The sequence below is a fragment of the Sinohyriopsis cumingii genome, chromosome 19 (genome assembly GCF_028554795.1).
Source record: "Sinohyriopsis cumingii isolate HCF-2022 chromosome 19, ASM2855479v2, whole genome shotgun sequence".
Classification (NCBI taxonomy): Eukaryota; Metazoa; Mollusca; class Bivalvia; order Unionida; family Unionidae; genus Sinohyriopsis; species Sinohyriopsis cumingii.
The window spans coordinates 22,950,422-23,094,600 of record NC_142979.1 but is presented as its reverse complement, the minus strand read 5'-3'; the positions used below and the strand labels follow the sequence as shown (position 1 = coordinate 23,094,600).

Below are 144,179 nucleotides of genomic sequence, written 5' to 3'. Positions count from 1 at the left end.
GGCAAAATTTGACTTGCAATTTTTTGTATCAGGATATTAATGGTATTGGGTTTGCACTTCATCTTTTCAGTGCTACTCATGTTAGAGTCACAAATTTGAGTTCATAATGTAGACATTAAACTATGTCTGGAATATATTTAAGGATCCGATAACTTGATTATTGGATGCAAATATAATTAGGCCATTATAAAATATATTTCATGCTTTACTGACCGAGATTAAGTATTTTTATTCAGCTCATGACGTTATACAGTTGCGTTTGTGTGTTTGGGGTTTTTAATGTAGCTTTAACGATTTGAGTCATATCGCTGCGATGTCTGCAGTGTGTCAGTTTATAGCGATGTCAAACATTGGGGCATCGTGCCCCAGACCCATGGCATCATGTCCCTTCTAGTTACATTATCCTGTCACCAGGCCAACATGTCCTAACAGTGATCTCTTAATGCTGTGCGCCATGTGAGGCAGCTCTGATAGTACCATTTCTATAAGTCTTATCTATGACTTGTTCAGGGTTCAAACCTGCGGCGACATCCAGTATCTTAGCAGACACTCTAACAATTTAGGCCACTGCATCGGTTACATACATTTTTCATGCTATCGACAAGCTTTCCTACAGAAGGCTCCTTCTGCCAGTTGTAAGTGAAAAAGGAAACAAATATTTACTTTTTCAATGAATAAACTTCCCATGTTAAAGACATTTTATATTTTGATGGGTAACTCAAAAGAAATTAATTACGAATTGCACAAGTGAATGGGTAGGCATCAGAACAGTGAATTGCTGAAATTTTTCATCAGCCATACTTCGTGCTATATAATAAAGGTGATTATACATGTAATAGTGGTCATGCTGGTTATCAGTTCAAGATTACATTAAATGTGTTCATTTCACCGGGTAAATCTAGGTTTTAGCGGAGGACAGTAATAGATGCTTCAACAAAGATGAACAAAGATTTGACAAAAAAAAAAGAAGAATACGATTCCCTCAGATCTATCTCAGTTTTGTACATTACCTTGGCTGTGACATTGCAATAAGGAAGGTTCTTTATTATTGTTGTACGTCTTCATGTCCTGTTACAAGGGTCAACACTGCTGATAAAGGAGTTGATTGGTTTGTACTTCTTTATGCTCTTTTGTATTGGATAGTACAACATTAAATTGTAAACTTCTTCACTTTTGTTGAACCGTAATAGCATTCCACATCTAAGTCGAATAGCTTTCTTGCCCATTATTACATTTATTTCTTCACCAGGATTCTATACGTAAGTGGTTGTCATCATGGGGTGACTGACTTTAGTGTTTCATGCTTATCCCAATCTTTATGTCTGCATACTGTTAATATCAGTTACCTTCCAAATATTTTCCTTGTGGAATACAAAACGAGTCTGTAGCACTTTCATGAATGAGTTAATTTGATGACACACTGGATGCTTGACCTTGCTTCTTACACTAGTCTGGAACTTCATTATTATATTTTACTTTTTTGTTTGAGAAAAGTGAAGCTTATGGTACAAGGTGATATTAATTAATTAAAATTTAAAAAATAAATCCCTTTTGCTAGTAACTGACCATGGACCCAGTGTCTTGGGAAGGGCGGAGCAATTAAATACGACAATCTTTGAACACTCTGCATTTAGATAAACTCCGTGTGAGAAGAAGAGCAATTATGTAAAAATTAAAATTTTAATTTAAGAACACTAAATAAAATTTGAAAGCTGCTTAATGTTTCTTTTGTGTGAAAAGGTTGAAAACAATTTGTTCTCAAATTACAACTAAAGTTTAGTTAAGGCAATAGCAAAACAATTCAAGAGATGATTTTAAGGAACTAATTTGATCTTTCATTAAAGCTTCAATTCTAAAATTTCAGTTTCTGCAGAACAGAACAGTAACAAGCTATTCAGACAATTGCAAAATTCGATAGTGTTGAAAACGATCATGTTGATTCCAAAAATATGTTAAATATCATGAATTGTCTTTTTATTTTTGCATCAACAAGTCAATGCTCTAAACTCTCTGTATTAGATGTAGGTTGTATTAAATACACTTGGCAAACCCTGTGATCTTTACATTTTTAGTTCACCAGGTTATGAGGCCAAGTGAGCTTTTATATGACACTGTGTTGGTTTGTGTCATGTCTCATCTTTTGTTGGTTTTCTGTTAACATTTGCTCCTTTAAATTCTGGGACAACTTCGTCATTTTAGCGTTACGTTTAGTCACATCCACTTTGGCGGTGTTCATTTCCTTGATTATAGCTATTTATACGTCATTACAATTATGTAAATTTAGGAACATTGCCAACATAATTTCAGGTCTAGGTAATGCTTTATATACAAATCTAGGGCTTGTAACTAGTATATGTCTGTCTCTGTTGTGTTTGGCAATCTACCATCTTTGTCCCTAGACAAGCTTTATACAATTTTCCCATTGTCCTTATACAGTGCCAACCTATGTTAAACTTTCCCTTGTCACCTCATAATCCCATCCATGTTAAATTCCCTTTGTCCCTATACGTTCCCAGGGTATTTTTCATTGCATGTTCTCATTTGCCCTACGGTATCACTGTATATCTATGTATATGTCTATATCTCTCCTATATTTGTTTTGTCTCTCCCTAGACTAGCGCGTATTCAGGTCAAACCATTGCTACATTTATATTGTTACCACTATCCAGAGGGGCCCCGAGTGCCCGAGTGGTCTAAAGCGCTCACCGTTCCGGATCACTGCCATCTAACCTCTGTCTGCATGGGTTCGAGTCCAAGGCTCGGCTAGCGTGGGTACGTGGGAAAGCCTGCCAGTAGCTTCTCGTGGGTCGGTGGTTCTTCCCTGGGTTTTCCAGGGTTCTTCCTCCACCAGTTATACTGGCCGCCATGTATAGCCTATCTTGTGCTGAAAAATGGCATTAAACCCTAGAACAACAACAACAACCACTATCCAGTACCGTAACATCACCCACCTGTTCCATTCCTATTATCCCTATACAACAACCCCACTTTCCCATGACGCTATACAGCCCCAATATTCCCCATGTTCAATTCTCCTTGACGCTATATCGTCTCAGGGTGGTCTGAAAAGTCTTTAGCTATATCGTCCCAGGGAGGTTTGTAATATATTTTCCCGCTGTCGCTAATATCGTCCCCTATCACTACTCTTATCTGATGGATGAAACTTAGTATACTAGTGCATCAATGTTCGATGATGTGCCACATACCTCAGTAGGGATGCTGTTTTCAAGGTCAGGACTCTATATTTTTAGTCTTCTATCAAATTTTATTTTCTAACCTATACATTTAGACCTATTTGAGACAAAGGAGTGTTACTTGATATACATGTCAATTATAATTACCATGTACAATATGTACCAAATTGCAGGTGTTCTCTTAAAGGTCAGTCTCATGGTATTCAATATTGAATTTTCTGTTGCACCTTTGTTTTCTCTTTACAATTTAAGATAAAGTTATGAAACATGAAAATGGATATGTATATATATATAAAGGTGGTCACATATCATGCTGATGGTACCTTCTATAAAATCAAGGTCACTTAGTCAATGTTTCAGGTTTCAGTTGCATTTGCTCTTCTGCTTTCAACTTAGGAGTCTTTCAGAACAATCAATGGAGCATTGTTTATAATGTCACTAGAACATGTGTTCTATTGCATGTTTGCGGTTATACACCCAAGGTCAAGGTCAGTTGAATACGTACACCTCTTGTTTCTTCTGAACAGTGGCACACTTACGCATCTCATTTTGAAGGCATTTCATGCATCATGTATCATAGTCAAAATTTTGACTTCAATTTTTAAGGGCACTGCTGTAAATTTCCTTTACACTTTTTTGTACATTTCCTTTAATTCTCTTTGAGATGAGGTAATGCAACTTGGTTACGTTCCATCTGTGCAGAGTAAATTCAATAAAACTTTACTTGCTTTTGAAATGAGATTTAGCCTCTTTTCAAGAACTTGAGAAAGACGTTCTGAAATGCTATAGTGTTACAACTGTCTGGTCTTTAACTAAGCAACAGAAAAAGCAGAACCAACAAGTTTAGTAAAATTCAACAAATTATTTATTTCCCAATAATACAAAGTGAAAATTTAAAATGAACTTACATTATCGTGAGTTAAATTCCAATTAATCCTAGAAATTATAACACAAGGCCAAAAGCATAGATTGTTCCAAATTAATTCCAACCTTAAAAGTGCAGATGTACCAACAGTTTTGAAAATGTCAATATACCAGTAGTCTTGACCGAACACAATTATTAAATCCAGAATGTGTTTGAATGAGTTCTTAAGAATCCCAAAATAGTGTTTTAGTCCAAATGTTAATGAACACTTTGCAATTCCAATGAATAATTTTTAAATAAATGATTCCTTTTAAATTATGTCTGGAACATTATGCAAAACAGTCATGATGGACAAATTCCAAGCACAAAATACAAACTAAATATATGCATAACAATAATAAATACCTTATATTATCCATGATAGTGGCATAAAATTGCCCTTGAAATGGAAGAAACTACCAACCTTGGGTAAGAAGACACTTGATTTCATGTGCTGGAACCAGAAACTGACCCAAGGTATTGTTGTCAACAAAGTCTGTTATCGGTGTTAATTCCATGCACCATATATTATCATGCTTGTTTAATTTTAATTATATAAAAACATTACTTGTTTAAAAACAGTTGCCTTGAACAAATTCTTATTTTTCAAGAAGTTTTCAACATGGAGTCTTGCAACAGACGCTGGTCAGTAGTTTGTCAGATAGTCCTTAAGACAAAAGTCTTAATTTGAGACATGTGACATTAGCTTTTTTCTTCCAGTTGAAAAAAGCTGAAACGTTGTTGCAGCATATCAGAACACTCCTGATGTTACAGTGAATCAAATTATTTATTTATTACTACCAAATTATACTCTCTTATAAATTGAATCCAACTGCAAACTGCATGGACCGAGATCTGCTATTGCATAGTGTGCTGGTAGATCTGGATATGTACAGTTCATTAGAAGTAATCTGCAAAACAAACAACATATACCATGGTCTGCAGATGCATTATGCTATTGCAGGTCAGAAACTTTGTTGTTTGCAGTTTGACTTGACTTATAAGCAAGTATATACGGTATATGCAGCATTTCAGAACACTCTATAGGTTTCAGTTACTCAAATGATTTATTTATTACCATATTATTTAAAAGCATCTTGCACCTTTTTTCTCTTGGCACCTTGTCAGTTCTCATAATTGTCTGAACTAATAACAGTGGAGAGTAGCATCCTTTTGCCTTTAATATGGCTAAGTTGTATATATGAATAATTTTTTAGCCAAACATGTTCATTTTTAATTGATACCAGCAATAAAAATATAGAGATAAAATAGACCTCTGTTGTTTATCTGCCCTTAAGGGGTACATTTAGTCCAAGCAAGAAGTCTTCCCTCTGATAAAAGGTTTTTATTATCAAGTGCTTTAAAAAAAATGGTTATTTAATTAAGAACAATGAAGCAATTGGAACTGTGCTTTAACTAAATATCTTTCATAGTTTTCTTTATTTAGGTTGTTCAGTCTTACATGAAGATATAGTAAATCTCCCTGCATGGGTCAGTGTTTCTTTACTATAATTGTCTAGAAGCCATCTCAGACCTGATAGGGAAATAATCCTCCTTGCTGGTAAGTGTGGATGCAGACTGACTGACTGATTTTCATGAGCACTGCTCTGACGTGTTTGCCTAAGCCCCAGGGTCTAATTGAATAGGTTCATCCAATCTGTAGGATAAAATAAAGGTTGCTTCCATCCATGGTCACTGGTATATATATATAAATAATTGGTGTTGTACATAGCTGACAGTACCAATCAATGACCTGCTATTGGATAGACTTTAATGGATAGGCACATAACGATGATGTAATGATATTTTTGATGTTATTCGTTGGTGATGTATTATGATGAATGCTATTGTGGATCATCTATTATGATGGATACTATAACAGATTGGTTTTATAATGGATGCTTAGATATAACTCATGGTCTGTTATAACGAATGCCTTATTGGATAGTCTGGTATCAATAGATACGTAAGTATACGACAGATGTTATGATGGATAAATTGTTATAATGGGTATAGATGCTATATCATATGGTCTGCTTTAATGGATTCTCTAATATATAGTCTGTTTTGATGGACGCTGTAATGAATGGTCTCTTTTGATGGATGCTGTAAGGGATGGTCTGTTAAAATGGATGCTGTAATTGATGGTCTGTTATGATGGATGTTGTAAAGGATGATCTGCTATGATGGATGCTGTACTGCATTGTCTGTCTTGATGATGCTATATTGTATGGTCTGTTATAATGGATAATGTAATGGATGGTCTATTATGATGGATGCTATAATGGATGGTCTGTTATAATGGATGATGTAATGGATGGTCTGTTATGATGGTTGCTGTAATGGATGATCTGTTATGATGGATTCTGTTAAAGATGGACTGTCTTGATGGATGCTATAATGGATGGTCTGTTATGATGGATGGTTAAATGCATGGTCTGTTAGGATGGATGCTTTAAGAGATGGTCTCTCATGAATGATTATATAATGGATGGTCAGTTATGATGGATGCATTAATTGATAACCTGTCTTGATGGATGATGTAAAGGATGGTCTGTTATGATATATGCTGTAATGGATGATCTGTCTTGATGGATGCTGTAAAGGATGGTTTGTTATGATGGATGCTGTAATGGATGGTCTGTCTTGATGGATGCTGTAATGCATGATCTGTTATGATGGATGCTATAATGGATGGTCTGTCTTGATGGATGAAATAATGGATGGTATGTTATGATGGATGTTGTAATGGATGGTCTGTCTTGATAGATACTGTAATGGATGGTCTGTTATGATGGATTAGATGGTTTGTCTTGATGGATGCTTAAATGCATGGTCTGTTATGATGAAAGATGTAAAGGATGGTCTGTTATGATAGATGCTGTAATATATGGGTTGTCTTGATGGATGCTGTAATGGATGGTCTATGGTGATGATGTTATAATTTATGGTCCGTCTTGATGGATGATATAATGGACGGTCTATCTTCGTGGATGCTATAATAGATTGTCTGTCTTGATGGATGCTATAATGGATGGTCTCTCTTTGTGGATGCTCTAATGGACGGTCTGTCTTGATGGATGCTATAATGGATGGTCTGTCTTGATGGATGCTATAATTGATTGTCTGTTTTGATGGATGCTCTACTGGATGGTCTGTTAGTGATAGATCATCAATTATATGATGGATGTTATAATGGATGATCTCTTTTATAATGGAATATATGTGATTGATATCTGCTCCAGAATGCTTTGAACTTAGTTTCACATGTGTGGTACATATTTTTGTAGATGTTTTGGCTACTACCACAAAAAGGACAGCAAGGACAGTTGGGTCCTTCTCCCACCATGTACATCACTAAGCTTGCAAGGACAGTGGAGTCCTGCTCCCACCATAAGCCTGCACAGACACTGAGGGCCTTCTCCGACCATGAACAACAGTAAACATGCTAGGGCAGTTGGACGTTCTGCCACTATGAACAACAGTTTGCCTGCAAGGATTGGGGACTCTTCTCCCACCATGACCAGCAGCAAACCTGCAAGGATAGTGGGACCTCTTCTTATTCCATGTGCAACAGTTATCCTGCTAGAACAGTGGGGCCCTTAATCTACCAACAACATTAAAATGTAATTTGTGTGTGTGTGTGTGTGTGTGTGTGTGTGTGTGTGTAAAAGCCACTACAATTTATAGCTATGAAAATAACTGAGTCCATAGTAAACTATCTTATCACTCAGCCTCAGAACATTTATTCATTATCAGTCACTCACACTAGGGTCAATTCCTTATGACACGCTTCATGACATACAGAATATTTAGTCAGTATGACTCATTGACACTTAGAGTGAATTCATCGTAAGACATTTATTATCAGACCTACACAATTTAATCATTTAATCTATTGATAGTAATTTATTATCAGAGACCTACACATTGTAACCATTTAATCCATTTATACACATTTATTATCAGAGACCTGCATTTTGTAACCACTCAATCTATGTTCATGATCTGCATGAATTTTGACCAAGTGAAACCCTCTGAGGATTATAATAAAATATAATCATTAATAATAATGATAATAAAGTCTTAGAAAAATATGTTTATACTTTTACATAGCATCAAGACATGACAAAGTGAAAAAATAGTTAAAATCTATATACATGATTGCACATGCACTCTGTGCTGTGCACTTTCTGTACATTTACGTCGGTTTAGTCTAGATGAATCTGAAGATTTGATGAGAATCAATCTGGAAACTGGGTTTGAGTTAAAGTGATGAGTGAGGAAATATATTGCAATTGGATAAGGAATCATTTGTCAATAAATATATGATACAGAATTGTGATACTTGATGTTAGATTTGTAAATTCACAAGTAAGGGTAATGTTCTCATATACTCACTGAACAGCCTTGTCTCTGTAAAAGCCCATTGTTTCTCTTTTCATTACTGGTTTAAGTTATTCACCATCCAAACAGCTAGGCAGGCTTGTACAAGCCCTTTGTTTTCATTGTTATTACTGGTTTATGTTATACACCATCCAAACAGTTAGGTAGCCTTGTTATCCTTTATACTACTGGTTTATGTTATACACCATCCAAACAGTGAGGCAGCCTTGTGCAAGCCCATTGTTTTTCTTTCTATTACTGGTTTTTTATTGTATTCATCATCCAACCAGTGAGGTAGTCTTGTTATCCTTTCTACTACTGGTTTATGTTATACACCATCCAAACAGTGAGGCAGCCTTGTAATTCTTTCTATTACTGGTTTATGGTATACACCATCCAAACAGTGAGGCAGCCTTGTACAAGCCCATTGTTTTTCTTTCTATTACTAGTTTATTGTATTCATCATCCAGCCAGTGAGGCAGCCTTGTAATTCTTTTTCTATTACTGGTTTATGGTATACACCATCCAAACAGTGAGGTAGCCTTGTTATAATTTATGTTACTGCTTTATGTTATACACCATCCAAACAGTGCGGCAGCCTTGTACAAGCCCACTTTATTCATTGATATTACTGCTTTATGTTATACACCATCCAAACAGTGAGGTAGCCTTGTTATCCTTTCTACTACTGGTTTATGTTATACATCATCCAAACAGTGAGTCAGCCTTGTACAAGTCCTTTGTTTTTCTTTCCATTACTGGTTTATTGTATATATCATCCAGCCAGTGAGGTAGCCTTGTACAAGCCCATTGTTTTTCTTTCCATTACTGGTTTATTGTATGCATCATCCAGCCAGTGAGGTAGCCTTGTACAATCCCATTATTTTTCTTTCGATTACTGGTTTATTGTATACATCATCCAACAGTGAGGTAGCCTTGTACAATCCCATTGTTTTTCTTTCCATTACTGGTTTATTGTATAGATCAGCCAAACAGTGAGGTATCCTATGGCTTGATATTCTTCACTCTGATAAATAATGTGCTGTCTTTCTTTTCAAACTATAGGTTAACATTAAGGTCCCCACAGCTCCTTCTGGGTAAAGAAAATAACCTCTGATGTTAATTTATGTGGCATCATCTGAATGACATGTAGTGGTATGTAACGTATTTGTAATATTGTCAATTTACATGATTCAGTGAAATGTTCTTCTGTACTGTGATATAATTCAATTTGTGATTTGTTTCAGAGGATGAACTTGTGTCTTCATATGGTATAAATTACAAGATGGGCTATCCATCTGAAGAGGGTAGGCTGTGTTATCTTCTCACTCTTTCTCTCCGTTTTGCTTATACAGGCACAGGAAAGTACCCTCTGTGTTGATCCAGATTTACAAAAGAGAAAATGCAGCTTAAGTGTGTTAGTTAGCAGATGAATGTGAATTAACACACAAGAGACAAACATTTTGTCCTTATGGTCATTTAATTGATGTGAAGATTATTGAAAATGAATTATGTCTACATATAGACAAGGTAAGATCATTAAAATGAAATATGTCCACATATTGATATGACCAGATTATCAAAATTAATTATTTTACATATAGAAAAGACCAGATAATTAAAATGAATTATGTCTACATATAGACACAATAAACTTATTCAGATTTATTATATTTAAATAGATATATAAGCTCAGATTATTTATGATGAATTATGTTTGAATACATATAGGTAAGACAAGATTGTTTCAAATGAAGTATGTATACATACATACACACATATTGGTCAGACCAGATTATTAACGATGAATTATGTCTACATACATACAGGTAAGCCAAGATTATTCAAAATGTATTATGTATACATACAGACGGTAAGCCAGGATTATTTGAGATGATTTATGTATACATACATATTGGTAAGACCAGATTATTTAAGATCAATTATTTCACCATACATAAAGGTAAGACCAGATTATTTAAAATCAATTACGGCTACATACATATATGTATGCCAAGGTTATTTAAGATGAAATGTATTTACATGCTAAATAAGTATAATTATGAAGACAGTACTCACAGAAAAAGTGTAAGACACAGGTCCAAGGTTAGTGACTTAAAAAAAATCACTTGGCCTAACTCAAATTCCACTTGCCTAAAAGGGCAAAGTTTTTTAATGCTATTTGACATAACACTGAAATTGAGATAATTAAACTTGAAAGAAGAAATTTAAAAATCTTGTTAAATGGACTGATTATATGCATTTATTTGCCTTTCAAAATACTTCCTATAAAGCAATGTTTTCCTCCATGTCCTGCTTTCAACCATTATCCAATTGCTCTTTCAGTGTTAACCATATTTAATAAATCTACAGAGTTGTTGCTGATAAACATGTAAAGCATTTTTTGCTTTAAACAGTTTCTTTTTCACTTTTGACATTGAATAGGCTAAATTCACATTGACATTCGGTAGTAGAGGGGTGCACCACTAACATGACTTCCAACAACTTCATGATATCAGCATGTTCAATTGTATAATTATTAATGTTTGTAGAAAACACAGCTGTTTTGGTCGCTGTTTGCATTTCGTCAGCTTTCACATCAAGTCAATGAATTGTGTGCGTCGTGATAAGAAAGGAAAATGCAGGCAAAGTGATTCAACAGCTGCGGTAGATTTTAATGAAAAATACATTTTCCTTGTTAATTGAGTTTGCCTGCAGTAAACTCCAGTGTGTTTGTCTTGTCAAGACTCACAAATATTAGTATATACTCCATAGTTTGTGATGCAACAAAGCGACGAGTGTCACATAACATTTTCCAAACACACGTAGCAGGCAGCAGTTGGTGACATGGCTGCTGTTATTGCAGCTTTGGTCAAGAGTTAAGGAGGTGAATTGTTAATTTAATTGACATGATTGAGAGTTTAATTGTGATAAAGGTGCATGTTTGCCTTCTGTCGGTGTAGATATCATCACTGACTGGGATGGTGAGAAGTTTGTCATCTGGTAGATCCCCCTCTAATCACATCCCATCAAACTGTTCGCCATCATTGTCTGGGATCTTCAGACGTTTGTCATTTGGTAGATTCCCCTCCAATAACATCCTGTCAAACGTTTCCATATTAACTTTTGGCCTCATGCTCCTACGAATGCAGACCAGTTAATTATATTTTACAACATGTTAACATATGAATAATGAATACAGCTTAAATTACAGAAAGTAAATATTAAGTTGATCAGATTTTTCAACAGGTTACAAGATTCCTTAACCAGTCTGTGCATGATAGTTTAAACAATTAAAGCATTAAAACGAGCAACTGACGATTGTAGTTGTATTTGTTAAATTTAGTAACTTCGTGAGTAATAATAAATAAAGATGTTACCTGTTTAATGTGAACTAATTAGAATCCCAGATCATGGCAATTTCTCACACTTCCCTCCTGCACTTGGTACTGTAGTGGACAATTTATAACCCTTTCACAATCTCCTTGAATATGTGTAGATACGAGCGATTTTCATAGCATCAGATGCTGCCAATTCCAGTTCAAAGTTTCTCAGTTTCAATGCCACTTAAAATCATGAAATAAAATCCAATCTATTTCCTGAAGTATCCAGTCTATTTGTGACAGTATCAAGGGTCCCTTTAGCACTTAAAGACTTTAAATCAACTATATTGACCCAATCTGTCTCCCCTGTACTATCATCTACATTTGCCATGACTGTATGAGTCATCACATTTTCATTCTTGTCTTTATGAATTGTCATATCTATGCTGCTAGTAAATCATTTTGCTGTAAACTCATTCTTATGTATGTTTCCCATCATTTAATTCCCATACATTGCATAGTCCTTTCAAGTTAGAAGGTCTCGAGTTAGTTTAGTGGCTAGGTAATGAACAATATTGAACTGTACCTGCATTTTATTGTGGTGTACCTTGGGTAGTTTTTTTAAGCATCTTTATACATGAGATGTCTGCCAATTTTTCATTCTATACAGATTTTTCTGCATTGATCATCTATTACTCAGTTCATGAAGTGTTGCACATGCCTTATGGGTAGTATTGAGATTTTGTAACTTGACTGGGTCTGATCTAAGTTTTTCAGTGCCCATGACAAACACTTGTTCTCTTCTAGTGTGTAATAATTCTCACAGCATGAACACAACATCTTGTCACCACTGTCATCATATTTTTGCCTTTCATAAATCTCTTTACATACAGGTTGAAACTTTCTTTGTATTTTTTTTCTAACACAATATTGACCAAAACTTGATCTGTTTTTCTCTTTTTCTCTATATTTGGAGGATTTAGAGTAACTGTCGTTTTCTGCATACTGTAAAAATCTAGACATATTGTTCAACTGAAGTTGAAAACAGAACTAAAGCTTAAGAACCATGGGTCCTTCTTATATCAGTCAGTAAAAATAATATGTTTAATGTTCATAATTAGTTCATGTTATAGTTCAGTGGATGCATAACAAATGCAGAATTTATCCACGTCATTATGAAAAGATTCGGCGGATACCAATTCTTTAAACTACATGGATAAAAGTACAATGTAACTGTCTTGGAGCCGTTAAGGTAATAAATAATGTCTTTGACACTTTGAAACGTTTCTACTTTTTTATCCTAGTGTAATCATCTGTCAATTTAATTGGTAATACTGTACCAGTTCCCTGCTTACTACTAGATATTTTTAACCAGTTATGCATTACACAATGTAGGCATGAACAAGGGACAATGCATTGCTGTTCATGCAAGATAAGTGAGTGCTAATTATAGATGATAATGGAAATACAAAATTTGTATCCACTATTATAAGGACACAGCTTCACTTTTGGAAACTAAGTTTAAGGCTTCTGTACAAAACGTTATTCATAAGGGTAAGGGGGTGAAAATCACTCAAGGCTTTGAGAATCAAATTAAAAATTTGGACAAATCAGATAATTTGGATGTGACTTGATCTCGTTTTAGAAGTGCTCTGTGTATCATACTATAATATTGTTTGGAGAACTGTTTTTTTGAAATTCTTATAAAAATATCAGATTTCATGATTTTTCAAATTCAAGGAACTGTAGTAATATGTCATTTATTCTGACTTAACTGAGGACATATACCTTATCAGTCAAATATCATTTATTCTGACTTAACTGAGGACATTGACTTTATCAGTAAAATGTCATTTATTCAGACTTAACTGGGGACATTGACTTCATCAGTAAAATATCATTTATTCAGACTTAACTGGGGACATTGACTTCATCAGTAAAATATCATTTATTCAGACTTAACTGGGGACATTGACTTCATCAGTAAAATATCATTTATTCAGACTTAACTGGGGACATTGACTTCATCAGTAAAATATCATTTATTCAGACTTAACTGGGGACATTGACAAAGTAGCTAAATAAGTAGCAGACAACTATGTTTAGAATAAATTGTGTAAGTGGTGGAAAATGGCAGATACTGGTAGTCCATATGGGTTACTATGCAGCTGAATGGCCATCTCTCTCTCATATATATATATATATATATATATATATATATATATATATATATATATATATATATATATATATATATATATATATATATATATATATATATATATTCTCTCTCTTTCTCTCTCTCATATATATATATATATATATATATATATATATATATATATATATATATATATATATATATATATATATATATATATATATATATATATATATATATATATATTAGATTTGGTATTGGAAATTTTATCTGACTCAAACATTGTTGATGTGGTTTATTTTTTTATTTTGATGAATTCTAGAATGCCAAGCAAAATATATTGGTACAGTGTAGTCTGAAATTTGGGATGTTATAATTTTATTCAGAATGATTGCTTCCACCATAAATGCCAACATAAAGCCCATGCTAAACATGCCTGATAATTAGCATGTTAATAAAATGAAGGATTTATACTGTAATGTTTATATACCATCTTGAAAATGTGCTTGTAGGATTTGCCTGTGAGCTGGTTGTTGGTTTTGACAAGGATGTTTGGGATGACTATTATGATGATAATGGTGATGATTACCTGGATAATGATGACCCACCTTCAGCTAAATGATGGAAACTATCCTAAATGTTTCAACAGTCCAATTAATTTTTAGTTCAAGCTCTCTGTTTTGAGTCTACCTCAATGAAGTGTACTTCAAGCGTACCAAATCCAGAATGTTGAAGACATGTCATTATGATAGAAACAAACACCAAGAACAATTTCTAATTGGACTAGTCCTGAATAATTATGTGACAGACTGATGAATGTGACTAGTTCTGAAGAACAATGTGACAGACTGATACATTTGACTTGTCCTGAAGAACTGTGACGAGCTGATGAACATGACTAGTCCTAAAGAACTATGTGACAGACTGAATAATGCGACTAGACCTGAGGAACTACCAGTATGTGACAAACTGAATGTTACTTGTTCTGAAGAACTATGTGACAGACATATGAATCTGACTAGTCCTGAAGAATTGTGACAGATTGGATGTGACTAGTCCATGCAGAACTATGTGACTGTGATAGAAGTGTCTAGTCCTGAAAAAGTATGTGACAGACTGATGAATGTTACTAGTCCTGAAGAACTATGTGACAGACTGAATGTAACTAGTCCTGAAGAACTATGTGACAGACTGATGGAAGTGTCTAGTCCTGAAGAATTATGTGACAGACTGAATGTAACTTGTCCTGAAAAATTATGTGACAGACTGAAGAATGTGACTAGTCCTGAATAAATGTGACAGATTGAATGTAACTAGTCCTAAAGAACTATGTGGCAGACTGATAAATGTGACTCGTCCTGAAGATTTATGTGACAGACTGAATGTGACTAGTCCTGGGATCGATTGTGACAGCATTTAATGCAAAAGATGTGGCAGAGAGCATTTTTCAATTGGGATACTTTTAACATGTTTAAAACACTGTAGATATCTAATTCTTGCTTAACTATCAGGATCATTGCTGTCACAGATTGCTAATTTTGCCTGTTCCATAAACTCTATGGGAAGTTGTTGGTGTAGCTTTTATATTTTTATATGAAGCTGCTTAGAGAATTCTGACATGGCTTGTGTTCTAAAAATGTTTTATAGAGTCTTCCAAGTCTTTGGAATTATGGACTGAATGACCACAAGGACCAGTGTATTACTATATCAGTGTATTAAATTGCCGTAACAACTGTTATCCAAGACCTGTCAAGTCATGAACAAATATTTTAGCCAACAATAGCTGTGACAAGAAAAGAATGTTGCTGATGTTGTCATCTGTAGTCTGGTCACATAGCTTTGATATGTACTAGTAATAATTTCATAAGGGTTAATGCCATATCTGTAGTTTAGTCACATAGCATTGATATGTACTAGTAATAATTTCATCAGGGTTAATGCCATATCTGTAGTTTGGTCACACAGCATTGATATGTACTAGTAATAATTTCATCAGGGTTAATGTCATATCTGTAGTTTGGTCACATAGAATTGATATGTACTAGTACTAATTTCATCAGGGTTAATGCCATATATGTAGTTTGGTCACATAGCATTGATATTTACTAATAATAATTTCATCAGGGTTAATGCCATATATGTAGTTTGGTCACATAGCATTGATATTTACTAGTAATAATTTCATCAGGATTAATGATATATCTGTAGTTTGGTCACATAGCATTGATATGTACTAGTAATAATTTCATCAGGATTAATGACATATCTGTAGTTTGGTCACACAGTATTGATATGTACTAATAATAATTTCATCAGGATTAATGCCATATCTGTAGTTTGGTCACATAGCATTGATATGTACTAGTAATAATTTCATCTGGGTTAATGACATATCTGTAGTTTAGTCACATAGCATTGATATTTACTAGTAATAATTTCATCATGATTAATGTCATATCTGTAGTTTGGTCACATAGCATTGATATGTACTAGTAATAATTTCATCAGGATTAATGACATATCTGTAGTTTGGTCACATAGCATTGATATGTGCTAATAATAATTTCATCATGATTAATGTCATATCTGTAGTTTGGTCACATAGAATTGATATGTACTAGTAATAATTTCATCAGGGTTAATGCCATATCTGTAGTTTGGTCACATAGCATTGATATGTACTAGTAATAATTTCATCAGGGTTAATGCCATATCTGTAGTTTGGTCACATAGCATTGATATTTACTAGTAATAATTTCATCATGATTAATGTCATATCTGTAGTTTGGTCACATATCATTGATATGTACTAGTAATAATTTCATCTGGGTTAATGTCATATCTGTATTTCGGTCACATAGCATTGATATTTGCTAGGAATAATTTCATCGGGGTTAATGCCAAAGCTTTTCATGACACTGTACCATCATACAGCAATGTAAAGTTCACTGCAGTTTGGTGATAAGCCTAATACAGTAGTTAACTTGTATTCATGAGGCACGAATTTCACAAATTATGTTCAATAATTCAACATGACTTTGGATAAATGCATGGTATGTAAATATGTAGTCATTGTAAGGAAGTTCAAACCATAGGATCAACAGTGAAAGACTCTTTTTGATCGTAAGATTTTATTTACATAATTGTTGTATTTCTTTTAATTTAACACCTTTTAATTTGGATTTTGTTGCCTTAAAATGCTCAAGATGTTGGTCAGTAAATTGGAACACACAAAAGTGGAATTGTAAGAGTGACCTTCAGTCGTTTCCCACCTATGGCTAACTTCATACAGGTCATGTAGGCATTCAGAACTATTTCAGTAACGAGTGTAATATTTGAGGAAATTGTGTACACATACTTTTAAATGGCAATTACACACTTTATTTGGATCCTCATATATACATGTTTCTTTGCAAGAACTTCATTTGCACAACCCGAGAATACATATGGCGAAATCAGTGATAAAATACATGGGCAATTTTGAATGAGGTCAGTCTAAAGGTGGGATCCAGTACAAACCAGATTTAATGTTATGCAAATCTGTACTACCCTGTTATTTGTTATGATAGACCTGACATCATTTCTTGACTCAGTATAGTACCTGGCTGCCATTGTAGAATTCCACAGCGAGCAATGATTGTCATCCAGAGGTTTTTGATGATACAGTTTTGTTGTATTCAATAAAATAATGTGAACTATTTAATTGTTCTTATTTTGTTTCATTCGTTGAGTCTTCTGAAGTTCACTCATGTTTTAATTTCACAAGACCACATAACAATATTTATGATTTCTAATCACATTCAGCCATAAATTTATATGTTACGCATTCATTAACATTGTTACAGTTTCCATATTTTTGTTTGATTTTTTAAATAACGCCATATTTGTTAGTGCTTAAATCATGGATTGTGGAAGTTTCAGTATAGTTTGTATAGAAGTTCTTCATTGGGTTTTTAAATCTGTTGTTTGTAGCAATGACAAAATCCATACACATTGGCACCATGAATGATATTGAATTCACCTTATTTTAGAAATAGGAATTGCCACCAAACTGGCAGTATATAAGTAATGTCATTTTTTTGGGAAATATTTTTATCTTGACATTTTGTAATAGCAAATCATTTGTTTTCAAGTCTAAATATGTTTTTTGTTGTTAGTTTGTTTTTTTATTATAGAAAAATTATTTCAAAATGAGTTTGAAATTTAATCTGAATGATTAAGCACAGTACTTGACACATTGATATTTTAATTATATTTTATATTAATGATTGATGATATAAAAATTCATTATATGATTCAGGAATTCGCATATTTACTCTATGATACAAAGTATTCTTTTAAGGTGAATGTCTTTATATATTTATGTAAAAAGACATTCACTGCACACTGGGACCAAACGTTTATCTGAATGTTTTTGCACGTTTTTCAGCAATAACCCAGACCACACCTGTTGAGCATTTCTATTCTATATCTATACATAACTGAAGAGGAAATAATCTGTTCTGAAACCTATTCTGCATGAAAGATACTGTTATAAAGTCAAGCTGAAATGTAGTGCGCCCTAGTTTGCACAAAAGTTCCAGCAGCACTACAAAATGAATTTAAGTCAGGGAAAATCACCTGTTCTAGAGCCACTTAGGCCAACTATAGGATTGGTCAATGCAACATTAACAGAGGCATTGTCACAAATACTTTGGTTTAATAAAGATGCGAAGGTACAGTGATGCAGACCGAGTGCAGATCCCTCAGGTATTGATCTGCCTATACATGTACATTCGAGCCATTGCCTCATTCAGAAACAACCAATTCTGAGATGCATTTCTAAAGCACATGAAACCGATGATGCGAAGCAGCTCAAACCTTTTGTTTTCATGTGCGCTGTCATGAACATTTCAAACACGTCTAAAAATTTGTTAGTTTAGAATGAGGTGTTATCCCAAACTTCTGTAAAGTTTTCTATTTTTAACATGGTGACCATATTTGATGGCATTATGGCATCAGTTGTAAACTTTTATGCAAAATTGTTAAAACTCAGTTACTGGAGAAGTAATATAAAGGTTTTTCTATTTTTAGTAACAATGGCTGTCTATTTTATAGTACTGGTGGCCATAACTACCTTCTCTCCAGTCGACCTTCCGGACATGTTTGCCAATTTTTTCCGTGACAAAGTACACATAATTAGAGATAAGCTTGACACCACAATTTTAATTGACTCATCGTCACCATACAGACGGGATACAGAATTTGAGCGGCAACCATTAGCAGCATTTGAACCTGTCTCTATGGATTTTGTATGTACAATCGTGATGATGAGTGCACCAAAGTCATGTGAAATTGATCCAATTCCAACATCACTGCTGCTTGAGTGCTTAGATCCAGTATTGCCTTCACTAACTGATGTTATTAATACCTCTCTCTCATCTGGGGAATTCCCATCATTTTTCAAAACTGCCATTGTTGTTGTTGTTGTTGTTGTAGGGCTTAACGCCATTTTTCAGCACAAGATAGGCTATACATGGCAGCCAGTATTAATGGTGGACGAAGAACCCGGAAAATCCCCGGAAAGAACCACCGACCCACGAGAAGCTACTGGCAAGCTTTCTCACATAACCGCATTAGCCCAAAACTGCCATTGTAAAGCCTCTGCTGAAGAAACCAACACTAGACCATAACGATTTAAAGAACTACCGCCCAGTTTCTAATCTCCCATTCATTTCAAAAATCTTAGAAAAGGTTGTTCTATCCCAGCATGTATCTCATCTAAATTCAAACAGTCTTTTTAGCAATGTACAATCTGCATATCGCCCTTGCCACAGTACTGAAACTACTCTTTTAAAAGTAGTTAATGACATTCTCTCTGCATTGGATCGCGGAAAGATTACAGTCCTCACCCTCCTTGATTTGTCTGCAGCATTTGACACAATAGACCATGATATATTACTTCACCATCTCCAGCATGTATTTGGCATTCATGATACAGCCTTACTGTGGTTCAAGTCCTACTTGGTCAACAGGACACAAATTGTATCTACAAATGGAATACACTCCAACCCAGTTGATCTATGTTGTGGTGTTCCACAGGGGTCTGTTCTTGGACCTGTTCTCTTCATTCGTACACTCAGTCGCTCTCAAGTGTCATAGATCATCATTCAGTGTCTCATCAATTGTATGCTGATGACACGCAAATATACAAAACTAGCCACCCAACTGAAGTTGATACTACCATCCAAGGTGTAGGGAGGTGCATTTCTGATGTGAAATCATGGATGACTTTTAACAAGCTGCAGATGAATGATAAAACTGAGGCCATTCTGATCACAAAACAAAGACTTTCTCAATCACATCCTTTACCTAAAACAATAAATATCAGCAATGCCAACATTAAATTCACACAATCAGTACGAAACCTAGGTGTTACTCTGGACAGTACTCTCACATTGCACCAACATGTCATGAACATATTGCAAGGCTGCATATCTTGAGCTGAGACGCATCAGCTCAATTCGCAAATATCTTTCAGTTGATGCCACTAAAACACTTGTGTGCTCATTAGTACTTTCAAGACTGGACTATTGTAACTCAATTATGTCTGGTTCATCTCAATATCTACTCCAGAAACTTCAAAAAGTTCAAAACACAGCTGCTCGGATCATACTTAGAGTACCACGATCACAGACCACCTCCCCGCTGCTCTGTACCCTAAACTGGCTAACCATTCGATCCAGAATCAAACACAAAATTTGTTCTCTGTGCTACATTTCACTATCGGACTCTAACATACCTATCTGACCTCACTCATGTGTACACACCAGCAAGATACTTACGGTATACTCATTATTCCAAGTATGAAAACAAAGTCATATGGACAGCGTTCTTTTGCATACCAGGGCCCAGCAACGTGGAATGAATTGCCCACTGAACTTAGACACAAAGGCACAGTGATCACCTTCAAGAGGGCTCTCAAAACTCACTTATTTCGACAGCAAGAACAAACTTAAAGACCTAATAATGTTTCCAACCTGAAATATTCTCAGCATGTTTTTTATTTTTTAAATGTTTTTCTAATTTCAAGTTGTTTGTTTTTGTAATATTATTCTTATGTTTCTTATCTTACAGGTATTGTCTAAAGCTGTAAAGCGCTTAGAGCTTCTAAAGATTAGGCGCTATACAAAGTCCTCATTATTATTGTTATTATTATTATACAAGGCATATATTTCAAAGATTTTCCTGCCAAGATTTTTTCTATCATATTCGATTTAATTATGATTTATGGTGCTTTAGAAGAATGTGTTCAATGTTGTTTTCTTAGTAATGGTGACCATTATGGACGGCGGATCAGCAACAGTTGCAAAAATCTTAAAGTGCTTCATTCTTGTATGTTCTTTGCTAAATTTGGTCAAAATTGGACTTGTGATTGTTGAGAAGTTCAAAATAGCAATTGCCATCAGACAAATGACATACAATGCACAGTGCATGAAGGACCCTCACATGCATCCATTTGGTCTATCTGCATCTATCTTAATCAATCCCCGACACATATGATCCCTTGCTGGACCCAGTGCACTTGAAAGGACTGTTATTCGCCATATGCTTTTTATAGATAGATAGATAGATAGATATGCAAAAATCTCCGAGTTTTGATCAAATGTGAAATGCAGAGATTAAAACCATGTAAAAGACATGCATGGAAATCTCAGTAAATAATATAGTTAAAACTACACAAAGAAAACATTGCAGCACAAACACAAATTAGTCAGTTTTCCTTTGCAATTTCATGAAATGTTTTCACATCACAAGAGAACTAAATGTAACAAGAGACCCAAGTTGGAAACATGTCACTCAACCGTCTTACATAGTTGATCATTTTACTAGGCAGGCTGAGATATGGGTTTAAGAATGCAACCCAAAGTAATATTTTAAACGTTTGTTTAGCATCAATAATACCATACCTGTTGCTATTGTTTGGCTGGTATTTTTCCTGGTGAAAAGACTGTCTGTATGACAAGAGATCATCATCCCATTAGGGTGAAACAAAAAATTCCAATACCTCTGACCAAATTTCTTGTCAATTAAAGATCTCTTTATGGTTATTAGCATTTGTTCCATACACATGTATGGCTTTGCATTTTATTTGTCTTCCCTCTCTAAGGCAGTCACAGGGCACGAGTGATTTCAATTGGTTGTGCCGTTCATTTTCTAACTAGGGTAGGTATTTTGTTAAAATTTCCCTATCTTTGCATCAGTTGCCATCTATGGGCTTTGTTTGATTCATTATTTGTGTTCATTATGAGTCATTGTAATTCACATTGCAATATATTGCAATATGTATGATTTTTATTTTTTCTAAGCAGGTCGCACACCACCTTTACCTTCATATCATGTTGGTTTTTGAACAAAGGTTCTTTTTTAAAGATTAGTTTCAGATTGCTTTTCTCGATTTTTACCAATTTAATAGCAATCATACCTACTAGTGTTTTGCTAATTTAGTAGTCGCTAACTTCATTTAAGCATGGTCGACAAGTTTATCTTGTATTTTTCTATACATGGTCTAGCATTGCTTCTGTTTTTGCATTTAATCATCATGAAAACATCCAAGTTAGTTGACTTCTTGCAGAAATTATCATATCAGTGTAGACATAGCGCACACATTACTAGTATATATTTTTTGTTCTACAGACATTCTTTTTTTAATAAAAATCTTCTTTTCAGCTTTTTTTTTTAATGGATCAGTGTCCTAGCAAGATGTGGGTAGGTGTGGTCACAAGAAATTACCTTGGGTCACAGGAAATTACACTGGGACACAGACACCCCCTTGATTATCTTGTACTGGTTGCAAGACACAGATGACTGTCCTTTTGGCAGCCTATAGTTGGATGAAGTCTGGGATCTTGCCTTGTATATATTTAGACTTGGGTTAGACCAAGTCTCAGGGAAAGCCTATAATAATGTGGTTGGATTACAGAAAAGTCTTAACTATTTTTGAAACAGAAACAAAACATATACTAGGTGTACATGTTATGAACTTCAGAAAGATTTGGAATCGTTTTTCAATCTCTAGAGTACTGCATCTGCCAAAACCTCAGTCATATCTGGCACAAGATAACATAAGATCTCCATTTGAGGAGAAATGTTCAGATGTTTAGTGAAACCAGGGAAAATATACATTTTCTGATGTAACCAACTGAGTTAGAAGCAAACAAAGTCACAGGAAGTTTCTACACTACCATTGAAAATTAAGTGGATAAATTGGTCACTGGATGAACAATTAAAGTGGCTGTTGGTGGCTGGTAATCAACACAAGAGGATGGAATTTTTATTTCATGTTATAATTTATGTTAACAATTATTTAATCATATAAAAATGACTTAAAATTTCAAATAATTGTAACTGCTGTTATGTTGCAGTGGCCTGTTTGTTAGTATAAGTCACAAAACACAAGCTAGCCATGAATTCAAGATAAATCAAATTGAATTTCAACATTATCACAATGCCTAACTTGATCACAGTTGTAACTGACTCATGTTAAAAAAATTACTTGCAAAGGTCATATAAATCATAGTGAAGTTTCTCATAACTTGTCAAAAGAGTAGATGTAAAATTCATTTTGAATTCCTCAATGAGTGATCAAGCGCAGTTATTTCCCTTGTGTATGATAAACAGTGCCTATGATAAGTTGGGTCCAACAAATAGAAGGAAAAAAAATAATCTTGGGACCCTGCTTTATTTATTATTTCGTTCCTGACAATCTTTTTCCCATCATATTAACATTTTCAGCTGGCAAAACGAATTTCTCTTAAACTTTGAGTATGTTTGTAGTTCATTATTGATTCTACCAACAAAAACAAGGATTTTACACTAGTCTAAGTCAGCATTCTTACTTTTTTAAATTTTCATTCAAATAATTTTTTATTTCAAAGAAAACAAGAGACCCATGTAGTTAGGTCACAACTATTACTGAAACTGATTTTGTTAAATCTATCAGTTGATAAATAAAGTTATAAACGTATCATTATTTTGGTGACAGTGTGACCAAATAAATCGACCAATCACAATTAGAAAAGCAACAATTTCTATGTGTCACTATGCTGGTGACAGTGACTAAATAAATATATTAAGAACAATCACAAGAGTAACAGTTTGCATTTATCACTGGTGACAACGTGACTCAAAATAAATCCACCAAGACTAATTATAAGAGTAACAGTTTGTATCTGTCTCTACTCTAGTGACAATGTGACTAAATAAATCCACCAAGAAATAATTATAAGAGTTGCAGTTTGCATCTGTCTCTATTCTGGTGACTAAATAAATTTACCAAGAACAGTTGCAAGAGTAACAATCTGTATGTGTCAATATATTGGTGACAATGTGACTACATAAATCTACCAAGAACAATTAGATTTGTATTTATCACTATTCTGGTTAAAATGTGTCTAAATAAATTCACGAAGAACAATTAGAAGAGCAAGAATTTGTTGTGATTTTTGAATTGATCAACACTTTATTCTGGTATTCGTAACCTTTCTGAACTGTAAATACAAACCTGAGTTCCAAATGAATAATCTCAATCTAACATACTAGAAGAAAAGAAAAGTTTAAAAAATTTTGAAAAATGTATGATTCCATCTTTGATGGCAAATTAAAGTTGAAGAATGTCCAGATTTTTGGGACTATGAAGATGAGTTTGATCAAAACATTTTGAGAAAGTGGATTCTGAAGCAGAAAGTATAGGAATCATACATAACGTGTCCCTGTTTTAATAACTACATAACTTGCCTCTGTTTTAATAACTACATAATGTATCCCTGTTTTAGTACCTAATTACAAAATGAATCATGAAGTTTATATCTTCCAAGATCACTAAGAAATATTTACACTGTTATACACTGTTATAATAGCAAATAACACCAAAAAGCATACATGGTTTACCCCTACCAAACTCAATGCTAAATATTTACACTTATCAAACATTGTATAATTGTTTATTGCATGATGAATCAATAAACATTAACACTCAATAAACAAAATTCTGAGTTCCAAATACAAACTTGAGTTTCAAATGAATGATTTCATTTTAACATTCTAGTAGATGAGTAAAGTTTAAAAAGATTTTGAAAAATGTACAATTCCAACTCTGATGGCAAATTAAAGTTGTGGAATATCCAGAGTTTTGAGACTCTGAAGATAAGTTCAAAACATTTCGAGAAAGTGGAGTTTGAAGCACAACATATTGGAATCATACATAACTTGTCCCTGTTTTAATAACTACATAACATGGCTCCATTTTAATAACTAAGGTAATGACCTTATTTAAAGAGGGTAACACAATTAGCTAAAAACTAATCTACCTTGAGGCCCTCATACAAAGGAATTCATTTATTTAAGCTGCATCTCTGAAGCCACTGGATATATTGGGTTTGGAAGAAGGAAATAGAGTGTGCATTTCTAATCTCAGCTGGAATACTATTCCAGAGCAGAGTTCCAGAGTATTGGAAACTATTTTTAAATAACTCCTTATTTGGTTTGGGAATTTTATACTGTTTGGTAGACATGGATCGCAGGTGGGGAGTATTACCAGGTAGCCTATACTGGAATAGTGATTGTAAATATTCAGGAGCACTATTCTGAGATAATCCTGTACATTAATTTGGCTTTTCTCAAACAGATTAGGTCTTTAATAGGTAATATTTTTAACCTACCAGCTAAACTTTCCTTGCTTTCTTTCTGGATTGATATTAGCCCAAATGTTCTTTTTTGAAGATGTGCCAGCTTTGCTATGTTTTTATCATTTGAATTACCCCATACTGTACTACAGTAGTCCAAATAGGGTTGTATGGAACTGTTATAAAATAGTTTTCTGTGCCTTTCAGGGAAAAAATGTCTTATCCTACTGAGAAGCCATAAACTTGAATTTACTTTTTTACTGGTATGTTTGATATGTTCAGTCCATGATAGGTTATTATCTACCAGAACACCAAGTAGCCTATCATGACAGACTATTTGCAGATTTGTATCCTTCCATGTCAGACATAGTTCATCACTATCAAGATTTGTCCTTCTTTGCCGTGTTGAGATAAGTAATATTTTAGTTTTACCAGTATTTACCACCATGCCATTAGATGTGCACCAGTTTTCCAGTTTGTTTAGTGCATTCTGTAAAGAAATTTCGAGCTCATGCTTTGTGTTTTGGATGTCTGACAATGTTGTGTCATCTGCATAGAGATCTGTAGATGATATTGAGTCTCTTAGTAAAAGTGGTAGGTCATTAATAAATAAAATGAATAGTAGTGGACCTAGAATTGAGCCTTGTGGTACTCCATATATAATTGTTTCAGGTTCAGACAGAACATTATTTACGTAAACATGTTGTGTTCTCTCATTTAAGTACGAAGTAAACCATCTAATTGTTCTTTCATCATGCTGGTAGATTTTCAGTTTCTTCAAAAGGATTTCATGATCCACCATGTCAAAAGCTTTCCTGAAATCAACAAATACAGTTCCTATTATTCTATCTTGGTCAAGTGCTTGAAGCCATTTATCAGTTAGGGCGATCAAGGCAGTCTCACAGGAATGGTTCTGTCTAAAGCCTGATTGATTAGGGTGTAACAACAAGTGTTTGGTTAAATATGACATGAATGAGTCACGGACATGTTTTTCAATCAATTTTGACAAGTTTGGTAGTATTGAAATTGGTCGGTAGTTATCAGCATCATCCTTAGAACTAGATTTGTGAATAGGAGTTACTTTTGCAGTTTTCCATATTTTGGGGACAGATGAGGTTGCAATACTTAAATTAATTATGAATGTTATGCTATCTACAATAGCAAAGGCAGAAGATTTAATGAGTCGTGGACCAATCTGATCAAGTCCTGTAGCTTTCTTGGTATCAAGTTCTCTGAGACATTTTTTAACAAAGTTTTTTGACACTGGTGGGATAGAGAAACATACCTCCTTTGAGATTTTACTGCTGCAGAACTTTTTCAGTTCATTAAAGTTGTTTTCTATCACTGGCTCTTTTAACTTTGTGGTAATGTTGATGAAAAAAATCATTGAAAACATTTGCAATGTCAGTTTCATCAGTGACTATGGCGTCATTTACCAGAAGTGAGTGAATTTTATTTGTCCGTTTTTTGTGCGTTCCTCCAGTTAGTTCATTGAAGACTTCCAAATGGAGTTTGTGTTGCTCTTTTTGTTTTCAAGAATGATTGATAATAAGTTTTTTTTAGCTTTTTTGATCATACTTGTTATTTTATTTCTCCATACTTTATATTGTGCATGGTTTTCCATAGCCTTGAATTTGTCTCGTGTTTTCATAGCATCTAGGATTTCAGTAGTAAGCCAATTAGGTTGAATATCAGTCTTTACTCGATGTACTTTCAGTGGTGCATGCTTAGATACTACATCCATAAATAAGTCAGTCCACACCCTCATGGCTTCATCTATGTCATCCAAATTTTGGATCATACTCCATGGAACTTTATATAGGTCATTGAGAAATTGTTCTTCATTAAAAGTTTTGAACGATGTGTAAGTGATCGTTTTATGCGTATTTTTCTTATTTTTCTTGCATTTAACCTTTCTTGTCAAAAAAGTAGGATAGTGGTCACTAAGACCAACATTCGGTACATTAACACAAGCCACATTGTCTGGTAGGTTAGTATAAATGTGATCAATAAGAGTGCTTGATTTTTCTGTTACCCTTGTAGGCTCATTTACCAGCTGGTCTAGGCCTAATGATTCAATAAATTCCATCCAGTTGTTCCTTATTTGAGTATTGAGAAGGTCCTTATTTATATCTCCGAGTATATATGTTTCTTTCTCCTGTGCTAGAACATTTTCTATTTGTTTCAAAAAGTTATCATTCCAAAATGCTTTGGAGGAAGGTGGTCTATAAATGAAACCAGCTAGGAAAGATTTTGCATTATTTTGAAAAATTTCCACCCAGATACTCTCATATTCATGTGACTCCAAGTCAAGTCGCCTTTTTACATTTACATCTTCCCTAATGTATACAACAAGACACCCCCCCCCGCTGTCTCTCTGTCCCTACGAAATGGTTTATTGTAGCCTTGACAGTGAAATAGATCATCATTGTGGTTAGCATTTAATTTGGTTTCAGTGAGTCCTAAAACATGTATATTATTTTCCACGGAAGACAACATTAACTTAATCTGGTCTATCTTTCCCACTATACCTTGTACATTTAAGTGACCTATGTTAAAACCTTTTGTATTTAGTTTCATATCAATTACATGTATGTCATCATGCAATGGGGTACTCACTGAGATTGTCTCCATACTACTTTTATCATTCTGACATCCTATTTCTATTTCATATAAATAAACATTTTCTAAGTCACATACAAACCCTGAAAATCCATTTACATTTGCATTTGCATCTACAATAGTGTCCATTGAATAGTTAGAGTCAAGAGTCCCACTGGGTACATTTAATTCTTTTGTAAATGAAGCGTTGGATTTCTCCTCTTTGCCAGCTTCCTAATATGTATACATTGATGGACAAAGTCTTTGTTTGTGTCCATATTTATGGCACCTAAAACACTCGATCTGTTTGCCATGATGGCATACCTGTGTCATGTGCCCAGTAACTACATAACTTGACCCTGTTTTAAAACTACACAACTCTTCCCCTTTTTAATAACTAATTACATAACGAATGATGCACAATCTGTATCCTCTAACACATATTTACACTTATATACTGTTGTAATAACAAATAACACCAAAATGCATACATGGTTTGCCCCTACCTATTTCACTGCTAAATATTATCAAACATTGTAAAAAATTGTATTGCATGACGAATCAAGCAAACTTTGTTCCTACAAATTCACTCAGAAACATCAATGCTTAGTATACAATGTTGTCATTACACAGTGAATCATGCATGGTTTGTTCTTCCGAAATTCAATGACAAATATTAAAACTTATAAAACATTATTTAGTAGTTACTGTTACAGTTTGTCCCTCCCAAGTTTCTAGGCCTACATATTCATTTATCAAACATTGTATATATGCTATTATCACATGATGAATCATGGATGATTTGCCCCTCTGATGTTGACTGGTAAATATTTATTGTCACTAAGCATTGTATAAAAGTTATTATTACAGTCTGTCCCGACAAAGTTCACTGACAAACACTGCGTACTTGTTGTTATTAGTCTGACCATACAAAGTTCACTGGCACTTACTTACACTGGCAACCATTGTATAACTGCTATGTACTACTAATGTGAATCAACCACTGTCAAACAGTTACACTGAAAATCATTTTTATTACATGATGCGTCATATATGGTTTGCCCCTCTTGTTCAATGGGAAACATTTACATTGAATATCATTATTATTACACGATGTATCATATATGGTACAAATGCATCTGATCAGTCAAAAGTAGTGTTATCATGTCACAATGTGTCTCATCAGCCAAAAGTAGTGTTATCATGTCACAATGTGTCTCATCAGCAAAACGTAGTGATATCATGTCACAATGTGAAATTCGATGATTATACAGTGTTCTTAACAACTATTAATGCTATTAAAGTGAAGAGAACAAGATCAACATCAGGTCTGTGGTAAAAATCAATATTCTGAAACACCACCCATTGAGACCTAAAGGGTACAAAATTATTGATTAAAGTTACTTGTATATGTGCATTTACAGAAATGATCCAAACATTGTTCTAAATGTACCAATAGAACATTAATGGGCATAATTGTAATTATATATCATGATAAACAATGAATTAAACCAATTTTCATTATTAATTTAATCAGTATTTTATGTACAAGCTAAAAAAGTTTTAATCAAGCCATGATCCAATTTATGACTTATCCAGGGAACTGTATCATATTTTTCAGTACTAATTCAAACTCTGGCTTAAAATTCAATAATTAGAACACTGCTTGAGTCCTATAGTTTATAAAAAATACAACTGATGCAAACTGATAGAAGCTTGCTAAGACATCATACCCTATATCTCCTTGACATCTCTGGTTACTCAGGTAATCAAATAATAGTCTGAATACACTTAAGATATTATCATCTACATGTCACTGCTATAGCTATATTGCAACTACCATCAAAATTTAAAACCTAAATTGGTTCATAAAGTTTTACAACGTCTAGGCCATGATCTGATAAATATATAAGGACTATAGATGACAAATAATCTCTTAAGGTTAGATCACAAATAACCCCCACTATTATTTTGGGAGATAAGTGGCTGATGAAGCAATGCACCTAGAAACAGATGCATGACCAAACCATGAATCAACTAAAAATTCTCATGTTTGATTGATCCATAACTTGAAGCCAGCCAATCAGATACAAACGGTTTGTGAGTTTGATTTTGAATATGAAAAAATGTTTATATGTGAGGTCTTCAGTGTGGCAGATTTTAGTGATGGCTAGCACTGCGGCATCATGCTGTAGATCTGTATCATGTCCCCCAATCAGTCATAAAACATCCCTCTTAATGGTGAGCGCCAAGCAAGGCAGATGCTAGTACCATTTTTTAAAAGTCTTTGGTTCATGCCTTGTCCCTGCTTTAATAACTACATAACTTGTCCCTGTTTTAGTAACTACATAAGTTGTCCCTGTTTTAATAACTACATAACTTGTCCCTGTTTTAGTAACTACATAAGTTGTCCCTGTTTTAATAAGTCCATAACTTGTCCCTGTTTTAGTAACTACATAAGTTGTCCCTGTTTTAATAACTAATTACATATTGAATCATGCACAGTTTGTATCTTCCAAGTTCACTAACAAATATTTACAGTTATAATACAAATAACACCATGAATCATACATGGTTTGCCAATAGCAAATTCACTGCTAAATATTTACATGTATCGAACACTGTAAAACTTTTTATTGCATGATGAATCAAACAATGATTGTTTCTTAAAATTCTTTCAGAAACATCAACATTTAGTTTATTGTTATTATTATACAGTGAATCATACATGGTTTGGTCCTACAAAATCACTCAATAAACAGTAACACTTAGTATACAATGTTATCATTACACAATGAATCATGCATGGTTTGTTCCTACAAATTCACTCATTAGCACTTAGTAAACAATGTAACTGTTATCATTACACAGTGAATCATGCATGGTTTGTTCCTACAAAATCACTCACTAACACTTAGTAAACAATGTAACTGTTATCATTACACAGTGAATCATGCATGGTTTGTTCCTACAAAATCACTCACTAACACTTAGTAAACAATGTAACTTTTATCATTACACAGTGAACCATGCATGGTTTGTTCTTCCGAAATTCAATGGCAAACATTAAAACTTATTAAACATTATTTAGTAGTCACTGTTAATTTGTACCTCTCGAGTATCTTGGCCAGCATATTTATTTATCAAACATTGCATATATGCTATTATTACATAATGAATCGTGGATGATTTGCCCCTCTTAAATTCACTGGTAAATATTTATTGTCAATAAACATTGTATAACAGTTATTATTACAGCCTGTCCAAACAAAGTTTACTGGCAACAGTGATCAAAATTTATACTTGAAAGTTTTACATTTAGACCATGACGTGATACATATTTGATGTCCATGGATGACAAATGTAATGGAAGATCTGTCAACAGCCACAGTTATTTTTGGAGCCAACTGTCTGATGAAGCAAGGCACCTAGAAACATCCACATGCAATAATGGCCATATTGTGCCAAAACAATTGACGTTAATGATGATATAAGCTTATTTACTGTTGAGTGACTCACAATGAATGTTGATCTCCTGAATTTTATCAAGCTCTGTAAATGAAATAACTCAATAATGAGCTCAATCTTGCTCATAATCATCCAATGTCTTGATGTTGTAATAATAAACAAGTTCAATCAAAATCCAATGAGAAATGTTGTTGCTAGATTGATGACAAGATCAATCAATCAGATGCTAGTTCACTTCACTTAATTTATCATGTTTTATTAAATTCCTATAAAAAATATGATGTCTAGACTGTTAACAATTTCAGGCAGGCTATATGGCAACTGAAAATTGATACTTAAAAGTTTTACATTTAGGCCGTGACCTGATATTTATCTGATGTCCAAAGTTGACAAATATCATAATTGAAAATTACACATTCACCAACGAGATATTTTGGGAAACAACTGCCTGATGAAGCAAGGTATCTAGAAACATCCTCATGCCCAAACACATAATCAACTCAAAATTCTCATGGACCATAATTTGAAGTCAGCCAATCAGATGCTGATGGTTTGCACAACTGATGTTTAACATAAGAAAATATTTATAATCCAGGGGCATGATCAATGCGTGAATTAGACAATCTATAGTTTAATAAATATTTGATAAGTTGTCATGGTCAAATTAAATTATGTTTAAAAGTAAATGTTTCATTGATTTGGTTTGGTTTGTTTTTTGTGGGTTTAATGCCACATTTCAGCACATAATAGGCTATATATGGCAATCAGTATATTTGGTGAAGGAAGAACCTGGGAAGACACAAAGAAGAACCACCAAGCCACTGGAAGTTAGTGGCAAGCTGTCTCATACACTCATGCTAGCTCAAACCCACATGAACAGAGGCAATATGTGAGTGATCTGTCAAGGCGAGCCACTTACACCACATAGCCACCGTGGGCCCCTGTTTGATAATTACACTAAGAATTACATGCAGAATGATTTTAATTTCACAATGGCAATATAGTGTCTTCTTATTTCTCTTTATTTTAAACACATGTATGATGGAAACTAAAGCCATGAGAGATAAAAGGACACAAAAAGAATACAAAACATAATATATGCAAATAATGATTACACAGAAGATTAAATAAAATATCAGATGTGTGTGTGTATATGTGGTTTATATTTTTAACGTAACTTTAACAATTTTTGAGTCATATCGCTACAATGTCTGGAGTGTGGCAGCTTATAGTGATGTCTAACAGTGGGTCATCATGCCACAGATATTTAGCATCATGTCCCACCAGTCACATTATCCTGACACCAGGCTGACCAGTCCTAACAAAATCCTCTTAATGCTGAGCCCCAGACAACATAGCTGTTAGTACCATTTTTTATAAGTCTTTGATATTACTTGGCTGGGATTTGAACCCGTGATCTCCTGTATTAGCAGCGGATTTTCTAACCACTCATGCCACTGGTGTGGTCAACATATGAGATAAATACATGCACACTGTATATTCATATACATACATTGGGTTCAGTAAACTGGGAAACAAATTCCAATAAAGTAGTAATATGTCATGTACAATGTACTGACAAAGAAAATAACCCATAGAAATTAAAAAGAAAAATTGTTAATGCTGTTCATTTTATACAAAGTGCCTTGAATATGGAATACAAGAATATTTTCCTGATAGAGTGAAGGAATAACAACAGACTTCTTAACCTGTCACACCTGAAAATGGAAACCTAGATAACACATTCCATTATTCAAGGCAACACAAATAATCATGAACACAGGAAAGAAAATGAAATTCATTATCTCCATAAGCTTAATTACAAACAATTACTTACATCTGTCTCAATTGTAGTATTAATGAACATACCATTGTCAATTCAATAACAGGTGATGGATTTTTAAGGAATTCATGAAAACAAATTTATAGAAAGATATTAAACATCATAAGCATGTATACAAGAACAAATGTTTTTTTAAAAAAATCTTTCAATAGAAAACTCACTTGCTTAAGATCCTGGCTGAATTATATTGGCAAAACCAATATGATCTGTACATCTCACCTTTCATTATAGCAAGTAACTGGACCTCGCCAACTTAATGATCTGTACATCTCACCTTTCATTATAGCAAGTAACTGGACCTTGCCAACTTAATGATCTGTACATCTCACCTTTCATTATAGCAAGTAACTGGATCTTGCCCACTTAATGATCTGTACATCTCACCTTTCATTATTGCAAGTAATTGGACCTTGCCCACTTAATGATCTGTACATCTCACCTTTCATTATTGCAAGTAACTGGATCTTGCCCACTTAATGATCTGTACATCTCACCTTTCATTATTGCAAGTAATTGGACCTTGCCAACTTAATGATCTGTACATCTCACCTTTCATTATTACAAGTAACTGGATCTTGCCCACTTAATGATCTTTACATCTCACCTTTCATTATAGCAAGTAACTGGATCTTGCCCACTTAATGATCTGTACATCTCACCTTTCATTATAGCAAGTAACTGGGTCTTGCCCACTTAATGATCTGTACATCTCACCTTTCATTATAGCAAGTAACTGGATCTTGCCCACTTAATGATCTGTACATCTCACCTTTCATTATAGCAAGTAACTGGATCTTGCCCACTTAATGATCTGTACACCTCACCTTTCATTATAGCAAGTAACTGGATCTTGCCCACTTAATGATCTGTACACCTCGCCTTTCATTATTGCAAGTAACTGGACCTTGCCCACTTAATGATCTGTACATCTCACCTTTCATTATAGCAAGTAACTGGAACTTGCCCACTCAAGCATAGTATGCATGCTCATTGATTTGTCCATAGAACCATTTTTTGTTAAAGGACCTGTATACGTCTAGTATGCAGTCTTATTGATCTGTCCATATGACATTTTATTATAACCAAAAGACCTATATAACTGTATGCATCTAGTTGCATGGTTAATTCATACAAGAAAATATGTAATATTATGCCAATAAGATGTATGCAAATGTATGCCTAATATTTAGGAGGACAAGACACATGTGGATATTCCACTTCAAGATCAAAGGGTAATGTCATTCTTGTTGACCTACAACCAATTAGATTACATATGTATGGGGGAATAGGCACTCCTGAATATTTCACTTAAAGGTCAAAGGGAGAGGTCATTCTTGTTGACCTACAACTAAACAGCATACATATGTATAGAAGACTTGGCACTCCTGAATATTTCACTTAATGGTATAAGGGAAATGTCATTCTTGTTTACTGAGAACTTATTAGCAGGCATATGTACTGAAAAGAATCAACTTACTTGCCTGATTCAGCTACTGTCAGGTACAATACTTAAAGCAAAAAAGGCCCTGTCCCCCAGGTTCTCGTAGAAGCAAGTAACATATATATTCACAAACAACAACCAAACTGCTTCCCAAGTTAACCTAAAATCCAACAACATACACAAAAAATGAAAACAATGAAACTGCTCCACAGGCTGACCCACAATCATGCTGAATACAGAAAACTAGCAAATAAACCACCAGGTTAACCTAAAACAAGGTAGCATAGGCATCTAGAAAACTGTTCCACCGGCTGAGCTACAAAAAATAACATATAGACAGAAAACATTCCAATTGCTGCTCAGGTTGAGGAATAAAAGTAGGATACATAAATACAGAAAACAATGAAACTGCTCCACAGGTTGAGGTACTATATATATATATATATATATATATATATATATATATATATATATATATATATATATATATATATATATATATATATATATATATATATATATATAAATTTATTAATAAATAGAGATAAACAGTTTTAGTAACATTTGTATTATGTATAATGCACACTTATTAGAGGTATAGAAAATAAATAAATAGAAAAGAGAAAGAGAAGAAGAAGAAAATAAAGAAAAAACGAAAAAATATTAATAAAATAAAAATAAAATTAGATAAATATATAAAAGATATGTACTAATATAATTTGTACAGCTATTAAATATGTTATTAGAACTCAATTTATATAATAAAAAACATGGTGTGCATAACGCTTACTATGAAGTATTTTATAAATAATTAATTATATTGTATTGAAAATTAATTTACAACTGCAATTACATTTTTAAAGTATTAGTAAACTTACTTTTATGTTATTAGATTATACTTTTACCAATTAAAATTTTTTGCAAAGTAGAATAATCTTATCTAATTGTACACAAGGGACATAATTCAGAGGAAAGAAAAAAAAAATAATATTAAAAACTTTAAAATATTAAAAACTTTTTCACTTAATGTCATATAGTGTTTTTGAATTCAGACCTTTTGGATATACCGTATTAAGGCGGTGAATCCAATAGGTTTCCTTTAGTAGACGTTCCATTTCAGGATCAGTTTTAACAATAGGTTGGAAGGAGAAATCTTGCAATGTATGGGAATTTTTGTTAAAATGTGCAGCAACATGAGATAAAATGATTGATCGATATAATTTTTTATATCTGATCTGTGTTGGTTCATACGTTTAGATATTTGTTGACTGGTTTGTCCAACATATTGGATGCCACATTTTTTGATTGTTATCAAATAAATAACATTTGATGTTGTACAATTAATATCACAACGCATATTAAAAGTTTCTTTCGCATTATTACTATTGAAAGAAGTATTTTCATTAATAAATGAACAGTGTGAACATCTAGGTCTATTACATTTAGTTGATGATCCTATTTTATATGATGGTTTTTCTAATTTAGAATTAGTTAGGAAATCTTTAAGATTTTTAGTCCTTTTATAAGCAAGTGTAGGTTTGCTTTCGTGTAGCGATTTAACACTTGCTTTACATGATAAGTTTAACAAATCCCAATATTTATTGATAATCTTACCTATATTAGGCAAACTTGGATCATATTCAGTAACAAAAGGAACGATATCTTCATTTCTACTTTTGATTTTATATTGTAAAGATTCAAGCTGTGTAAGTGAAGATACTTTTTGGAAAGCAGTATTAATGATGTCGATAGGGTAATTTCTATTTAGAAAATGCTGACCTAGCTCTGTTAAAGATGATTTAAAAACAGCATCATCCGAAATAATTCTTCTGCATCTTTTTGCTTGACTATATGGTATCCCATTTTTACATGATTTAGGATGGCATGAAGAATATTCAACATATTGATGAATATTCGTGTTTTTAACATGAACCATGGTAGTAATGTCATTATTTTCATTTTTCACGACATCTATGTCCAAAAATGAAACTTTAGTTTTAGAGACATTGAATGTAAATTTTATTGTTGGATGTAATTTGTTTAAATTGTCTATTAAGTAATAAAGGTCTTCTAATGAATAACTCCAAATCATAAAGATATCGTCTAAAAACCTTAACCATGCATCCGGTTTTAAGTGGCATTTATTTAGAAATCATTTTCTAATTTTCCCATAAAGATGCATAAGCAGGTGCCATAGGACTACCCATTGCTGTTCCCATTTTTTGAAGATAGTTTGTATTACCAAATTGAAAAAAGTTATTTTCGAGCACAAGTTTTATCAAATCACAAATATGTTCTTTTAATAGTTTATATGTATATTCGTTTTCTTCAAGATAATAATTACACGCTTCGATACCATCAATGTGTGGTATATTCGTGTAGAGTGAAACCACATCAAGTGTAACAAGAAATGAATTTTCAGTTAGTTTCGGTAAAGATTTCAATTTGGTAATGAAATCAAAAGTATCTTTGACGTATGAAGGTAGTGATTTCATTAGTGGTTGTAAAATGTGATCAATATATTGCGATATATTATTTGTAATTGAGTTGTATGTAGAAATAATGGGTCTACCTGGATATCCTAAAGGTAGCGACTTATCAACCGTTTTATGTGTTTTTGGTAAAATATAAAACTGAGGTGTGCGTATTTTATTTGGGAAGATATCTAGTTCATCATATATGGAACAATTGTGTACAGAGATTTGATTAATACATTGGCTTATTTTTTCTTTCGTTTCTTCGGAGGGATTATAGGAAAGTTTTGTGTAATATTCTTCATCATTTATTTGTCTTTCTACTTCTTTAATATAATCCTGCTTATTCATTATTACTATGGTGCTCTACTTATCCGCTTTTTTAATAATAATACTTTCATCTTGCGTAAAGCTACGTAAAGAATTTAGTTCTTCTTCAGATATGTTTGTAAAATGTTTTCTTTTAGGACTGCTATTTAAAATTTCTTGTTTAGTTGCTTCAGTATAAAAATCGAGATAAATATCTCGTCCACTAGGTGTAAATGTTGATTCTTTTTTATTGTAAAAGGGCTTATTTTGTAGATGAAAACTATTTTCATATTGTGAAGATGTACATGATTGTGAGAAAAATTCTTTTAATTTTAACGATCTTGTGTATTTGAAAAATGCTTCTGCTAAATTAATATTATCATGCACTTTGGTTCTCGGACAATATGATAATCCCTTACCTAGAAGAATGTAATCACTATTAGTTAGAATTCATTTAGAAAGGTTTAACACAGTTTCTTTTCCTCTTTCGATTTCCTTTTTTATTTTCTTTTGTTTCCTCCATCTGTTCTTGTTTTGTATTCTAATGAATCTCCTATTCTTTCTTCTGTTTGTGTTGTTTTCAACAGATCCTTGAGGATTTCCATTAGACTTTCAATCGTTTCTATAACGGTTCTGTTGGATTCTTGTGTAGTTTTCTTCGCCCCATTTTTTACTGCATCTGCATTGGTTGCCTTTTGTGTGCCTGGGGCTGTTAAGTTTTTTGCTTGATCATTTTTGCAATTGTTTCGAATGGATCTATTTTTTGTTTCAATGTGATTTAGTTGATAGGTAATTCTTGCTCTTGGTGATGCTTGTTTTATTTCCTTTTCATGTTTTGGTTGTTGGTTATTCCGTGTGTGATTTTTAATTACTACACATTTCCTTTTTACACTGATGAAGTCAATTTCATCTGCTGATTTATTTGGTTGTTGATTAGGTTGTTGATTATCTCTTTCTCATTTTCCTCTAGTTATTTTCGATGCCGATGTTTCTCTTTGTCCAGGAAAATTGTTTTTCTCTCTCTGTAAATTCTGTAACTTTTTAAGTTGATTTGATAAAAGTTCGTCTTTTTTGGATTCAGTTTTTTAAAAAATTTCTTCATAAAAAATGCCTGTATTTCCTTTTATCAGAGTTTTTAGTTCATCCCTATGTTCTTCTAGTTCCTTGCCTATCTTGATACCTCTCCTCTGATGTTCTTCTTTTAGTCTCTCACATATTTTTAAAGAGACTTTTTCAAAAAGGGAGTCAATAGATTCTTGGAACTTCTTTGATGCTGCATCATTCCCAATTTGAATTTTTAATTTCAAATGCAATCCCATTGGCACAAGATTGTCTTCCAGACAATTTTCAAGAAAGCGTGCGTGTAATCCATTTTTTATTTGTTTCTCCACTAATTTTTCCATTGTTGTTTTTAAATAAGTTGTTCTATTGCTAATTTGTGGATCATATGTTGATGCCATGGTGTTGTCAAGGTTTTCTTGATAAATTATAAAATAAACAACACATTCTATGTGTTGGTGTTGTTTATTTTATATATATATATATATATATATATATATATATATATATATATATATATATATATATATATATATATATATATATATATATATGCATGCAAACAGCAAGGAATCTGCTTCAGAGCATGAGCTGCAAAACCTAGAGTGTGTGTATATATATATAATCAAACTGCTCCACAGCCTGAGCTACATAAAATAGAATACACATATACAGTAAACAAACTTCTCTATAGGTTGAGCTACATAAAATAGAATACATATGTACAGCAAACAAACTTCTCCACAGGTTGAGCTACATAAAATAGAATACATATGTACAGTAAACAAACTGCTCCACAGCCTGAGCTACATAAAATAGAATACATATGTACAGCAAACAAACTTCTCTACAGGTTGAGCTACATAAAATATAATACATATGTACAGCAAACAAACTTCTCTACAGGTTGAGCTACATAAAACAATACATATGTACAGCAAACAAACTTCTCTACAGGTTGGGCCACATAAAATAGAATACATATGTACAGCAAACAATCTTCTCTACAGGTTGAGCTGCATAAAATAGAATAAATACATACAGTAAACAAATTTCTCTACAAGCTGAGCTACATAAAATAGAATACATATGTACAGGAAACAATCAAACTTCTCTACAGGTTGAGGTACATATAATAGAATACATATGTACAGAAAACAATTACAAAGCTAAACAGGATGCATTCTGACTTCTTGAAATGTAACTGACACAAGCTGAAGTCTCAAAGAAAATTGCAGAAGTGTTTATTCTTTCTTTCCTGTTTTCATTATAGTTTCAAAGGATTTAAACAAAACATTGGAAAATGTATACATTGTAAGGTTTACAATAGCAATGTTATTGTTAACCTTTTATTTTTAAAATGCAATGCATAAATGACCAGAATGAACATACAAGAAGAAAAGAAGGCTGTACCTAGGTGTCCAATGGGATCAATCAGGCATTAACACTGTTAAGAAATGTCATTTGTGAAGCAGTTTCGAAAAACAATAACTCTTCAAAAATGTCATGATATCAGGCATAAAGTAAACAAAACAATTTATGACTTTGTACTAATAATATCATGCAAACATTAACATATACAAGTTTTAGTGTATGTATGTATGCTTTTTATTGGAGAGGGCAGAGTCAATATACATAACTGGTTGCGATTAAATAATGCCTTAATTAATTTGGCTAGTATCTTAATAACAATGTGATAAAAAAGACTAAATTGTAATTTCAGATGCAAATCTATGATTTTGCTGAGATACATGCAGACTATCTTTCGATCAAACCACTGAAATTAAAGCACCATCAAAACAACAAGAGACCCAAGGTGGCCCAAGATCATTCACCAGGCTTTTATCTGCTTTATAGTCAATTACAAGGGCACATGGCCAAAAAGTCCCGAGTTTGTACGATCCCTTCTGTAAAGATTTATTCCAATACTATTAATCAGAGGTTATGAAAGTAATTTTTGTTTTCTAGTTTCCATGTTGTCCGTATATTCATACATATTTGATAGCACATCAGCATCATCTGTTCAATACTGAAACTTATGCAATGATGCATTATGTCAAATCTGTCAAATAATATTAAGTATTTTTTATTGATAAAATTGTTTGATGTTTTCCTGTTTCTAGTAATGACATCCATATTAATGTAAAATCAGCATCATTTAAGACTTCAAGCAAGGCTGTTTTCTGTCCAATTTGCTGAAATTCTAATGATCAGTTTAGAGAACATTTTGAAATGTTATTCTATTTTTAGTGACACAACACCTATATTTGATGGTAAATGGACAAAAGTTTTGCAAACTTAAATGCTCTTTATGCAAGAATGCTTTTTGACAAATTAGGTCAAGTTCCCTTTGTTGGTTTTTGTGAAGAGGAAGGGTATCTAATTTTAGTATAGTGGTTGTGTCTGATTCTGAATGATTTGTAGAAACTTTAAAACTCTTAATGCCAAAATGCTTTCTATCAAATTTGTACACTAATATTTTCTTATAAGTCACTTAAAGTTTTTTTATACTGTCTTTCAATATGGCAGCAATATCTGATGGCAGAACATCATCTTTCTTTAAAATTGGAAATTTCTACATGTTAGGATGTTTTCTGTTAAACTTTGTTACTTTTTAATTGTCATTGGTCACATCCTGTTGAGTGATTCTCATTTATAGATTTTCTGTTTTTGGTAATGGTACCAATGTTTGATGATGTATCAACATAATAATCATTTTCTATCAAATGTTTTTGGTTTCTTTTATGATCCAAAGTAGTAGCCATCCATAAAATTAGTCAAGATACCTGGTCTAATATTAAAGTTATGATTCTGAAAGTATTTTTCATTAAACCGGTAGATCTGACCTTTGACCCCAAATTAATTGTCTTTTCTCTTCCCCATCATGCCAGCCATCCACAAACATTGGTGAAAGGATCTAGTACAAAACGTAAGATTTGTGCAGAAACCATTTTTCTTCTCTCAGTGACCTTGATTCAGCCTTCATATCCTCAGTGTTCCTCAATACTCTAAGTGTAAGCAATCCACAAAGTCTGGTCTAGGTCTGTGACATAGAATTAATGTTTTTGTGCAGAAACCATATATTTCCTTCAGTCATAGTGTGTTTGACATAGTGACGATGATGTCTCACACCAAAAACAGCTTCTTCCTTACACTGACACTGACCCTGTATGCCCCAGATAAGTCAGCATTAAAGTCCAAGCCACACACTAAGTTTTAGTCCTGGCCAGGTGGGTCGGTGGTTCTTCCCGGGGTTTTCCCGGGTTCTTCCTCCACCATTAATACTGGCCGCCATACATAGCCTATCATGTGCTGAAAAATGGCGCTAAACCCAACAACAACAACAACAACAAGTCCTGGCCAGTGATGCACAACTAATGTTATTGTGCAGAAGCAATGTCTCTTTATTCAGTCATAGTAACCTTGACCTTTATTCCTTACCACAAGTGCTAACAATGCATGGAGACTGCTTCAAGGATATGATGTAGAGCTAATGCTACTAGTATTGTGCAGAATTAATGTTTTTTGTTTTAGCTAGTGACTGTGACCTTTAACATTTTTACTTGGAATCAACAGCCTTCTTTCTTCTATTGCAAGACATATACAAAGCTTGCTGTTACAGCTGGAGAAATTAAAAATTTGGTAACTGATGGATGGATGGACATCATAACTTGTGTTCCAGTTATGATTGCTTATTTTGTATGCAAACATAGATATCATGGGCACATCAGCACAATACTGGCTACATGGTATCCAAGTTAGTTTTTAACAAAAGGCTTCAATGGTCAGTCAGATGCAAGATTGTCTCATGAATATGTATAGATCTTGCTGACTCAAAACTCACCTGTCATCTTAATAATATTTAACAAGTCTGATCAAAATCTGATTAGAATATAAATGCTGGATTGTTAACAAGCTCAGCCAATGAGCTGCTATGTTGCATTAAATAATAACAATGAATTTTAGTGATAATCATACTCGACCAAGATCCTGATGATATAGGCCTGTGCAGCAAGTTTGATCAAAACCCTATTAGAAATACAGTCTCTAGAATAGGAGAAATCTTCATAACAGATCTTGGTGACCTCATAAATATATGAATAGGCCTTGGGCATAATGAAAACAAGAGGCCAAAGAGGACCTGAAATTGCTCAAATGGTTTACCTAATTTGCCAATTAATCTTTTAACTCTGCAGACTTATGTAGTATTGTAAAAATATGAACTAGCTTCCAAACCTGGCCATGCTGATTTTACTGTAATAGCATATTAATTGATATGCACAGTATATTGCTTATAACTGAAGTCTTCTTGATAATTATAAACCCCAACATATCATTACATATCATTAATATCATATCAAGAGTGGTAACAAGCTCAGCCAATTAGATACAGGATAATATGCACTGACATGGGTTTTGATCATTACTGAAACAGTCCAAGACTTTGATGACACAAGCATATATTCCAAGTTTGATAAGAAAAATCTGTTGCAGGAACCGACACTCTACTGGACAATTTTTTTCCCCAGGAATTCAGAATAAGACCATATCTTCCCTTGAACCACAGACTGTTGAAAAGGATCTCTAGTATTCTTCAACAATAACAAGAGTTTCAAATTAGCAGCTATGGTGCCAATAATGAATATCAGATTGGCAATAATTGCATTTAAAATCAAAAAGACGTCATAAGAAGTCTTCTTGTGAAAACCCAACATGACCATCCATTCAAAAAGAAGATTTTCAGCACTGTCAGCATGGTAGCCATACTGGATGCACAATTGGCACCATTTTCATTGATGATCATCTAGGTGTTATAAAAGACCAATCTGTAAAACCCCATGTTGATATGGTTATCCATTTGGGAGTAGTAGAGATAACAATTTTCTAGATTGTCACAATGGTGGTCATATTGATGGTCAGTTTGCATCATTTCCATTTTGAATCAACTACACAACAAAAGAACTCTTCTGATGAAAATGCTATGTCAAACTAATTTTCCATTTTGGAAAAGTAGAGATAACTAGATTTTCAAGATGTCCACCATGATGGTCATATTGAACATTAGAGTGGCACCACATTAAGTTAGGAAATTTGGATAATATGCCTTCTGGTGTAAACCTCAAGCTGATACAACTTTTCGTTTTGTAGACGCCGCAATAACATGATTTTTAAGACGGTTGCCATGCATATCTGATATCAGTTTATCGCCAGTTCCATTTAGAACCAACTAGACATCTTGTGAAGTTTTATGGTGCAAGCACACTGTTTAATAGACCAGCCATCTAGATGAAGAAGGGATAACACATTTTTCAAGACTGCAATTGTGGCAGCTGTACTGAAAGACAGCACCATTTTCATTTGGGTCCAACTAGACATCATAAGAAGTCTTTCAGTGAAAACTCAATGATGATATAACCATTCATTCAGAAGTATTCATAACAAAGATTTTCAAAATGGCTACTGTGACATTCCTACTGGATTTATGAGCTGGACCATTTCCATCTAGGACCAACAAGATATCATAAGAAGTATGTTATTAAAAACCTATGCAGATGATCCATTCAGGGAAGTAACAACAACATTTCCATGATGGCCGATGCAATGGGTATATTGTATATCACAATATTCATTTAGGATCAACTAGACATCACAAGGTCAATATGTCTTTTCATTTAGTAGTGATAACAATATTTCAAGATGACTGGCCTTAATAGATATCAGATAGACACCATTTTTATTCAGGACCAACTAGAAATCATAAGAAGTCTTTCAGTGAAAACCCGATGTTGACATAATTATCTAGTAAGAGTATCAATAAGAGTTTCAAGATGGTCACTCGGGTGGCCATAGTGGATGTCTGAGCAGTACCATTTTCATTTAGGACCAACCAGACCATAGGAAAATGTCTATGCAAAAGTTCGCAGCAATTGACAAAACAATTTAGGAAAATAATATGCTCAGATCATAGTTTATGACCAGCAGAGCTGAAAAACTGATCACAAATATAGCTTTCAGAGTGGTAACAAACCTGGCGAATCAGTTGCACGATTACGTCAACAATATGCATATACTGTATTCATTATCAAACACATCTTGATGATAAAAGCCAATATTTCAAGTCCGATCAAATTTAGCTCAGAAATATGGCTTCCCAATTAGTAACAAGGTGAGCCAATCATATGCAAGATCAATTCATCAATATATGTGCATCTCACTCCTTAAAGATCTTGACCATATTAGCATATATTCCAAGTTTGGTCAAAATCATATATAAAAATATGGCCTCCTAAGTGGTAATATGCTCAGCCAATCAAATGCAAGATCAGTTCATTAATATGCATGTATCTTGTTCATTATTCAGTATTTCCAAAATCTTCAAGAAAAAGCATATATTTCAAGTTGAATCAAAAATATTCTGGTCAAAATAACAGATTTTTCTCAGGTGCTGTGGAAAGACGATGTTGGAAGTTGAGCAGATGATAATCTCCATGGATTCAAATGTGAACTCCCACTAGCCATAAATAATTATCAGTAACATGGCTTCCAGAATGGCAATAAACTTGACCAATCAGATGCAAATCAACTAATTTGAATCTGTGGGTCTCAGTCATTACTGAACTCATCTGAGATCTTAAAGATATAGGCGTATATTCAAAGTCTGAATGAAAATGGTTCAGAAATACAGCCTTAAGAGAGGCAATAAGTTCATTCTGTCAGTTGTAACATTCAATGTCTCACCCATGCAAGAGCTTGATGATGAAAGAAATTCAAATAAGAAAATACACGGATACAAATTCAGCCAATATGCTGCAAGAACACCTCCTTAATAGTAATACACATTTTTAATTCCTCTGAGATCTTCATGATATTAGCATATATTTCAGGTCTGATCAAATTCTGATCAGAAATATGGCCTACAGATTGGTAAGAAGGCTGGCCAATCAGATACAAGATCGCTCATTAATATGCATGGCTCCCACTCATTGTCAAATTCTCTCTGATTTTAATGATGTAAGTTTGACTGAAATTAGATCAGAAAACTCGAGAGAGGTCACAAGCTAATGTTAACAACCAGACTCACAGTAAGTTAAACAGACTCTTAAGTGGGAAGAACCTAAGTCAATCCAATGCACAATCACCTTATTAATATTCATACATCTTGCTGAAATAAATAAATAGTTCATATCTTAACGATGAAAGCCAAAACTGTATCAGAATTAAGACTATCAGACTGGTAATAAGCTCAGCCAATCAGATTCAAAATAACTCATTAATAAGCATGGATCTTGCTCATTATCAATGAAAACTGTTTGATATCTTGATAATATAAGCGTATATACATCAAAGCTGGATCAGAAATGTGGCTTTCATAAACTCCAACAAGCTCTGAGATGATGAGCTGTAAAATTATCTCATTAATATGTGCGCATCTCCCTCAAAACTGATCAAAATCAGAGCAGAAATATGGCTTCCAGATTGGTAACAAGGTCAGCAAATCAGATGCAAGATCACCTCATTAATATGTGTAGATCTTACTTATTACTGAACTTGTATGAGATCTGAATGATATAAACACATATTCCAAGTGTGTTCAAACTCTGACAGGAAACATGGCCTACAATGGGATAGAAAGATCACCTAATCAGTATGTTTGGATCTCATTCATTACTGAATTCATCAAATATCTTAATGATATAGCCATATATTACAAGTCAGATTGGAATCGGATCAGAAATAATGCCTTCAGAGAGGCCTCCATATTGGTAACCAGCTCACCCTAACAGATGCAAAATCACCTCATTATTATATGAGAATCTTGCTTACCACAGTTAGAATATATGCTTAATGATATAAGCATATGTTTTAAGTGTGATCAAACTCTAATCAGAAATATGGACTATTAAGTCGTAAAAATGTAACTAATATAAACAAGTATTCAGAGTTTGATTGAGAATGGAAAAGAAATATGAATTCCAAAGTGGTGACAAACTATTGTCAACAGCTAAGTGAATAACGGGTTATACCACATGCTCACTCGGCTCTACAGTGAGACAACCATTTAACATCTTGGAGATAGTAATAGTCTATTTATCAAGTCTTATTAAAGTTGGGTCATAAACAGTCGTTAAAGTGGCAATAAGTTCAGCCAGTCATATGCACAATCACCTTATTAATACATGTATACATTGCTCATAACATAAGCTACGACTGGATGAGATTTTATGGCTTATATAAACAGTCTCTAAAGTGGGAGAAGCTCAGCCAATCATGTATGCGTTGACCTCATTAATATATGAACATATTACTCATAACAAAATACATACATCTTAATAATAGAAACCAAAATTGGTTAAGACTTGTGGCTTCCAGAACAATAATAAGTCAATCAGATGCATAATTACCTCATTAATGCATACATCAAGCAGATTACTGATATCATCCAAGATTGTGATGATATAGGCATATATTCCAAGTTTGGTTGAAATCTGATCAGAAACCTGGCTTCCAGAGGGCTAACAAGCTCTGAAAATCTGATGCAAGACTTTAATTTGTATCCGTGGATCATGCTTACAAATGAACTTATTTAGGCATATATTCCAAGCTTGATCAAACTTGAAAAGGAATGCAGCCACCAGAGTGGGAACAAGCTCAACCAATCAGATTCAAGATCATCTTATTGATATGTGTGGATGACACTCATTATTAGACTCAGTGGAGATCTTAATGATACAAGCATGATCAAAACTGGATCAGAAATATGGTCTCCAAAGTGGTATTATAGCTAACCAAGCAGACTGAAGATCACATCATCAATATGAATGAATCAATTAATATCAGATTCATCAGAGATATTGATATTTCTAAATCCACTGAACTCAGATCAGAAATATGGTGACAAGAAGTTCCTATAGATGACTGATTTAAGGTCATATCATGGACTCCTGGTTTAAATACACAGTGATCACTCAGTTTGTTTGCTTGCTTAATTTATTCTGTTTTTTTACTGATGGGGAAGGAAGAACATGATATAGTCACAAATTTACTAACAAGGGGATTAATTTTGTTTGACACTAGGCTCTGCAACTCAAACAGGTTATTTAGTCCATTGTCAAACAGAGTTTAGTGTATTGCTCGATACATAATGGAAGTGGATTGAGGTAATTCAATTGTTGGATTTGAACTAGCACACTTTAGTTCAGGAGTCATTACACCTAACAATGACATCTAATGCTTCCATTAATCACATGTAATGCAGGAGAGCACATTAGACATATTCTATGTGCCAAGTCTGCAGGGGTTGGCTGTACAGACAGACAGCAGGAAACCAATGTGTCGAATTCTGCAACTGAAGCGAAAGCATAAACATACTCATTAAATTATTGCATTTAAAATTACTTCATGACATCTGATGATAAAGACCTTAAGAATTTTAAATGTGCCACACGTGCAATGCATTCACTCTGTAACATTTACTCCATACACTGTAAGTTTATGAATACAAGATAATGATAAGAAACAAATTAATAAATTAAGATGGATATAAATCTACCACAGTAGAGGGACAGCACACTTCTAATTTGTAAGGTATGGATTCCTCCTCCATTTTTAGTTGAATATTTTCCTATTTCTTGACAGAACACAACTGTTATAGCGCCATATCATAATCACATACTTATGACTTAAATATACAGCAATCACTTTATTATTTTGCTTGCTTACCATGTAAGTTACTTTATTAATTACTGATGTGGAAGAACATACTCACAGATCAATGTTACTATTTCTACACTGATAATCAGCGATGTCCACAAATAATTTATTCTATTGATTACTGATGGCAAAGAATATACTACTATGGACATATGGACACAAATAATTTATTGTACTGATTATTGATGGCAAGGAATATACTACTATGGACACAAATAATTTATTCTACTGATTACTGATGGCAAAGAATATACTACTATGGACACAAATAATTTATTCTTGTGATTACTGATGGCAAAGAATATACTACTATGGACACAAATAAGTTATTCTATTGATTACTGATAGCAAAGAATATACTACTATGGACACAAATAATTTATTCTACTGATTACTGATGGCAAAGAATACACTACTATGGACATATGGACACAAATAATTTATTCTACTGATTACTGATGGCAAAGAACATACTACTATGGACACAAGTAATTTATTCTATTGATTACTGATGGCAAAGAATATACTACTATGGACACAAATAATTTATTCTACTGATTACTGATGGCAAAGAATATACTACTATGGACACAAATAATTTATTCTACTGGTTACTGATGGCAAAGAATATACTACTATGGACACAAACAATTTATTCTACTGATTACTGATGGCAAAGAACATACTACTATGGACACAAGTAATTTATTCTACTGATTACTGATGGTAAAGTTATTCTATTGATTACTGATGGCAAAGAATATACTACTATGGACACAAATAATTTATTCTTGTGATTACTGATGGCAAAGAATATACTACTATGGACACAAATAATTTATTCTATTGATTACTGATGGCAAAGAATATACTACTATGGACACAAATAATTTATTCTACTGATTACTGATGGCAAAGAATATACTACTATGGACACAAATAATTTATTCTACTGGTTACTGATGGCAAAGAATATACTACTATGGACACAAATAATTTATTCTATTGATTACTGATGGTAAAGAACATACTACTATGGACACAAATAATTTATTCTACTGATTACTGATGGCAAAGAACATACTACTATGGACACAAATAATTTATTCTACTGATTACTGATGGCAAAGAACATACTACTATGGACACAAATAATTTATTCTACTGATTACTGATGGCAAAGAACATCCTACTATGGACACAAATAATTTATTCTACTGATTACTGATGGTAAAGTTATTCTATTGATTACTGATTGCAAAGAACATACTACTATGGACACAAATAATTTATTCTACTGATTACTGATGGCAAAGAACATACTACTATGGACACAATTTATTCTACTGATTACTGATGGTAAAGTTATTCTATTGATTACTGATGGTAAAGAACATACTACTATGGACACAAATAATTTATTCTACTGATTACTGATGGCAAAGAATATACTACTATGGACACAAATAATTTATTCTACTGTTTACTGATGGCTACTATGGACACAAATAATTTATTCTACTGATTACTGATGGTAAAGAATATACTACTATGGACACAAATAATTTATTCTACTGATTACTGATGGTAAAGTTATTCTACTGATTACTGATGGCAAAGAATATACTACTATGGACACAAATAATTTATTCTAGTGATTACTGATGGTAAAGAATATACTACTATAGACACAAATAATTTATTCTAGTATTAATGAGGTGATCTTGCATCTGATTTGTTGAACTTAATACCATTTTTGTGGCTACACTCAGATTAAACATCTCAGCCAACAATTAACATCATAGAAAATATCTCAAACTACAATATAGATCAGAGTAAATGTCTCAAATTACCATCAACAGCTTAGTAAACATCTCAAACTACTATTAACAACATGTTAAATATCAATAACTACCACTAACATCATAATAAATATCTCTACCATGAACAGTTCTGAAATTTTGTAATGTTTTACATGCATCATCACATTGAGGATTCCAGTTATCAGTCTCTTTCAAATGCTGTATTCCTTTAATGGACTCCAATGATACACTATGCAATATATCCAGAAGATTCTTCATTCAGTAAAACTCCCTCTTGAACCAGCAGATCAACCATATCATACCTGTCTTGACAACAAGCAAATGATAATGCTACAGATGCACCATCATATTTTGGATCCCAATTGTCAGTATCTTTCAAATGTTGTATTGCTTTCTCAACAGATTCTAATGATATCTCCTCATTACCCATTATAATACTTAGAAGATTTTCCATTTTTAATGAGACCCCATCCTGAACCAGCAGATTATATACATCATACTTCTGTTCACAAATAGCAGTAACTAATGCTTCAGATGCATCATCACATATTGGATCCCAGTTGTCAGTGTCTTTCAAATGTTGTACTGCTTTCTTAACAGATTCCAATGATATCTCCTCATCTTCCAATATAATATTTTGAAGGTTTTTCATTTTTAATGAGACCCCATTCTGAACCAGCAGATCATATACATCATACCTCTGTTCACAAATAGCTGTTTCTAATGCTACAGATGCATCATCACTATTAGGATCCCAGTTGTCAATGTCTTTCAAATGTTGTATTGCTTTCTTAACAAACTCCAATGATGTCTTAGATCCACTTATAACACCAGGAAAATGTTCCATTTTTAATGAGACCCCATCCTGAACCAGCAGATCATATACCTCATACTTCTCTCTCCTAACAGCAACTTCTAATGCTTTAGATGCATCATCACACTTAGGATCCCAATTGTCAGTGTCTTTCAAATGTTGTATTGCTTTCTTAACAAACTCCAATGATGTCTTAGATCCACTTATAACACCAGGAAAATGTTCCATTTTTAATGAGACCCCATCCTGAACCAGCAGATCATATACCTCATACTTCTCTCTCCTAACAGCAACTTCTAATGCTTTAGATGCATCATCACACTTAGGATCCCAATTGTCAGTGTCTTTCAAATGTTGTATTGCTTTCTTAACAAACTCCAATGATATCTTAAATCCCCATATAATATTTGGCAGATTTTTCATTTTTAATGAGACCCCATCCTGAACCAGCAGATCATATACCTCATACTTCTCTCTCCTAACAGCAACTTCTAATGCTTTAGATGCATCATCACACTTAGGATCCCAATTGTCAGTGTCTTTCAAATGTTGTATTGCTTTCTTAACAAACTCCAATGATATCTTAAATCCCCATATAATATTTGGCAGATTTTTCATTTTTAATGAGACCCCATCCTGAACCAGCAGATCATATACCTCATACTTCTCTCTCCTAACAGCAACTTCTAATGCTTTAGATGCATCATCACACTTAGGATCCCAATTGTCAGTGTCTTTCAAATGTTGTATTGCTTTCTTAACAAACTCCAATGATATCTTCAATCCCCATATAATATTTGGCAGATTTTTCATTTTTAATGAGACGCCATCCTGAACCATCAAAGCACACACATCAGAATTCTGTTGACTATAAGCTGTTTCTAATGCATCTGATGCATCATCACAATGGGGATCCCATGTACCAGTGTCTTTCAGATCTTGTATCATTCTGAAAACAGCCTGCTGTGAATTAAGTTGTAACACATCAACAAGCATGCACAGTTCTACTTTTACTTCATTTTTCATAAGATAATCTGCCATATCAAATTTCTCATTGTAATAGGCTATGTATAGTGCTGCGGAACATGGACCTTTTTTTTGAATCCACGGTTTACTCAGATCTATATACATGTGATGATGGCGAAAATACTGCATTATATTACTCCCTTGTTGCTGCCTATGCAGATTCCACTTACTATGATATCTCAAATGTTCCACCACCTTTATTAAAACATTCATATCTCCATGTTCAACAGCATCTACTACATGCTGTGTATCCAGTATGATCCCTTCCTTTAATAAAAACTCAATCAGGTTCTGGTTTTCTGATGTATAGGCTTTATATAATGCATATTTGGCTTCCTTACATTCTGGATGGAAAACCTGATTCTTCTTTAAGGTCTCCAGGATAGTCTGAACTCTTTTAAGGTCACCATGTCTGGCAGCACTATAAAGACTATCATGTGTATAACAGGCCTTCATAGCAATTAGTTTGTCTGCAATCTCAAAATGGTGGTAATAGAGAGCTAATTCTAACAGATTCTGCTTCTCTGTACACTGCCAACAGTCAGATATATTATTATTATGTGCACATTCCAAGAATTCCAAGAGTACACTATACACTAAACTCACTACATCTTTGTCACTTTGTAATACAAGCTGCATAAATGTGTAACACTGCCGCTCGATGAAATTATTACCACACACAAAGTCATTACCTGCCATAAAAAAATCCTCTGTCACTTTACTTTTGTGCAACTCATATTTTAATTTTATCAAAAAATCATGGCTTTTGAGTGCTGAATGTTTCACAACACTCCTTACATGTCCTTTCTTTATGACATCATGAACTATCCTCTCTGCCAGAAGTCCATACACAGACACAGGTATAAACACATTCTCAGAAGTTCTGTCCTTGACTTCTGCAGTGTATGTCCTTTGATATAAATATTCTGAGACACCATATTTTACAACCATCTCTAGACAACGATTCCAAAGAACATGTCCCACAGCCTCACTGACTGTTGCATGAGTGAACTTGATGCAGGGTTTTTCAACTACAAACTCCAAACTGAACTCAAATGACATGGACTTCACAACATAAAACTCCAAAAAATTATCATAAGCATCTCTCAGTAATGTGATGGATGCTTGCTGTTCTGAAAATTGCAGACTATGAGCCAGATCCATCAATAATTGTTTGCTGGATTCAGACATTGTTTCAAGTGATAAATTCTCCTCCAATATTTCACCATTACAAAACAGAAAAGCCAGAGATAGGAATCTTGTAGCGTCTAATTCAGTGATATTTTTGACAAAGAATTTATTTGGAGACCTGAAGAACTCCGGTCCTTTATCAAATGATTTACTGTCCCCTGCAAACAGTGAACAGCACTGGGGAAAACCGATCAACCCACCAAAATTAGTTATGCATAATTCTTTTTCATCTTCTTTCATGTCTCTTTTATGTCTTTTAAGTTCTCTATTCAAAATGCTAATCTTTTCTGAATGTGTTAGCTTTTCTGAAGACAGCGTCAGTGACAAATCTTCAGAAAAGAGTTTCAGTGATCCTAACCTGGAGTAAGCCTTTGACAGTACATCAACTCTGGTGGTAATAATAACCTGTAACATTCCTGCATCAGTATATTCCTGTATGGTAGGTAGATATACCATCCACTCCTGCAAACGGCCAGGATCAAAGTCATATTGTCCAAATACATCCTCCAGCACAACAATGGCTACCCAATCTGTGTCCACTTTCTCCCACGGTCTTGGATAATTAAGCACCACACGTTTATCTCTAAAAATTTCATCATCTATCAGGTGACGGGCCATTGTTGTCTTCCCTTCACCTGGGTTCCCTTTGATGACAATAGATCTTTTCTCCTCTAGCAGTTTCTTAGCATCCTCTGCTTGTTTTGTTGTAATGCATTTGAGATTTTTATGAGCTTTAAGAATGTTCTCTGTCTGTTCTGTTAGAAGAAAAAAATTAAATGAAAATACGAGGAAGAATATATCACATAGAAACTGTCTAGGTTGAAAAAAACACTTGTGCTACTCATGGCAAATTTCCATACTTTTTAATACATCCTTTACAATCTCCCATTCCTTTTTTGACCCCTCTATCCAAACTGTGACCCAAGGGATTGACCCAAAGTCCATTATGTACACTTTCAAACATGCTCTAAAACCCACCACTCGAAGAATCATACAATCCCAAGATACATTCTATATAAAATTAACCTCCATATAACATAGACCTGTATATTACACTCATTTTATACACAGGTGTTTCTATCACACAGTTTCCTATTGCACAGGTTTCACTGTATTATGTGTCCTCTTCCACTTTCTCCCAATGTCTTGGATAATTAAGCATCACACTTTTATCTCAATACATTTCATTACCTATCAGGCATTTTAGTTATCTTGCCTTTAGTGGAAGATGCTTGGTTACCTTGCCTTTCAAACATGTTAATATATTACAGATTATTATCTGGTAATTCTGAATCATTACTATTTACTAAGATAAAACAGTCAGACAAAGAGACAGGCAGAAGACATAAACTGGTTTCTATTTCAATAAGGGTCTTGAAGAAAGAAAAAAAAAAGACATTAGTCATTACACAATGTGTTTTGAAAATATACATCGAATTAATTTTATCTAATAATAATAATAATAATAATAAATATTTTATTTAGAGACGGTAACTCAATTAGTTACAGAACTAATCTACCTTGAGGCCTTCTATCTGTTATGTACAATATATACAGTATATATAACATGATGTGAAGAGTCTGGCTTGACACTAAATAATTAAATAATTTTTAAATTCAAAGTATCAAGCCTTTAACACACGTACAGGCATCAGTGAACACATAAACATATATAAAACATAATATTTAATCCTGCATTGAAAAATTCAGCTATGAAAATGATGTAAAACTACAGAAAAGCAGGCATTATTTTTTGTACTAGAACTGTTAAATTTTCTAAAGATTTCATCCATTTAAGACATTGATTGTGAAAAGATGAAATGCTAGGAGCTTGCCTTATGTCACTGGGAATGTTGTTCCATACCAGTGGACCAGTATGTTGAAAACTTTTTTTTAAACAATTCCTTCTTTGGCCTTGGTATAATGTAATCTTTTCTTCTTATGGACCTTAAATTTGGAGTGCCATCAGCATCTCGGTGGTGAAATATATTGCTTAGATAGACAGGGATGTCTTTTCCTGATACTTAATACATCAATTTGGCCTTTCTAAGAAATATTTTTTCCGTGTATTGTTAAAACCTTTATATTATTCATTGCATCTTGAACATTTTCTATACTTTGATCTATAATTAAATGGCAAGCCCTCTTTTGGAGTCTTAAAAGTGTTGTTATGTTTGAATTAGAGGTATTACCCCAAATTACGTTTCAGTTGTCCAGATATGGCTGAATATAACTTTTATAAAAGATGACCATATACTGAAGAGGAATGTATGTTTTGATTTTCCTCAGTAGCCAAAGATAAGAATTAACCTTTTGTGAAATATGTTTAATGTGAATAGACCAAGTAAGATTGTTATCCACGAATACACCAAGAATTTTATCTTGAGAGGTCATATCGAGGCTCACATTGTCAAATAGAACTTGGAGTTTGTTGCTATCTAGCCTTGCTCATTTTTATTGTGTTGTAACTAGTAGGATTTTCGTTTTTTCTGTATTTATGATCATACTGTTTTCCTTGTACCATACTTGAAGTCTGTTGAGAGCATCTTGTAAGTTATTTTCAAGTACTGTTTTGGTTTTACCAATCACAGTGTAGTATCATCTGCATAAAGGTGAGTGGAAGAAAATGAAGTTCCAATGTTAAGAGGTAAATCGTTGATAAATAGTACGAATAACACAGGCCCAAGCATAGAGCCTTGTGCTACTCCAAAATTAATAGTTTTACTTTCAGAAAGTTGGCCATTTAAAGATACTTTTTGCACTCTATCGGTTTAGTAAGATGTAAACAAGTTTAGGGAGTTTTCACTGCATTGATAGATTTGTAGTTTTTCAAGCAAATGTTCATGGTCTACAAGATCAAAAGCTTTATGAAAATCAACCATAATAGTGCCTACCATTTCTCTTTGATCTGATGCTTTCAGCCATCTATCAATCAAAAGATACAAGTGCAGTTTCACAGGAGTGATTCTGGCGAAAGCCAGACTGATTATCATGAACATGATCATAAGTGTTCAAATAGTTGAGAAAAGAATTATGTACATGTTTTTTCTAGTAATTTGGAGAGACAAGAAAGGATAGAGATTGGTCTGTAGTTATTTACATCATCTTTTGTTCCTGCTTTATGCAATGGTATAACATTGGTAGTTTTCCATGTCTGTGGAAATTTATTAGACCTAATACTTTCATTGCAAATGAAAGCTATACTCTCTACAATTGCAGTGCAGCTTCCTTTAATAGCCTTTGTCCAATCATATCAAGTCCTGTAGCTTTACAATCATCCATTTTTTTAATATATTTCAACACAAATTCGGGACTCATTTAAGGAATTTCAAACTTTATATATTGTTTGGTAGTTTTTTAGCACAAAAATGTTTGAGTTCCTGATTTTTAGATGAAGTTCTGGGTTCTTTAATATTTTCAACAATTTGAACAAAAGAGTTGTTAAAAATATTTGAGATGTGAATTATCAGTGTAAATGACTGAGGGATAAAATTTCAGCTTTACTCTTACATTTGCCTGCACCAAACCTTCTAAATGCTTTCCAGATAGCTTTGGGATTATTTTGGTTTTTATCAAGCACTTTTTTATAGTGCGCTTGTTTGGCTTGATGTATCATTTTATTAACTTTATTTCTCCAAACTCTATATTCAGCTTGATTTCCTACTGATTTTAGTTGGTCTCTTTGCTTTATTGCTTCTAAAATTTCTGGGGAGATCCAGCCTGGTTGGTGGTCTTTCTTTATCCTGTGTGTTTTTAAATGGGCATGCTTGTTCACTATACTGATGAACAGATCTGTCCATGTATCTAAAACATCATCAATATCTTCAAAGATTTGGACTGTATTCCATGGAATCTGTTTCAGATCTTCTAGGAATTTAACAGTATCAAAGTTTTGAAAGGCTCTATAAGTAATGGATTTATGGATTTTATTTTATTTTTGATTTGCCATTGACTTTATGTGTTAGAAAAATTGCAAAGTGGTCACTTATACCAATCTTTGGAACCATTACTTCCAAAACATTTTCTTTTGTATTGGTATAAATATGATCAATAAGTGTTTTAGAGGTAGATGTTACTCTGGTGGGTTCATTTACTAGTTGCTCCATACCTAATGAAGCAATAAAATTCATGCAATTCACTTTTATTTGATCATTGAGAAGGTCTCCATGTATATCGCCTAGAATGTAAACTTCTTTCTCTTCTTTTGAAAGTTTATCTACTTCAAATTCAAAATATTCACACCAATCAGTATGTGATGATGGGGGTCTGTACACAAAATCTACTAAATAGGGCTAAGCTTTTTCTGGAGTGATCTGTAGCCAAATGGATTCTATTTCCTGTTTTTCTAGGTCTTCCCATCTTTTACAAATAGTACCGATTCTAACATACACAAGGAGCCCACCGCCACCAGTTTTCCTATCCTTTTGATAAGGTTTGTTGTAGCCATTTATATACAAGTAATTTTCACCCTGATCTTCTGTTAACATTGTTTCCGAGAGTCCAAACAAATGGATATTATTATTTGGAGAGGTTAGCAGTAACTTCACTTGATGAATCTTTCCACAAAACCCCTGAATATTTAAATGACCTATGTGTAAACCTTTGCTAGAAACTCCTAAATTCATGAGATTAATATCAATGCTATTAGAGGCACTCAATGAGACATTAAAAGTATTAAAACTATGTTCACAGTGATCATCATTACAACTATCATTACTGTATAAAAAAATTGAATCTTTGCTTGAAAGAAGTTTCTCTTCAATAGTCAAGGACAGTATGTCTAAAATCTAGTTAACATGACTTAAACCTAAACATTCTTTAACTGTTTCCCGAACAGCAAATAACAACAAATGAACACACGCATACTAATTCTTTCCTGCATCAAGGCAATATGAATGAATCATGTTCTTCAAAGTTTCCAAAGCACCCCAACTTTCAGGGTGGTAGGCAAGATTTAATCTCTTGGATGACTAATTCATGCATAACTTGCTGGAAAATTCCTGACATAAAATTTCTTCCTTGATCAGACTGTGTAGAACACATTTCTATTAAAGCTAAGCCAGTCACCTACTATAGTTACAGTTTTAATATTCCTCAAAACAAAGCCTCTGGCAATCCAGTGCATGCTAACATTTTGGAAAACAAATATAGGTTGCCTGACTTGGTCTTAGATACAGGACTGACACAGTCTACCATTATTCTTCTAAATCATTCACTGAATGCAGGAACAGGTTGTAGATGAGCCTTTGGTATCGTTTGATTGGGTTTTAGTACCATTCACAAGTGTGATAAGACCTTGAGTATTCAGAAACATCACTTTTAATTTTCAGCCCCCAAAAATGATTTAAGATCTTGTGACAAGTCTTACTGACTCCTAAATGACAAACCAAAGGAGTTGCATGGGCTAGACTAAGAATTTCCTGCTGACATGACTTTGTAAGAAAAATGTGATAGCTGTCCAAGGAAGAACAATTTGGTAGCTCACTGATCACATCACCAGCAGTTACTTCAGGTGGTTTCCATTTTCTCATAAGGATCCCATTTTCCACAAAATAGCCAGCTGATAATTGTGTGGTTTCGGTTTCACTAATAGTTCTCTGAAACAAATATCAGATTTCAGGATCGTGTTCCTGTTCAATAAGTGATTGTCTTTTGTCGCCTGATTAGAATTTAGAGAAGTGGTAAAAAGACGATCACTGTGATCAATACCTCTTGATTAATCAATACCAACAACAAACGTGATCTCATCAAAATACTTACCAATAAGTGTGTAAGCTATAGGAATAATGTCATGATGATCAACATAAAGCTCAAGAGCTCTCCTTGCCATAGGTCTAGCAACTGCCCAAGTTGGGTGTAAACCAGACATTTAATTTCAACAGTATCAACTTTTTTATTTAAACAAGGCTTGCCAGTTACTAGGGGATTAACCACAACCATGTCTCCAGCTAGGTTGTTGCCTAGTAATAAATGAATACCCTCGATGGATAAGGAACTCACCATTACCACAGTCACAGGTCCTGAGACTAAGTCTGATGACAAATTAACACAATGGAAATCAACATTAAAAAAGCTGCATTCCACTCCCTGAGTAAAAAACTTTTCAAAAACAAATGATACAGAGATTTTCAACATGAATGGTTCAAAATTCTCCATAATCAAATTAGACTCGGGGTTTGTATTGCTTTCAATGCATGACCATGACAATGTCGAACTAAGATCATTTGGAATAGCTATGTTTTATCCCACTGCTCAGTTTTCAACCTGTAGCTACCAGAAATAACATGCTCTTTCTTCTTACACTAACTGTTTGAGGAAGAGATAAGGTTTTCTGGTCAGTCATATCAGAAGTTTGATTTCTAAAACTTTGTTAGATTTTGAACTACTTATATTAGACTGAAATGGTTTTTTTTAACAAAAACCTGCTGAGAGGAAGATTTATTAACAAATAAAACTCTGTGAGCCAAGGAATAGTCATCAGCTGTGCAATCACCATTTTCTAAGGTTCCACCTTTTTCTCTGGAAGTTAGGTTTTTACATCACTATGGACACAATTCTTAAACTCTTCAATCAATACAAGTTGTCTGACATTATGATAATCTTTATCAACTTTCTTGGCTATGCATCACCATTCAAACAGCTGTTCTTTTTCCCCATGCAAATTATACAAGGGTTTGACCAGTTTCATTTCTACAATTCCTAAAACTCTATTAATATGCCTCAGGTACTAAGTCATAACCCTTCAAGATACATTCCTGAACCAGATATAATTAGCACTTTGTTCTACCTAGAGTGAAGTGCAGACTTCACAAGCTTTGCTAATAAGTACACTTTGTAATAACAAAGTCCAATGTTCTCTTGGCCATTAAAAAAGTTCAGTAATTTTCTCAAAATTGGGAAAATACTAATTTACTTCCTATTCTTTACAAGGGTTACTAACCTAATATTTCTAGTAACATCAAAAACCTGAACCTGAATGTAAAAGGATGTAAAAGGGGGAGGGGAGAGTGATTTACTTGCCAGTTCCAATTCTTTTCATTTAAATTACATTTCTCTTTCTTTTTTCTCTCTTTGCATTTACATCTCTCTTCTCCTTTTTGCTTTTGCATCACTTCCTTCTGAAGCTGAAGCTTTTTTAAACTCAAATTCAATGTTTTTTCTCTTATTTCCTGTCTGAACCAGATACAGACTTTCTCATCAAACCCAAACCACTTTTACCAAGAATACCCTTTTCCATCAAATAATGAACTAAACTATTTTTTATCTCTTGCTTTGTTAAAGAAGCATTCACCTCAGAAAGATTACAATGTCTACTAAGTTCAAACAACTTGTTCTTTTTGAAGGACTTGAAATCTTCCTGGATAGGATCTAAAACAAAGTTATCCACTTTAGATGACATAGTGAAAGCATGTTGATTTCATTAAAGATTTCTCAAATACATGAAATTAAAATACCAGCAACCAAGAAAATTCCAAACTAAAGTGAATTTAAATTTCAAAAGCAGTTATAATCCATCTGAAATATTTTAAAGAACAATTTTATCCGGACGAGCAAACCAAATTTCTTATTATGTCTCTATGTCTTAAACTAAGTAACAAAAAAGGAGTGAAAACCAACACTTTTTGTAAAATTAAACAAATATTTCCCTAGAATACAAAATGAAATATTTAAAATAACTTACAGTATGGTGAATAAAATCTTAGGTAGGCCTTAATGTTCTATCACTAGTCCAAATGTATCGAGTATTCCAAATGAGTTCCAGTGGCATCCCGGATGAAGTCTAATAGTACAGAATAGGTTAATGTGCTAAAAGTCTTGATCAATCATTATGATGTAATCCAGAATACCTTTAAATGAATTTGTAATAATTCCAAAATAGTTATTTTATCCAGAAGTCTTTCAGTACATTGTAATTCCAATGAATAATGGAAATAAATAAATTAAATCCTCTCAATAAAACACAACTAAATGACTACAAAGACTAATGATTAAGAGACTAATAACCAATTATCAGGTAAACATTGCTTATATTAAAAACTAAGATATAATTTTAAAAGCAGAATGATGGTTGAATAATTATTTTGAAATCATTCTAACATCACAACAAGGTGAGATTCCTTAACATCCAATCAGAAATTATGTCACCTGGTTTCTCCTAGGGGAAAACTGATGACCTGAGCTCAAATCCTTGTACATTCACCAGCAAGATTTCTTAAACATCTTCCAATTTCAAAAGGCCACAAGAACATCTTTACACAAACGAAATGACCTCATCCTAAGGTATAAATTCACCATCTCGAAATTATGTAATGTGTTAAAAATGACCCTTAGAATCTACAATCATGAATAAGAAATGAAACACATAATATCGATATACATAACTGTATAGCATATCATGTTCTAAAATGTGGTTTTAAACCCCAAACCCAAACAACAACAATTTTCCAAAGATGGACAAAGTGGTCGTCACACCAGAATTAGACCCCAGGATCAAACTATCTGTCATGTTTCATGACATTCCTTCAAATAGTTTAGGAGAAGTTGCGATAACAAACAACCGCTATCAGGAGTCAGATGTGTTGGACACTTCACATATCTCGGCTGATCTTCAACTATGAACTAAAAAATCATGAAAAATTTGGTGTCATACAAATATATTTATATGTCCACGTGTTTTAAGCAAATGAAGCAGAAATTTGGTTTATTATGGTCAAAAAGATATGCAAATGAATGGGACAAGTTGGATGGACAAGTGATGGATACTAAACAATGGATGCTACTACTAACAACAAGAGTTTCTTGAAAGTGTTGAAACCATCTTTTATATTTTCTGCAATAACAATATTTTCAAACTAGCTGCTGTGGGGAAATCAGATCATCACCATTTTCATTTATGGGCAACTAGACATTATAAAACGTCTTTTAACTCATTAACCCCTGACACTGAGTTTACATGGCAGGAGGTAGTAGCCTACTGCCGAGCTCTGTAGCATCAAGGTCATGTATGATACACTAAAGTGGGTGGTATTCAAGAAAGGTAGACAGATGTAGCTCTACAATGATACCAAATAATCTGGAAGTTCTAGTTGCACTACAAAATATAGAGGGAAAAACCTCATTTTTTTTACCTATTTTTTTCCACCTAAAATTCGCCTGTGGTCGGAATAAGATTTTAGACTTTTTGGTCTCAGATCTAAGGCAGACCGGTATGAACTGCAAACATACAGATGAACCTTTGCAAAAAGTAGGATAAGATTGGCATTTGGAATATAGAGTGGTCTCAATACGAAAATGATGGGTCCATTAAGCAAAAACAAAAAAAAAAATAAAAAAAAGAACTCCAACTTTAACCCTTTTGCTCATGCACGAACAAAATAGCCAATGAGAAACAATGTTTCTAACACAACTAGGCATTAGGTTATTGGAAAATCACCTTGAGGTTGATGTATTGGGATGTATTCAGAAATAGCCCAGAACATGCATTTCCTACTTTCATTTCAGACAAAAATGACAAAAACCTAAAGGGGTTAATGAGTTAATAAAAATCCCATGCTGATATAGCCATTTACTAAGGAGAAATAGCGATAATATTGTCACGGTGGTGTCCATATCAAACATGTCATTTTTGTTCTTGCCTTGGGTTTAATGCCATATTTTCAATGAAATAGATTATACCTGACAGCCAGTAAGAACCATCAAAACACAGAAAGCTACTGGCAAACTATGATGGGTATCAGATCGACACCATTTTCATATTCGACCAGCTAGACATGAAAAAAAATATTTTCATCAAAAACTGATGGCATTATATTTTTTTCATTTAGAGGGAGTAGTGATAACAAAATTTTCAGGATTACCTCTGTGGTGCTCAGATAATTTTAATTTAGGACCAACAATATGACTTTTCATTGAGTAGGAATAGCAAAATGGCCACTGTGGCAGTCATACTGAAACATCAGATAAACCCATTTTTATTCCAGACCAACTAGACATGATGATCATAAGAAGTCTTTTAGTGTAAACCCCAAGCTAATATTACATTCCATTCAGGAGATGAATCAATAACAAGATTTTCAAGATGACCACTGTGGTGGCCATACGGGATGTTTAAGTGGCACCATTTTCATTGAGGACCAGCTAGATCACAAGATGAACGGGTGTAAAAGTTACTGAAATTCACCAAGTAGTTTAAAATAAACAGTGATAACAAACTTATGCTATGAACAGATGATGGTCAAAAGATGACAAATAACAAATTATTCCATTAGCTCTTCTGGTCTATGAACAGCAAAGCAAACAATCAAAAGAGGTCCAAGTATGATCGATATTAATATTGAAACGTTTGGATTACATAATGGGTGCTATACTGTCTACTAATGTTGGTGTTATTTATTTTCTTTCCTATATCCTCTACATAGGAAAACAATCACTACATAAAATGGAAAAATCTGTTTTACAACCAATATGATCCCTTGGATCTCTCCCTTCCTCTGGGGACTAGATCCCGATCGAAAGTAACTTTTCACACATGAACCCTTAAAATACATATACTTCATGGTATTATCAATGGAACCATTATGTGCAGATAGCAAGGATTCATTTAACTTACCTCACACCTGGAGTTCTAACTTGGAAATCATGGTGATTACCATCCAAAGGAACTGTGATTAAGCCACTGGACTCCTGACTAGAAGGGTGTGGGTTCTATTCTCACCACTGAATCTGCTAGAATCCTCCATAATATGCACATATCTTACTCATAATAAATTTATCAGAGATCATGATGATTCAAGCATACATAGCAAGTCTGATCCAAATGAGATATCTTGAGTGTTCACAGGTTCAGCCAATCAGATAAAAGATCACTTTACTAATGTATGGATGTTGCTCACAACTGAATTCATCCATCATCCAGATGATATTATGCTTATAGGATAGGAAATATGGCCTCTACAGTGTTCACAAGCTCAGCCAATCAGATGCAAGATCACCTCATTATGATACATGGATGTTGATCATAATCATGCTAATCTGAAATCTTGATGATATAAGCTTACATAGCAAATCTGATCAAAATCTGATCTGACATATACTTTGTAGAATTCACACAAGCTCAGCCAATGATAATGCAAGATCTCTTCATAATATGCATGGACACTGCTCATTATCAAACTCATTATCAAACTCATTATCAAACTTATCCAAGGATCTTCATCATATAAACTTACAAACCAAATCTGATCATAAATATGGTGTCTAGGGTGATAATTAGCTCAGGGAATCCAAAGCAACAACAATTAACTAATGTGCATTTATCTCACTCATTATCAAAGTCATCCAAGATCTTTGTGACATAAGTATAAATTCCAAAATTGTTAATCAGATCAGAAATATAAAACTTCCAGAATGGTAACAACTTGTATCAATCAGATGCAAAATGAAATCGTTAATATACATGGATCTTACTCAGCAACTTGTCAGAGATACTGATGATATAATCATATTTTCCAAGTTTGATCAAACTCTGATTAGTAAGGACAAACACCTGTGTGATAATAAACTCAGGCAATGAGATGCATGATCACATCATAAACACATATAGATCTTGTTCAGTATTCAGTGTGTTGAAATACTGATGATATAATATTATATTCAAAGTCTGATCAAAATCTGATTAGAAAATACAAATGCCAGGTTGGTAACAAGCTCAACCAAGCAAATGCAAGATCACCTCATTTATATGCATTGATGTTGCTCAATATCCAAATTTTCCCAAGACTTGGATGATCCAAGCACACTGAACAGTTTGACCAAATAAGAACAGACGTATGACTTCAGTCGTGCATGTCTATGTGAATGTGTGTAAATTGGAATTATTTTTCAGCTGTTTGAGGCCTTCAGCCTCTGTGTATGTGTGTAAAGCTGAATTACTTTTAAGCTGTCTGAGGCCTTCACTCTGAATGTTTGTAAATTTGACTTTTAACTTGTAAGAGGCTGTCACTCTCTATGAGAATGTGTGTAAATTTGACTTACTTTTAAGCTGTCTGAGGTCTTCAGTCTCTGGTCTTTCATTTCTTGTGGTTTCTGAAGATAGAATTTTTTTTCACAATTAAAATACCATTGTTTTAAATGCTTAAGAGCTTTTTCCATGGAGAAAATTGTTGGCATTTTTGCTTGTTTCTTGTCCGCTATTTTCAACGGATGAAATTTCCTGTTGGTCTTATACTTATTTTAAAAGATAGCACAATAATGTAAGAGTTACAAAATTAAATGCAACTAATTCAACACCCATATACTGTGTTGTTTATATTTTTAAAAACTACTATACTTTCATTGCAAAACTGAAAAACATCTTTATATACTATGTATGATTTACAGAAGAGAAAACTTTTAAATATGAAAATAATCTACTGCACAGCTCATTCCAGAAAAATGTATTTTGTATTTTGTACAGTAAGTATCCATTACTGAATTCAGCTCAGAAATATTATCCCATTTAAATAATAATAATAATAATAATAATAATAATAATAATAAAGACTTTATTTAGAGAAGGTAACTCAATTAGTTACAGAACTAATCTACCTTGAGGCCTTCTATCTGTTATGTACAATATATACAGTATATACAACATGATGTGAAGAGTCTGGCTTGACACTAAAAATAATTAAGTAATTTTAAAATTCAAAGTATCAAGCCTGGAACACATTCACAGGCATCAGTGAAAACATAAACATATATAAAACATAAAATATAATCCTGCTTGGAAAAATTCAGCTATGAAAATGATGTAAAATTACGGAAAAGCAGGCTGTATTTTTTGTACTAGAATTGTTCAATTTTCTAAAGATTTCATCTATTTAAGACATTGATTGTGAAAAGATAAAATGCTAGGAGCCTGCCTTATGTCACTGGGAATGTTGTTCCACACCAGTGGACCAGTATATTGAAAACTTTTTTTAAACAATTCCTTTTTTGGCCTTGGTATAATTTACTTTTTTCTTCTTATGGACCTTAAATTTGGAGTGCCATCAGCATCTCTTTGGTGAAAGATATTGCTTAGATAGACAGGAATGTCTTTTCTGGATACTTTATACATCAATTTGGCCTTTCTAAGAAATATTCTTTCCTGTATTGTTAAAACCTTTATAGTATTCATTGCATCCTGAAAATTTTCTATACTTTGATCTAGAATTAAATGACAAGACCACTTTTGGAGTCTTAAAAGTGTTGTTATGTTTGAATTAGAGATATTACCCCAAATAACATTACAGTAGTCCAGATATGGCTGAATATAACTTTTATAAAAGATGACCCTATACTGAAGAGGAATGTATGTTTTGATTTTCCTCAGTAGCCAAAGATAAGAGTTAACCTTTCTGAAATATGTTTAATGTGAATAGACCAAGTAAGATTGTTATCCATGAATACACCAAGAATTCTATCTTGAGAGGTCATATTGAGGCTCACATTGTCAAACAGAACCTGGAGTTTCTTGCTATCTAGCCTTGCTCATTTTTGTTGTGTTGTAACTAGTAGGGTTTTTGTTTTTCTGTATTTATGATAATACTGTTTTCCTTGTACCATACTTGAAGTCTGTTGAGAGCAACTTGTACCAGTACGTTATTGAGGCTCACATTGTCAAACAGAACCTGGAGTTTCTTGCTATCTAGACTTGCTCGTTTTTGTTGTGTTGTAACTAGTAGGGCTTTCGTTTTTTCTGTATTTATGATCATACTGTTTTCCTTGTACCATACTTGAAGTCTGTTGAGAGCATCTTGTAAGTTATTTTCAAGTACTGTTTTGGTTTTACCAATCACAGACAGTGTAGTATCATCTGCATAAAGATGAGTGGAAGAAAATGAAGTTCCAATGTTAAGAGGTAAATCGTTGATAAATAGTACGAATAACACAGGCCCAAGCATGGAGCCTTGTGCTACTCCAAAATTAATAGTTTTACTTTCAGAAAGTTGGCCATTTAAAGATACTTTTTACACTCTATCAGTTAAATAAGAAGTAAACCAGTATAGGGAGTTTTCCCTGCATTGGTAGATTTGTAGTTTTTCAAGCAAATGTTCATGGTCTACAAGATCAAAAGCTTTATGAAAATCAACCATAATAGTGCCTACCATTTCTCCTTGATCTAATGCTTTCAGCCATTTATCAAAGAGACAAGTGCAGTTTCACAGGAGTTATTCTGGTGAAATCCAGACTGATTATCATGAATAAGATCATAAGTGTTTGTTTAAGTAGTTGAGAAAAAAAATCATGTACATGTTTTTCTAGAAGTTTGGAGAGACAAGGAAGGATAGAGATGGGTCTGTAGTTATTTAAATCATCTTTTGTTCCTGCTTTATGCAATGGTATAACTTTGGCAGTTTTCCATGTTTGTGGAAATTTATTAGACCTAATACTTTCATTGCAAATGAAAGCTGTAATCTCTACAATTGCAGGTGCAGCTACCTTTATTAGCCTTGGTCCAATCATATCAAGTCCTGTAGTTTTACAATCATCCATTTTTTAATATATTTCAACACAAATTCGGAACTCATTTCAGGAATTTCAAACGTTGTTTGGTAGTATTTTAGCACAAAAATGTTCCAGATGATCAGATGAAGTTCTGGGTTCTTTATGTTTTTCAGCAATTTGAACAAAAAAGTTGTTAAAAAGTATTTGAGATGTCAGCTGGATTATCAGTGTAAATGCCTTCATGATTGAGGGATAAAATTTCAGCTTTACTCTTACATTTGCCTGCACCAAACCCTGTAAACACTTTCCAGATAGCTTTGAGATTATTTTGTTTTCATCAAGCACTTTTTTATAGTGCACTTGTTTGGCTTGATGTATCATTTTAATAACTTTATTTCTCCAAACTCTATATTCAGTTTGATTTCCTACTGATTTTAGTTGGTCTCTTTGCTTTATTGCTTCTACAATTTCTGGGGAGATCCAGCGTGGCTGGTGGTCTTTCTTTATCCTGTGAGTTTTTAAAGGGGCATGCTTGTTCACTATACTGATGAACAGATAGGAAAATTGCAAAGTGGTCACTTATACCAATCTTTGGAACCATTACTTCCAAAACATTTTCTTTTATATTGGTATAAATATGATCAATAAGTGTTTTAGAGGTAGATGTTACTCTGGTGGGTTCATTTACTAGTTGCTCCATACCTAATGAAGCAATAAAATTCATCCAATTGACTTTTATTTGATCATTGAGAAGGTTTCTATTTATATTGCCTAGAATGTAAAATTCTTTATCTTCTTTTGAAATTTTATCTACTTGAAGTTCAAAATATTCACACCATTCAGTATGTGATGATGGGGGGTCTGTACACAAAACCTACTAAATAGGGCTTAGCTTTTTTTGGAGTGATCTGTAGCCAAATGGATTCTATTTCACGCATTTCTAGGTCTTCCCGTCTTTTACAAATAGTATCAGTTCTAACCTACACAAGGAGCCCACTGCCACCTGTTTTCCTATCCTTTCGATAAGGTTTGTCGTAGCCACTGATATACAAGACATTTTCACCCTGATTTTCTGTTAACATTGTTTCCGAGAGTCCAAATAAATGGATATTATTATTTGCAGAGGTTAGCAGTAACTTCACTTGATCAATCTTTCCATGAAAACCCTGAATATTTAAGTGACCTATGTGTAAACATTTGCTAGAAACTCCCAAATTCATGAGATTAATGTTTATGCTATTAGAGGCACTCAAGGAGACATTAAAAGTATTAAAACTATGTTCACAGTGATCATCATTACAACTATCATTACTCTATATAACAAATTAGTTTTTCTACAACTGCATTTTCTACTTTTATAATCTTAGTATAAATCTGAACTATAAGTCATATTTGAATCTGTACAATTAGCTGGTAAGTTTCCACATTCAGAACATGCATCAGCAAGAGGATCAAATCTGTTTTGACAAGGGATGCCTGGTGTATATGACAGTCCTTGATAGATAGATTGGTCCTCCCGCTGAATAGAGTCTTCCTGTGGAGTTGAGATGGCCTCATTGCCCTTTTCCTATTCTATAAATCTATTGTGAGTTTTGGCTTTGAGTCCAAAGCTACCACACTGATGGCATTGTATTGGCTGTCTGTGCCTGCATTCCTGTGATGAATGTTTGATCTCACCACAGTAATCACATCCCAAAGTGTATTGACGGTACTGATATGGCTGACCATACTGTCTGGTGCTATTTTTACCTACACTGGATTTATAGAGACCGATGAAGTTTGTAATGAGGCTGTAAGACCAGACTACACAAATGACTGCATTTATATTTTTTGCCAGTTTTTCCACCCCATTGGAAGACAGGTGAATATTATCTGTTTTTCCAAATAAATGTTGCATCACTTGCCCCTCTTCATCCAGGAAACTCATGTATTTTTGTAAACAATATCACACTTCCATTCACTTGCCAGTCTTGGATGACCTTATTGATATCTAACACATCATAATCTCCCCTGGGGGCCATTTCACAGTGCAACCTGACAGCTTTGATTTTGCTTATGGATGTGTGTAAATAATTGGTCATATAGTTCTTCAAAAAGTTCTAGATCAGTCTCCTTCACTGGCATTGTTCCCTCCAATATAGAGGACTATTTTAGTAAACATGGAGAGATCATATATTTTTATATCTTCCAGTACTGTCTGTATTTTGGCACCTGAAATGGCATGCTTTCTAACACAGTACCTCAGCCTTCTGTTGTTAATTCCATGTAAAATGGAACTACCAATAAGGAGGATGTTATCTCTGCTGGTAGAAGACAATTTAGTATTATGTTTACTTTCTATTGATGTAGGTAGTCTGTATGGTGCTTTATTACTCTTAACTTTATCAGTCCTGGCTGAGTTAGCGGCAGAGTTAGAAAACTGCTTTGGGTTTTCTTTTGGCAATACTTCATGTGTCTGTAAACTTTTACTTAGAGAAATAGGTTTAGGACCAATGGTTTGTGAATGTCTGCTGATAGTCAAAGGTTTCTCTCTCTGGGCAGCTAATTTAACCTTCTCATTTATTAGCTTGTCAATTTGTTTTTGCATCTTGCCCACTTACTTCTGGAGTGTTTGCATTACAGTCAGCAGCAGGTCAGTATTACACATACATGGAGAGAGCTGTCTATGATCTCTAGTAGGGCACTCTGTAGGTGGCATAAGGGTCATAGTCACTGAAGTGCTATTCACTGCAGGAACCCTAGAAAGTGGGTCAGCTCTCTCATCAGATAATTCCTGGTTTCTATGACTACAACTTTCATTTGAGTCCATTATACCTGATAAACATGTGGAATTGAAACTATCCTCACTGGTAGGGGATTCTAAAAATAGATTAATAGCCATTCTGATGAAGTTCTTATCTTTCCATTACACTGACCTTAAACCCCTAACTTCTATTAGACTTTCAGCACAATTAAAAATAAGTATACATTTTAGTCCATCAGCATGTGTTATAATAGTAAACTTGGACTGGGATGAATCAAATGTGAATTCCTTTTTAATTTGTTCCAGGAACTGATGGAAAAATCCAGTTGTCAAAAATGTTATTGTGAAATTTGATGAATTTAAATGTTTCACATTGTAGATGATACCCTCTAAATAGTCCTTAACAGGAAGATCTTGCTCTACATCAGAGAATCGTTCAAAAGAAAATTGTTCCAAGTCAGAAGAGTGTGAGAAAGTTGACATGGCAATTGCCATCAGCTTATTCTACACCAGTTATTACTCCAAATCCCTTGAATGTTGAGCTGTAACTAGAGTCAAAGATATAATGCCTGATGTTAAATTGCTTTAAAAAAAAAAAAAAAATACTAATAATTATTGAATCTGAATGTTAGAGACATAGAAGATAATATTACTCCTTTATTCCTTGAAATTTGGAATGAATACACCAACATCGAGGAGTAAACCTGTTCTTTTGAATAGCCATAGAACAAAGGAACCACCATGTTGAATCTGGCTGCTGGCTGAGCAAATTTTCACATCACAAAATAGTTCTTGCATTGTATTGAAACAGAAAAATGTCAAAGCTTCATGAAAAGAAACATGATGTAGCCTTTTGGTCATAGATATTTCATGGATGATGAATTAAACACACAGATATTCATGGATTTAACTGTTAATGCAGTTGCCATAGCCACAGCTTAGTATCTTAAATTCTCAAATTTATTTTCTGCAGTTTCATGTTATGAATTATCATTTCTCTATAACTGTTGGTTCAGATTGGATGCGATACAAATAATTGTTTGCATATTTTTTTACATGATCACTGACAAGACAAATATGTCCAAGAATCCAACAATAAAGCTTGATAATTCATAAAGTATAATATATCAGGTTTTCACTTCAACAAAAGAACTTGAGTTTAAAATTGAAATGCAAGTCTAGAACTCAGTGGCATTGGTGATTATTATAAGTATGGCTTTAAATTTAACCAGTCAAATATCAGTCAATCTTGACATTAAATTAAATATATTCATGTGACATGAGTCTGTATTTAGATTTATAATTGTTTTCCTATATTTACTTTTTATTTCTGAAGAAATTCAAATAAATTAATGTAGACCTCAAATAATGATTAAAGTTAACCTAAATGAATCAGTTTCAACTCTTTACCTAGCACATGCATTTGGTGTTCTTGCAACCTCATCTTATTAAGGTCTGAGCTGAAAAGCATGTTTTCCCTACATGCATTATCCCAGATCCATTCTACACCCAGTTAGAATAAAAACTATTCCTTTGTTATCACTATTCTGATTTTTATACTGCTTTTATCTGATAATGGGACCTTATATATATAGGAATGCCTGTGTAACAACTATTAGAAAATGAAAGAAATATGGAAAATGTTACATTTAATGTTTCAATGGCTGTAAAATGTTTAAATTTTGCTTAGAAATGAATTCAATTAAATTGCCATACATTTGGTACAAACATATTATAATATAAGCTGTGATCATACATATTTTACTTTTGTTATTTCAAAAATGACGATTTCTTTTTTGGTCATATCAATCTGATTTCAGACCTCATCAATAGTTCCACAGAAATATTTCCATGTTTTACTGGCAACTCAGGACAGTTTCCTTTTTTTTATCCAGCTTCTGTTTTCTATGAATATGTCCCCTAAAACTGATATTTTTCCATGGAATATATACTACATCCCATGGAACATACAGACGTCCATTGAACAGTAACCGACCCATAAAAAACGAACGTAAAATCCAGAATATGTAGATAAGCACTGGCAGTAACAAATTGAAAATGGATGTAATACAGGTAAAATGAAAATGTCTGTGAGAGTGATAAAATGAAAATTGCAGTGATAGTCATAAAATGAAAATGAAAATGGCTTCAAGAGTGATAAAATGACAATGGCTGTGAGAGTGACAAAATGAAAATGGCTGTAAGAATCACAAAATGAAAATGGCTGTGAGAGTGACAAAATGAAAATGGCTTCAAGTGTGATAAAATCACAATAGCTGCGAGTGACAAAATGAAAATGGCTGTGAGTGACAAAATGAAAATGCTATGAGAGTGACAAAATGAAAATGGCTGTGAGAGTGGCAAAATGAAAATGGCTATGAGAGTGACAAAATGAAATAGCTGTGAGAGTGATTAAATAAAAATAGCTGAGAGTGACAAAATGAAAATGGCTTCAAGAGTGATAAAATCACAATAGCTGCGAGTGACAAAATTAAAATGGCTGTGAGTGACAAAATGAAAATGGCTGTGAGAGTGACAAAATGAAAATAGCTGTGAGAGTGACAAAATGAAAACGGCCGTGAATGTGACAAAATGAAAATAACTGTGAGAGTGACAAAATGAAAATAGCTGTGAGAGTGATAAAATGAAAATGGCTGTGAATGTGACAAAATGAAAATGGCTGTGCTAATCATAAAATGAAAATGGCTGTGCGAGTCATAAAATGAAAATAGCTGCGAAAGTGACAAAATGAAAATGGCTGTGAGTAATAAAATGTCAATGAAATGCCTGCGAGAGTGATAAAATGAAAATGGCTGTGTAGGTGACAAAATGAATGAATGTTGAAAGGAAATGTCAAAGATTTCATTCTTTACTGACATTTAAGTCTTTTACTATAAAATATATAATTATCAAATTTGTTTTGTCAAAATATATTGTCTTGTTTTCAGAGGGTGGAAATTAAAGCACATTTAGGTTAAAAAGAGAGACATTTATAAGCTAGCAATCATTATTTTCAAACTGGCATTAAATGAGACATCAGGGTTTTATGCTAGCAAATTGAACAAAAGTAGATATTTAAAATTAACTTTTCCTGAATTTTGTGAACACAAAGTAAATGTTTTGAGTGAAATTATGTTTCTCTGAGAATACATACAAACACAATAATGCTGAGACATAAAGATGTAGTACCACTATAATCCAGCCCTACTATACAGATAACTATTCATAATTTCTGTCTATATGATAGAGATGAAGGGCAATAACTCTTGCCCATTACCTTCTCTTGCTGCCACTGGTGTTGCTAGTTTTTAAGCTCATCAACATATCAACAAGGTTGCTTGCATGGCATGATAGCTGGGACAGTGTTTAAGTAATGTGATACATTAAGTATTTTCAGATAGGCATAATGTTTTGAAAAAATGTGCTTTCTCCCTCAAATACATTCCTGGATTATGAGGATAGATGGTATGTGGTAGTGATGGGCATTCTACCTATACCTTAGGTAGCCTTCTAGGGAATACAAGGCTCAATTCTAAATGCAAACAATAACCCATTCTCCTAACTTGAAAACAACATAGCCTATGGCCACGTGATCTGTGATTCACTTCTGGGGTTAAGAAGATAATTGAATTCTTCTCAGTAACAAAATTTCCCTGGCGAATTCAGTGAAGCTTAAAGGTATTACTGATTTTAACTAGATCTCGTGGTCATCTTGGCCGCTGCCACATTACCCACGATGTTCGAAGTTGGTCTCTGCAAAGATAAATCCCTGAGATAAAAACAGGAGAAAGTTGATTCTTCATGCCTGCCAACAAATTCTATTATATCTCAGTTCAAAATGCAGTGTTTGAATACAAGGCTTGCTAAGACTGCTCGATGATCATGAGCTGAAATACTCATGTGACTATGGTCTTTTGAGACTTTAGTGCATGTTGGGAGAATAACCCACTTCAGCCATGAAGAGAGGGTTTGAGGAGTAATATACTGCTTCCCAGCCTTCACCAGGAGAAAATCAGTTGCATGTGCCATGATTTACCTCTGTGTGTTTCAAGTAGTGCTTGAGGGCTTATACAGGGTTTTGCATAGCCCCAGCTTTTGACATGTCTGTTATCAGGAAACATGTTTAGTATGACTATAGTTTCTGCAAGGTCTAGGTTAAAGGCTCAAATTTCTCTGAATTGAGCCATGTTAAAACCCATGGACAGACGTTGTTTTGGAAACAAGGTCAATCCAAATCCAAATTGGTTAGTAAGTCTGACAGTTCTTTATCATGACCAATATCGCTTCTGCCATGATGTCAGAATTTGTCAGATATGGAGCAGTAGTCTTTAATAGTAATTGGGGCCAACTGTTTCTTCTCAAAGAGCCAGATAAAAAGGTTGGCAAGTTCTTGGATCAAGGCACCCAGAGGGCCGATGTTATTAACTCGGCACCAGTCCCTGAAAACACGTCAATTTCCATCCTTACACAATTGAAGGTCTAAATGTTTTCTTTTGCAAGGCTGCTCTTACAAGAGTTGGAGAAAAAGATGATGGTTGTATACCTGTGTATCTTAGTTGTAGGAGAAGATCTGGCTTGGACGGAATCTTCCAGGATAGACTTTCTGTTAGATAATTGATGTAGCAGCAGAGGGGGCGAATCGGACATTTTGTCCAATCGTTATTTTGCTTAATTATTACTTTCTGCACTCAACGATCTAGTGTCGTCAGCGCCTGGTAAAAAAAAAACGACGACGTCGTTGGGGGATCGTCGCGTCGTCATTTGGTTTAATTAACACCTTCTGCGCGCTGATCCCCAGCGTCGTCAGCGTCCGGTAAGCACATCGACGATCGCGTCGATGTCATCGCCCCCTCTGCTGCTTACAATGAAAATTATTTACAACTAACCGAATATTTGGTCAAGTCCGATACGATATCGTGTCCGAGGATCATGTAAATTTATCGTTACGAATCCATGTGGGGTCGACTGAGCATGACTAAAAAAGTTTCGAAAAACATTAAAGTCCATGTCACCGCCGCACCATGTCTGCCAAATATTTCGTAGCGTGTGTGTATCAACGCCGTTGAACACAGCAAGAATATTACAGTTGTCTCTAATTACTTTTGGAATCTGAGTGTATCGTTGAGTGACATATATCACGTCAGTGTTTTTATGCCTGCCTCTGGAAAATATCCTAGCTGGGTTTTTTTGATTGTCTAACATAACATCATCGTACACGACTAGATTGTTAACGTCGCCATCAATATCATCAATACCCGGTGCATCATTGATATCTGTGATAAACTCAATAACATTTTTTTTAGCGATCGCTGATGCATTCTCGTTGAAATCTTTCAACACCTCGTAGCATCGTTGATCATCTACGCTAGGAGCAATCAAATACAACTTATCCCACTTCATCCATCTCATTATTAAATTGAGTAACAATTGCGTCTTGCCGGATCCAGATGGTCCGATGATAATCATCCGGATCGAGTTTGGTAACGCTGCAACATGCTTAACTGGTTCTCTTGTTTTAGTCGCCGAAAAATCAATTATATTCATATCTCTATACATAAATTATGGATCTATATTGTGTGAAGTGTAGAGTACGTACTGGTACAAATGATATGACAACCGTTACGACAAGAAATAACAGATCGGCGCTTACTGGTAAGTGTGTACAATGCGGTACAAAGAAATTTAGATTTATTTCTATTAGACCCGGAGATGTTTTAAAAAAAAGCGAGGAGGTGACATCGCAGCCAAATTGGCAAAACTCCCCGGAACACCGTGGGCAAAGTATCCAGGAGAAAAACACCTCCCAGGATATAACTACTGTGGCCCCGGAACACGATTAGATATTAGACTCGATGATCAAAATCAGCCCAAACCCGGTGAGTATCCAATAAACGCTATCGATAAGGCGTGTCATGCTCATGATGTTGCTTACAAAAGTAGCGATCTGCAACAGCGTCATATCGCGGACGTAAAATTAATTCACGCGTTAAATGCTATTCCTGATAAATCCGTCAAAGAAAAATTGGCTTCATGGTTGGTAAAATCGGCTATGAAAGGTAAATTAATGATTGGAAGCGGAGCTTCTCGCGCTGGTAATTGAAAACGCTAACGTTTATAATAACAACATGGATTCCATCTATTATTCCCCGAGAGGATACTGGAAGGGGAAGGCCGCAATTGGTAAACTCGCAAGCGCTGCAAAGGTAACAAAGACCACTGCGGCTAATTGGTTATCCAAACAGGCTATATGGCAAATCTATCTACCACCGCCTAAACAAATCAACTTTTCGCGCTTTGATGTCAGCGTACCTAATGAAGTTCATCAGGCTGATATACTATTTCTGCCGCATGACAACGGTTACAAATACGCACTAACCGTAGTTGATGTTGCGAGTCGATACAAACAAGCGGAGCCGTTAAAAACAAAGTCAGCAACTGAAGTAGCCGCTGCGTTTGAAAGAATTTATCGAAGAGGCCCTCTGCGCTGGCCAAATCTATTACAAGTTGATCCCGGTAGTGAATTTCGTGGCGCTGTTTTATCAACGCTGAAACATCATAGCGTCGCGATACGACGAGGTCATACTGCGCTACATCGTGATCAGGCAATTGTTGAACGATTCAATCGGACTCTCGCTGAACGGTTATTTGGATATCAATACGCGAAGGAATTCATCCAAGAAAAACGATCTCGTGAATGGGTCAAAAGGTTGCCAGGCGTAATTGCAGCGTTAAATAACGAGATTACCCGAGCAATCAACATGAAGCCCAGCGACGCGATTAAATACGAGTATATACCCGGAAGATCAAAAATAAATAGCGCTTCCAAGCCGATTCTCGGCGATGTCACTGTTAGATATCTGTATGAACCAGGAGAGCTTGAAGGCGGTAAAAAAAGAGCTACTGATCCTATTTGGAGTGTTACCACACATAACATATCAACGATAACACGATCAACTGGTAGACCACCGATCTATAGACTGGATTCAACTGCCCCACAGCGCGGATTTACACGCGAGCAACTACAAGTGATACCTAACGATACTCAATTACCCCCACGTGGTCTTAACTAGCGCCGTTGCGTCTATTGCACTCAAGACAGGTCAACCTCACATTGTTTTTGACATGACCGAGACTGTTATCGATCCTATCCACGGTAAATTGGCGAGTGTCTTTATCCGAATAACGCCAACTCATTATACAATTGCAACTCGCGCAGTGATTATTCTGTTGTTGTCGTAGCGAGATTATTAATTCGGCATCAATATCAAAACGCCGCTGTTTTTTTTTATCCTGTTGGCGGTAACCCGAGAGTTTTCTATTAATGACGCTTGCATCGATGGTGGCTTCGTCACCGGCTTCGTCAATAACAATTCTTCGAAGCTGATTTATCCTTCGTACTCTGGACACTGCAAGATAGACTAGATTCGACCATTCGATGCGATTATCAACTATCCAAACAATTGTGTCCGTGATGGTTAGTCCCTGCGAGGAATGTATTGTTGTTGCGTATCCTAGCGTCCACGGGGATTTATCAGCACGTAGCGCGTCCTCGACGACGCTGATATCAACGAGCACGATATCATTCAGCACGAGAATTTGTTTTTTTGCCCCCGACGCTGTCGGGGCTGGAATTTCAACTTCAATGTTCTGCCGCCGTGTGTCCGCGGGTCTATAGCATAACGGCACTGGGCGCGTTGGAAACTTTTCCTTATGCAACGTAAACAACCTCCGCTGAAGTGTGTCTCTGACTATCTTTCTACTCGCTACAATCAAATCGTTTGGTCTCCATGTTTCCCAGAATTCATTCAACGGTGTTTCCGGAATCACCTCGCGGATTATTTCACACTGAACTCTATCCGGCTGTAATCTGATTAGTTTTTTAACCTCGCGCAGTTGTTCATCAAGTGCTCGGTAATCAGTATCGGTTTCTTCATAATAGTCCACAAAACCCCTTAACCAATCATGTGGACCCTCGCCGACAAATGGTGGTGGTTGGCCATGGTCGCCACACATGATTACCGCTGTATTCGCGCGCAGCAACCACTCAAGAAACATTTGTAAAGTATCTAACGAAACAGTACATATCTCATCCCAGATGATAATGTCGGGAATAAATTTTTCACCCATTCGATCAGGAGTCCATTCACCGCCGCTGTATCGAAAAAAGCTGTGATAAGTAACGGCGTCAACATTTCGTTGTTTTATTTCTCGCGCTAGTCTATGGGTCGGTGTAAGCACGATTATACTTGCCCGCGTTCGAAATAATTCAATTGCCCGAGTCGTCTTTCCTGACCCGCCACAGCCGCTTAAATAAACCGTCTTGTGTCTACAAATTGGATCAGAACACGATGGTGCATTAGACCATTCTGATAAATTATTACCGCGTAGGTAATTGTTCTCAACGATGACATTTGCTGACGGGGAATAATCGCGTCGTATTTCATTTTTAATTCTCCATGTACCCCAACTCTCGTCCGGACTAGTAAACTCGGCTACGTTTTCCTTATACGCTACGTCTATATAAAATGAATCAACGGCTACTCTAACCGCGGTATCGGGGAATCTATTTATCATCGAGAATAAATTGATAGCGGCATATCCCAGCATAGACGCCCTCAAATGTGGATACGCCGGGCTGTCTCCATCGCTGTAGGTAACAACTGTACCCAACCTCGTTCCATTGGACAAGAAAGCTGTTTTGCAGTTCACGTATCTATTTTTTGCCACTGTGTCCTTGATTACGAAATCATATTCTGCGTCATCTATAATCAGCCGTGAGCAATATCGTTTGTAGTCGTGGTTTTTTCCACCTTGTGTGAACTTACCAATTATTCTTCTACCGAGATCTTTTGCCTCGCGGTTTCGTTGGTTAAATATCCTCCTGGACCATTCGATGATATATTCCTCGTCGGCATCAATGTTTTTTCTGGACTCGTCAATTATGCTATCTAGACGCTCTGGTTCTGGTAACCAGACTTCAGTCTGCGCCCGGTATGATATAATCGCGTCACTGACAATCAACGAAACTAGCATGCTACAATCAATCATATACCGTAGCAGCGCTATTGGCAGCCATCTCTTTTCAGCCATGTGTCTACCGATCCAAATATAGCAACAGCGATGGAGTCCTGCCGCGAATTCAAATGATACTATGCGAGCGAATCCGGTTAAATCAAAATCAGGCAGTGGTCCATTAATAGCAACACGAATCATTTCATGACTGGGGTGTCCAAATCGTCTAAAGTACTCAGCGGCGGATCCATACCCGAGAAAACTCGCTGGATAACAGGCAACCATATCAACCGAGATCATAGCGTCGCGGTTGTATTCAGTGTTCCATAGTCCACCGTGATAGTATTCCAAACAACTGGATTGTACATCCGGTAGAAATTCCCTGCGCGTTGGTCTCCACGCATTTTTCCTTGCTGCAACATGAGCTACAACCGATGGAATCGTAAAACAATTTGTTAGCAGTTGTTCATCATGCTCCTCAAATTCTATGGCGGTTTTTTTCATCCTGTTGTGAAATGCTTCAGTGCGATATAATTCACCGTTTGGTCTTACAAACTGATCAAAGGTATCCGCATCGTTTTCAGCGCTGCGAAGTAACCACATTGATACAGGGTCGTTTTTACACAAGTAGGCAATAGCATCAAATAGTTTCCTCTCCGCGAGAAAACCATCCCGGAAGAATTCTTCTCCTAAAAATTCTTCGGGTATATACTTTACTGTTCTATCCCGTGGAAATATTGTGATCACGGGCGTCCATGCGTGTTCGTTATGATCAATAATTTTGATTGGGGCTCCCTTCGATTTATACTTCGATTCGTATAATACTTCACCGGTTATCGTTGTAACGGTTATTGGAAATCTCAACGATGTTTCTAATCTCGCTATGTCGCTGATGGTTGCTCCACGCTCTTTTACGGTTAGTTCCCACTGGTTGATTTTGCTACGTCGTAAATCAGTCAATTTGTTTCCTCGACATGCATTTGTAAAATGCTCTATTATTCGTTCTGCTACACAATTTATCCCGGTTGACTGTTTCATCGGTTTCAGTTTTCCGATATCAGGTTTCTTATTTAACGGGTATATTCCATAAACAACTGCTGTTTCAGGATACGCTCGTTCATAGTATGGTCTGTCAATTCCGGTTAACAACCCCGGCTTGGAGTCGCGGCTGACAATGACTGTTTTCTTGTCGCTGAGAACTGGTTCAAATTTATCACGTATGATCCAATCGCCTGATTCCACCCGGACAATGAATTTTACTCTGAAGAAATACCTTTTACCGTCAAGTTGTGATATTATCGTTGCTGCGCGGTTGTCGTTCATGGTAGCATCAACAATGCCATCAATTCGAAATGTTGACCAACTGTGAGATGCGCCATCACGCTTGAATTCATTGATACAATCGCGTATTTTATTCAACAGGGTTTTATCGTTTATTAACGCTTTTGGTGTGTCCTTGAGGACTCTATCGAGATTGAACTTAATATTTTTCCAGGGCTTAATTACTGCTAATCTCTCAAACTCATCCATATAATTAAAACAAGTATTTAAATGAAAGAATATAGTATAATGAATCACTGCAAATGGTTGATGATTGGGTCGACAACCCCGTGCAATAAATCATGTAGAGGAGAATTCTGCGGGTATCATTTACAAAGCGTTCGTAATGGTTCTCTTGGCCCCCTCCCGTGCTTGGTTTGTCACGTCGGTGTAAGAGGAAAATCGCAGTTGTGTATTAATTGTGGCGGAAAGCGATACAGGGAACTAAAACGCTATTATGACAAGCGAATTAAAAACGCCGTCATTGATCCCACCGCAGACTTCGTCATCAAAACCCCCCAAGACTACGTTGAAAGATTCATAATTAAACCAAATAATAAATTAGACAAATAGTATTATTATACAAATGGACCAAGAATTTCAGCCGCATCCTGTGTTCGTCAGTTACGAGGCGTCTCGCGACGGCATTGTTAGAAACCGCAAACTGAAGAAGCCGGTTGGTACCGTAAATAATCACGGGTATTTAATGTTTGGTGCCGGAAAGAAGAAATATCTCTGTCACAGAATCATCTATGAATGTTTTCACGGATTAATCGAGAATGGGCTTGTTATTGATCATATTAATAATAATAAGACTGATAATTCTCTTACAAACTTGCAAGCCATCTCTCAGAGTGAAAATAGTAAAAAAGGCCAAACCGGTAAATACCCAAAGAAAGCAAAACCCGTAAAGTCATTTGATACAACAACTCACGAGGAAAAAATATTTCAGTCGATGAATGAAGCCAGTAGATACTTTGACATTTGTATCGCCTCAATACGAAAAGTAGCAGAACGAGTATATCAAACAGCAATCTCAAAAAAGACCGGGCATAGAATTCGATTTTCATATGTAGATACGAAGTCACCGGCGCCTATGGCGCTGACGAGGTCACGTCTAACGAATTATTAAACACCTCGGGATTGATACACGGGGTTCATTTTTTTAATTTAAAAACAAGATGTTTTATAAGAATAATGAATATCGAAGACATCAATAATATATTAGCCGAGATTTCAAAATTAAAAAATCAAGGAATTGAATTATCTGATGGTCTCGACAGTGAAAAAATATTATCCGATTATGAAATTATTAACGAACAATCGAAACGGGGGCGTTTTACCCTGGCCCGCGAGTATTTTTTTATAAAACGATTACAACATACGATCAATGAAAACTTGTACCACAATGACGCAAATGCATTCATTGGACTATTCACTGCCGTTGAAATAATACGAAAAAAACTTGGACGTGTTTATGAACGACGCAGGGAGATTTCTAGTAAAATCAAAAACATTAGAAGAATTATAGACGGAGTCTCCGGCGAGAAATTAGAAATTGCTTCGCAATTGCAATAATGGTAGGCGAATCACTTACTACTCGGCTAGCCAGAGAGCGGCTAGCAGCGCTTAGAAAGTTCATACCGTTACGAGACAGGGTCCGAGAGCAACTTCAAACGCGGCAGCAACTACAAACCGATTTTACTGTTGGAAGCGAACAACTCTTTGCCCCGGTAACTAAAGCGACCAAAGATGTTACGGCGGCAACTGTGCCCGTCCTCAATGCGCTTGAAAAGATAGCGGCTCAGACCGAACAAACAAAAAGGTCTTTAGAAACACTCCCTGCAAAAATAGCGGCTGCTACAACACGGAGGCCACCACCACTCGCTATAACCGAACCACAAGAACCTTATGTTACAATGGCCGACGAGGAAGAACTAGGCGCTACTGCGAAAGAACCAGAAGAAGAAATACCAGAAGAAGAAATACCAGAAGAAGAAATACCGGAAGAAAAAGAGGGGAATATACCCCGTATTGTACTCAAGAAGAGCACAATAGATCAAATTAGAGGCTTCAGCAACAGGGAAGAATTAATTAATTTTACTGCCAACAATTTTGCTAAGAACATACGAGATAAGAAGCATATCAATAGCGGTTACGAGAAAAATATAAAGTCGTTAAAGGACTGGGCAAGAATAGTGTATTTAGCAAGTAAACATAAAGATGCATTACCACATCGTAGTAAATCCGATTACGACGCATTCCACAAGGAAGTTAAGAGTATAACACCAAAAAAAGGAAAAGGATACTCTGTTGGTAAAGAATCCTACGGCGTTACCTGTCCTAATAGTGTTCTCAGTGATATATCACGGCTGGAAGTACTAATCGGAGGAAAACGAGCCGGAAATAACTCTACGGAAATAATCAATGAGGCCGCTGATATTTGCAAGCGTTTATTTGCAGGCGGTATTATGGACATTAATGCATATCGAACGCTCATAGACGAGCTCGTGGATGATTAAAAAAATTATAAAATTATAAAATTATCGTTTTTGTTAATTTTTTGACTGTTTTTGACCGTTTTTTGACTGTTTTTGGTCATTTTTTGACTGTTTTTTGCCATTTTTTGACTGTTTTTGGCCATTTTTTGAGGGTAAAAACCCAAGGAAATCATTTAGAGAAAATCGATGTTTTTGCTGAAAAATCGAAAAAAAACGACTGTAGGCAACAAAAAACGACCAAAAATGACTAGAAATCAAGAAAAAACCAGAAAAAAACCGGATTTTTATCGAGGGAAAAAACCCAAGGAAATTTTGATAAAATTTATTCCGGTTTTCCACACGGCGGTGGGGGGGGGGGTCAATCACTAATTGGAAAACTGGTGTTTTTAATAAGAATGATCATACACTACAACCACGATAAACCAGTACTCGTCTACGTGGTAAACTCGCGATTGCCTGTTTACCGCGCGTACTATGGAGATGGTCTCGGTAGCACCATTGCGGGGTTATTTACAAGAATGGCTCCAAAAGTAGCGCCGTTAGCCAAACAATTAGGAATGAAGGCTATTGATGTTATTCGTGATAAGGGAATCAGCGCTATTGGAGATGTTGCCGGAAAGGCGCTTTCAGCCGCGCGGGACAAACTAATGTCATTGGTGAAATCCAGGAGAAAAAAACAGAAACCACCGGTAATGCCATCAACGACAGTGATGCCTGCAAATGTCAGTAAAGTAATAAATAACGCCGTGGAAGAAAAACTAGAGTCGTTGGCGACGACTCCGTCGTTGGCGACGACTCCGTCGTTGGCGACTTCGCCATCCGCCGATGCGGCAACCAACGCGCTCATGAACGCGATAGCGGGGAGTGGTTTAAATTCAAAGAATTTACGACGAAAAAATCGCAATTGAAAACATCAACATGATAAATAATAGAATGTTTGCGCGTACCGCTGACCCCGCGTTTGATATGGACGCCCCAGTGCGCAGGGATGATTCTGTCCGTGATTATCAATATTATTCTTATTATGCAGCGCAACCCGACCTACGATCGCGAATTGAACTTCAGGTCCAAGATACCAGTAAATACTTTCTGCCGTGTGAAGCGTTTATCGAAATCGAGGGAGAACTCGTGACAAATGCCGCCGATAATGCACCATACGCAGATGACCATCGTGTTCGAGTTGGCTTCGTCAACAACGGTATCATGGCGTTATTTGAGAGCGCCAGATATCTTATTGACGGGCGAGAAATTGAATCAATAGAACGCGAGGTTGATGTTGCAACGACGATAATTGGGTTGGCGAGATACTCGGATGATTATACAAGATCGGCGGGCCCATCTATAATGTTCGCAAAGGACTCCACCGATAACGCTGATCATCTTCAGTACGTCAACGTGCTGGTGGAAAGAGATACCGCAACTGACCCACAGGCTGAAGCAAATAACCCAGACCGCAGAGCAAGACCAGGCGCTAATTTCAATATTATAAAAAGTCTTAACGATAATTACAATATGGGATTCGCAACACGAGTAGGGATGTTGCAAGGACCACGCCGAAAGTTTTCATGCGCGATTCCACTCCATCATATATTTGGATTCTGCAGAAATGTTAGAAAAGTCATCTATGGGGCTAAGCATACAATCGCGCTGACGCGAAGGGGTGATGATAACAATGCAATATGGCATGCTGCTGGCGTCGCTGCCGGTAAAGTCATTTTAACTAAAATGGCATTGTGGATGCCGGTGCTGACTCCATCAGTTACCACGGAAGCACGATTATTAGCATTTATGGAACAGGGAGGGAAATCGTTGTTGAGTTGGCTAGCGGTAACAACTGATGCTAAAGAGGATAACGTCGCCGATACGTTTACATGGCACCTAGCATCAAAACAGGGTGTTTCAGCCCCGCGTCATATATTCATAGCGCTACAGAATAGGGAACGATTGGGTAATCAAGAACGCAGCCATATGATATTTGATCGATTAGGAGTCATGGAGGTTTCGCTGAGAATAAACGGACAACAGGAACCATCCGAGGATATACAGCTTAATTACGGTGATAACCATGTCGCACGTGTGTATCATCGATTGCTGTCATATATGGGTCGTGATCAAAACGTCGACACTGGTTTGCAAATATCACAACTTGATTTTAAAAACCTGTATCCGATTTATTACTTTTCGTTGGAACATCTTGATTTAACGAGACAATCCGTCGTTGATATACACTTCCGAGCTCGTATAGCCCCGGCTGGTGCCAATTATAGAGCGGTTGCTGTCATTCTCAGCGATAAATCAATGCTGCTAGAAGGCGTTGGTGGACGAATGAGAATCGTTGATGCGCCAGTGGAAAACATGTAATTGAAAGCATAAACGCGTTTACAATAAAATGTCGTATAGTGTCGTCAGTGTAGAGTTGACTGATGGTCAAGTCAAGAAATTACGATCAAAGTCGGCTAAACAATGCGGGATCACAATAACGCTGAAGCCGTCACAGATGGCGGGTGGTAATCATAAGATATCGTTGACGGCGCGTCAAATAAAACATTTCAATGATGCGATGAAGAATAAAAAGGGTGTTCAAATAGATTTTTCAGCCGCAGCAATTAAAAACATGGAAAAGACCGGTGGGATATTTCCGCTGTTAGCTGCGATTCCGGCATTGATTGCCGCGGCCGCACCAGCAGTGGCTAAGGCGGCGGCGTTAGGAGCCGTTGGTACCGCGGCGGGGATGGCATTGAAGAAGGCAACCGGGAAAGGCTACAAAAAAAAACGACCCGTGACCGGAAAGGGTCTAAGACTACCGGGAACCCCGTATTCATGGTACTCGGGAAAGGGTCTAAGACTACCGGGAACCGTTTATTAACTCGGGAGTCAATGACTCCTGAGTCAATGACTCCCATGTCTAATTTTGATTTAATAGACGCCGCAAACGCGCTAGCGATAAAAAACTTCAGAGGTGTTTTTATGAGGGATCAATTACCGGCGGCACCAAGGAATATTGAAACCGGTATAATTAACCTCGATGGGTCCTCTGGAGCGGGAACTCATTGGGTTGCATACGCGATTGATCCGCGTGCAATCGTCTATTTTGATTCATACGGGTTAGCCCCGCCGAAAGAGTTCATGCGGTATATTCGGGCGTGTTCAGCCCGGGTTTTTTATTCCACGCTGCCAACACAGCAATTAAGTGACCCACCGATATGTGGCCGCGAGGTATTAAACGTACTTGCGGCGATTTCATCATCGCGAAAACCACCTCATGTGGTTGTAAACGAATACACTAGTGGAGTCGTAGAAGCTCAACGGATTTTAGAGAATAACATTTACAATAATAATGATTGATATCTGGGGACGACCGGTTTCGGCGCTGAAAAAGCCCACGGAAACGCCCGCCACCGATGACATAAAAAAACTAATTGAGGATGAAATCGCTGATACGTTGAATTTAACCAGTGTTGACCCAGATGAAATAGTTGTATTTCAAGACCGCCAGGGTAAATTGAAATCCAGTAATGTGTCACTGAATGACGTTTTAATACGACAGCGTGATACCGCCGAGGACACTATCGCGCTGTATACCAGCGACGGACGACTCAAACCGGGTGAAGATATATCGATGATAACGGATAGGATAATATCCGCCCAGAACGGTTTTATAAGGTTGGATAGATTGGTAACCGATATACAACTCACTACCGCTAGTTTTTTTGGGACCCCGCCGGTAACCGAACCAAATATTACAACAATAAAGAATACTATTTCGGAGTTTACGATACTGTCGGCCAATTTATCCTCGTTACGAAAAAATATTAACAAGATTGATAGCGCCGTTGATAAATTCTTTGGTAAAAAAAATATCAAACCGGATGAAATCACAATAACTATAAATGATATCACTGCGTATAGACAGGAAATAGAAACAATCAAAATTGTTGTTGGAGCGTTTAGACAATCACTATTGAAAACAGAGCAATACGAAAAAATAAAAATCCCTCATGAGAATATCATCAACACAGTATACACAATTCAGCATGGATCATTCGATTGGACTCCTACACAGAATACAGTAGATATCACCGCAACTGTTAAGGGTATTTATCGATTGACATTGATTTCGGCGATGCAGTTTAGTATATCATCGTCGAGTTCATCCGGGTTTAACAATACAATATCAACAATTATAGACAAGGACGCAACTGAACGGTTTGTGATTAAGGCCGTTGATAGCAGTATATTTAGGGCAGACATTACATGGTATGTGGAATTTGTAGCGAATCTAAGTAATTAAAAACACTAGCTCTTTTAAAATAAAAATGACCACCAAGGAAATTGAATCAGAGGTATCACCGACGTCACATCAATATCGATTCGATACCGCAAAAGAATTTTCCGCGAATTTGAAAACGCTTTCCGAACAATACCGTGCAAAAATAAAAAAATACCGCAGAAAAATAACCGCCATCGACGCGGTCGTGTACTCGGTATCGGGTATAGTAGCTGGCGCCGGTGTTATTTTATCCACGGTGACCACGATAACCCCGATCGCTGTTCCAATCGCTATCTCCGCGATGACAACAGTTGCTGGAGTTGCCAACGCAATCACTAGGAAGATATCATCGTGTTTTCAGAAAAAACTCAACGAGTATACAGTAAAACATCAAATAGTATCCGACGCATACTCGAAATTATCCGGGTTGATCTCGTTATCGATTGATAATTTGTTCGTATCCGATGTTGAATTCTCCACGATGGTCCAGTTGTATAGCTCCGCGATGTCAAAAATCGAGGATTTTCAACTGGAAGCCGAAACCACCTGGTTGTTAAAATTAGACACTAAAAACAACGAATAATAATAATGTCGCTGAACCCCGAAGGGTCTCAATTACTTCAGCGGATCGCGGAGAACACCACTCCGGTACAAACAAATATGATATCGATAACATCAACGAAACCCGAATTCAGTGTGAACTTCCCATCGCCGGTTCCAGTAAAGGAAATAGCGCTGGCAAAATTGCGAGTATATCACAGTTGGCCTAATATTCGAGCAGACGCATTTAACGGACAACAACCTAATAACTCGCTGGTTTTTGCATGGACAAATAAGCCCGATGGGACCCCAGACTGGAATGAGGTTACAATACCAACTGGGTCATACCAAATAGAACAAATCAATAAAGAATTTCAACGCAGGATAAAATCGATCACAGGAAAAGAATCAAAAATCGCTATTACGGTTCATGAACCGACGTTATCGTCAACGATTGAAATAAACACACCGGGGTATATGGTTGATATTTATAACAGTTCAATAAGAACCATACTAGGTTGGCCTGAGAATCCACCCGCGGACTTGCACACGAATGAGAAATCGTATCATGAGATTAATCCCGGGTATCGAGATAATTTGTCTATTATGAAAAACACGTCATTACCCAGCAGGTTTATATTTCAAGACATGGACACCATGCAGTGGTATTTTCAGTATGACAAAACCCCTGAATCGATCGTCGTATTAACAGTTAATTTAGATGATATCACTAATGCGTTTGCCGAGATTAATTATATTTACCATTCACAACTAGAACAGCTACGGCAAACAAAAGCACGAAAACACGTTGAGGTGTTAAATCAACTCATATCAGACATGGAATATATCAATGAACGAATCGTTAAAACAATATCCGATAACAGCGATGGTAATAAACAAAAACTCCTAACCGAGTATAATATCACAGAAGCCGATTTACCCGATTTAAAGTTTTCAGGATACAACGCACCAGAACTAAGAAAATCTCTTAATGATTTTCTCGGTCCATCAACTAATATCCTCAAACACGATAACGGAGATGGTGGTAGGCATATCGCCCCGTACAACGTAAATATCGCATCGGTGATAGCGATTAATCTAGTGTGTGATGTTATCGAAGGGAGTTACCAGGTAAATACCAAGCAATCAAATCAAGCTCAACAGGGGTATATCCTTTATTCGTTTTCACCAACAGCCCCTCCCGGATTTTTAATCGTTGAGAGTCCGATTAATCCAGTCTATATGAGATGCCATAATCGGTTTTTAACGAGAATTAATTTTAGAATTACCGATCAGTCAAATAACCTAATTGATCTACAGGAGGAGGAGTTAGTGATCACTCTGTTTGTAAGATCATTGTAAATAACCACTTAGCAGCAGAGGGGGCGATGACATCGACGCGGTCGTCGACGTGCTTACCGGACGCTGACGACGCTGGGGATCGACGCGCAGAAGGTGTTAATTAAACCAAATGACGACGCGACGATCCCCCAACGACGTCGTCGTTTTTTTTTTACCAGGCGCTGACGACACTAGATCGTTGAGTGCAGAAAGTAATAATTAAGCAAAATAACGATTGGACAAAATGTCCGATTCGCCCCCTCTGCTGCTGATGTAGGACTTATCTCACTGAAGATGCTATGACAATCAGATTTTATTTCTGAACCCTGAACTGCTGTGTACCTTGGTTATATGAGAATATTCGACTTGAAAGAAATCTTCCTGGATAGACTTATTGTTAGATCATTGATGTGGGATTTGTCCCATTGGAGAAAGGCTATGACAATCATCTTGTACTTCTGACCCCTCAACTGCTTAATGATTTTCAGCACCAAGGCCATGGGAGGGTAGACAAAGGCCCACACGTCATTCTAACTGATTGGTGTTGTGTCCATTACACAGGCTTAGGGGTCTGGAATTTGAAAAACAAAGGTGGGCATTTTGTGATTTCACCTTGTCTCAAACAGGTCTATCATTGGATACCCCCAAAATCATTTGAATCAGACAAAAAACAGAATGAGGGAAAGAGCATTAGCTTATGAATGATTTGACCCTTCCTTAGAGTCTGTCCGGAATTTGTCTGATGTGTTCATTGATGTGGTTGTGGTAGAACCGAGATAGGAACCGCCACACCATAACCCATAGGTTGGGTGATTTGGGATCACTTTTCGAGGAGATAGGTCACAACTAATAAGCTGTCTGACATAATCAGGACTCTTTTCCTGCAGAGTTGGTGTCCTTTCAGAATTTAAAGACATTTATAACCACTTTCATTTTAAGAAGGTTAATTTGAAGAGGCAGCCCCCTGACCCTACTTGTCACTGACAGTACAAGAGACAGGCAAAAGGTGGACATCCTAACCATATATATACATGTACTGGCATCCATACAGATCATCACGTCAATTGGTGCTTCTCCCGGGTATCTCCTGTCATGAACCAATCTAGCTTTTACCACTGACACAGGAATGATTGAACCTTGGTTGTAATCCTGACCTTTGGATCAAGTGGACTGGAAAAAGGGTTCCACAGAGACAACAATGTCGTTTGTAAAGAGGTACATAAAGAGACAACATATCAGGTTTAAATCTGATGCCACCCTGAGTAGTTGAATTATCTCGGTGCAGTCCAAATCATGTGGGAAACGTACTCAACTAGTGTGATGATCTGTGTAACTCAAACAAGACGGAGTGAGTAAACTGTGATAGGTAAGACATTCCATACCCAGGAGGATAAAGCTCTAGGATGGGTGAAGATCAGACTTTTCAGAGTTCATGTGAAAAACCAGACATTTGAAAAATGAGAGGAAATGGTTCCAGTCTGTTCCAAAGTCCGATTTGAGTAAATGCTGTTGTGCAGGATTGTCTTCACACTTACTATTCTCTTCAGTGGTAATTGTAGAGAGATGAAGCCATAGGCCTGGTGAGATGGATGGATTTATCTCTAAGATCCCAGTAATAGTAGTTCAATGTACTGTAGCCTTGTGCATACTACAGACAAGTGAATCATTAAGCATGCAGTGATGAAGCCATTGGCCTGGTGAAATGGATGGATCTTTCAGTAAGGTAACGGGACTAAGGTGGACTGTTTGGGAAGTCAGCTAGACTGCCTACTTGGTTGGCTGGATGGTCATGGACAGTTACTGGATGGCAAAACGGTAATATAAGATGGATCCATTGGATCCCGCAAAAACCTACCATGTCCTGACTTATAGGCATGAAGGCTACGATAAAACATGGGGGACTTATGCTTCCTGGGCTGCCTAAAAACAGGGGTACACTGTCCAATTGTATTATAATTACCTGCAGCAATAAAACGGGGATAAAGGTGCAAAATTTGCACAATATTTTGTACTTACTGGTACGTACCTAAAGTCAATTCTGGACTGTGTGCCAGGGATTCTGCTGTATTAATCTAATTTCCATTATTGGATCAAGAAGTTTTATTTTCAAATATCCCAATCTAAAGTTAACAAATGCTGCTTGCCATAACCTTTTCCTCATTCCATTCATATCGTATCATGTGGTACGAGACTGAAACCATAATTTTACATTTTTCTTTAACAGAAATTATATTAATCATGCACAATCTTTACATTAGTTTTAAGTTCATTTAGTCAAAATAAGTCAGGAACCAAACTGGACTCAGACATTTGGGATAGATTACCTCTCTCCTGCCAGAATAATGTGAAAAAGTTGGTAGAAGCCGGTGAACAACATTCAAGGTTGAGGCATCACAACGGGCAGATTGATTCAAGTATCTACTTCCCAGTTGAAACTCATGAACTGAATACAGCATGTATATAAATACATGTACCAACGTCAATTTAACACTAAAGTTTAGTCACAGTCAGTACAAATTATTTTATTTTGATCCTGTGGATAAGTGAAAAGAAATTCTAATGTCAAGCCATGGATACTAAAATCTCTGTGTTAGAATATCCTTCTGACACATTAGCATATGCACAATATTTTGTCACCTTCTACGTGTTTATCTCTCAGGGAATTTAATGTTGACTAATTTCCATATTGTGTGTAAAACTCAAATACACAGCACAGTAATGAAAGTTGTAAATGGTTTGAATAATTATTTATATCATGCAGAATTGCAGATCAAAGGAATTTACAGCATGTGGGATTTAACATTGAATACACATACACTCATTTTGAGAAATGGTTCTCAAAAAATGCTATAGACTATTTTGTGTTATATGAACAGATTTGTGTGGTTATTTGCTGAAATAATAGGTTTGCAATATATATCTTTTTTCCAGATATAACTTAAATGACTATACAACAATAATCTAGAAGTAAGAAACTTGTTCCCAAATCCATTCTTTGCTAGCACATTTCAATTACTTTGGCATGATGTTGTTGTTGTTTGGGGTTTAACGCCATTTTTCAGCACATGATAGGCTATGCATGGCGGCCATTATTAATGGTGGAGGAAGAACCCAGGAAAACCCCGGGAAGAACCACCTACCCACGAGAAACTACTGGCAAGCTTTCTCACATACCCACATTGGCCGAATCCTAGACTCAAACCCATGCAGACAGAGGTGAGATGGCAGTGATCCGTAACAGAGAGCACTTTAGACCACTCAGGGCCCCTAAACTCATTAATGAAATGTAGTGTTTAGAGAATAGCACTTCTGCTGAAAATACTGATTTAGAAATTGGAATAAAAAGACTAATTTGGAAAAAATATGACAAAGCTAATTTTAAGGAAGTTTCATCAAATCAAAAGCAAAATGGGTGGAGGAGGGAGAGAAACTAACAAGACACTTTTGTTGCCTTGAAATTGTAGATTAAAACTATTACAAAATATTTAATGAAATTATAACAAATCAATTTAATATTAGAAAAGTTGGGAATTTTCAAGAAAAACTGTATAAAGATGAAATTGAAATAGAGGAAATAACTGACATGATCTTATTTAGAATTATAACATTCATGAATTCCTAAGTTAGGCCAGTCGTCAAGCTTTGAATGAAAAATTACCCTAAAAGAATTTTTATACTGTCACAGAAATGTGAAAAATAGCAAAACTCTTGGACTAGATGGTTTCATGGTATAATTTTGTAAAAATTCTTCTGGTGATATTGGGGAATTTGTCATTATAGCATACATCAAAGGATCTTTTTCAACAGTTTTGTAGCTGAGAACTTGTATACCAAAGGAAGATAAACCAAAACAAAATTTACAAAACTGGTGCCCTATATCATTACTAAATGCAGTCTACAAATTAGCTTCAGGATGTATTGCTAACAGAAAAGCGTCAGTACTAAATGATATAATATGCGACCAAACAAATTTTATTAATACATTAACCCCTGGCGACGAGTTTACGTGGCAGGAGGTAGTAGCCTACTGCCGAGCTCTGTAGCGTCAAGGTCATGTATGATACACAAAAGTGGGTGGTATTATAGAAAGGCAGCATACATGCCAAACCCTGGCGTGTAAAAGTGTAATCCAAGTGGACAAAAACAGTAATCTGAGCTTAAAAAGTGTAATCCACATATAACATACAAAAATTCAATGAGCATGTGTACAAAATGATTTATTTACCCTTTCTAGTCTTTTAACATCAATTACTGCTTCTAATTTTCGTATACAGCACTTTGAGCTTTAAAAAGCAAAAGTCTCCCATACTGCATTTGAAAACACTTTGTACCAGCAGAGATTATGAATGTTTTGCACACCAGTAGAGAACCAAGTGCTGGGTTACAGAGCCTGGATCTAAATTCAGTTTTATTTTTGTTAACAATACTGAACAATCTCTCACAGACAGCATTAGAATGGTAAAGAACAAATATTCCTTTCGTAACCTAACAAAGAAGAGGAAATTTACATCTTCCAGTTATTGGGTCTTTTAGCTGGGAAATAAGATGCCATTGCACATCAACTCTGTCCGCATGAAGTACGTTGTCAGGTAGAATGCCAACTTGATACTTCAGGGGTTCTCCTTCTAATTTATCAGCAGCCTTTCCTTCAGCAAGAAGCATCAAATGACAGGAACAACCTGATATTTACAGTGATGGAGACATTTTTCAAAATATAGAATGCAAATCCTTTATGAATTCCAGTCATCAATGATGCAGTATCAGCTTAAAACCCCATAGAGTTCTGCCAACTTATGTTTATTCAAAGCAGCATCAAGCACAAAAAAAATGTTTCTCCAGTGGAATCTACTGTTAGTTCTGATAATCAAAGAAGAGCACTCTGACTCTGCCCTTTTTCATTGTCAAAGCCTCTTACACACTGGATACAACATTTTGTCATCATAATCACTGCTCCTGCCAGTTGCAATACTAAATGGCCCAATTTTCATGGCTTCTGCAATTTTAAGCGAATTATCTTCTGCTAAACACCTAATAATATTAGATGATTTTGTTCTTGCAGATGCATATTTTGTGCAATTTTGGAATCAGGAAACATCTGTTGGAACAAAGGACCAACGTAGTCTTCTACTGCTCTAGTCCATGTTCTATTAAGAACTTGGTAAATATTGCCTCTGCATTTATTAGTTCTGCTTTAAAAAAGAAGTTACAAGTTACCTTAGTATTGGAGTTTGTAAAACAAGCTAATTCAAGGTTTCTTTGTTTTACCATCATGGCCAATATTAAAATCCTTTCCACACTGCCTGCAGCAGGCGCGAAGCTGCCCTAGAATGGAATGCTGTATTGTGTAATTCATGTATTTATCTTTGAATCAGCTTCTCGTCTTTTTCTAATCCATCTGTGAAATTATTTGAAAAACAGTTTTGCTCAAATACACTCATCTGCTAGAATAAATCTGACTTGACTTTTAGCGCCAAATACCTACATACTAGTTCTGTATAAAATATGAATTACAATAATGAATCTGCAAGCAAGATTAAAAATTAGAAAACCAGTCTGTTCTCTCCTAACTAAGCCATACAGCTGCTATAAATAGAAATCGAGGTCAAAAGTTTGAAAGTAAAACCAGTATGTTTCTTGGAAATAGGGCAGATGCTATAATTAGAACATAATACTGTTAGGAAAGTGCATGCAAGGTTATGGACAAGCGTACTCTTATGGTGTAGTTACATAGCAGCCGTCTTTTCTAGAATATGGTCTCAAAGATTAATGGGATGTTAATAAAAATAAGAAAATAAATTATTGCATAAATATGCTGTGGATGGATAAAGTTCTGTCAGCTGGGGAGACCAGTTTATGTCTACATTTTTCTGTGAGCAAAGGTGAGTTTATTTACTTCTGTTGTTGTTGTGTTGTTGTTGTTTTGGGGTTTAACGCCATTTTTCAGCACATGGTAGGCTATATATGACGGCCAGTATTAATTGTGGAGGAAGAACCAGGGGAAACCCCCGGAAAGAACCACCGACCCACAAGAAGCTACTGGCAAGTTTTCTCACATACCCATAATGGCTGAATCCGAGACTCGAACCGGCGCAGACAGAGGTGAGATGGCAGTGATCCGTAATGGAAAGCGCTTTAGACCACTTGGTCACTTGGGGCCCCTCTACTTCTGTAAGTTCACGTTTAAAACCAAGCTTGCATATGGGGTGGATTCCATGCTACAGACATAGCGCTCATCCATCCCCACCCCCACCCTCGTTATCATCTAAGCAATACCGGTAGTTTTACTTGTTACTGTTCTTGTCTTGGGGTTTTGCAATTTTTAACGTTATGATACATGACATTACAAACCTTTGTGGGGGTAAACTGGCAATATTGAAGTAGATGAGACCATTTTTTCCCCAATTCCCTTTCGCGAATTGATTAAAAAAATGGCAGCCAAAAATATTCAATAGAAGCAAAAAATTATAGAAAGTGGGGTTAAAAAAGGTTTTCCCATGATTGTAGCCAATCAGTAAAGAGAATACTGCACAAAAATTTCATGGGCTTATCTGGATCAATCAGAATCACATAAAGTGATATGTTCACATGTATAATATCAAAAATATTAAACTGAACACACTATAGGCAAAGTGTACTGACTATGTAATAAATATTATTTACAGGATACACATTTCACTTAAGATAAATTATCATCAGAGTTCGACTGGTTTTTGAATGTTTCTTTAACTGTTATGGGTCAAATTCAAGAGGAGTTTGCATTTTATTTAATAATTTTGAATACGACATAAAAGAATTGAAAAAGGATTATGATGGCAATTTGATTGCACCTTACATAAAAATAAATGAAAAATGTAATATCTAGTTAATATATATGGACCAAATAATGATTGTAAAAATTTTTACAATATGATAACTGATATTATAAGAGAATATGAAAATGATTCCATTATCAGTTGTAGTAGATTCAATTTGGTTCAGAATTGGACTGATATAATTATATATATATAAATAATCCTGATGCAAGAAATGAATTATAGTGCAAGAAAGATATATTTGGTCTTGTAAACCAATTTAGAAAAAAACTTCATTTAAAGATATATACATGAGCAGAAGAAAATCCTTTAAACAAGCTAGATTAGATTTCTTTCTGATGACAGCCTCTCTCATGCAAAAAAAGTAGATGAAGTAATAAGAAACGCAAGCTATAGGTCTGACCACTTTATGATACTAAATCTGATTGAATGACTTTATTACAGGTAAGTGTTTGTGGAGACAGATCAACAGCTTTCTTAAAGACACTAAATAAGTAAATGAAATTAAATATTCCATTAAAAGAATAAACTTACTGTATGCCTCATTAGAACAGGATTGAAATATAAAACAAAGTATATCAGACTTGTTAGTTTTAGATGTCTAGATGCTCTTTTGATGGAGATTCATATAAAAACCATTTTATATGCTTGATATAAGGTATAAGGGTACCAATTGCGCAATTTTTTATGATTTTTTTAAACTATGGTACACATGGCTGAAAATGTGCTTGTTGCGACTAGATAACTCTTACCTCTGTCTAGTTACAACAGAGTTATCTCTCTTAAATGCAATGGAGTACCTGGTTATGTCATTGTTAAATTGACAATCTAGCACTGTTCTCTATGATAGTGAGTGACATGCATGCTGAAGTTAAGGATAGAAAGTATATTTATTTCACAAAACATTAGCATTGAGGTATATGGAAAAACAATTGGTACTGTGATACCTCATGCTGCTAGCTTAACAGAATGTACTGTCACGAGGATAGTATCTAAAGCAATAACTGTCCCATTATCATAGCGTAGCGAGTCCTTGTCTGTGATACCATAAAAAGAAATGTAAAATAAAGCATGAAGAAATCTTATGCATGAAATATGGTCTTTACAAAATAGCCCTTATGATGAAAGTAATGTTTTAGAATTAGAAACAAAATGACTGAACTGGAAAAAATACAATAAAGTTAACTTAAGGAAGTTTCAATGAATCAAAAGCAGAATGGGTGGAGGATGGGGAGAAACCAACAAGATAATTTTGTCACCTAGAAAGTAGAAATTAAAATCTTTACAAAATATTTCCAGATGAAAATGAAATTTGATATTCTTAGAGAAGTTGGGAGTTTTTATAAAAACTGTCTCAAGACGAAAATGAGATAGAGGAAAGAAATTTAAATGATATTATTCCTAAGTTGGATCAGTCGTCAAACATCGACAGGAAAATTACCCCAAAAGAAATGTGAAAAATAGCAAATGTCTTGGATTGGATGGTTTCACAGCATAACTTTTTTTAAAAATTCTGGATTTTGGTGAATTTCTAATCAGAGCAATTAATGAAGCATATGACAGTGGATCTTTTTCAACAGTTTTGCAGCTGGAAATTATAACTTGTGAACTATGGAAAGATAAACCAACACAATATCTACAAAACTTGTGGCTTATATCATACTAAATGTCGTCTACAAATTACCATTAGGATCTATTGCCAAGTTTCATGCATTCACAACTTTGCTTTTGACCCCCAATTTGTGTCAGTACTTAAATGTACTCAACTATTATGCCCATATACTTCATACCCGCTTCCTACTCTGCATGTATGTAGTATCAGCTGATGTTTGTTATCATAGCAATCCTCAGGATCAGTCTTATCAAGTTTCTGTTATCAGTCTCCCTATATACCTCATATCAGCCCCTTGTGGCTCCACATACAGGTGTCAGACACTCTTTAGAACCCTATACACTCCCCCAAGGCTCTCTTCCTGAGGTATTCCTACTTAATAATCCATATCTCTGCTGGTGCAGTGCTGTGTCGGGTTTTGCCACTGTTATGCCAATGATTATTTTATATGTACAATACAGTTTTTATAGAACTTATGTAATGTGTGCTGTTTAAAACTAAAGTATTTAAAGTAACAAACAACTTAACATTACCATGGTTTCAATATATATAATTCTACTGCTGATTTTTTATTCACATAAAATACATGCTAATGATATAGATAATGGCTCACCAGAAACAATAGTACATTTGTTTTGGGAACTTAATGTGATAAATAGACTGTGGAGTGACTAACCTGAGTAGACTTGAGATGTACTAAAAATAATACAAACTCCAAATGCCAATATGGTTTTATTCAGAGAAACAGATGTTCAGAAATAGATGTTCAGAGAAATAGATATAAAAAAAATTAAATGGAAAACCTTTAGATTTTATTCTCCTTTCGACCAAGTTCTATACATACATAAACAAGATGAAAATATACATACCTACATTAAATAGCTTTAAAGCTTCTTAAAGAATATTATACTTTAGAAAAATATACATTCAGTCAAAGCAGATAGAAATGAAAGTTTCTTGTGCCAATACTTCTTTTCAAGCATAATTAATTTTTTTTTTATACTCTATAAACTAAACTTACGGAAGTGTATTGACTTGAACACAACCACTGACTTAATACTCTCTCTTGTCTTCATTTCTTGATTTTCACAGCATCAAATTAGATGGAAGTAGATGTAATATTTAGGAACCTATGTTTATGATATATATATATATATATATATATATATATATATATATATATATATATATATATATATATATATATAATGATATGTAATAATTGTATGGGACAAGACTCTAATGTTGTGATAACATATAGTCTGATCCCTTTACTAGTTTGTACAGGAAATAATGGAAAAGTTTCGAAACAACATAATGGAATACAGCATAATAAGTCTCATGCTGAAGACACTCATTCCAAAATGTCAATCGTACCTGTCTCATGTTTCTTTTGTTCCTCTACAGCAGCAAGCCTTCCTTCTACTCCCTCCACTCTTCCTTCTACTCCCTCCACTCTATGTTCCAGTGATGATACTCTTGCTTTTAGCGCTTGTAGCTCTGTTTCCACTCTAGACAAATTACTCTGCAGGTGCTTGACATCCATATCAATAGTTCTGATGGATTCTGTGATTTCTTTGTCAAGAATATCTGGGTTTTTGTCAAAGAATGAGACCATCTTGTCATGAATAACTCTGAGCTGAAAGAGAAAACGTTCTCTAATATTGTCCATTCCATGATTCATTTTATATTGTATATCACTTAAATGTTCTCATCATAAATCTTCTAATACAAGTCTGCTCAACACCATCTTCAATGTTGACGAAAAAAGGAATTTAGAATTTTAGTGAGCATGCATGAGTTGGTAAATACAATAACTGCAACAATTTAATTAATTCTGCATACTTCACTGCTGTATAGCTGAGGAAAATGAAATAAGGCACTATGACGTACTGTCGGTACGAATAGCTAAAAATACAGTAAGGAAATTGTTCAAATAAATATACAGTCACCTCTCCTGTATCCTCCTAACCTCTGTGATGGAAACGAGTCTATAATAGCCTCTCAAATGCAAACAACTGTATTGCAAGTGCCTCCAGCTGCAAAGGCAGTAACTCTTGCATAATTATTCTCACATAATTATAGAAACAATGTTTAGTCTGTATGTACATCTTCATATGATCATAAATCAATGACATCCATCAATACCTGCAGGACTAGTTACAATGATTTGCCACATTCCACGTTAACATTTTTGATACAATGTTTCAGATTTAGGCTAGCTATAGATGCCAGACAGGGTCCTTACAAATAACATGCAAGTGACAAGACATAAACTGTCTTCTTTAGCTAGTAATAAGAATGGGAAAAAAATATACTTACAGTTTTACATCCTGAATTTCCTCAAAATGTTCTTTCTTAGTTCTACAAATCCGAATTACATGAGCCATGTCATGAGTTCTCATGATTGATTACACATTTCAAAACTGTACTGTAATTTCGACTATATTTCAAGTGCAATTACATCCTCCTTACAGTACTCAAAGTGAAATAAACATTATATTCCATAGTGTCTTTTTGATAATTACAATTGAAAGACTTCATATTTTTCCCACATTATTATTTCAAACATTCAATGACAGAACAGAAAGACACTTGCAGATGTCAACACCATGCTGAAATCCAATTTACTTCATGTAGGACTGGCATAGATAAATCCAGTCCATAATCACAAATTTTTGTAGAATCAACAAAAATACCAAAATCTATTCATTCCAGATCAAATGGAAAAGTTGTTGCAATGCGCATTCATTTACAATATGACACCAAATTTCAATTTCAAGTAGACCAAAATGCCATTTTCTTTCAAAACTTATGTCTAGCATACGAATAAGTTCAAATTTATCTGGGTGGAGTTATGTGCACAATTATAATGTTGTTGTGTAATGATGAATCTGCACTGTGTATTTAATTTGGAATATGGCATACATTCAGTTACTTTGTTTCTTGTAGTGTAATTTTGTTTCTTGTAGTGTAATTTTGTTTCTATAATTAAGCCTTAGGTAGAATCAGAAAATGAGCATATAATAAAATGGTTACTGCATTTGTATGGGAAAATATGAACTCGTTTTGTCGAATGAATATACTGCACTCCCAAGGTCATGCAGTATTTCTATCTGAAAAACTTGTTCATATTTTCCCATACAAACGCAATAACCTATAATTCCTGGTAAAATGTTTCCATTTTATTTCCATTTTATTTCAGATGAGGGTTACACATGATATATGGCATTAAGTATGTGTTAATGTAGTGCAGTATTTATAAAGAAAAATATGTGCAGTATTTACAAAGGAAAACATGCCAAACGTATTTTAAATTTACAACAGTAAAACCTGTCTTGAAAGACCACTGCTATGTGAGACTACCTGTCTTGAAAGACCATACTCTTCATGAACAAATTTATTGATTATATAGTGTTGTGAGCTGTCATGAGAGACCACCTGTCTTGAGGGACCATAATGTTTTGGCAGAAGGGGTGGTCTTTCAAGACTGTTTCTACTGTATTACAGTACCAACCTCTTCCAGAGATTTCCTAATCCCTTCCATGTTTGTCTGCACAGCATCCACTTTTCCCCTAGTTGTTGTGGTGCTGTCCCTCACTTTTTCCATATCTTCAGACAAATCAGACATAGAGTTTTGCAAAGTGGCCATGTCCTCCTTCATTGTGGTGATGTCACTGACCAGGCCTGATGCCATCTTTTGTAGTAATTTAATTTCAGTTTCTCGAAAATTAATATCAATGTCCTCTTTCTTGAGCTGAATATAAATTTGAAATCTGTATGGAATATTTGTTCTCCTAATCAAATAGTAATAAATTTATACTTTATAATAATACAATACTTCTTATTATCATAACTCCAAAAGCATGATGTTTCTTATTCACTTTAAAAGTGACTGCATAAAAATACTTGACAATTTTAGTCACAACAAATTTCATTCAAAAACATGCATTGGTATATATGACAAGAGTACCACAAGTAGAACCACTCCGGTGGCCTAGTGGTTAGAGCGTCTGCCTCAGATGCAAGAGGTTGTGGGTTCGATCCCCATCCCAGTCATATAGAAAATATGGAAAACTGCAAAAGTAACTCCTATTCACAAAGCTGGTTCTAAGGATGATGCTGATAACTACCAACCAATCTCAATACTTCCAAACTTGTCAAAATTGATTGAAAAACATGTCCATGACTCATTCATGTCATATTTAACCAAACATTTGATGTTTAACACCCTAATCAATTGGGCTTTAGATAGAAACATTCCTGTGAGACTGATTTGATCTCCCTAACTGATAAATGGCTTCAAGCACTTGACCAAGGTAGAACAACAGGATCTATATTTGTAGATTTCAGGAAATATTTTGACATGGTGGATCATGAAATCATTTTGAAGAAAGTCAAAATCTATCAATGTAATGAAAGTACAGTTAGATAGTTTACTTCTTACTTAAGTGAGAGAAGACAACATGTTTACATCAATAATGTTTTGTCTGACCCTGGAACAATTAGATAAGGAGTACCACAAGGCCCAATTCAAGGTACATTACTATTTATTTTATTTATTAATGTCACCTACCACTTTTAATAAGAGACTCAATATAATCTACAGATCTCTATGCAGATGACACAACATTGTCAGACATCTGAAATACAAAACACGGACTCAAAATTTCTTTACAGAATGCTCTAAACAAGCTAGAAAACTGGTGCACATGCAATGGCATGGTGGTAAATACCGGTAAAATGAAAATATTACTTATCTCAACACAGCAAAAAAGGACAAATCTTGATAGTGATGAACTATGTCTGACATGGAAGGACAAAAATGTGCAAATGGTCTGTCATGATAGACTATTTGGTGTTCTGGTAAATAACCTATCATGTTCTGAACATATCAAACATATCAGTAAAAAAGTCAATTCAAGTTTATGGCTTCTCAGTAGGATAAGACATTTTCTCCCTGAAAGGCACATAACACTATTTTATAACAGTTACATACAACCCTATTTAGACTACTGTAATACAGTATGAGGTAATTCAAATGATTAAAACATAGCAAAGCTGGCACATCTTCAAAAAAGAGCATTAGGGCTAATATAAATCCAGAAAGAAAGCAAGGAAAATTTAGCTGGTAAGTTAAAAATATTACCTATTAACACATTAACCCCTGGCGACGAGTATACTCGTCGTACTTTTTTGCATAGCTTGTCTCCCGAGCGCCGAGTTTAAGAGGCAGTATTTAGCAAGGCCTTTCTCCCGCACTACGAGTTAACTCAGCGCAAACTATTGGTTGATTTAAAGCCATTTCCTACTAATGCAGGCAGTTCAACCAATCAAATTTTAGCTTACGTAGATAGAGCGCACATTGCTGAACAGCGGGAAATTTTTTTCACTTCGATATCAGTTGATTTAGTGAAAATATTTCGATTTTAAATTGATGCAAATTGATGAGAATCAGCCTCTAGGAGCAGACTTTTACTTGACGGATTCTGATGGAGAATTTTTTGGATTTTAATCAGACGAGATTGATAGTGACATCGAAAAAGCTAATGAAAATAACAGCAGTAGTGACGAAAATGAGAATGTTGAAGAAGAAGAAGAAAATGAAAGTAGAGCTGATCGATGATCGTAAATGATAAAACACACATTGACAAGAGGCTATACCAAGGACCAGCAACGGATTTAGACCCTGATGCAAATGCATTTGATTTCGTGGAGCTTCTTTTTCTTTTGAATAATCGTTAAATAAATGTTTGGGAAATATACGTTATTAACATGAGTGTTCATAGTTCAAGGTTTGTTAAGTGTTTTATTAGTTTTAAAAATTTCAGTGAGAGTTCTTAGGAAGAAAGGTAAGTAAAGAGCAAGTAAAATATGCCCATTTGTGTACAGTATTCACAGGATGTTTAGTTTACAAGAGACGACAAGTGGAATTTTTGTTTACATAAAATATAATTGTTTCATGTGTTGATGGTGTTAATAATTCTTTGTGAATTCATAACGGATTTTATGGATTATTCACGGCAAGAGAAGCAAATTGGCAAGTACATCATTTGTTTTCACCATCATGCATTAGTTTTATTTCTGCATGTAGCATGAAATTTATACCATTACGTAGGTGAGTTTATTGAGAACTGCCATGCCAAATTTCAGCTGAATTAAATGAATAGAAATAAAATAATAACAATTTTATTGCAAGTAGCCCCCTCTATAAAAATCTGCAATCCAATTGCTGTCAGCTAGTCTCAGGGATACAGGCACTGGAAAGGCTAATACTGCTCTAGGTGATCTCTGCAAGTATGCTTCAGGGGACTGCCTAGCTGTTTGGCTCAGGGGTTAATGTGTTAAAGACCGAATCTGTTTCAGAAAAGCCAAATTAATATACAGGATATTCCATAATAGTGTTCCTGAATATTTACAATCACTATTCCAGTATAGGCTACCTGGTAATACTTCCCACCTGCGATCCATATCTACCAAACAGTATAATAATTCCCATACCAAATAAGGAGTTATTTAAAAAAAAGTTTCCAATACTCTGGAACTCTGCTCTGGAATAGTATTCCAGATGAGATTCGAAATGCCCAATCTATTTCCTTCTTCCAAACCCAATATATCCAGTGGCTTCAGAGATGCAGATAAATAAATTCCTTTGTATGAGGGCCTCAAGGTAGATTAGTTCTTCGCTACTTGTATTACCCTCTTTAAATAAGGTCATTATTATTATTATTATTATTATTATTATACCAAAGACTTGTAAAAATGGTACTAACAACTGCCTCGCTTGGTGCTCAGCATTAAGGGGTTAGTGTTAGGACTATTCGGCCCGGAGTCAGCATAATGTGACTGGGTGGGACATTATGCTACATGTCTGCGGCATGATGCCCCAGTGCTAGACATCACTATAAACTGCCATAATGCAGACATCGTAGCGATATGACTGAAAAATTGTTAAAACTACGTTAAAAATCCAAATATCACACACACACACACCACAAATAGTGCATTATATTCCCATCCTGTGTTTGAATGTCATGTGTTTAGACCGTAGCAAGGTATGTATGACTATAGACAGCCTTTAATGATAGGCTGTAGTGATACTGGCCATAGTGATACTGACCCTATCATTTTAACCTTGAAAAGTAATAATGCTGCTTTCTTTCTTGAGAAATCACATATATTTCCTTAAGCATGATGTAGAAAAAAAGCTACAATGTAAACTGCTTTTATATCGTGTGGTCCAACATCTACATCAACAGCTTTTTCCTTCTTCATATGTTCATGCCATAATATGTCTACAATTAAAGTTACCTTTTAGAAAGGTTTAAAATTATGTATACCTCACAATCTTGACCTCTACTTTTGACTCTTTGACTCCCAAATCAATACATTTCTTTCTTGCAAGCAATTTAAATTTCTTAGTGAAGTCACTTGTTTTGATTCATGGTTCATAGCTATTAGAAAATCTACACAAAATACTGTACCCAACAAATATATCAGAATCTACAATACCGAGTGTTTGAAACAGATAGGTTTCACATTACATCATAAGCCTTGAAAACAACTTCTTTCAGAAAATCTATCTTATATGTTCACCTCCATAACAAATGAGAGCAAGAAATTCATTTGCATAACAGGGTATTCAGCACACCTCTTATCAAATCTGTCTCTGATTTAGCTAGAAAAGACATTACCAAAAATCATTTAAACTGACGTTAACCCAGGCTGTACATGAATGTATGGTAGGACATGTACATGGATGCCAAAGTGATCACCATGTGTTCAGCTTCTGCCAAGGTGGGCTGAATACAAATTATGAGCAAAGATGATGTATAAAATAAGTTATCATGAAGAAACAACTTGTTTTCTTTGGGTCTTTGTCAGCTTGACCTTTAAGGTGTCTAGCCCAATATCTGCAATGTAACATTTTTTCCTCCAAATATCAGCATGTGTTCTTTACAATTATGTGGTGTATGAACAGTGTTACTTCACTTAAATCGTTTCACTCTCTGTGTAGCAGTGACCTCGTTTGTTGACCCCTTTATATGACTTTGACCATTAAGCTTTTAGCCCAAAAATCTGAGTGTCCTTATAACCCCAAACAGAAGTAATGAAAGTAAACAATGGAAGTTAGTCATTTAATCTAGAACTATTTTTGGAGTTTTACTCAGCTGAAACCACTTCTAGGAAACAATATAACCTTGACCTTTGCCATTCTGACACCAAATTAATTTTCTTCTACATTCCAAATACAACAACCATATCTTTCTTTCTTTCCATTAGTGATCATGACCTATGGCTCTTTTTCTTCATCCATCAGTTTGATTCTTATAGCCAGTGCAGGTCATTCACAAAGTTCTGTAACAATATGGTGTCTAGCCTGAAAATAATCATGTGTAAATAACAATTCCATGTGAACTTGACCTCTGACCTTTTTACCACTAAAGGCAGGTTTTAAACATGGTCAAATCCTGCTGAATGGATTTTGTGAAGATGGAATTGAAAGGATTTTCTGTTGTACTTTTAGTTGTAGAGTCAATCAGCATTCTTTGTGCAAGATGTGATGGCCTTAATGTCTCAATGCTTTCTTTCCACAACACACTGTTTATGGATTTTACCACTATTAGTAACAGCAGCTATGTTAATAGTCGATCTGCATAATGGCATAGTTTTTATTTTACAATTTTATGTGATCCATCAAGGTTTATATATATATATATATATATATATATATATATATATATATATATATATATATATACATACATACACATACATACATACATAATTTTTGTTGCGGATTATAAATTATAAATTTAAAACAATACAAAGTTTTAGATTCATCACAAAAGTTAGTAAGAACTCCTTTATTTGGGTGGTTTTCCAGAAAGCTAACTTTGCTTTGGAAATGTAAATATGTTATATGCCTTTAACAATAATATATATATATATATATATATATATATATATATATATATATATATATATATATATATATAATGTCTAAACATAAAGGTTCACATGAACCACAAAATAAAAACAAATTCTTACAAAACTTAACAAAACAAAACTAACTATATTAATGTAATAATAACTTCCCACTACTGCAATGGATTCCTCTTGTAGAAGCCTTAGTCCCGAGGCTAAGCTAATTATTTCCTCCTCCAATTATTATTGGAGGACATGATTGAAAAGAAAATGACCCCCATTAAGTTAAGGCTATGCTATATATATAGTGGTCTAAGGTTGACATTTCCCAGGGTGGGAGTGGGAGACAAGTGCCCCAATCCTCCAGAAATGCCCCATATGGCTTGCATCTCTGATTGCCTCTGTCAACTAAAATCCAGCTCATGGCCTTCGCGAGTGGCTTAGATTTGAAGTCCGGCAAACCACGTTTTCCACTAACAGCAGAAGGGGTGAAGACGGGCCACTGGCGCCTTAAAACCAGTTGCTTCGGGTAGATGGGACTCATGGCGGTCTGACATTGACTTCAACGTCATTCTGGCAACTCCTGTGACGCTGTTGGTGCCAAGCTGTATTGGCATTCGTCATTCCCTTGGGCCCACCAGCTGCATGGAGAGGGGGGATCTGCTGCATGGACAACAGCTGATTCTCCATACCACCCTGCCCAGGCTTCATAGCTCCACTGGAGAGGACACTCCAGCATTGTTGTACAGCGTTGTCACAACACGAGAAGTATAAGCTTACCACTTTTCAGTCAAAGTTCGATTGGCGTAGAGCTTGGCACCAGGGGTTACTTTTGATGGTGGGAGAGATCACCAGGTCTCAATGGACAGCTACCGCCTTCCTCAAGCTGGGCAGCCCCCAGTCAGTAAGGTGCTGCCCGCCATGGCCTGCCTGCTTCACTGGGTGTGTGGAGCTTAGAGAACCATCTCGACAAGTGGGCCACAAAACTCCGCACCATGAAAGACTAAAAGAAGAAATAAGAAGACTCCAACTCTTTGTTTTGCAACCTGGAACATCAGGACCATGTGTCCTGGATTGACCGCTGACCTACAGCAGATCGACGATGCACGGAAGACTGCCGTCATTAACAGAGAACTCTCCCGACTGAACACTGACATTGCCTGCCTCCAGGAGACCCGACTGGCTGACAGCGGCACCATCAGGGAAGCCAATTACACGTTCTTTTGGCTGGGGAAGCCCTCGGATGAACCTAGGCAGCATGGTGTAGGCTTTGCCGTATAGAACATGCTAATCGCCTTCATTGAATCTCCATCAACAGGTACTGAGAGAATCCTTGCCCTCCGGCTGTCAACATCCTTAGGCCAGGTCAACATCTTCAGCATGTACGCCCCAACCCTCTGCTCTACCCATGAGGAGATAGACAAGTTTTATGAGGCTCTGGATCAGGCAATATCCAGTATCCCCAACAATGAAAGCCTTTACTTACTAGGAGACTTCAGTGCTGGAGTGGAAGCTGACCATGAGGCTGGTCCACCTGTCTCGGCTTTTACGGAAGGGGCAAGATCAACGAGAATGGTCAGTGACTGCTTGAGATGTGCTGCTCCAACAGCCTATGTGTGACCAACACTTTCTTCAAATGCAAGGAGATCCACCAGGTGTCGTGGAGACACCCACGTTCACCTAGACCTCATCATCACCAGGCGTGCAGAACTGGCCAGTGTTCTCCTCACCTGCAGCTACCACAGTGCCGATTGCGACAAGGACTATTCCCTCGTGGCCAGCAAGGTACAAATATTACCCAAGAAGTTGCACCATGCGAAGAAGAAGGGTCACTCACGCATCAACACCTACTGTGCAAGCAATTCAGAGAAAACACAGCAGCACATCAGCAAACTGAAGGAAGCCCTCAACAAAGTGACAACTGATGACACCATTGACTCCAAGTGGTCCCATATCTGTGACTCTGTGTACAATTCAGCCATCACAGCTTACGGGACGAGGGAGCAAAAGAATGTCGACTGGTATGAGGTAAACTGGGAGGAGATGGAACCCGTGACTGAGGCAAAGAGGAAAGCCCTCCTGGCATACAAGGCTGCACCTAGCCCCAGAACACTAAAAGCCCTCAGGATTGCAAGGAACAACGCCCAGAAGACTTCCCGCCGATGTGCCAACACCTACTGACTGAACCTTTGCAACAGTATACAGACAGCTGCTGACACCGGGGATACAAGAGGAATGTATGAGGGTATCAAAAAGGCGACAGGCCCCCCCAGCTACAAGATCACCCCCCTCAAGTCCAAGACGGGTGAAGTTATCACAGACCAGGGGAAACAACTGCAGCGACGGGTTGAGCACTATCTTGAGCTATATGCAACCCAAAACAATGTCATTGGAACTGCCCTGGATGCCATTCCAGACCTGCCTGTCATGGAGGAGCTAGACACACAGCCCACTCTGGAAGAGCTTGGAAAAGCCATCGATTGTCTTGCCTGTGGGAAGGCTCCTGGAAGCGACAGCATTCCGCGTGAAGTCCTCAAGAGCAGAAAACCAGCACTGCTTCAGCCCCTACACATACTATTCTGAATTTGCTGGGAACAGGGATACATCCCACAGGACATGTGTGATACCAACATTGTCACTTTGTACAAAAACAAAGGAGACCGTAGCAACTGCAACAACTATCGGGGCATCTCCCTCCTCAGCATCGTTGGAAAGGCTTTCGCCTGTGTTGCCTTGGCATGCTTGCAGATCCTAGCCTCCCGCATCTACCCAGAGTCCCAGTGTGGATTTCGAGCTGGCAGGTCAACTGTAGATATGATCTTCTCACTACGTCAGCTGCAGGAGAAGTGTCGTGAGCAGCAGATGCCCCTCTACATTGCCTTCATAGATCTGATGAGGGCGTTTGACCTGGTTAGTCGGAGTGGACTCTTCAGACTCCTGCAGAAGATCGGCTGCCCCCCATGTCTGCTTGCTGTCATCATGTCGTTCCATGAGAACATGCACAACACAGTGTGCTTCAATGGCGCAACATATGAAGCATTCCCAGTCATCAGCGGAGTCAAACAAGGCTGTGTCCTTGCACCGACGCTCTTTGCCATCTTCTTCTCCATGCTTCTCCAGTACGCATTCAAGGACTGCAGCGAGGGAGTGTACATCCATACCAGGGCTTACGGCAAGCTGTTCAACATCGCCAGTCTCCATGCTAAGACTAAAGTCACAGAGGTACTCATCTGTGAATTGCTCTTTGCCGACGATGCAGCCTTGACATCACACACGGAAGATGGACTTCAGCAGCTGGTATGCTGCCTCTCCCATGCATGTAAGGAATTTGGACTGACCATCATTTTGAAGAAAACGAATGTCAAGGCACAGGACACAGACTTCCCTCCCTCTGTCACCATCGATGGGTACAATTTGGAAGTTGTCGAGAACTTCACATACCTCGGGCCTAACATCTCCAGCTCACTCTCCATTGATTCTGAGGTGAACGGCAGGATTGCCAAGGCAGCAGCAGTGACGGCCAGACTTAACCAGAGGGTCTATAACAACCCCAACCTCACAGAGAAGACCAAACTGCGTGTCTACCAAGACAGCATGCTCAGCTCACTTCTCTACAGCAACGAAACATGGACCACCTAAGCAAGACACGAGAGGAAACTCAACAGCTTCCACCTGAGATGTCTGTGGCCCATTCGGCACATCCAGTGGCAGGACAAAGTACCCAACACAGAGGTTCTCGAACGTGCCAACATGAACAGCATGTTCTCCATTCTCAGCGAGAGGCGCCTTCGCTGGCTTGGCCATGTCAAGAGAATGGACCCAGGCTGCATTCCCAAAGACCTGTTATATGGGGAGTTAGCAGAAGGTGCACGACCAACTGGACGACCACATCTGCGCTACAAAGATGTCATATGAAGATGGCAAACATCAATGTCAATGACTGGGAGAGCGGTGCAAACAACCATTCCAGCTGGCGTCTAGCTGTCAGGCAGGGAGTACAAAACACAGAGGAAGAGAGAAAAATAAAACAAGCTGAAAAGAGAGCTAGAAAGAAGGATAAACAAAAGCTTACTTTGGACCTACGCCATCGTCTCCTGTAGATGGACGGATGCCAAGATGCTATACATTTGGACTATTTGAATTGCTCCTCTTATTACAAGAGCTGCCACATAGCTTTCACTTTTTATCTTTGATCATTGAGGCATCTGAGCAAAGGCATTGTTTTCTTTAGACCCTATGGTAATGGCACTGCATGTGGTCCAACCTTCTAAAAGCTTACAGTAGTGAAAACTCCTACCATAATGGAAAGTACAGTAATTATCTATACTAAATTTATTGAGACTGTCAATCTTCATCCAAACCAGGAAATTCAGCAATGCTATGGTAACAGATAAGGTATTACTGCTACTAAAATGTAGATGCGGTGGGTAGACTAATTTTAACTGTGTAATGCTCACTGCTGGGAAGATTCCTAGTTAAATAAATTAATTAAACTATAGCAATGTCTGATTTAATTAATGGTATCACCGTATGCCATTTCAGATGAACTGTAATTCAGAAAATGTATCACTGCTTTTTACAGTATTTTTTAAGAGAAAGAGAGAGAGGCATCTGAATTCCATCACATTTTTCTTCTTGCACCTCATGATAAAAATCAAATATGACCCAATATGAGAGAGAGGTTTTAGTTTTTTCATGTTATTTTACTATTTTACTACTGCTTTTCGCCAAAGGTTTTGTCAATAATAAATTTTTGTTAGTAATAAATCAAATAGTAAATATAAACTAATAAAATATATACCATACTCCATCTGTTTCAAAGTTGAAATATTCACAGTATGTATATTCAAACAGACTATTAGCTTAAATCCCCAAAATAGCTATTAATTAGCATGCTGTCTAATTCTCTTTGCAAGTAAAACAACTGCTCCATTCCCACATATGAGATTATTTCTTTCATCATATACTCTTCTTCTACTTAGGCAGATTTTATTTTCGATATTTCTGCTCATGTTGTTACTTTAAATTGCACTGACAATTCTGTCAGCAGTTCAAAAGATGTCACTGGTTTCAGGTACACGGGTCAGCACCTTGCATTTCATTTCATAACATGGTACAGTATTAATAATACCCTATGGGTAGCCTCATATCCCTATTGATAGCCTCACTAATTTGGCCTGGTCTGCTGAATCTTGATATCAAACAGGTGTTAGCTTGGATGACCTGACTCCAGCTGTAGCATATTTATTTAGCATGTAAATAACACTACAAAAATCTGTTGTTCTTGGTGCAATGACTAACTGAAATATAACTAGAACTAAAAGTAAAAGGGCTTGTTTGCAGTGGTATCAATTGATAATGGAATTTAGTGTTGCACTTGTATAAAAGTAGGATCAAACTCGTAAGGTAACTAAACAATATAGATTAAAATTGTCCTGAAATCTCTCTCTCTCTCTCTCTCTCTCTCTCTCTCTCTCTCTCTCTCTCTCACATCAAGGCATATTTTATTTGATCACAAGGTACAAGAAGAAAAATGTGATGGAATATTTGTCTTTGTCATTGTTAATCATTTTCTAACTTTCCTATTCTAATGCACATATATACAATCAGATTTAAACAATCCATATTACTAATTACTAATGCAGCTTTCGTGCAATTAATTCAGTGTAAATTTATTTAATACTGACAATCATGTAAATATTTTAAAGTCCATCAAAATGTGGGGTCCTGTATTTTTCTTACATGATTTCTTCCCCGAAATGAAATATTTTTTTTGTACTCTTGGAGATTCTTTTTCACATATGAAAAATTAATTAATTACATGACATAATCCATATATAAGTCAATTCACAGCATAAGTTCAGATTTTCTGGTCAAAATGAATCAACTTAAAGGGCGGCAAATATGGTAGGCTGGAATTGATCTCATCACCCACATGAAGGCTTTGGGAGTGGAAGCAATGCCAAAAAGAAGCACTAAAAATTTTAATATCTCTTGGTCAAGACAAAACCAGAGCTATTTTCTTTGAGTACAGACAATGCAGATGTGAAGGTATAAATCCTGAAGATCAGTGGATACTCCCAGTTGCTGGGCCTTATGATGTACATGACTGCAGTGGTAGTCTCCATTCTTAAAGTGTTTTTCCTGAAGAAATATGTTTAAGGCAGAAAGGTATATCAGAAGCCAAAGTGGTTCACGTTTGTTTTCACATCTGAAAGATCTGGGAAAAGAAAGCCAGAGTCTGGTTGAGACATCTTCACAAATGCCTCCAATAAGCACTGGAGAAAATGAAGACTCCTTCGAGAGACTGAAGGATGATATAAAAACTAAATCAACATGTGGTTATCATCAGTGTCTTAGTTTTAAGCTCCAAAGTCTCCTAGGTTTAACAGCGATCACTCCAGGCCCTATCCAATATCCCCAATGTATCACTCCATACTCCAGGGGAGCGGGTTAAAGAAGCCAAGCTGGCAGATGGACTTAATAGCTGGAGGCCAAAACCAGCAGGCATAGCAAAGAAGAGACAGATCACCCTTTCTGTTATTTGTTAAAATCTTGTCCCTTGGAATAGTTTTGTACAAGTTCTCAGTCCATACCAGAGTGTGGGGCATTAGAAGATCTAAAGAAAGTGCTGTCCTGGAAAGCCTCACCAGACTGGAGAGAATCTTTTTGTCTTCAGTACCAGAAGGCCTGAACACAAGTCTGGTGGAATAAGGCAGTAAACTTTGTTCACTGCCTTATTGCAAATTCAAACTTCCTCCTACTCCAATGCCTGGCCTGACATGTGAAAAGGAGCTGGAGACCCCATTGGAGGGGAACAGACTGTTACCACCAGTTCTTCTCAGAAATCATAGAGTCCATCATGATGGAAATGAACAATTGTCCTGAGTCCACCACAAAGTAAGGCAGCGCTGCCTTTCTTGTATTTCTCTCTCGAGGGAGATATTGAATTAGGGTTAGTCACTGTCTTGAATTCACTTATGGTAGTTGATGGATCCAATCGCAGAAGTGGATTTCCAGTGTGAATGGTATTGCTGATACCTTCTGGATCATCTAGGGGTGAGTGGTATATGGATTAAAATGGAACATGGAATGATGTCAATTTAGTCCACCACCCTAGACAGGCAAGTACAACCTGTCCCCCTGTTCCCATCAGGATTAAATGGAAACAAAGGAACAGAGTGGGTATTGATGCAATTCTTGTTTGCTAGTGGATCAACAGTGATGGAAACTCAGTAACTGCCACTTTGTAATGGGTAACTAGTCACTGCTCACTGACTAAAGACTTGAGATAAAGATCCAGTCTTGATCACTACTGTTCCCTCTCAAGACAGCATAATTGGCTAATCTCATTCACCAGGCCACCAACCTTGAGGAGGCGCTGCTCATCCCTAATTAGGAGGTGCAAAGGAAGGTTCTTCATTCTCCCTCTAAAAGTATCAGGACTTTCCACACCTGGTCAGACCAAAGACAATGAACCAGGCAGCCACCTGTGCATGATCACCCAATGTATGCTAAGCACATATGACTGGATTTTCCTATGCCCACACTTGCCCACATCTTGTGAAATTATCAATCAAAGCTACTCATATTAAAATCACTGTCCCTCCTTTTTTATGACATCCTCTCAGGACAAATGTTTGGAGAAAACTTAAAAGTTTACATAACCAGTTGCTGTCATGCCCTGGATAAAAATTACAATATTTGAAGTGGGTGCAATTAAAATGCATGTAAGCTAAATTATATTTTTATAGCCTAAATTAATAACTATGTGAAACAAACATAATACTTGTCCATTGTTATCCTGATGTAGACACTGATGATGGTAGAAACCCATTTCAAGGGGAGGTAAATCTGGCATAAACTGAATCCTATTTACAGGGTATTAAGTGGACCAACATTATGCATTCTAGGAATATTTCTGTTCATGTCACATGAAGCTAATGAATGTTAAATTAAATGAACATAATTACCATATCCAAGTAAGACTGTACATCAGCATGCATCTTCAGGTCTTTGAGCAGCTGAATCATCAGGTCAATCCAACTGTCTTTATCACTGTCTGCAACTCTCAGGTCACCAGAATGGAGAATTTTATTTCGAATCTCTATCAACTGAGAAATTAAAAATAAATTAAAATCAAATTGATGTTTATGTTAGTTACTTTGGCAACAAAACTGACTCAATTTTAGTAACTTGGCGTTTCTAGCTGGTCATTTTAAGTACCATATGAAAAGCTGAGTAAATACACTGAAACTTCACAAAGATGTAGTCCTAGACCACAAAGAAAATAAAAATGAAAATATCAACAAAATAACTAAGTACTGACAGTTTGGAATGCAAAGTCTAACATAACTGCACTTCAGTCTGATGGTGTGCCTGTACCATTCATGCATTATTGTTTTGTTCAGCAAACCTGCATTTATGGTCAGACCCAATGAGTGAGTGAAAGGGAAGATTCCCAGTCTTGGCACAGCATGGAATCTTCCCTTTCACTCACTAAGTTTTTTAGCTGATCATTGTTTTAATAAATAACCCAGAATTTCTAAAACATTATCTATTTCAAAACATGACTAGTTGAGTAATAAGATCATAAGCTTTGCCCTAAAATATTGATTGCTAATTTTGACTGGTGGAGAATTCTGATTCTGTAGTTGTGAAATAGTGGTGAGGTTTAGAAAAATCAATCTGAAAAAAAATGGGAACCATATCTGTGAGGTGAACAGCTAAACAATTGTCAATCAGCTACACATTTAACATCTGGCAAACTAAAAAGTTAAAATGGCTAAAAGGTAGCTGACACCAATCAATTTCTTCCCCCCAAACGTATGGCATGTATCAAATGGTAGGTATTCTAACACCCCATGCATTATATATCAAAAAGATCCTAGCTCAGGACTTAAAAATGCTTTTTATACATAACAAAGGTGAGACAGAACATGCCTTTCAATATCGCATAGTGACTTTACATCAACAGTGTTTGTTACGACACTATCAACTTTTGATAATGTAGAGCAGACCTGTTTGTCTAAAGGCCAAAAGACAAAGTTGTAATACACCATATTATGGTGAAATTAATTCTATTATTAAATTCCTGTGTATATTAACAGCTAAATTTATTAGATTGACAGTAACACATTCTGTCATAGTAACATGATCTCAATGGAAAAATAATTTTAGTGCTAGTGTGCTTGAGCGGTGTGGTGGGAGATAGCAGCGGCTTTATACAGAATTTTAATAATAATTATAAGGCTTTTAAATTCAATAGCAATCATGTAATAAATCTACTTAAAATTTCTCATAACAATTTGATTCAGTTTTGGGAGTTTATAGTGTCAAAGTTAAAACTGGTTATAGTGTCAAAGTTAAAATAGGTTATGTAAAAATATATTACTGATGGTTTTAGAATACATGGCAGAAATTCTTTTCTACTCTGATGTTCATGCTTTGCCGCTCTGACAGCTATCTGCTGGTGCATTGTCTGCACTCATATTTATAGGCTTCTGTTCACATCACATGACCTTAATTAGCCAACTTTGTCATTCTCAAGGCGAGCCATGGCATTAACCAATTCAATTGTTCAAAGTGCATGGGAAAATCCCTCTAAACACAAAATTAGACAGAATTAAGTTGTCCTCTCAATGTCCGTGGTGTGTGTTTTTACTTTTAATCTTATTTGTATATTCCAAATTTCAGAAAGGTAAGATAATTCATTTCCTAAACTATTCATGAGAAATTCCTGCATGACACAAACATGGTCCAGCATGAAAATGAATAGGGCACAATAATTGCTAGCATGTGAACTTCTTTTCCACTTAATGTTGATGTCCCAGGGCTTGTAGAACTGTTGATGTCTTTTGATGAATTCTTTGACAAATTCATTAATACTCATGACAACAGCAGGACATTACGAGGACTAGAGCAAGGTTTTATACTCACATTCAGTATTAAACACAGATTACACATTTATAAGAGATGCAGACAGCAATCTAAACAATGGTTGGTAGGTGGCATACATTCAGGAATGGAAACAATAATTCACACGTGGTAGATATTTTCAGTGATAGATAAAACGGACATGATCAAATATGCCAAAGTCTAATGTAGGTCAAGCATCATCTCACATCTCAATGTTTAACATCAAATAATCCTGACACATTAAATGGACAATGTTGGTGCATGCAAAATTCCATTCATAATACTATTAAGGAATTACAATATAGCAAACTGCATCAAGTTTTTCTAACTGTGCTTGATGTTTTTACATTATCATTATTAAAATTATTACTAGAAAAAGAATGTTCTTAAAAGTGCCTAGTATTCTTGTTTGTTGAGTTAGGTGTTAAAAGTATGAATTGATCCATTAACCGATGTATGTAATTTTAGATCTTGTGTATGAACTGTTGTATGTAATAAGGCCTTGTGTATGAGGTGATGTATGTAATTAGGACTTGTGCAAAAACTGACTTATGTAATCAGGTCTTGTGCATGAAGTGATGTATGTAATAAGGTTTCGTGGTTTTTGTAATGGTGACCAAATCTGATGTACACATTTAAAAGGCCCTTCATACCAGGATACTTAGTGTAAAATATGGTCAAATTATGTTGATTGCTTTTTGAGAAGTTGCTTAAAAATTTATTTTCTTCTTCCTTTCAGTACTGATGGCCATATTTGATGGCCGACATATAACATTTAGTAACAATCGGAAAGACCTTTAGCTCTGGATGCTCCATACTGAATTTGGTTGAAACTGGTCTGACTAGTACTTTCTTTAAAGTTAAATAGAAAATGTAACAAAGAATGCTAAAGCACACATAAAGCATGGTGGCTGCTGGATGCAATGATGTATCACAAGTTCATCTGAGCTAAAAAGAAACAAGAGCCCCAGCTTGGCATGAGGTCACTTACCTGGCTAGATAATAGTCAAATACATGAGCAGCTAGCCAAGAATTATTGACTGGTAAGATACCTAGTGTCAAGACTTCCTAAAATTCTGTTTATTTCTAATGAAAACTGCTCTTTGAAATTTTTATTCTCCATTTTTGTATTTTCAATCATATTTGACAATGGATCAGCAGCGATCAAATTTGGTTAAATTATGATATGGAGTTTATTTCAAGGTTGTTTTGTATTTTTAGTAAACAGTAGCTAATAGAATTGCAGAGGAGCATTAGTTGTGCAAGGAAAGTTCATTATCAAAAGTTAAATTTTTATTTGTTTCTAGATGTTCAGTTGTTGGCACCATAGACGGCAGCAGATGATCATCATTTGTACATAGTTCAGAGGTATTCATGTTTGGGTATTTTATGTCAAATTTGATCATATTCTGAAAAGTTGTTTTGCAAACAAAGTTGTTTACAACTTCTCTTTGAGTAAAGATGGCCATATCTCTGGTGGATTGGTGTCAATTATACAAATTACAAAGGCCTTTCGGACAGAACTATATCTACCAAATTTGAATCAAAATAACAAAGGACAATGGAGACATGACACAATATGGGCGATGCATCTCCAATTACACGAGATACCATGCCATAGCATAAGGGCAAGATGAGCAAGAAATGCAAAGTCTTAATTTTTAAGGGAGAATAGAATAGTACATCTGAAATATATTTAGTATGAATTTGCCAGAAAAGTTATACCTATGTGCCATCCATGGGCAAGGCAAATAGTAGGGGAGATTAGTTATTTTTATTTGACTTTGCATATAATTAAAATTCAGTTCAAAGATGACCAAGTTACTTACATCTGACAGCATCTGTGTATTGGGGAGATCTTTTCTGAACCAACTGCAGTATCTAAAAGTGACAAAATGGCAGGAGCATCAAGGTCATTAGGCATCTTTACTGTTTTGTCCTGGCCTTTTGGCATGAATATTTTGGCAACCTGATAGCAGTCAGTAGGCCACAGGCTTATGTCAGCATTTTTCCAATTTATGGTGGGGTTATGGGGATCATCATGGACAGCAAGAATCTCATGGAGCCATTTGTCACATATACTGTTCTTGCAGTTTATGTACCAATTTCCATGTCTTCCCCCTGTCAGTCTGATATTTTTTGATGAGCAAGAGCCACAATGATTCCCAGTAGATGAGCCACAAGGGATGCTGGAGACTTTTAGTGTGATGTCACCATGCATTTTTTTAACCTCATCATCTATGTAGTCATGCAGGGCTTCCTTTGTGACAATCAAAGACTGGCTACATTTGAGCCAGTTCTTATACTGTCCATCACTGAATCTGGCTGGTGTACTCATGGCTTGAAAATTCCTGAAAGAACAGCAAGACAATGATATATGCAAGATGTATGAACTTGTATTATGTTCTGCATACTATTCCAAGGATTCAGCTTCAAAGGAGCAGGATCACTCGAACCCATCTACTGTATTTAAGCTTGACATTAAACTGGCTCTGATTGTCGTTTAAATTGTACGTGATTTATAGTGCTCCCCAATTAGCATGTAAAGACGGAAATTCTGTCTGGGTGAATTCTGGATAATAACAAGTGGTGGATGGGAAGAACTGTGAAATAAATTCAAGTGTAATAAATACAACAGAAATAAGAAAACAAAATTTAAGCAATCCATCATCATACCCAGAGACCAATTTTGGTTCCCTCCAACATACCCATACCCATAGACTCAAGAAAACGAACAGAAAATGTCATTAAGGTTGATTTTTGACTGAATCCAGCATATCCCAAACATACTGAATATACTGCTATCACTGCCAAAGAAGCATAAAAAATCAGCTGAATGTAAATTTTTAATACTTAACATATACTGACTATATATTTTATACATACACCACTGAACAAGACAACTCTGGGGTTCCTGCATACGTAGGGAAAATGCATTTATTGCCCTTTTTACATTACCATAAGGAGAAGTCACCCACAACGTTTGATCTAGGTCTGTGACATAGAGTTAAATAAAAATGACATTATGCAGAAAAATATTGTTCTTTTTTCAATGACCTTGACTTTGACCTTTTTACTCCAAAATCATTAGCCTTCTTCGTACCCCAAGTGCAGGTCATCGATAAAGTTTGTTCTAGGTATGTCAAATGGAACTAATGTTATTGTGCATCCAAACATTTTGTTATTTATTCTGTCACAGAAGTCTTGAGCTTTCACCAAAATACTTTGTAACCATAGATGATGGTGATTTGAAATTACTGTGCTGGGACCATTTTCTTCTTTTTGTCAGTGTGACCTTGATTTTTGTTCTATCCACTCTGAATTGACAGGATGTTTCCTTGCACCTAGTGCAAGACATCAACAGAGTTTAATAGCTGTCAGTGGTAAAGTGAAATAATTTTTGTGACCTTAATCTTTGACCTTTCAATCCAAAATTGACTGGGATCTTCCACACCACAAATGCAAGTTATCCAGAAAGCTTAATAACTGTGAACGATGTTGAATACAAGTAATTGTGAGGGAAACTGTCCTCCTCTTTTGAGTTAAGTGTGACTTGATGTTTGAGCTTTGGAGTCCAAAATCAGTAGTGCTCTTCCTTATCCCATGTGCATGCCATCCACAGAGATTGGTAACTGTATCTAGTGGAAAATTGAAGCTATGTACAGAAATTACATTGGTAACAGATGGATTGCAGATGGATAACACTGTAATAAAACACACTGTTAAAAATTTTTTTTTACAAATCACAAGCTTTACCATATACAGGTTAATAATATTGGTCAGAGCAAAGTTGACCTTTCACCTTCTGAGCCTGAAATCAATTGACTTTTTTCTTACCTCAAGTGCTCGCTATCCACAAAGTTGAGTCCACATATGAAGAAGTAATGTTATTATACAGAAACCATTTTCCTGTCTTCAGTAGCCTTGACCTCTGATCTTCTGACACTGAAATTTAAAATTATTGTGTTGAAATCATTTTTCTTTCTTCAGTCACAGTGACCGGAAGATTTAAACTTTTGACACCCAAATCACTTGAGTTCTTACCCCCTCCCATCCCGGTACAAGTCAGGCACAAAGTCTAGTCCATGTCTTTAATGTAGACATACTGTTATTGTGTAGAAATGATTTTTTATTTTTTCAGTGACATTGAACTGTGAACATATGATCTCAAATTATTTAGGACCATGAAAGGAAGAATCATTAATGTAAACTGTAGTCTCTACATGAGAATTAATTAAAGCTTATTCCCACTGCAGTAGATAAAATGTGGAAAAACAAACGTACACTTGTTAGATAAATTGATACAACTTAAAACCTCGGATCGTTTCATAATTCTTCTTTTCTTATGACTCTTATTATATAGGACCAGGAGAAAATAGGACAACTAAACATTAGGCACTTGTAACAATTTCAAGTTTTGAAACAGTTGCTTGGAAGTAAAATGGTATACATTTGACTGCAAGGTGTGTAACACACACACACACACACACACACACACACACACACACATACATATATATATATATATATATATATATATATATATATATATATATATATATATATATATATATCCATTAATTACCTGGAGAAACTCCTGACTTTAGTTAGAGATGGCTTGAATGGACAAGTCTAAATATAGGCTTTAAGGGACATGTGTAAATATCGGCTTGAATGGACAAGTCCTAATATATATCCCTTACTTCATTGGGGAAACTCCTGACTTTAGTTAAAGATGGTTAGAACGGACAAGTGTAAATATAGCCTTGAATGGACAGGCCTAAATATATTTATCCCGTATTTCATTTGGGAAACTCTTGACTTTAGTTACAGATGGCCTGAATGGACAAGTCAAAATATATATCCCTTATTTCATTAGGGAAACACCTGACTTTAGTTAGAGATGACTTGAATGGACAAGTCTAAATATAGGCTTGAAAGGACATGTGTAAATATAGGCTTGAATGGACAAGTCTAAATTTGCAAAGTGCAATTGATAAAGCATAGTACCGGTATATGTATTGTCTATATCCAGTGTTATCTATCAATCTTTCAAGGGTTACATTGGTTTCAAAATTTCAGCTGAGGTGACTTCTCTCTTGTGTCTAAATATAGCAAAATCACTTGGAAATGGGGAGAAATGAGTCTAAAGTTCAGTTTTGTAATGGTAAAATAAATCACTTGTACTTTTCATTCACATCATTAAGTTCACTCAAATATGATTTGCTAAGTGCAATGAGGGGTTATTAGTCAAATACGGTACATAGTGCAGAATATTCAATCACCAATCTGTTGATATATTAGCATAACTGTGTCAAGTATTCATAGGAATCCATGGATCATAAATAGGTCATGAATGTTTAAAAAACAAAGATTATAAATAAACAGACTACACCATACCTAAAGTTAACTGTTTTTAACTACCAATACACATAATTTATACTAGACATAACAGTGCTTTAAAAATTTACAAAGGTCAGCAATCAGGAAAACTGAACTTGCCCATGGAAAGTTTGAACTTGCCCCAAAAAAGATAATATCACATCTAATATTAAAATAATGGGTAGAATACAATAGAGGTAGCTTTAAGGAAATCACATTGGATATACCTTACAAATAAGGAATTTTTGTTTGCTTATCTTTGTTTGCAGCTAAACCCATACGCCAAGAATTCAATTTATCAAAACTTTAATAATACATGCAGATATGTAAATGAGAAGACATACATGTAGTTTGAAACAGAAATGGATAAGATTTTTAAAAATTAGCTAGGGCTTTAATAAAGATAAAATGTTCAAGTACAATACTGTATATACTCATATTGCACTAAACTGGCCTAAAATATCAACACAAATTCTACAATGCCTGCATTACAGGGGCTTGTATTATTGCTTACAATTTAACTGTCAGTCATAGATTAGTATTTCATACTACGTGTATGACTGATAGTCAAATTGCAAACAATGATATGAGCCCCTGTGGCTTGCATCTACATGTAGGATTCAGTTTCTTTGTTTACTGTCCCCTCTTAAAGCTGAAAAATGTGGAACCAATCTGGCCAATTTGGAGGTCCCTCAACTGGGCATAGAAGTTATGTAGGGTCACACTACCAGGTGAAGTGGGCAAATAAGTCACCTAAAAAATGAAAACTTTGCCTTTTTCTGTTTGGAAAGCAAAAATGATTTTGCCTTGTGATTCTCTGGATGTACATTGAACAGCCATGTTTTTTTAGATGCTCCCTCACCTTGGTCGGTTATTTCTGCTGTTGTGATGTAGCTCAAGGCAAAATGGAGGCATCAACCCATTAAATAGCTGGACTAAGTGTTGATTCCAGTTGTGCTGACAAACCAACTCTTTGCACATTGAGAGACATGTGTGTGTATAGCTGGTTGACCATTAAACCTTTCCCAAGTAAGCTATATCAGAGATGTGTTATATACCTCTGGCCAATTTCTGTAAGTTATCATTTGATGATAAAAACACACAAATTTGTGTTTTGAAACTTAAACAATAGTATGTAAATAACAATTTGTGTTTTGTAAGGAATAATGGAGCTCTGTGACCTGAAAATTTTAACTGCCATGTGTGCATTATTTTCTGCATAAAATCAGTTTGAAACAGTAAGTACCACTTGTTAGATTGTCTGTTCTTATAACCATTTGGACAAATATATTAAGGAACATATTTAATTATAACTAATATAAAGCAAAGTCTAAATATTATGTTATAGAAGATTTTAGCATCAAAATGCAATTATGTATGTCGCAAAATATGGGACAATGCATTGTTGCGGAAATCGGGTAAAAGCACTGTAAAGTTGAAGTTTTTTTCACTCATTTTTGTGAATATATGGGAAAAAGCAGTAAAGCAAATACTATTAACCAATGTCGAACGTTACTACATACATGTAGACAATTAATAAAACCATAAATTTACAATCCTATCAATAGACTGTTGCAACAAAGCTAGAATGTGAGTGGTTACATTTAGAAAGACTCTCATCATAAAAAATAGATACACTCACATGTTGGCTGTTTTGTTTCAGTTGGAAAGAAGGTTTTTAGTTCATTCATATGCTGACTTCAATGCTTCAGTTTTTTTTTAATGAATAGTTGTTATATCGGCAACAAAGAAACTGAGATGAAAAATATTGTATGGAGACACGTGTGCTCTCATATACATGCTACAAAGGCCGTTTCAAAACATCTATGGTGAAATTTCATAAAGAAAAAATAATTCTCATTTAAGGGTAGTTGATTAAGCATTCTTACTAACTTGTTACTCCTATTAGTTAAAATTCATTACACTGTAAAGCTTCTACAGTGGTCATAAATCATATGGCCAAAATACACTGCATATGAATAATGTTAATTTTTATACACATACAATATGTGTTTATAATATACATACAACAAAGTTTCTACTTGAAAATAATATTAAATAACTCAGATAAGGGCATAAAAACACACTTACATGCACTATATATATATATATATATATATATAGAGAGAGAGAGAGAGAGAGAGAGAGAGAGAGATAATACTATCATACAGGTTAGATAATTTTTAATTCGTACTCTACAGAGATTTGAACCGTGGTCCGCGGGTAAATGGCACCCATCACTTTACCTGCACACAGCAGCCAATATTCCTTCACGACTAAGCACGCATCACCAAAACATGCGACTGAATTGGTGTTATATGCACTCATGCATAGCAGTACAGTACAATTCAATACATGGTGGATAAACTAACAAGAAAAAATAAATAACAGTGATCCAAAAATCATACCTAAGGGATGTAATTGTTTCTAACAAGAGCTTTCCCCATGACCTACTCTGAAGTTATTTTTCTAATTTTATAATTAGTTTATTATTTTTACCAGTACAAGCACATATCAAATAAACCTATGCAAATAGCCCTTACAATTTACTACCTGGTGTGGTTACTGTCAGAATCTTCAATCATCAATGTCAGGCCAGCAAGCAGGGGACTATATAATCTCAACGCCTTGTAGACGGGTCAATATGTTTATCAGTCTGCTTTATTTCTGCCGTGCAACAAAGTTCACATTTAAGAACATAATAAAAGTGTATAAATGCAATCACCAAACTATAACATTTGCCTGTTCCATCTTGGCTCAGCTAGGTCGAAGTTGTCAATGACTTTTGCCAGCTCATCATCCAACTCTAATCAATGGATATATCCCTAATTGTCTGCTCTGATCCAATACCTTCCTCCAGCTCTTGGTTACCATTCCTGGATTTTCCATGAGCTTTGGAACATTCAGACCACTTTCACTGGTTGCTGTATACAAGCAGTGACTCAAAGTCCATATTCTTATCTTGTCATCCAGCTTCCTGTGTTGTCTTGACTGGATCGTCAAGACTAAGACTGAGCAGAATATTAGAATCAGAGAGGATCATGCCTCGGTTCCAGAGCTGCTTCGATCTGATACCTTCAACACCATTCATCAAATAGCTGCATGGAACTAACTCTCACCAATCCTGTCCATGGATTCCAGAGGAGGTACATGGTGGCTGTGAAAATAGCCTTTGCCAGTTAAGGTGCACAGCAACCATTCTAACAGCTTCTAATAAGCTAATAACTTTCATTATTGAAGGTATATGCTGAACAAGATAAAAAAAACACTTTATTATTTAAAATAATGTTATTTATTTAATAATGCAATGGAGAAACTAACATAATCCCTGAATACTGGCACATAAAAATGATATTTTGATTTTTAAAAATCGAAATGTGATATCCCATATCTATTTTGTTCTGATTTCAGCAGACATTTGCTAATAACTATCTTAAGTAGATTTAAAAGCAACAAATCAACCTTTTTCTCTTACTTAAATACATGCAAAAACAGTAATAACTACTACAATAAATCAGGTATTATATTCTATTGCTTTTCCCATAATACCAGTATTTCCCATGGTCCGAATCAGCCTTGCACCAAGGAGCTTGAGGTTAAAATCTTTATTTTTAATGTCTATATTCTAAAGAGACCCACTAGAATTTGGGCCATAACAGGTGGGATTGGTAGTGAAGGGGTGGGTGGATGGTTGCATAGATTTTTCCTCAATACATATAAGGCCTTTGCCACTCTTGTTCCTCTACCAATCCAAACTGCCCAATAACAATAAAGACAGTATCCTCAAGTCCCTTTGAACATCTGTAAACCACACACACACACACACACATTTGTACACAGACACTTGATTCATGGGGAAACCAATGATAACATACTCCCAATTTAACACTTGAGAATGTGTTATCATTGGTTTCCCAATGTAAGATCTCGACTTTTATGTTTATATTTTAAATATCAGGGTCGATGTCTTACACTGTAGGACTACTGTATAGTTTCCCCATGACTCAAGTGCCTGTGCATAAGTACCATAAAGTATGACTATCATAATGGCAGAAGGACTTACTCTGCTTCGGATACAGACTTTAAATTTCATTATTGCTCCGTGATCTCTTTTCAGTGATTCTAACCGGAATTATCCAGCAGGCGACTGAATAGTTCTTTTGTGTATGTGTTTTTGATGTCTATGTTGTTCATAACAACTAGCGTAGTGTTTGATTCGCTGTTTTATACTCACTAATAAACATACGAATCCAAATTGGAAAGTTACATTATATGGGAACCAGACTAGTGACGCTTTAGATCCACTTTGCACACGGTGCTAAAGGTTATTCCCGTAATTTCCGATTTGACGCAAGTATCACATTCAGCGAAATAATACGCTACAGCATACAAATAAAATAATTTTTAAAAAATTTTAAAAAATAAAATAAAATAAAAAAACTCACACTAGTCTCTGCTGTATTCAGCCTTTTTTTGTGTTTGAAACTATTGTTTTGTGTTTCTTATTCAGAGTAGTCGAGGGGTTATTATTGCCAGTTCCGGTCCATCGAAACACCCCAAATCACAAAGGAACCCACAGGTGCTCGTGTCGTTACTTACAATTTAACTGTCATATATGTACTATAAAATAACTACATATATGACAGGTAAATTGTAAGCAACGATACGAGCCCCTGTGCTCCAAACCCTCGAATCACCACAAATCCTCTCATTACATTAGTAAAGAAATAATTTTAAAAAATTTAAAAAAAATAAATGCCTGTTATATATATATATATATATATATATATATATATATATATATATATATATATATATATATATATATATAATTTACTAGAATAATATAATTATGGTTAAAAAGCAATCAGAAATGTGCTCGGACTTTACAATCACTAATAATTGGTCTTTCTTTCGTCCTGTTTTACTATTGCATTCTCATTTTCCATTTATACATTTGGAATGTTACCAGTTCTGCACTGTTGTCTCTCAGTGGTTGCTTTGGGTATAATTATTTTCTGACCGACGTGACCTTTTTGATCCAATGCAACTGGAAGAGATTTTCTTTGTTATCTATCTATCTATCTATCTATCTATGTATCCGTCCGTCCGTCCGTATCGCTTCCACAGAGATGGGAAAGCACTATAATTTGGCGATTCCCTCCTATTCCCATACACCCGATATATTTTTGAGCTTTAAAGGATGAGACAACCTGACTCCCAAAAATAAATGTCCATGATACTTTTATCTTTTACCAGGTAATTTTGTGCCAGTAGAAAGATTTACTTGCAGGAAAAGGGCATGACCGTAGGTAAAAAAAAAATGCCTTGTTTAATGCAACTGTTTACGTAGTTGAGTGAGAGAAAGAAATATTTGCTAGAGCTCGGAATTACCAATCAATTATGCTAGATTTATTGATGTTATTTTTCTTCATTAGGACAAATTCAGAGTACGAACTTGACCAACCCATTTATATGATGAATACGATTCACTCCTCAATTGAAATAAAATCTTAAATTACTAGAGAACGTGTAGACTTTTCAGTTTATAATGGAAATAACTTCATAAACAGATATAACATTGATACTAGAATACATTTACAAGAACCGACATACATCAGCTACTGCGTAAAAACAGTTTTCATCCTGAGTATAGATTCATGTGCATGATTAAATTCCAAATACTGAGGTTTGGCCGGATTAGTAATAACTATCATGACTTTCATGACCTTCCAGTCGTTTGTATATGTTTCAAGCCACGTATGATGTGAATGCAGTTAGTTTCTACACGCAATTTTGTTGAAATCAAATGTTGCTTACCTAGCGTGACATATAGGAGGAATTACTAATATTTTTTTACAATGTGAAACACTGTATTATTCAGGTACTACAATTCTGATTTTACTGCGAATAATTAAACTGTAAGTCTTAACAATAAAACTTGCATTTTATAAAAATTAATAGAAAATTCAGTCGTAACATATCACTGGTATACAAAAATGTTATATATGTAATTGTATAGACCGAAGTAAACAACATGTTGGTGAAACCGTAAGAAACGTATGGAGTAAATTGGATTGAAGGACATTTATCTGATATACATTCGAAAAGAGAAATAAAACATTTATCGGGACACTTGTCTAAAAAATGTAGAAAGGACCAGGAAGAAAAACTGGATAAATAGTTTAAGAGCGGAAATAAATTATGAAGTTGTACCTATATTGTAACCTCTTTCGTGGTCTTGTATCATGTTCGTGATGATGATGATGATGATGATGAAGATGATGATTATCAGCAAGAGTATGAATTTATGCACATATATTACTACATGTTCTGCTGAATACTTTTAGATATTATAATTTCATTTGCAATTATGAATCAGTCTGTGCGTTCAGGGGCGCCAGCAGAATTATTTATTGGTATCTCCATTTTTCAACATCTCAGATGGAATACACATATGGATCACTTATGTGCAGTGGTTGTCAAAATAATAAAATTGCGGTTGATATTTTTACCTCCCCAGTCACTTGAACGTTACTTTTCTGGATGTATACTACCACTGAATACCTATGGCTGTACCATATGGGGAAACAAATCATATTATAATCTGTCCAGAATTCATAAATTTCATAAAAAGACAGCTCGAATAATACTGCAACTTACTATAATGACTCCACAGAGTTTATTTTCAAGTCTGCAATTGCTACCAATACAAAAACGTATTCTTTATTTTAAAGGAAACATGATTTTTAAGTCTTTAAACGATCTTTCTCCAGATTATATATGTAACCCACTTGAACTAAGATCATCCAGTACTGAGCGTAATCACCGATTGACGACCAACAACGATTTCCAGATTCCGAGGTCGGAAACCAACCACTAAAAAAGTTCATTTACTGTATCAGCACTAATGTATGGAATTTCTTACTTCTGAAGAAACGTAATTCAAATTCCCTTTCTTCGTTTAAAATAGATTCAAGAAATTCCAGCTGGAATAACATAGTAAAACCTCTGAATAGAGAACTTTATGATTATATCTATAACTAGTATGGTAATGTCATTCGATGCATGTCTATGCGACTTACAGGTTATGCTGAAATGTGTGTACCTGTGTGCGGAATATTTTTCATATATGTATGTTTCCTAGTATAATCAGACATATTCATTCGTTTTAAATAAATGTGAATGAGTGTGTGACGATACCCGAGTATGTCTTTGATTTTTTTATTTTATTTTTTTATATTTAATTTCATAACCAGTTTCAAAACTTGAGGGCTACATGACAGCTGGATCAGTCATGGCCATATATGTTACCTCGTTAAAGAAAGCTTATTATTATTGTTATTGTTTATTATTAGGTGTGTGTGCAAACTTGTTAAACATGGAATGGTCTAATATAAAGTTTTACGGATATAGGTCAAAATATGTTTAGAGATGAAATGGGGGTGGGGGTGCGGACGCGCATGTATGTATTATTTGCCCATCTAGATATTTATGGAGCGATGTAGTTGCGTCTCTTCTTCTTCTTGTCTTCTTTTTAGCTTTTGTTTTCCGGTCTCATGCCCTCATTTGATAGGGCTGTGCGTTCATTTATATTTGTCTATCTATCTGGCTACCTGTCTGCCTGAATGTATGTATGTATGTATCTGCTAGTAATGTCACGTGTGTGTTAATCCATGTGCATTTTTTGTTAAGCACTTTGAGCTTTTTTAACAGATAAAGCATTTTACCGTTTTTCTACCAAACTGTATAAATAAAGAGTAGTTTTATTTTAATTCTTTGTATATGTGATACAAGCGTTACGAGAAGGCTTGGGGTTTCGTGTGTTTAGGTTGATTTAGGATGAGTGGTATATGGATGCAATTAGGAGCTAATGAACTTGTCAGTCAAAATAGGTGAAAATAAATATAGGGTCAGTGGGAATTTAACATGGTAATGGCACTTGGGGGAGGGATATTTACATGGGTGACGTCATGGGTTTATAGGTCAAAACTATGTAGAGGGTGAAATGCATTTATAGGTACAAAAGGTTGATAGGAACAAACATAGACATACACATGCACAAATAAGGACACAAATACACAAGCAAGCAAACAAACATGGCAAAGAGTAAATCTTTTAGAGATGAGATGCGACAATGCCAAATTGTCGGTGTTAAATTGTCCCTTTTTCCCAATGTCCTTAAGAAATTTGATGATGTTAAGGTATGTTAAACCATTGTTTGGGTTAGAAGTTTCCAAAACACCCGGATACTCTATTGGTGCCCCTATTTCTCTCTGATTTTCCTTAAGTTCCTTCCTTTGTGTATTATATCTTGGACATATATTAAACACATGGTTTAGGGTTTCTGGAGTTCGGCAATACGTACAGTTTGTATTTTTAGTGTTATTTGTCGTCAGATATTTTCCAAAGCTGTTTGCTAGTTTTGTTTTTCCAGTTCTCATTCTATTAATGATATTTTGATCATTATTTACAAATTTTGGGGGCCTAATATTTCTTCTAATTTCACTTGTATGGAGTACAGTGTGTGTCCTTTGATAGAGCTCCTCCATTCATGTTCCTGTATTTAAGTGGTATCGGGTCTGGGTCCTGGAGTTTCTGTTTGGCAACCTATTCTGCCGTTTCGTTGTTAACTATCCCAATATGTGATGGGGTCCAGAAGAATTCCATTGTTTGTTTGTCTTCTTACAGACTTTTTCGGATAGAAAGAGTTTTCTTTATGAAGTATTGTCTTTTTGGATTCCCCTGTTTAAATTGTTCTAATAACGCTTAGGAAATCACTAATGATCACCGTTTTGTCAATAGTGTTATGTTTAATACATTTTATTGCTGCTAGTATGGCCCAGAAATCAATGTGTTTATGGAGCAATTATACGGTAGTCTGGCTGCTCGTTTTATATCCTTTTCAGGCATGACTGCTGATGCTGCTGTTCAGTTTGGTATTGAGGTTTTGGAGCCATCAGTATAGATCTTGAGAAATCCTGTGTATTTGTCCTCAGTTTCTGCCAGGACTCTAGCCTTTATTTCATTTGGAATATCCTGTTTGGAGCCATATGTGGTAGTTTGTATATTGACAATTGGTATATTGCTTGTCTATGGTTTCCGATCTGGGTATTCGATTTGTTCTGCTTAAATGGATTCAATGCCTAGACTTGCAGGTAACTCGTGTATTTTCCCTCTGGTGTATTTAGGACTAGCCTGAGGCTGGAAGGGATATTGCATTTTGATATGGTGTTTCTAGTGGGGTGCGGGCTAGAATGTATGGATAAACGGGTAGCATATCTCAGTATAAGCTTTTTGTCTTCTTAGCTCTAGTTGTGTTGCTCCAGCTAAGATATAGATTTGATTTCTTCTCTGGATGTAGATGGGAGTACTCATGTGCATATTAATAAAGCTTTATACTGAACGCTATCTAATTTCTGCACTAGACTTGCGCTTGATGAGGCATACGCCTGGCATCCATAGTCTATCTTTGATCTTATAAGGGGTCTGTATAGCGTTAGGAGTGTTTCTTGGTCAGTTCCCCACGTGGTACCTTTGAGATTTCTTAATAAATTTAGGTCTAAGTTACATCTTCGTGTTATTATGACGGTTCCATGTTAGGTGTTCGTCAAAATACGTGCCTAGTTTATAGCTCTTTTGACGAATATTATCTGGGTATTTTGTATAAGTACTTTTGAGAAGTCGATTTTTCTCTGTGCTCGGGGAAAAAACAGTACCGCTACGGTTTTTCCGTGGGATATTTTAAAGCCCCATTTGTTAGCCCATCGACGTATTTGGTTTATACTTTCTTGAACATCTCCGATGACTCTACTGCTGGTCGGGTTTCCTGCTTTCCAAATCCCGCTGTCATCAGCAAATTGAGATAAGTCTACCTTTCCTAGGATCAGGGTTTGATCTAAGTCATTAACCATGATATTGAATAGGGTTGGGCTAAGGACACTTCCATGGGGGTGGGGGCGTTTTCACGTGGAACTATATCTGAGTATTAATCCCCTATTCTTACTTGGATTTTCCTTTCGGTGAGAAAGTCAGTTATCCAGCGATAAATGCGACCCGTTTTCCTGTAATGATTTAGCATCGCAATAAGGACTTGGTCCATACTAGATCAAAAGCTGTTTCTGGGCAAGGAAGACGGCAATAAGATGGCGATCTCTCTTCCTTTTGGCATTAAAGGCCAGTTTGATACTAGATTCAAGTCTAAATAATTGATCTGTGGTGGACCTTTGATTGCGGAAACCGCTCTGATTCTCAGACAACAGGATATTACTTTCTAAATGTAATTATAGCCTGTTTTTGATCATAGTTGCCATGATTTTACATATGTTGTCTGTTAGGGAGATTGGCCTGTACGAATTGATATCCACAGGGTCTTTGCCAGGTTTAGGGATTGGGAATACCTTTGCCTGTTTCCAATTTTTGGGGATATGACCTCTTTCCCATATTGCATTAAGCATATCAATGATTATGGATTAAAAGTGTCTGGAATATTTTGGTACATTTGGTATCTCATTCGACCTTTTCCCGGGGACGTCTTTTTCGTTTTTGTCAATGCTGTTTTCCATTCTTAGCTCTTGAAATTTTCATTTAATGGGGATGTCTTTTGCTCTAAATCTGTAAAACGATGGGGGAATGTTATTTTACCTGCTTGCGGTGCTCCTGGAATTCCTTGGTATGGTTGTCATTATTGCTCATATTTGTGAAGTGTGAAACCAATAAATTTGTTTGTTCTTTGCTGGTGGTTACTCTTGATAGTTTTGGGATGCTTGGTGTTGGCGTGCCTTTAACTGCCTTAATCATATACCATACGTGTTTTGCATTACATTTCATGTTGAGTTTTAGTCAGAAGTTTTTGCCAGGATGTTTCCTTGGCACTCCTAATAATTCTCTTGGCTTCCTTTTCTTTGCTTTTGTATAGGAGGAAGTCATTGGATGGACCAGTGTGTTTGCATTTATTGAGCGTTTTCTTTCTGGCTTTGAGGGCTTGCTTGCATTCGATATTCTACCATGGGACTGACTGTTTAGTGTCCCGTCGCCCCCCCCCCCCCCCCCCCCCCATGGGTATACTTCGAGCTGAAGCTTCAGTTAGTGCCTTTGTGACGTTATCGTTATCAGTGTTCATATTGTCATATTTTAGGTCTTTTAGCTTTAGGGTACATAATATATCCTTAAACATGTTCCAATCCGCCTTGTCAAATTTCCATCTAGCTATATTAGTAGTGGGTATCACATGTGTATTAATATTTAGTTTGATACTTATTGGGAAGAGGTCACTTCTGAGTGTGCTAGTATGGTTTACTTCCCAGTTATTTAGCTGTGCTAGATTTATTGTCCATATTATTAAATCCATTGTTGACAGTGCACCAGTTTCTGGGCCGATTCTTGTTCGATTTCCGTTGTTTAATATTACGAGGTTGTTTTCAGCTATCCATTTCACTATCAGTCTACCTCTTTTGTCTAGTTTGTTACCTCCCCACCGTTTGCTGTGTGCGTTATAACCTCCAAAGATTATGATGTTTCCAGGTTGGGTATTCTGAGGATGGGATTCTAGTACTCCCCTAATCAGATCACTAGTGTATTGTATGATTACTCTTAGTGATATATGATCCTCATTACTTACTGTGACCTTGTTACTATCTCCATTGCTTGTGTAACTACTTTCAATAACCCTGTTGCCATTGCTATTGCTTTTGTGGGTGGTGCCACCTGGTTCACATGTAATGTGTTTCGGTTTTAGAGAGTTTGCCTGTTTTGTATTTACCTGTTTATCTTTTGCATTGCTTTTATTAATTCTTTCACTAAGAAGATTTGGGTTATGCCTTTGGTCACATTTCTTCTTATCCTTATTAACTTCTTTATCACTGGGTGTTGGTGATATGACTATGATAGGGCCATTACTTGCAGTAATTTCCTTAGGTGGTATCACCTTGGGGCATCTATAAGTTTTGTTACTGCTCTTTTGCTGCTTATGTTCTGGGTTGCTGGCCATTTGGGGTTGCTGACCCGTACTGGCGTTTAGTAAAAGCAATTTGGCTGCTTTGTATGTGAAATGAGCTTGCTCCACGAGTTTCATGATCTCATCTTCTCTATTGGTGTAGATGCATTTGGCAGCTCAGGGGCGACGCGCTCCTGTGCAATTAGCACATTTCTGGTCTTTCTCTTTGCCGTTTTCATTGTGTTGGCCACTACATTTGTCGCATCTTGATGCGTCATAACTAGCGTGCGTAAAGTGGCCCAATTCTATATAATTACTACTTAAACGAGGTTTGTTGATGTAGTCTTCAAGTCTTGTGAATTTCCATTGCGCTCCTACCCTTACTAGAAGTGGGAGAGGAGTCTTAAATTCTAGGATTGCCTTGGTTGTTTCATAGTTTGTAATCTCTCAGTTTGTACGCTTTGGATATATTTGCTCTATGTTTTTTCAGGTCCTCTATTAGGTCATGGTTGGTTTTGTGCCTATAGTTTTCCTGAAGTTTAAGGACTTTTTTTGTAAATGGTATTTATCTTCTGTGGTTGGTCTTGGACTGCTTTGTCTCCTTGTTTAGTCTGCTCATCTCTTGTTAAAATTAGTGTGGTTTGGTTTTAGACTTTTTCCTCTAGTTTGGAACAATCTGTGTCTGGATACAGTCACTTTGAATGTTGCAATGGAATCAATTTCCGTACATTTCGCTACTAGTTGTAGCGTGCTGCACCAGATGATAATATAGTTAGATTTGAGTTTAATTAGTTGAAATTCCCCACCGTGATATTTTGATAGGGTACCGGCAATAATTCGATTGCTGAGCTTTATAAACTTGTTACTATTGCATTTGAGGAACAGGATATGTTCTGGAGAATGATCTTCTTGTCGGTATCTTGGTCCTTGTTTGGCAGTTAGCTTCCTTCTGATTGTTTGGTTAAATTCTTTTCGAGGTACTTTGGTTTATTTGCTTCCGTGCGCTTAGGGATTGTCGATGCAGATGTGCTTTCTCCTTTATCTGGGATAGTTGTCATCTGTCTATGGATTTTCATGGGTTGATTTCCTTTTCCGCCATTTGTATTTGGGCTATTGGATTTTCTTCCGCTGTTTTTCATCATTGAATTTCTAATTTGTAAGCTAATGCTTCAGATTTCATGTACTCACCCATTTTAGTGGTTCGGATTCATGTTAGATTGCCCCGTTGTCTGAATATTGTGTATACGTTCCTTGCGTATGGGAATGAGATTAGTTTTCTCTGCTGTTTTGCCGGATACATTTATACTTACTTTTATTCCTGTGTCTTTTCCATTGGTTGAGGGGATTAGTGGGGCTTCGGATACAGATTCTACGTAGGAAAACTCTCAGTTTGTTGTAGATGCCTGTTCTAGCCTTGTCACTGATTTGGATTCTGTTCCTAGTACCTTTGTTATGGGACTCTCACTTTTCGTGTTTTGGTCTACACTTGTTAATGAGACCTTTATTGTTTTTTCCTGTTGGGAGTGAGGGCTAGTTATTATATTGCATTGCTTAATGGTATCATTGTAGTGAGGTTTCTTCATGTATCTGTCTCTTGTCAGTAGGCTTTTGAATGGTAGCCATGCTATTTGCCGTTGCTAAACTATTAAAAAGTGAAGGAGACATTAGTATGGTATCAATGAGGTCCTCTGGTTCATGTTATTTCCTTTGCCCCGGTTAGGTTAAATATGAGTCTTCCGATGGGGAGGGCATTGTAGAAAGAACTTGACGAGGCAGGCGTAAAAGTACGCGAGCAGTGGAGCCTGAATCAAAATGTCCAAATAATATACAAAACATATTTGGTGGAGAAGCGGATGGGCTATTATTGGTGCTGCAACCATTGATATTGCTATTGAGAATATGAAAATTTCATGGGGAATTCGTGGAAGAGTTATTGTATTTTCCTGCCGTATTCAGAACTGTGCTGGGTTTCCTAACAGAATATCCAGTGGAGTTCATTTTTATATGGCTTTCGGTTTGTTGTGAAATTCCCCCAAAAAAGGCGCCAAAATTTTAATTTGAATTTCAGGTCAGATAAAAAGGGTCTATATCTCCAATCTGTATACTACTTCAGATGCAACAACGCTTAAGTAGTCAGTAAGTGTCTAATAGTATTTTAGGCTAGATGTTTAATGATAATGATAAGTGGAGTAATAAAGTAATGGTTAATATAATAAATAAGGAGAGCATAAGTATTTTTGATTAAACTTACCTTTGATTGTCATGAATTAGAGATTAATAATTGCCTAATTGAGAGTGGGGAATTTTACTCACTGGCAGAAAATCTCGCAATGGTTGGCACGATCTTACTAACTTGCAAGGATTCCGCCAGGGTATATGTCAGTATGATTTCTGACACCTCTTGTGAGCTTTAGTTCACCATACATGTCATTTACCATTCTCTTGATTATCCTTAAAGTCTTATGATGTCTAGTATTGTATTAAACTGATTTACTTTAAATCTTAATTTGGACTGAGTATTTATCAAATGAATTCTGAAAATTGATATACACTTATTAATTGATTGTTAGATCAGAAGTAACAATAAAGTAAATAGGAGAGAGAGAGTATGTAGAATAGAAATAGATTTTCTAACAGTACAGAGTTCTACTACCCGAATGTTTAATAAATTAAATTTCCCTACCTTACACAAAATTTTACCTCCCTTTCCAAAACATTCTTAACTAATAAGGTGTCAGTTGTACACGGTATGTCTGCTAGGCAGGCTGCTGGACCTCTTGTGCAGGTCGAACGGCTTGGTTGGCTGCGTTGTCTGTCTTTTGCACTGTATGTGGTATGTTGATGGCTAAAATGTTCATGACCTAATGCTTCACCTACGACTTTATGCTGAGTTGTGGGCACGTCCACTTGCTGTGTCCCGAATCTGTGAGTCTGATTTTTTTTAACCGTTGGTTTGTTCGTCCGATTCAATTAAAGACTCTTTCGCCCATTTGGACATATGCGTCTAATTAGTTCTAGCACCAGCTACTCATGCGGGAGGGGATTAGTGCCAAAGTCCCGTATGCTTTAATGCATACACTGTATGCTTTTTTAGTTTTCTCCAACTCCGGTCTATAAAAGTCCCACGGGACATTAGATGAACAGGGAATCGTAGCCCACTTACTCATCTGAACAGACTTCATCGCCTATCAACTATCATTTCTAATCTCAGCTGGAATACTATTCCAGAGCAGAGTTCCAGAGTATTGGAAACTATTTTTAAATAACTCCTTATTTGGTTTGGGAATTTTATACTGTTTGGTAGACATGGATCGCAGGTGGGGAGTATTACCAGGTAGCCTATACTGGAATAGTGATTGTAAATATTCAGGAGCACTATTCTGAGATATCCTGTACATTAATTTGGCTTTTCTCAAACAGATTAGGTCTTTAATAGGTAATATTTTTAACCTACCAGCTAAAGTTTCCTTGCTTTCTTTCTGGATTGATATTAGCCCAAATGCTCTTTTTTGAAGATGTGCCAGCTTTGCTATGTTTTTATCATTTGAATTACCCCATACTGTACTACAGTAGTCCAAATAGGGTTGTATGTAACTGTTATAAAATAGTTTTCTGTGCCTTTCAGGGAGAAAATGTCTTATCGTACTGAGAAGCCATAAACTTGAATTGACTTTTTTACTGGTATGTTTGATATGTTCAGTCCATGATAGGTTATTATCTACCAGAACACCAAGTAGCCTATCATGACAGACTATTTGCAGATTTGTATCCTTCCATGTCAGACATAGTTCATCACTATCAAGATTTGTCCTTCTTTGCCGTGTTGAGATAAGTAATATTTTAGTTTTACCAGTATTTACCACCATGCCATTAGATGTGCACCAGTTTTCCAGTTTGTTTAGTGCATTCTGTAAAGAAATTTCGAGCTCATGCTTTGTGTTTTGGATGTCTGACAATGTTGTGTCATCTGCATAGAGATCTGTAGATGATATTGAGTCTCTTAGTAAAAGTGGTAGGTCATTAATAAATAAAATGAATAGTAGTGGACCTAGAATTGAGCCTTGTGGTACTCCATATCTAATTGTTTCAGGTTCAGACAGAACATTATTTATGTAAACATGTTGTGTTCTCTCATTTAAGTACGAAGTAAACCATCTAATTGTTCTTTCATCACGCTGGTAGATTTTCAGTTTCTTCAAAAGGATTTCATGATCCACCATGTCAAAAGCTTTCCTGAAATCTACAAATACAGTTCCTATTATTCTACCTTGGCCAAGTGCTTGAAGCCATTTATCAGTTAGGGAGATCAAGGCAGTCTCACAGGAATGGTTCTGTCTAAAGCCTGATTGATTAGGGTGTAACAGCAAGTGTTTGGTTAAATATGACATGAATGAGTCATGGACATGTTTTTCAATCAATTTTGACAAGTTTGGTAGTATTGAAATTGGTCGGTAGTTATCAGCATCATCCTTAGAACCAGATTTGTGAATAGGAGTTACTTTTGCAGTTTTCCATATTTTGGGGACAGATGAGGTTGCAATACTTAAAATAATTATGAATGTTATGCTATCTACAATAGCAAAGGCAGAAGATTTAATGAGTCGTGGACCAATCTGATCAAGTCCTGTAGCTTTCTTGGTATCAAGTTCACTGAGACATTTTTTAACAAAGTTTTTTGACACTGGTGGGATAGAGAAACATACCTCCTTTGAGATTTTACTGCTGCAGAACTTTTTCAGTTCATTAAAGTTGTTTTCTATCACTGGCTCTTTTAACTTTGTGGTAATGTTGATGAAAAAATCATTGAAAACATTTGCAATGTCAGTTTCATCAGTGACTATGGTGTCCTTTACCAGAAGTGAGTGAATTTTATTTGTCTGTTTTTTGTGCGTTCCTCCAGTGAGTTCATTGAAGACTTTCCAAATGGAGTTTGTGTTGCTCTTTTTGTTTTCAAGCAATGATTGATAATAAGTTTTTTTTAGCTTTTTTGATGATACTTGTTATTTTATTTCTCCATACTTTATATTGTGCATGGTTTTCCATAGCCTTGAATTTGTCTCGTGTTTTCATAGCATATAGGATTTCAGTAGTAAGCCAATTAGGTTGAATATCAGTCTTTACTCGATGTACTTTCAGTGGTGCATGCTTAGATACTACAGCCATAAATAAGTCAGTCCACACCCTCATGGCTTCATCTATGTCGTCCAAATTTCGGATCATACTCCATGGAACTTTATACAGGTCATTGAGAAATTGTTCTTCATTAAAAGTTTTGAACGATCTGTAAGTGATCGTTTTATGCGTATTTTTCTTATTTTTCTTGCATTTAACCTTTCTTGTCAAAAAAGTAGGATAGTGGTCACTAAGACCAACATTCGGTACATTAACACAAGCCACATTGTCTGGTAGGTTAGTATAAATGTAATCAATAAGAGTGCTTGATTTTTCTGTTACCCTTGTAGGCTCATTTACTAGCTGGTCTAGGCCTAATGATTCAATAAATTCCATCAAGTTGTTCCTTATTTAAGTATTGAGAAGGTCCTTATTTATATCTCCGAGTATATATGTTTCTTTCACCTGTGCTAGAACATTTTCTATTTGTTTCAAAAAGTTATCATTCTAAAATGCTTTGGAGGAAGGTGGTCTATAAATGAAACCAGCTAGGAAAGATTTTGCATTATTTTGAAAAATTTCCACCCAGATACTCTCAATTTCATGTGACTCCAAGTCAAGTCGCCTTTTTACATTTACATCTTCCCTAATGTATACAACAAGACCCCCCCCCCGCTGTCTCTCTGTCCCTACGAAATGGTTTATTGTAGCCTTGACAGTGAAATAGATCATCATTGTGGTTAGCATTTAATTTGGTTTCAGTGAGTCCTAAAACATGTATATTATTTTCCATGGAAGACAACATTAACTTAATCTGGTCTATCTTTCCCACTATACCTTGTACATTTAAGTGACCTATGTTAAAACCTTTTGTATTTAGTTTCATATCAATTACATGTATGTCATCATGCAATGGGGTACTCACTGAGATTGTCTCCATACTACTTTTATCATTCTGACATCCTATTTCTATATTTAAATGTTCATATATATTAGCATCTTCAAAGTCACATACAAACCTTGAAAATCCATTTACATTTGCATTTGCATCTACAATAGTGTCCATTGAATAGTTAGAGTCAAGGGTCCCACTGGGTACATTTAGTTCTTTTGTAAATAAAGCGTTGGCATTCTCCTCTTTGCCAGCTTCCTAATATGTATACATTGATGGACAAAGTCTTTGTTTGTGTCCATATTTATGGCACCTAAAACACTCGATCTGTTTGCCATGATGGCATACCTGTGTCATGTGCCCAGTAACTACATAACTTGACCCTGTTTTAAAACTACACAACTCTTCCCCTTTTTAATAACTAATTACATAACGAATGATGCACAATCTGTATCCTCTAACACATATTTACACTTATATACTGTTGTAATAACAAATAACACCAAAATGCATACATGGTTTGCCCCTACCTATTTCACTGCTAAATATTATCAAACATTGTAAAAAATTGTATTGCATGACGAATCAAGCAAACTTTGTTCCTACAAATTTCCTCAGAAACATCAACGCTTAGTATGCAATGTTGTCATTACACAGTGAATCATGCATGGTTTGTTCTTCCGAAATTCAATGACAAATATTAAAACTTATAAAACATTATTTAGTAGTCACTGTTACAGTTTGTCCCTCCCAAGTTTCTAGGCCTACATATTCATTTATCAAACATTGTATATATGCTATTATTACATGATGAATCATGGATGATTTGCCCCTCTGATGTTGACTGGTAAATATTTATTGTCACTAAACATTGTATAAAAGTTATTATTACAGTCTGTCCCGACAAAGTTCACTGACAAACACTGTGTACTTGTTGTTATTAGTCTGACCATACAAAGTTCACTGGCACTTACTTACACTGGCAAGCATTGTATAACTGCTACGTACTATTAATGTGAATCAACCACTGTCAAACAGTTACACTGAAAATCATTTTTATTACATGATGCATCATATATGGTTTGCCCCTCTTGTTCAATGGGAAACATTTACATTGAATATCATTATTATTACACGATGTATCATATATGGTACAAATGCATCTGATCAGTCAAAAGTAGTGTTATCATGTCACGATGTGTCTCATCAGCAAAACGTAGTGATATCATGTCACAATGTGTCTCATCAGCAAAACGTAGTGATATCATATCACAATGTGAAATTCGATGATTATACAGTGTTCTTAACAACTGTTAATGATATTAAAGTGAAGAGAACAAGATCAACTTCAGGTCTGTGGTAAAAATCAATATTCTGAAACACCACCCATTGAGACCTAAAGGGTACAAAATTATTGATTAAAGTTACTTGTATATGTGCATTTAGAGAAATGATCCAAACATTGTTCTAAATGTACCAATAGAACATTAATGGGCATAATTGTAATTATATATCATGATAAACCATAAATTAAACCAATTTTCATTATTAATTTAATCAGTATTTTATGTTCAAGCTAAAAAAGTTTTAATCAAGCCATGATCCAATTTATGACTTATCCAGGGAACTGTAACATATTTTTCAGTACTAATTCAAACTCTAGCTTAAAATTCAATAATTAGAACACTGCTTGAGTCCTATAGTTTATAAAAATACAACTGATGCAAACTGATAGAAGCTTGCTAAGACATCATACCCTATATCTCCCTGACATCTCTGGTTACTCAGGTAATCAAATAATAGTCTGAATACACTTAAGATATTATCATCTACATGTCACTGCTATAGCTATATTGCAACTACCATCAAAATTTAAAACCTAAATTGGTTCATAAAGTTTTACAACGTCTAGGCCATGATCTGATAAATATATAAGGACTATAGATGACAAATAATCTCTTAAGGTTAGATCACAAATAACCCCCACTATTATTTTGGGAGATAAGTGGCTGATGAAGCAATGCACCTAGAAACAGATGCATGACCAAACCATGAATCAACTAAAAATTCTCATGTTTGATTGATCCATAACTTGAAGCCAGGCAATCAGATACAAACGGTTTGTGAGTTTGATTTTGAATATGAAAAAATGTTTATATGCGAGGTCTTCAGTGTGGCAGATTTTAGTGATGTCTAGCACTGCGGCATCATGCTGTAGATCTGTATCATGTCCCCCAACCAGTCATAAAACATCCCTCTTAATGGTGAGCGCCAAGCAAGGCAGCTGCTAGTACCATTTTTTAAAAGTCTTTGGTTTATGCCTTGTCCCTGCTTTAATAACTACATAACTTGTCCCTGTTTTAGTAACTACATAAGTTGTCCCTGTTTTAATAAGTCCATAACTTGTCCCTGTTTTAGTAACTACATAAGTTGTCCCTGTTTTAATAACTAATTACATATTGTATCATGCACAGTTTGTATCTTCCAAGTTCACTAACAAATATTTACAGTTATAATACAAATAACACCATGAATCATACATGGTTTGCCAATAGCAAATTCACTGCTAAATATTTACATGTATCGAACACTGTAAAACTTTTTATTGCATGATGAATGAAACAATGATTGTTTCTTAAAATTCTTTCAGAAACATCAACATTTAGTTTATTGTTATTATTATACAGTGAATCATACATGGTTTGTTCCTATAAAATCACTCAATAAACAGTAACACTTAGTATACAATGTTATCATTACACAGTGAATCATGCATGGTTTGTTCCTACAAATTCACTCATTAACACTTAGTAAACAATGTAACTGTTATCATTACACAGTGAATCATGCATGGTTTGTTCCTACAAAATCATTCACTAACACTTAGTAAACAATGTAACTGTTATCATTACACAGTGAATCATGCATGGTTTGTTCCTACAAAATCATTCACTAACACTTAGTAAACAATGTAACTTTTATCATTACACAGTGAACCATGCATGGTTTGTTCTTCCGAAATTCAATGGCAAACATTAAAATTTATAAAACATTATTTAGTAGTCACTGTTAATTTGTACCTCTCGAGTATCTTGGCCAGCATATTTATTTATCAAACATTGCATATATGCTATTATTACATAATGAATCATGGATGATTTGCCCCTCTTAAGTTCACTGGTAAATATTTATTGTCAATAAACATTGTATAACAGTTATTATTACAGCCTGTCCAAACAAAGTTTACTGGCAACAGTGATCAAAATTTATACTTGAAAGTTTTACATTTAGACCATGACGTGATACATATTTGATGTCCATGGATGACAAATGTAATGGAAGATCAGTCAACAGCCACAGTTATTTTTGGAGCCAACTGTCTGATGAAGCAAGGCACCTAGAAACATCCACATGCAATAATGGCCATATTGTGCCAAAACAATTGACGTTGATGATGATATAAGCTTATTTACTGTTGAGTGACTCACAATGAATGTTGATCTCCTGAATTTTATCAAGCTCTGTAAATGAAATAACTCAATAATGAGCTCAATCTTGCTCATAATCATCCAATGTCTTGATGTTGTAATAATAAACAAGTTCAATCAAAATCCAATGAGAAATGTTGTTGCTAGATTGATGACAAGATCAATCAATCAGATGCTAGTTCACTTCACTCTATTTATCATGTTTTATTAAATTCCTATAAAAATTATGATGTCTAGACTGTTAACAATTTCAGGCAGGCTATATGGCAACTGAAAGTTGATACTTAAAAGTTTTACATTTAGGCCATGACCTGATATTTATCTGATGTCCAAAGTTGACAAATATCATAATAGAAAATTACACATTCACCAACGAGATATTTTGGGAAACAACTGCCTGATGAAGCAAGGTACCTAGAAACATCCTCATGCCCAAACACATAATCAACTCAAAATTCTCATGGACCATAATTTGAAGTCAGCCAATCAGATGCTGATGGTTAGCACAACTGA

The 144,179-nt window shown here is 35.5% G+C and overlaps 1 protein-coding gene across 1 annotated transcript; it reads right to left on the bottom strand.

Moving 5' to 3' along the window:
* Positions 1 to 50,122: 50,122 nt before the first annotated feature.
* Positions 50,123 to 118,738, bottom strand: LOC149775272 (uncharacterized). Its single transcript, XM_089943178.1, has 6 exons — positions 118,687 to 118,738; positions 114,913 to 115,053; positions 101,529 to 101,768; positions 99,389 to 99,650; positions 65,425 to 65,475; positions 50,123 to 54,146 (listed from the first exon to the last, which is right to left on the bottom strand). The coding sequence occupies exons 1-6, from the start codon at positions 118,696 to 118,698 to the stop codon at positions 50,590 to 50,592; spliced, it is 4,263 nt and encodes a 1,420-aa protein (XP_089799304.1). The 5' UTR covers positions 118,699 to 118,738; the 3' UTR covers positions 50,123 to 50,589.
* Positions 118,739 to 144,179: the final 25,441 nt, after the last annotated feature.

Coding starts and splice junctions, on each gene's coding strand:
- LOC149775272 (XM_089943178.1), bottom strand. Junction 99,651..101,528: donor TTAGGAAATCTCTGGAAGAG/GTTGGTACTGTA, acceptor TTTCTCTTTCAG/CTCAGAGTTATTCATGACAA. Junction 65,476..99,388: donor ACAAAAGAAACATGAGACAG/GTACGATTGACA, acceptor TTCTATCTTCAG/AAACCACAAGAAATGAAAGA.